The sequence below is a fragment of the Glycine soja genome, chromosome 4, assembly GCF_004193775.1.
Source record: "Glycine soja cultivar W05 chromosome 4, ASM419377v2, whole genome shotgun sequence".
Taxonomy (NCBI): domain Eukaryota; kingdom Viridiplantae; phylum Streptophyta; class Magnoliopsida; order Fabales; family Fabaceae; genus Glycine; species Glycine soja.
In genome coordinates, this window is record NC_041005.1 from 39,118,342 (window position 1) to 39,262,520 (window position 144,179).

At 33.2% G+C, this 144,179-nt stretch overlaps 4 protein-coding genes across 11 annotated transcripts; all 4 read left to right on the forward strand.

The window, feature by feature from the left end:
* Positions 1-16,401: 16,401 nt before the first annotated feature.
* LOC114409656 lies at positions 16,402-23,186 on the forward strand. 3 transcript variants are annotated; one of them, XM_028373183.1, is made up of 12 exons: positions 16,402-16,485; positions 16,646-16,881; positions 17,585-17,734; positions 17,919-18,086; positions 18,502-18,654; positions 18,770-18,922; positions 19,086-19,250; positions 19,368-19,538; positions 20,003-20,186; positions 20,280-20,484; positions 21,562-21,829; positions 22,708-23,186. In XM_028373183.1, the coding sequence occupies exons 2-12, from the start codon at positions 16,722-16,724 to the stop codon at positions 22,770-22,772; spliced, it is 1,842 nt and encodes a 613-aa protein (XP_028228984.1). In that variant the 5' UTR covers positions 16,402-16,485; positions 16,646-16,721; the 3' UTR covers positions 22,773-23,186. The 3 variants fall into 3 exon arrangements, with proteins under 3 accessions (XP_028228984.1, XP_028228983.1, XP_028228985.1); XM_028373184.1 differs by having other exon boundaries at positions 16,425-16,491; XM_028373182.1 differs by having other exon boundaries at positions 16,413-16,881.
* A 15,290-nt stretch (positions 23,187-38,476) lies between these two features.
* LOC114409657 (serine/arginine repetitive matrix protein 2-like) lies at positions 38,477-50,943 on the forward strand. 2 transcript variants are annotated; one of them, XM_028373186.1, is made up of 7 exons: positions 38,477-38,814; positions 39,035-40,331; positions 45,293-45,499; positions 45,973-46,080; positions 46,203-47,070; positions 47,316-49,953; positions 50,597-50,943. In XM_028373186.1, the coding sequence occupies exons 2-7, from the start codon at positions 39,134-39,136 to the stop codon at positions 50,624-50,626; spliced, it is 5,049 nt and encodes a 1,682-aa protein (XP_028228987.1). In that variant the 5' UTR covers positions 38,477-38,814; positions 39,035-39,133; the 3' UTR covers positions 50,627-50,943. The 2 variants fall into 2 exon arrangements, with proteins under 2 accessions (XP_028228987.1, XP_028228988.1); XM_028373187.1 differs by lacking the exon at positions 45,973-46,080.
* Positions 50,944-83,335: 32,392 nt separating this feature from the next.
* Positions 83,336-88,243, forward strand: LOC114409658. Of its 2 annotated transcripts, XM_028373188.1 has the most exons (9): positions 83,342-83,534; positions 84,099-85,480; positions 85,603-85,752; positions 85,875-86,240; positions 86,333-86,414; positions 86,571-86,637; positions 87,203-87,388; positions 87,491-87,551; positions 87,680-88,243. In XM_028373188.1, the coding sequence occupies exons 2-9, from the start codon at positions 84,373-84,375 to the stop codon at positions 87,865-87,867; spliced, it is 2,208 nt and encodes a 735-aa protein (XP_028228989.1). In that variant the 5' UTR covers positions 83,342-83,534; positions 84,099-84,372; the 3' UTR covers positions 87,868-88,243. The 2 variants fall into 2 exon arrangements, with proteins under 2 accessions (XP_028228990.1, XP_028228989.1); XM_028373189.1 differs by lacking the exons at positions 87,491-87,551; positions 87,680-88,243 and having other exon boundaries at positions 83,336-83,534; positions 87,112-87,236.
* A 44,438-nt stretch (positions 88,244-132,681) lies between these two features.
* LOC114409659 (protein LONGIFOLIA 2-like) lies at positions 132,682-139,000 on the forward strand. Of its 4 annotated transcripts, XM_028373192.1 has the most exons (7): positions 132,682-133,370; positions 133,513-133,573; positions 133,682-133,999; positions 134,568-134,638; positions 135,043-137,154; positions 137,270-137,420; positions 137,962-139,000. In XM_028373192.1, the coding sequence occupies exons 3-7, from the start codon at positions 133,843-133,845 to the stop codon at positions 138,786-138,788; spliced, it is 3,318 nt and encodes a 1,105-aa protein (XP_028228993.1). In that variant the 5' UTR covers positions 132,682-133,370; positions 133,513-133,573; positions 133,682-133,842; the 3' UTR covers positions 138,789-139,000. The 4 variants fall into 4 exon arrangements, with proteins under 4 accessions (XP_028228993.1, XP_028228992.1, XP_028228991.1 ...); XM_028373191.1 differs by having other exon boundaries at positions 132,682-133,573; XM_028373190.1 differs by having other exon boundaries at positions 133,513-133,999.
* Positions 139,001-144,179: the final 5,179 nt, after the last annotated feature.

A 144,179-nucleotide genomic window follows, 5' to 3' on the forward strand; every position in this document is an offset into this window, starting at 1 on the left:
TGATACTAGATAACCTTTGTCACATAATTGACTAACACTAAGCAGGCTGTGCTTAAGACCTTCAACAAGTAGAACATTTTCAATGGAGTTTGAAGAATTTGTACCTATTTTACCAACTCCAAGGATTCTACCTTTGTTGTTGTCACCATATGTTACATGCCCGCTTTTCTTGGGAGAGATATGTGTAAACTTTGATCCATCTCCAGTCATATTTTTGAACATCCGCTATCTATGTACCATTCCTTCCTCAAAGACACCTACATAATTAAGTTTTTGACTTAGGTACCCAAACTTTATTGGGTCCTTGTGTGTTAGTGTAAACTGAAGATCCCTTTGGGACCCATATCATTTTAATGTTGTTGTAGTTTTTCTTAAAGTAGCAAGTAGATATGCCATGCCCTTCTCTTCCATAGTAAAAACAAGTGATAGAACTAGAATTATATTTTTGTGTGGAAGTAAAGAAGTTTTTATGAAATTTTTGTTGTTTTTCAGATTTATATCCTATTCCAGCCTTATTAGAGACACATCTTTGTTTTCCTAATATGACATCTAAATTAATTTTACTATAAGAAAATTTTGCAAGTGAGTTATTCAACTCTTTAATTTCTTTTTCATATTTTTCACAACAACTACAAGAATCAGATATTTTCTTGTCATAAATAGTAGAAATATGAACTTTTTCATTTGATTTAGAAATTGAGACTTTAGTTCTAAGATGATCTAATTCTTTGTTTAATTTTGAAATTTCATTTTCTAAATCTGAAATTGTTTTCTTAGAAGATGAAACTAACTTTGCAAGTTTAATTGACTCTTTATGCAAATCAGCAAATGCATCTTGTAATTCATCAAAGGAAATGGATAAGTTATTTGAAGATGTTACCTCTTCATCACTTTCATAACTTTTAGCCATTAGACAGAGGTTTATCTCTTCATTTTCTGAATCTTCAGAAGATTCCATATCATTGTCATCCCATGTGATGTATGCTTTCTTCAATTTCTTTTCACTAAAATTTTTCTTTTCAGACTTCTCCATCTTTTTCTTGAAGATAGGACAATCAACCCTCAGATGTCCAGGTTGATTGCATTCAAAGCATTTTAGAGTAGAGGATGAAGTTTTTGTCCTTCTTTTAGATTTAAAATTGGGTCGCCTTTGATTTCCTCTTACTTTAAGAAACTTGTTGAACCTTTTTACAAAAAGGCTAAGATCATCATCTTCATCTAGATCAATTTCCTTATCACTTTCTTCTTGGATTGAAGATGAGGCTTTAAGAGCAATTCCCTTCTTTTTCTTGTCATTTTCTTCGTGTTGATTTAATCTCAACAATTCCATTTTGTGTTCCTGTAACTTTCCAAATAGAGTAGCAAAAGTCATGTTAGATAAATCTCTTGATTCAGTAATGGCTGTTACTTTAGGTTGTCATTCTCTGCTTAAACATCTTAACACTTTGTTTATGAGATCTTCATTTTGAAACTCTTTCCCTAAGGCTGCAAGATGATTTACTATATGTGTGAACCTCTTTTGCATGTCTTGAATGCTTTCATTTGCATTCATCCTAAATAGTTCATATTCATGAGTTAATGTGTTTATCCTAGATCTTTTAACATCTGTTGTTCCTTCATGTGTTAATTGTAGAGTGTCCCACATTTCCTTAGCACTCTTACAATTTGAAACCCTGAAATATTCATCCATTCCCAGGGCAGATGTAATTATGTTTTTGGCTTTTAAATTGTATTGTACTCGTCTTCTATCCTCTTCAGACCATCTATCTCTAGGTTTTTCTATTGTTATGCTTTCACTTTTTGTGCTCCCATCTATTGTAATTCTTTCTACTGTGGTAGGTATATAAGGCCCTATTTCTATGGCTTCCCAAATATTTAAGTCTATTGCCTCAATAAAAATTTTCATTTGGGTTTTCCAGTAGTGGTAACCCTCTCCATTAAAGATTGGAGGTCTATTGATTGAATTTCCTTCTGGAAATAAGAAGTTTGCTGAGGCCATTTTTCTTGAAGCTTCTAAACTTTATACAAGAATGAAGCTCTGATACCACTTGTTAGACAAGTGGCCTCAGATATCTTAAGAAGGGGGGTTGAATTAAGATATTACAAACTATTTCCCCAATTAAAATTCTATTTCACTTTCTATTCAAGTTACAAATTCCCTTAACAATGAACTCTTAAATAATGATTCAAATAGAAAAATTTGAATATAAATATAAAACAATAATAAATAAAAGAGTTTAAGGGAAGAGAAAGTGCAAACTTGGATTTATACTGGTTCGGCTACACCCTTGTGCCTACGTCCAGTCCCCAAGCAACCTGCTTGAGAGTTCCACTATCTTGTAAAATCCTTTTACAAGTTCTGAACATACAAGGACAATCCTTCCTTTGTGTTTAAAATTCTTTTACAACAAGAGACCCTCGGTCTCTTAATCCCTTAGAGAATTAGAAAGAAGAGAAGAATGAATCTCTCTTGAAAGAGATAGATTTTACAATCTGAGCACTCAAATGATTCCTTATTGAATTGCAAGTGTATTGGCCAAGGAATTCTTAAGAGGATAAAATGTTTTTGCTTTTTGAAAGAATAACACTTGTTGTTCTGAAAAACTCTAAGCAAATTCGTGTTTCAAGTCACATATATATAGACCTTTGGTAGTCATGTAAAAACCATTTGAGAAGATGTGACTCTTAGAAATAATTTTCTGAAAATCTTTTCTGGTAATCGATTACAGGATTTGTGTAATTGATTACAGCTTTTAAAATTTGAATTAAAACGTTTATTAACTGCTGGTAATCGATTACACAGTCTAAAATTTGAATTCAAATATTTAGTAGCTGTTGTAAATCATTTTTCGCCACTGGTAATCGATTACATCCTCTGGTAATCGATTACCAGAAAGTAAATCTCTTGAAAAACACTTTTTAACTTAAATTACTTGGCCAAACCTTTTGCTATATCAATTAGGAATTCCCTTCCTAAAATACTAGTGATCATCTTGATGTTGTGGCTTGTATTCTTGAATCATTGTCTTGAATTTAAACTTGAAAAGCGCATTTGCATCATTTGCATCAAATCATCATGATCATCATCAAAACATCAAAGTCATTTGCTTCTACACAGTTTTGACGCCTATTGAACAAGGGAGTTCACAGGTTTCAGGGTCATCTCAATTATCATCAAAAGATGTGTTTCTGTCAAAGGCTAAAGCAAAAAATATCTCTCAGATTAATGCCATTTCTGAGGTGATGTTCTTATTCATTTGTAACTTCTCTTTGTAGAAAATCTAATGCCAATTTTTGCAAATAGGAAATTTTTTGTGTTACTGTCGCCAAGATTACAACTATAGTGATGGACAACCATTCATGGTGTCATCCGGCTTGCAGTCAATGTCACAAAAAAGCTGACATAGAAACTATGTCATTCACATGTCCATGTGGCAAAGACAACGACCAACCTGTATTAAGGTCATTGATTCACTGCTTAATTGGTATGACCTTCATGAACTACTTTTTCTTATACTAGTATGTACATTGGCAGGTATAGAGTTGAAGTAATGGTTAATCACAAGGGCGAACAAACCAAATTTTTGCTCTGGGACCGTGAATGTGCAGAGTTAATTGGTCAATCGGCAGATGAAGTCAACAGGCTCAAAATAGAAGTATGTTATTGTATTATCATGCAGTGTTTTTTTTATTTATAATCAAAATTTGTTAGGTTGCTATCCATTTTGATTGTTCATTTTAACTCATTGATTTTTTCCTTGCAAGGATGGCGATGTTGATTTAAATGCCTCTCCTTAAGCACTAGATACGCTATTGGGTTGTTTCCTTGCATTCAAAGTCAAGGTACAACTAAGGTTCAGGAATGTTGTTGTTCTTAAATATTCAGATGAATCAGACTTGATCAATGTTGTGCAGGATATGCTTCCCGATACTGAGGTTGTCTTTTGTCAAGTGTATTTTACTTATTGTGATTGTATCGATATATTCCATTTGTTTCTTTACTCTCAATCTATATATCATACAGCCATGTTGCAAGATCGAGAGTTCAATACTTGAATTGATCGACCCTACAGTGCTTGAATCTGTAAGCTAACGTTGTCTTTTTCTGTTTTTCCTAGTGTATCTTGCGATGATAGCAACAAAATTTAGCTCACTCATCAATTAATATTTTATTCAGCAATCTGTGTCTGTTACCATTGATGATGATCATTCAATGCTTGACTCGACTGAGCCTACAGAGCTTGAATCTATAAGCTACCGTTGTCCTTGTGTGTTTTTCATGGTGTATCTTTTTTCCTTGGTGTATCTTGCGATGATGGCAACAAAATTTACCTTACTGATCAATTAATATTTTATGCAGCAATCTGTCTCTGTTACCGCCGATCATGACCCTCTTCTCAAGATTCCATTGACACCAACTAAGCGTGTATCTTCTGATGAGTTGGATGATGGACCCAAAAACTTTGAGATTTCACCTGCCGAAGTTTCCTCAAATAAATTAGCGAAGCTTTGTCAGCCTGAATGAATTATGTTATTCACAGGTTGTGTTGAATGTTTTTTTTTTATCATCGTATGAACAAATTGTAATATTTGCCCCGTGGCACTTTTTGTGGTTTTTACACTCTTTGGATGTGCCACGTGGTTGGAACATTAAGTACTGGGTGTTTTGTAGTATCCCACTGCTATGTCATTTTGGTTAAGCTCATTCCACAGTTCGAAACCAAAACTGCCCCGTGGCACTTTTTGTGGTTTTTACAATCTTTGGATGGGCCACGTGGTTCGAACATTAAGTGCTGGGTGTTTTGTAGAATCTTATTCCTGTGTCATTTTGGTTAAGTTCATTTTGTAGTTCGAAACCAAAAATGCTTCTTTTCTCTTTGATTAAATGAAACAATGGTTTTTTTGGGGTTTGCATTACTCTATTTGTTAATGTTGTTATGAAATTGCAATCTGTTCTATTGTTGTCAAAATCCTGATCAACGTAAACAACTCAACTTAACTAATAAATTAAAGTTTTTCTTTTCTCTACTGAGTACTAACTAAAGAGAGATTCAACACAAGGATTATTTCGATTCCATACTATTACGAAATTGCAATCTATTCAATCGTTGACAAAATGCTGATCTATGTAAACAAGTCAAGATAACTGATGAATTAAGGTTTTTTTTTAGGGAATTACACAAACTAAAACATAAGCTGGCATTTACCAATTAAACTCAATTTTTTGGCTACTTAAACATTAATTATCAGTCATTACAATCAGCAAAATAGATTGGCATATTAAGAAATTTTAAAAACTATTTAATCCTATCTTTATTGCTATTGCACAGCTAACCTTGAAATTTAATATAATCAGTACTAACTAAAGAGAGATTCAAGGCAAGGATCATTTCGATTTCATTGGGAATGAGGATTCTAAATATCACATATTGATCAATCAAAGAGAGATTGGACAACGTTTGATATCAAAGTTTTCTGCACTGGCAGCAACGCTTGTCTCTAAATGCAAAAGCAATAATTGCTATATACTAAATTTTTCTTCCGTGCATCTTTAGTTGTAGTTTTGCCTTCTAATTTCAATTTCATGGTTAGCTTTCTTTTTTATTGCAACAACTCTAGATTTGATACTTGCCATCTCTTCCTCCGTGCCAAAAGAAATTTGTTTATTAATTATCAAATCTATTATATAACAATGTCTAATCACATTTAATCCACCAAACCCAGATTTCATATTTGTCATCTCTTGCTTTATGTCAATTAAAATTTGTTTATTAATTTACCTGTGAATTTGATACTTAGCATATCTTGCTCTGTGCCAAAAGAAATTTGTTCATTAATTATGAAATCCATTATATAAAAGCATCTAATCACATTTAATCCACCAAACCCAGATTTGATATTTGTCATCTCTTGCTTGATGTCAATTAACATTTGTTTATTAATTTACAAAATATTCCATCTTTTGTTGCAAGCTGAGTTCTAAATTCTTCAGCTCTAAACGTGTAGATCAATCACATAGCTCATTCTACATCATGAACTTACTCTTCTATATAGAATATCTTTACATGTGAGTCTGATCATTGTTACATGGGTCATTTTCCAACGTACTTAAATTCAACTTCCATCTTTAATTTTCTCTTTATTACACAATTGCACATTTGGAATCCCTTTGATGTATAATTTTATCTTTGTGCATTTCAAAACTTTGTGGTGGTGAATTGATATATCAAACAGCTTCATCGATATCAATTGCAAACATGCAAAACGATACACATGCAAATCCATCTACCTTAGCTAAAGCCAGGATGAATAGGAAAGCTATCCTGGAAAAAAAAAAAGACTCAGTCTGACAGACCACATGAGGCAACTATAGATTCCACTCTGAAAGATATACAATGTCATGGTGAGAAATTATAAATAAGATGTTTTCTTTTAAAAAAAACATTAGTCTGTTCAATTTGACTTAATTTGTCTCTATTCTTAAGTCATGACAGCTGATTCATTAGATGATATAAATTTTGAATCTACATAAGGTACGATGATAGAAAATCCTTGCTCCATTTTTTTCCCAAATTTTAATTATATCTATGATATCTAACTCAAATTGTTACAGCATTTGATTCTAATTTTTTGTCTGAGAATGAAAATTGCCAATCCAACACTAATGAACCTGCAATCAACAGTGAAGGTAATAATTATAGCTTTGATATAAGGTTAACGATATCAACTGATATGCTTTAAATTAAATTGTACTATCTCATTAAACAATTTTAGGATATTCTGACTTGGGTGATCAAGCCATGCAATGTAGACATTGTAATGCAAAAATATGGTATAATGAAAGAATTTCAAAAGATAAAAATACAACAAGTCCAAAATTCAGCTTATGTTGTGGAGATGGCAATGTTGAACTTCCATTATTACAAAATCCACCAAAATATCTTGAACGACTTCTGTTTGATGATAATGCAAGTGATAGTAAAAATTATCAGTGTAACATACAAACATATAACATGATGTTTGCCTTTACCTCTGCTGGTATTAAGCTAGACAAATCAATTAATGAAACCAGAGGACCTCCTACAATTAGAATTCAGGGTCAACCATGCCATCGAATAGGCAACTTATTACCAATGCCTGGAAAACAACCGAAATTTGCACAATTATATATCTTTGATACGTAGAATGAAGTAGAAAATAGAATTAATACGATGATGTAGTAGTTCTTTTGTTTCTTTTATTATCAAATATGAAGAATTTTCATTGGGAAAACATGTTTTCTGACACCAATGGATGTATTTTTATATTGTTTTTTGCAGCCAACATGTTGCAATTCAACCAGACATTGTTTCGACTTTAAGTCAAATGCTGGATGACCACAACGTCCATGCATAAAGTTTCAGAATGGCCAGGGATAGATTGGCAGATAGTCAACTAGATAATGTAAAATTGAGATTGATAGCTGGACGTGAAAAAGATGGTCGTACATACAATCTCCCAAATGTTTCTGAAGTTGCTGCCCTGATTGTTGGTGATTTTGATGCAGACTCAAAAAGGGATACTATTGTTGAAACTCAAAATGGAGAATTACAAAGAATCCATGAATTACAGTCTAGCTATCTAGGACTACAGTACCCCTTACTCTTCCCTTATGGTGAAGATGGATATAGACCTGATATACTTCACCGTTGTACATCTAGCAGCAGAAAAAGGAAGAGAAATCGTCTAACGATGAGAGAGTGGTTTGCTTATAGACTACAGTCCAGGTCAAATGAAGCACAAACTTTGTTGCATTCTAGAAAACTATTCCAACAATTCATTGTTGAAGCATATACCATGGTTGAGTCTGAAAGACTTAGCTACATCAGGAACAACCAAAAAAAACTTAGAGTTGACAAGTATTGTAGTTTACAAACATCATTGGATGCTGGAAGCAGTAAAGGCTCATCTAAAGGGAAAAAAAGTGATTTTGCCTTCAACCTTTTTTGGCAATCCACGTTATATGGATCAACTTTACTTTGATGGTATGGCAATATGCAGCCATGTTGGTTTTCCAAATCTTTTTATTACTTTAACCTGTAATCCAAATTGGCCTGAAATCCGTAGAGTACTTGCACCTTTGAATCTAAAAGCAACAGATAGACCAGATCTTATCTCCCATGTTTTCAGATTGAAGTATGAACAGATGCTTTTTGACTTAACAAAAAAACACCTGCTTGGAAAAGTAGTCGCATGTGAGTTTGCTATTAATGTGGTTCTTACACTTATACATTTGTTTATTATTTTCCATTTTTCCCTCATATGATACAACTATGCAGAATTTCTATATTATTGTTGCACTATTAATACGATCATCTAACAATTGCAGATATGCACACAATTGAATTTCAAAAAAATAGGACTTCCTCACGTGCATCTATTGTTTACACCCAAACAATAAATATTCATCTTCAGATGAAATTGATCAGATAATATCAACAGAAATTCCTTCACATGAAAATGACCCTGAACTCTATACATTAGTGCAAAATCATATGGTACATGGCCCATGTGGAATTCTACAATCTAAGTCTCCATGTATGAAAGAAGGCAAGTGTAGTCGCTTTTACCCTAAAATGTTTCAGCCTCAAACTGTTTTAGATTCAAATGGCTATCCAATCTATCGTAGAAGAAATGATGGTTGTACAATTTCAAAGAATGGATTTATTATTGATAATAGATATATAGTACCTTACAATGCAAAATTGTTGAGGAAATACCAAGCACATATAAATATTGAATGGTGTAATCAAAATACTTCCATTAAATATCTATTTAATTACATAAACAAAGGTTATGACAGAGTCACTGTTGTTGTTGTTTATGATGCTAATGGTGCACTTGAGAATCCTATCACTCAAAATGATGAGATTAAAGAATATGTAGATTACAGGTAATATTAATTTAACATGCATACTTAATTTACTCATTGTTTCTTTAATTAACTTTTTTAATTATGAATTTTTTATGGCAGATATATTTCTCCTTGTGAAGCTACTTGGAGAATTTTTGGTTTTCCAATACATGCTAGAAAGCCTGTTGTGGAGAGATTACATTTTCATCTTCCAGGGAAACACAGTGTTCTGTATGAAGACGATGATGATATAGATGATATCCTATCAAAGCCAAGCATTTCAGATTCAAAATTCTTAGCTTGGATGAATAGCAACAAATGTTTTTCAGAAGGTAGAAATCTTACTTATTCACAATTTGTTTCCAAATTCATGTACAACCAAAAGGCTAGATCATGGAACCTCAGAAAGAAAGGCAATACAATTGACAGGCTAATATGGGTTCAACCAACCACTGGTGAATTATTTTATCTAAGAATGATGCTTACTACATGCAAAGGACCTACTTCATTTGAGGTGTTCTATACCCTACATATAGAGAAGCATGCTTCGCAATGGGTTTTTTGCAAGATGACAGAGAATTTGTGGAAGCAATCAAAGAAGCTAAGGACTGGGGAACAGCTAATTATTTGAGGAAATTATTTGTCTTAATGCTATTAACAGGTGTCATTACTAAACCTGAAGAACTTTGGAATCAGACAAGGAATTGGTTAGCTGAAGACATTGCATATCATTATAAAAAACAACTATGAACACAGGTTAGTTTTTATCAGTTTGTAACTTTGTATGTTGAATAACATCACAGATAGGCATTGTTTAACTATTTTCTTTATCATTTCTTAGAATTAGACATTGATGATGAACAACTTAAAAATTTAACATTACTGGAAATTGAAAAACTTCTACGTGCAAACCAAAAATCACTCAAAGACTATCCTACAATGCCATATCCTGAGGGTGCAAATCCTGCATGGTGTCTAGAGAATAGCTTGATATTATCTGAACTTAATTACAACAATGATGAGGCTAGATCAGAATTCGAAAATCTTTTTTCATCTATGACAGGTAATCTACCAATTCATATATTATGAATTGCATTTAACAAAGTTAAATTTCATCTGTAGCTTCCAATTTTGCATCTACTTATTCTTCATTTCTATCAAATCTCAACTTGTTTTTGATTCTAGATGAACAAAAACAAATTTATCACAAAATTATGCAAGCTGTCAACAACAATGAAGGTGGCATGTTTTTCCTATATGGATACGGAGGTACAGGAAAAACATACATATGGAGAACATTAGCAAGTTCACTGAGGGCAAAAAATCAAATTATAATTATGGTTGCTTCTAGCGGCATAGCTTCTCTGTTATTTCCAGTAGGCAGGACTACCCATTCCAAATTTAAGATATATGTGCCAATTTTCGAAGACTCAACATGCAACATACTTCAAGGAAGTCAACTAGCAGAATTGTTAAATCAGACAAATCTGATAATTTGGGATGAAGCACCCATGGCTCACAAATATTGCTTTCAAGCACTTGATCAAAGTTTAACAGACATTATTAAAGAAAAAAAATTCGAATCAAATTTTTGGAGGCAAAGTTATTGTATTTGGTGGAGATTTTCGACAAATTCTACCAGTGATTCCAAGAGGAAGTCGTTCAGACATTATAAATGCAACAATCAATTCATTATATCTCTGGCCTTCCTGTGAAGTCTTAACACTCACCAAAAACATGCTTTTACAAGGCAATGCCCAATCAATTGATGATCAAGAAACTACTAAATTTGCAAAGTAAATTCTAGATATTGGAGATGGAGTTATTGGGAATCAAAATGATGGATATGCTACGGTTGAAATTCCTGAGTACCTACTGATTACTGAATATAATGACCCCATTGATGCTATAGTCAGATCAGCATTCCCATATTTATATCAACACCATAGTAATCCTGAATTCTTCAAATGTAGAGCAATATTAGCTTCCACCAATGAAACAATTGAAGAGGTCAATGATTATATACTTTCCTTGATTCCAGGTATTTATGCATATCTGAAACTTACAAAAACTAGCATCTATTTAATATTTGTCCTCTATTTAACTTTGCATGCTAACTGAAATAAATATAATAGGTGAACAAATGGAATACTTAAGCTATGATTATATAGAGAAATCAGAAACCATTGACAGTTGGCATTTCCAATCAATTACCACGGAATTTCTCAATTCACTAAACACATTTGGTTTGCCAAATCATTGTATCAAGCTAAAAATCGATAGTCCTATAATGTTGCTAAGAAACTTAGACCAAACGCAAGGCCTGTGTAATGGTACTAGATTAGTAGTTACAAGACTAGTCAAACATGTAATTGCAGCTGAAATCATTTCTGGCAAAAATCTTGGCCATAATGTTTACATCCCAAGAATGTCAATGTCACCTTCACAATCACCATGGCCTTTTAAACTTTTAAGAAGGCAATTTCCAATCATGCTATCTTATGCAATGACAATTAACAAGTCTCAGGGCCAATCACTTTCTATGGTTGGACTTTATTTGCCAAAACCAGTCTTTAGCCACGGACAATTATACGTTGCATTATCAAGGGTCAATTCAAGGCAAGGATTAAAAGTTCTTATTCATGATAAAGACCAAAAAAGTATGACTTCTACTACCAATGTAGTTTTCAAAGAGGTTTTCAAAAATCTTATAAGGTAACTCTAAATTTTGAAACAACAAATTGTACTATTTATTGGCAACAATTCTTAATTGTTATCTTACTCATGTACATTCTAACATACAGCCAAAGATGACATCATATATCACAATCTTAAATTTTACATTGTCAGGTATGTAATCTTAGTTACTACATTAATATCTTCCATTTATAATTTCATTTACTTAACTTTCTTTTAATAACGTTATATTATTAACCCGTTTAGAAAGATATTCATAACCTCTGAATATTTAGCACTTTATCACAGCTTAGCATAGTGCTATCACAGCTTTAAAAATGTCTTTTACTTAATTAAACAATGCTGCTCATATTCAATTGCTTTGTTTTATAGCCAAAACATAGAATGACCGCCTTTCATCCACAAATAACAACTACTACAAGTGAACTACAATCAAATGACTTCAATATATCTGAGGCCAAAGCATAGAAATTTAAACAAGAACTACCTTGCAAATTCTTGCTTTGACATTTACCTGTAAAAATTCTGTTTATTTTTCTCCAAAACATAGAAATTTAAACAATTGAAGTTCAATAATAAAGTATCTAGCGTTCCACTGAGCTTAAAATTTCTTTTTGTTTCATATGCTACTCCTTATATGATAATTATTCTTTAAAGAATATTTATCAAATTTTCCTTGCACATTTGTGCGACTATAAAAAAAATTCGCTTATGCCAATCGTGCAAATATATCAGATTATGTTGCATATACTCCATTGGTTGAAAACAACATCATTCTTATTTTACAAAAAAACTACATTAAAAAAATTCAGTTATGCAACATGACATAATTATTTTTAAAAAATTGCTATATATACTTCAGACATCATATGATTAAAAAATACCATATTATACCCCCTCTCCAATAAATTAAAAACCAAATCCTAACAAGGAATCCTAGAAATTGTGTCAATCCTCATATCCAGCCCGAAAATAAATCTAGATCGTTAATGCCCCACAATATCAACGATGTTAACCTTCTGCTTTTAACAAAAACTCTTCAGTTACTTGGCACCTGTTCAATTCACAATTATTCACTCCACACCTGTTGACAACCGTGCTAAATTTAAAAGCAATGATCAAATCAACCGTCAGTTATAGCATTGGAAACAAACATATATTAAATATTACACTCTAGAAAACGCTATAACCTACCTTCTCCTACAAATTCTCTTTCACTTTTCTATTCAGACTCCAGTTTCACGCCATCCAAAAAATGAACAGCACGTCTTCAACAGCATCAAGTGAAGTCATTCCTACTCTCCTCTTCACGACAGATAATTTTTTCCTCCTTTTCTTCAACATTTACACTTAATCTATTAAAACTACGATATCTCTGTCATTGCAGATGAAAAATCCCATGATTGGACCGCCATTGATCATCCAATTTATCGCTGCCTTCAACAACGACAAAGTCATCTTTTTTTCCAATTCTTTCATTAGTATTATCGTTGCATATACATGCATTTATATTTCTCACTTTTTTTGCAGAACATCATACAACTTCCAGCGTTCTACCATACACAATGGGCACCACAGTATCCGGAGTTTGTTCATCTGAGATATAATGGAGCCATCTACGAAATACGGGTCAGACGACACAAAGAAAAAATCTATTTGGCAGATGGACTCGAAAACTTCAGGAAAGATTTGAAAATCTACGAGTCAACCACCATCAACTTTTTTGCCTGTGACCATCACTGCATATTTGACATACATTTCATACCACCACTGGAGCGGCAAACTTGTGGCAGGCAGAGGCATTCATCGAGAAAGCATATCTGGACTGTTCGACTTACTCAGGAAATGCTGGATGCTCCTAAACCCCTGGTAAGTTGACTTTCATACATTAATCTCTTTAAACATATTTTTAGCAGTTTAACAATTTTACTTTTTTTCTATTTGCAGAAACTCCCGCGTTGTACAGAAGTTACTCTTAAATCTTGCGGTCACCACATGACAATCTTAAGGCGATCTGGCCCTCCATTGCAATGGAAAGTTGAAACCCTGAATCCTACTGTTGGTGGAAAAGGCGTTGTTCAACCATGGTATGATTTTCTTGAAGAAATGGACTTTGACGATGGAGATGAAATCTCTATGTACTATAGATATTATGAAAAAATTTGGGATATTATAATTAGAAGGCAAGAGGATTGGGACGATAGTGACACCAATTAAAATGGATTTCGTAGTCCTAAGTCTATTTTCCTGTTAACCAATATTGTTGTTCATCCATGTTTCTTAAATCCATTTTGCCGTTAATCAACTTTGTTATTTTGGCGTCCATCAACATTTACAAAACACTTATCAAACAACCCGTGCATGTGCACGGGTTGCAGACTAGTTTAAGATAAAAAGGAGGAAACTAAAATATATTATTAATAGAAGAGTTAAAGTTTAACAGGATTAAGTACTCTTTTTCCAATTAAATTAACCCAAGCACTAAAAAAAATCTTCTTTGCAGATAAGAATTTCAAAATGTCTTAATTTTGAAATGATTTTTTTCCTATCTATTGTACTAAACACACTGAATAAGAAATAAATAAGTAAAAAAATTATTAAAAATCTGTATTAAATATATTAATAACATTAATTATTATACTTTTTAATTAATTTCTTCTACTTTTAATATGATGCGCCCTAAAAATGATAAATGATAAATTTTGTTTAAGAAAAATATTACACACATGTGTGCACGTACATGCACAAACACATAAAAATGTAATTAACAATTGATAAATATTTGAAAACTCAAAATATATTATTAATAGAAGAGTTAAAGTTTAACAGGATTAAGTACTTTTTCCAATTAAATTAACCCAAGCACTAAAAAAAATCTTCTTTGCAGATAAGAATTTCAAAATGTCTTAATTTTGAAATGATTTTTTTCCTATCTATTGTACTAAACACACTGAATAAGAAATAAAATAAGTAAAAAAATTATTAAAAATCTGTATTAAATATATTAATAACATTAATTATTATACTTTTTAATTAATTTCTTCTACTTTTAATATGATGCATCCTAAAAATGATAAATGGTAAATTTTGTTTAAGAAAAATATTACACACATGTGTGCACGTACATGCACAAACACATAAAAATGTAATTAACAATTGATAAATATTTGAAAACTCAAAAATATATAAATTAAGATTATAGATAGTTTTTTTTTAAGGAGGTTATAGATAAGTTGAAATAAGTTGTTTTTTTTTACTTAACAACTCAATTTTTTTAAATAAAACTTTTTATGTAAACTTTGAATAAATGAGCAATTTTGTTTATTTGTTTTATCCAACACCATTAGATAATTTATGAGTAAAACCTTGAATGATTTTTTTTTTTGGGATAAAAGAATGATTTCTTTCCTTCTAGATAAACAAAAGTGTTAGTCTAAAATTCTTGCCTTTGAAATACAGTATATTTATAGAATTGTTAAATATTACATTTACTTGTTGGTTATAAAAGTATTTGAAGCATAATTTTTTAAAATACATCTAAATAAATAGTACTCGTTCAATATTATTTAAAAGATTTAGTAACTTTACTTTAAAAAAGAAATAAATATCATTTTTTCAAAGGAAAATAAATATCATCTTAGATATATAAGCTTATTTATTTATTACATAAAGGCAATACAATGAATATATTTATTTATTATTTTTATTATATAATAAAGGCAATCCAATAGAATAACTCAAGGTAAAAACATGATTAAGTGTTTGTCCAATATTTGATGGAAAAGTGTAAAATTTAAGGATTAATAAATGCATTCTTAAAATGAATTAAACTCCTTAAAACATTAAAAATAAGTTATTTTAACTTTAGGACACTAGTTAAAAAATTAAAAAAATAATTAGTATGAAAATCACAAGAAAATAAAAAAATACCGTATACAATATAACTTTACATATTTTAATAAAAAAAAAATTATATTTGAAATTTTTTAACCAAAACACTTATTTATAATAAAATTTATCAAACAAAAATGTATCAATTCATATCACAATTATTAAATCAAACTTATAAGTTATAATACATATGTGATTTGATTTGTTTTGGTTTTTATTTAAAATAAAATCTAAACTAAATCAAATCAATATTTTGTGATTTTTATTAAAATATTATTTTATTAAAATTTATATATTTTATTTTCATCTTTTAAATTAAATTACATTAAAAAAATTTCTAATAATAATTTATGAAACTTAATAATATGTTAAACCTTCTATAATAAAAATTTATAAAATTTTCATCCATTTTAAATAAAACATATCTTAAAAAATCATTTAAAAATAAAAATGATATACATTATATAAATTTCATTTCATGTAAATAACATAACAAAACAATGTGAAAACTTAAGTAATATATATGTATAAAACATAATATTAAAATACGATAAGGGTTAATAGAAATATTGTAATTTAATTTGGTTTCAAAAATATAAATTATAAATCAAATCAAATGGATCAATTTGAAAAAAAAATATTAAAAAAAATAAAAAATCAATTTGATTCGATTTTTTTAATTTTTTAATAAGTTTTTAAAATCGATTTGGAGTTAAACACGTATCAATTCATATGCAACCAAATCATTCAAAACACCACAAATACTATTTTCTTTTTTTCATAAATTTACGTGCACTAATCTTACAAAAATCATTCGTAGATAAAAAATATAATTGTATAGGAATTAAGAAACATAATTTACAATCATCAAATATTAACTGATACATAACATTAAAAAGTAATATTAAGGAAAAAAAATACCAAGAAAATTGCAACCTCTTCTTCCTCCTCTTTCTCTCCGGCCGTCACTGATCAGATTCACCTCTTCAGTCTCTTCCCCTTTGGTTTGAGTTAGATATTATATTTTTCTTATTTTTCATTTTTCTTATTGTGACAGTTATATAAGTAATACATATTTTATTTTATTTTGCATGAACTCAAAAAAATACACGCAAATCCTAACACCCATGTTTCTGTTTCTTTGATATATTCACACACTTTCAGGATTAAGAATTGAAGAAAGTGTCGAAAAAGTTTGTTTTTTTTTTTTAGTTTTGTTTTGTTTAACAAAGAAAAGAACATGAGGTGGGAAAAGGTGAAGGGAATAGGAGGAGAAGAAGGGCCAGGGAAGAGGTGGGGCCACACGTGTAACGCGGTTAGAGATGGCAGATTCCTTTATCTCTTCGGCGGTTACGGCAAATTTAACTGTCAGACCAACCAAGTTCATGTCTTCGACACTCGTTCGTAGCTTCCACTTTCTCCTCTTTTCTTAATGGGAATATTTCTTTTCTTGTTTTTTGAAATCTTGGTTTTGTTTTTTCATTTTTTTTTATTATAATTGGTTTTGTTTGGATTGTCATTTTCTGCTTCTGCTGTGCACGATGCATGGTGGGTTGTTATGGGTGGGCGGGGTTCCTATCAAGCACTGTGCTTTTTGCTATTTTTTTATTTGTTCACTTTTTTTTCCATCTTTGTTATATTTTATTATTTGGTCTCTCGTTGTTGTTGAATCTTGATGATCAGATGCATTCACTATTGGGAAATCCGTTATTTTCTTTATTTTTAATTTGTTTTGAGATGTGGGAACGAGATTTTTTTGTGTGTGTGTACAGTGACGACACCAATATTTTAACCTAGAATTTCATGTAAATTACTCAAATCCGTCACTAGGCGGACTAGGTTTGGGAATGGGGATTTTTATTTTTTATAGGTAGAAATTGAAGACAGGATATGAGGGAGTTTAAGACAATACTGCTCAGCCAACTGAGTTAAACCCCCTGATTGGAAATGATGATTTTGGTAACTTGAATGGTGTACTAATTTATTTTTCTATGCTTTGTGGGGTTACATTCTTTTTGGAAGTGTTTCTATGTATTTATTCTGTTGCTGTGTCTAGCAAATTAATGTGCAACTATTTTATGATTCATGTTTGGTAATTTTCAGTGAAGCAGAGTTGGAGTGAACCAGCAATTAAGGGCCCCCCACCTACTCCTAGGGACAGCCATAGTTGCACTGTAATTGGTGATAGTCTGTTTGTGTTTGGGGGTACAGATGGGTCCAAGCTACTGAATGATTTGCACATACTAGATACTTGTGAGTCATTATTCTAATTCTTACACGTGTAGTAAATCCTCTTGCACTTGTCTTCGATTCTTACACATAAAAAAAAAACGAAATATATGAGTTTTGGATGATGTTGGATGATCTACTTATGTACACCCTGTAGTGTACAATAATTGTTTTACTTCTTGTACTCACTGTTGTTAAACTATTTTAGCTTCACATACATGGGTTTTTCCAACTGTGAGAGGGGAAGCACCAGATGCACGTGAGGGTCATGATGCAGCACTTGTTGGCAAACGACTATTTATGTTTGGTGGTTGTGGGAGATCTGCTGATAACATTAATGAGGTGTACTACAATGACCTTTACATATTGAATACAGGTGACTTTTCTTTGTCACACTACCATTTATTCATCTTGCTAATTCACTTTGCAATTTGTATTCTTCAGTCTTTACATGTATATGAGACCTCACTTGGTCACTTAGGTTAATGAAGTGTGGCAAAATTCTTTTAAGATTTCTTATCTTAATGATTACATATGATTGAACATGGAATAGTCACACACTCACACGACCTGGCTTGATTCTAGAGGCTCATTAAATTTCAGTTGTGAATGAAATGTAAGTCATCTTATCTCGTTCTTAGTTTAAGTATGAGTGTTTGGGTTTAGACTGCTACAAGGCTGAGCTATTTAGTTGGTATACAATTACATTTGCATTAGTACATTGCAGTATTTGATTAATGGATAAGATGAGAAATATGCCTTACAATTCCTTTTCATTTTTTCACTTGTAGAATTGTTCGTTTGGAACCGTGCTACAACATCAGGCACTCCACCATCTCCTCGTGATGGCCATACTTGCTCATCTTGGAGAAACAAAATTATTGTGATAGGTGGGGAAGATGAAAATGATTCTTATCTGTCTGATGTCCACATCCTAGATACTGGTATTCGTAGTATCCTTTTCTATAAGTGTTATATTTATCGTTCACTTATTACTTATTAATGCAAAAAGAGGGTCATTTATCAGTATAATTTACTCTGCAACTTCTGTAAATGCAGATACTCTAATCTGGAGTAAACTGTGTACGTCAGGCCAATTGTTGCCACCTCGAGCTGGTCATTCTACGGTTTCTTTTGGAAAGAACTTGTTTGTTTTTGGGGGCTTTACAGATGCTCAAAGCCTATACAACGACCTGTATATGCTCAACATTGGTGTGTTTAACATAGATGCCAGCGTATAAGTTTGATTAACACAGAAATAGGAGCTCAAACCTTTTCATTGTACTTTGTAGTAAATTGTTTATTATTTATTGTTTCTTTTTCATGTTTTAAATTTGTGTCCTTTATGTAATTTTTCATTTCTGGTTGAAAACAGAGACTTGTGTGTGGACGAAGGTGGCAATTACACCTAATGGTCCTTCTGCTAGATTTTCTGTTGCTGGTGACTGTTTAGACCCATATATGAGTGGTGTTCTTGTGTTTGTTGGTGGTTGTAATAGAAATCTGGAAGCCCTGGATGATATGCATTACCTATACACAGGTTCAGCAAATTGTCTCTTTTTTTTTCCTGTTATTAATTTTACTGAGGAACATTTTGATTCTGCAGATTATGAAGTATGTGACAAAATTGTGTTTCTAATATATTTCTGAGTTTTAGGGATTGCACGGGAAAGTGAACAGCGACCAAAGAAGTTATCCTTAAGGAAGCAATTGAAGCTGAAATGTCTAGAACAGAATCCCAATCTTGTCCAAAACCCAGTTCTGTGTGGATATGGAGTGGGTGCTGACAGTAACCAGCCCATGTCAATCTTGAACTATAGCCAACCAAGTGAGAACTTGCTTATATATTAACTTGCTGAGGAATATAATAAAAATTTCAATTTTTCCTTGAAGTGATATGTTTTGTTCCTGTCATACTTGGTATATTTGATTTAGGAAGTCCCTCAAATGTATATCACAGCTTATATTACATGCTCTCTTGTGGTAATGCGTTTCCTTGGTCTTAAAGATTTTGGCCATTGGAGTAGATAATTTCAAGGTAGTGTGATTTGAGAACTAGTCTTGTTCGCTGTACTCAAGTTAGTGTTAGAACCTGTTCTTCGTACTAGTAGTTTGTGTTTATTCTGAGACAGATACCATAGTTGTGGCAAGTTGATATTTTCTAATGTTATATAATTATAACTTATAAAAATGTTTACCATTTATGAGCCTGGAGGATTAAAAGAATGGAAAATGGTATTTAGTTATTTACATTCAAAGTGGGAATGTAAACATGAAGCATCATGATTACAGGTAGACTATATATCCCAGTAAATCAACCCCTGCCTCCTGGAAAGAAAATGTTTCAAGCCAACGTTAAGGGAAAAAACTCAGCAGGATATACTATTGAAACCGTTATTGATGGAAAGCCTCTTCATGGAGTTCTGTTTAAAAACCAGCCAAACACTCTTATTCCAGTTCCTAATACTTCCAGTAGGTATGTCTTCTCTTTCTCTTTACAATTTTTTACTACCATGAATCTCCCTTTTGAAAAAGATGGTTTTAACGTAATGCTTGATTCTCAAAACAGGAAAAGGACTTTTAGTGAAATTTTAAGTCCTGCTTCAAATGGTATACATTCACACAATGTAATGGCTTATAAGGTGCTCAGGCAGGACGGAATGCAAGATAAACAGGAATTACGGGGAGAGAGTTCAGAATCTCATGAACGCCATAAGGAAGCTGATACTATTGTTGTATCAAGTAACCCGACAACTGCTGCCAAGTCCATTAAGGTCAAGTAGTTTTTTAATTTTTTCTACTTCTGTTAAATAGAGTTCTAGATGCAGGCCTGATTGGTGGCCCTAAAATTTTATCTAGAGGCACCAACAGGGATTAATTAAAAATCTAAAATAGATAGTTTCAGTGTAAAATAAATTGATAACAGAAGTTTTCAGTTGAGTTTTGTTGTTGGAAGGAAGTTGGTTATAAATGTGATCTTTTGCATGGTTAGAGATTGTGTTTTATTTGATATTGCTGGAACTGCTGCAAGGTGGAGTTTATAATAGAGTATGGGATTTTTCAATTGGTGAATAAAAATTTCATGGGTACAGTGCAAGAAAAGCTCTGGATTGCCACTACTAAGTTATGCTTTGAAAAATGGTGTTCCGTTTCCTATAAATATTGATTTTTTTTTTTTTTTGTTTCCTACATGTTATGTGATAGGATACACAATCAGAAAAAGGACTCCTAGGAAAATACAAGTGGGCCCATAATCTGGCATGTGTACAAGAGGAGGAGGCAAGATAGGACAAGAGAAAAATGAGGGTGCCGACTGCTGAGTATTGAGACAGTTACTGAATTAGGGGGAGATACCATAGATTGTGTGTCTCTATGTGAGGAGCTTAGCTCTGAGATTACAGGGGTTTGCTTCTGTAATAGTATCTCTTTATTTTCGTTAATGGCATTGCTTCTTGCATTCAGTCTAATCCTGCGATCCATTTCGACAACCTTACCTTAAATGTTTTCTCCTTTGAATTATATAGTTGGCCATGATCTAATTTGTTTGATACCTTTGTGGGATATTTGTACTAAGGTTTTTCCTTTTTTTCTGGAGGTTAAATTATGTTCAATTCTATTTTGTGATCTCACAAGATAACACTCTTAGAGATTCCATATAAGGGAATATTTCAATGGCTCTAGATGGAGTGAGTTAATGAAAGATCACCTTCCATTTGCTGTGCATGAATCTAATCCCAAGTTTGAGCTATTTAGTCCTAGTTGGTTTCTGATGGTCCCAAAGATTATCACTGGGAATGCATTGCAAGTGTTTTGTAAGGTTTCTTTCTTACATATCCATGACAATTGTGCAGGTTTCTGTCAACCCAGAACCAGAAGCTGTTTCTATGGATCAAAATGGTGATGAAAAAAATGACACACCAAAATCCTTAATTGAGAGCTTGAAAAATGATGGATCCAATGATGTGACCAGTTCCAAAGGTGAAGTTCAAATTGGTGGTCAAATACATGTGCCAGTTTCCAACTATGAAATTCCAAGACAAATGAGTGATGCACCAAACTGTAATGCTGATGTCCTGAAACCTGCAGCAGCTAAGAGTGCTGTGTGTCCACCAAATCAAGGTATGAAACCATGGAGCAGTTAGTAAAGAATCTTTGGCTTGACTGTTTTTGTTTTCACGTGTCTTTGCATAAAATGGCATTTCCTTTTTATTTAGTATATTGCAACAATTCCAGCTGTGATTTTTAGACAGTTAAAACTGAATAATTCAACTGATAAGCTGTCTTTTGTTTTGTATTTTTTTTATTGTTAAAACGTAACTGAGTTGAAAATTATATCTCCCCTCCCACTACTAAAAGTAAAAAAAAAAAAAAAAAAAAACCTCTGGCCTAATATGCTTTAGTTTTCAGGGAGATTACATGGAATTATTAATCTTTTTGTTTTATTTAAATTATTTCTGTTAAAACTTAAAAGCAAGCATAAAGTATCAGATATGTATTTTAGTGTCAGATGGATGTCTTTGTGATGTCACATGAACTCATGTATTGCTGAAAACTTGAAAATCCGGAGTAAATTTTCCTTTGTTTGAAGAAAACCATCTATTTCCCTGAAAACATGCTATTGTTAGAGTAGATGTTGAACATACAGTTAATTAGAATATAATTTTTTAATCAAAATAATCAGGATTCGATTTTTAATTTGATGCTACTACTTATTGTAAGAAATTTATCAGTTTAAGAACCATATGATGCTACTACTTATTTATAAAGCACTTGACATTTTCACTGGAAGTGAAAAATCTTAATTACCTAAATGATGTGGCACTGTGTTGTTTACTTACAGTAGACCACATTTAAACTCTTGTCATAGAGAGACATATCTGACATGGCATGGTTTTGAATTAAGATTTTCGAACAATTAATGCTAAAAGGGGTAGTTATCATTTCATAATTGCAATTGAAATTTGTATCGAATAATCTTATTGTTGCCTTCAATACAGGTGTAACAGGGGATTGCACAACTCCAAGGACAGAAGGACACAATGAACAAGCAAAATTAACTTGAATTCAGGCGTTTGTACATTCCTCTTCTGAAGGTGACAACAGATGCACATAACAGTTTATTACAGACAAAAGTGCTAACTGGTGGGATATACTGTTACCTAGACAGGCATTGATCTTAAATTTGTTGAGAAAAACCATTGTTACCTTAGGTATAGGGGTAGTATTAGAATTTTTTGTCTGAAAGACTGAAACTAATGAGTTTTTCCGACATTAAACTTGTCTTCATTCATTGTAGGAAAAAAGATATAGTTAGGAGGTTGACTGTAGTTGCCAACTTTTTATTTATTTTTTCCTGTTTTGTGGGCATCATCAATGGAGGAATCTTGTTTTCATTTATCTTGTCTTAGAGGTAGTTTTAGGCGTTTCTGTTCGTCCATTTGGTGAGATAATATCTGTTTGAATTTATGTTGCAAAATTTTGCTTTAATGTTACACATGTCAGGAAATACTAGTAACTAGATTTCAAACCCGTGCACCCCACGGTTCGTTAAAAACTTAAAATTATAATTATTTATTTTATATGTAGATAAATGATATTTAGTTTTCAATATTTTGTAGCATTTTAAATATAAATTATATAGGGTGTGTTTGATTTGCTAGAAACACAGGACAGACAGAACAACATTGGGCAAATAGTTGAGTCATAGGACAACTTTTTCTATTGTATTGTTTGGTGGTCAATACACAGGACTAGTAATTTTATGTTGTATCTTGTTTGATGTGTTTATGTATTAGACAAAATAGTGTAAATTTTACTATAAAATCCTAGGTGTATTAGCAGCACCTTGATGATGCAACAAAGGAGAAAAAGGAGGCACGGCCCTTGACGCCACCGAACATAGGGCCTGGCAGCGCGAGGTTACCAGTCATAGTGATGACAATTACAACACGATGCAACCTAGTCGAAGTTGGCCAAAAGAAAATAAAAATAGTGAGGAGGAAGATAACGTTGGGACATTTAAATAAATTAACAATGAAAAGAAAAAAATAATGAGTAAAAAGGGAACAACAACTGTCCATACGACTCTCACCAGAGGTCAAGGTGTCCATGCTGGTGGACAAGGTATGGTGTTTGGAGATGGAGGTTTAGAGGAGGCATATATGAAAAAAGAAAAAAAAAAAAAAAGGTGTGAGATAATGAAAATTCAAAAAATAGGAATAATATTGTAATTTTATTTTTGTTAAATGGGTTTAGTCAGTTTCAAATTTTTTGGTATTTATTCAATTCATCATTTTTTATTTTTTATTGTTCCTCAATCATTTCTTAAATTAAATGTTAGATAAATATTTTTATATTATCAAATTCCTTATTTTATAGCAAATCAAACATGTCCATAATTACATTAAAATTGAATAAACATTATATTAATTGTATTTTTAATTGAGCAAATGTTGCATACTCAACATATTTGATGGTTTTGACTCGAGGCATTTCAATGTTAGTTAATTACATTATTAATCAAAATATTAAATATGTACACAAACAGAACGTACAAAAATTAGTCCTAATATTTTTTCTATTGTACCTGCTAGTCCTAATATTTTTAGTACTAATTTATATAGACATATAGTTTGAGAAAGAGTATTATTTTTACATGTAAAAGAATTATTTGAACATTTTTACTTAAATCACAAAAAATAAATAAAATAACAAATTTTAAATTATACATAGAGAGAGAGGAGGGATCAATATACCAGTGTAACTATTATATAATTTTTATAACTTGATATAGAATGTAATTTTTACTGATCCAACCGTTGAATTGTATTTACTTATTAACAAGATCATTTGTGCTAAAATTTGTTAAAATTGAACAACAAGAAGAAGGTAACCAAATGATCCGTATTTTAGTATATTTTAAAATATTTATATTATGTTAATTTTAATCTATATGAACGAGATACTAAATGATTTTGAATTAATATAAATTTTTGCATGTGATTTATGTGAAAAGAACTTTCAATCCAATGATGAGTTTTAAGAAAATATTATTCAATTAAAAGTTATAAAACTGTAATAATTATCAAGGTTACAATTGTAATTTTAAATGTGTCATTACAAATTTACTAATTAAAAATAACAAAACTTAAACTAGTTAAAAACAATTTTAAATGTATGAAGTAATTGTCGTTATTTGGATATTTAATACCGGAAGAAGTTAGCACTGTGTGCGGGATTTGTTTGTAAATATCAAAGAAATAAAAGTTTATTCTGTATTAATATATGGATTTGGAGAAGATATTTGTTTATTTTGTGTCTATGATGGAAAAAAGTTAATTTAAAAATGAAAATTAATTAATAAGCAAACAAAAAATATGTTATGTTTTGTTAATGAGAATAACTTAAGGAATAAACAAAGCATTTGAATATATTGGTATAGTTAAAATACTAAAAAAAATGTTTACAAAAAAAAAACATATCTAGAAATATATGTTGGAGAGGTATAGTTGAATTTTTGTGCTTCAACTTTTTTGCTTCTTTTTGTTTCCTCAACAAATGATGATTTGTTGAATTTCATACTCCCATAACATCTTTTATTCAATTTAATTTAAATGCTTCATGCGGAATGGAAGCAAACAATATACCTATAAATGTTAATGCACATTCAGGCAACAAGAGATAATACAAGATAAGAAAAATGAGAGAGAAAGGAAAATAAAAACTAACCATACGTTCTCGATATCAAAATTGTCAAGCATTCTCATTATTAAAATAGCCAAAACAACAAATCAATAACCCTAAAACAAAATGCGCGCATAAAAATGGAAGAAACAAAACATAGAGGCAAACAATAAAGATTCAATTTGTTTTAATGTAAAAACATTTATGTACATCAAAATGAAAATCAAATGAGAAAGATTCCAATTTTTATTAAAACAGAGCATATAAATTATAAAAGAAAAAAGAAAACTACAATCTTATGATATAAAGCATGGAGGTTAAGTCATCTTCAAAGCATAATATGAAGATCTCTTATTAAATTGGAATAAGTTTAGCACTAAACCACGAAATCTTGATGATCTTCTTTATCATGAAATCTTGATGATCTTCTCTATCAAATGAATGGATAATCTATTTTGAAATCGTCAGTCTTGCATTCTCCCCAAGGAGTATATATTTTAACAAGAATCACACATAGATAGATGTGATACAATAAAAATCTTTGATAAAATACTCACCCGTAATCCAGTGGGCAAATAAAGTACATTAAATATTGATAGGTTGATTGTTCCACTCTTGTATCTTCCAAAAGAAAAAAAGATCTTGGAAAGCTATTTCAAAGAGAGTACTTGAGTTCTTCCAATAACTAAAAAATATATCATGCCTAAATCTAATGGTTTAGAAACTCGATAGGAAAAAAGAGTTATTCTAATTGTAAGATATTTAATTAAATCATTCTTAAAATTAAGATCTCATTCAAAGAGAAAGATATTAAATATCTTGAGAATGTACCTCCATGAAAAAAGAAAATGATTTGAGAATGAGATAAATGAAAATTCTTAGTAATGCAAAAATAAATAGAGAGAACACAATATACAATATAAAATGTGAAGAGTGTTTCAGATTTTAAATGGAAAGTATATCAGTTACACAATATTAAGCTTACTAGTTGAATTTAAAAGCACTACACTGAATAATATGTAATGCAGATTTTTGTTTAAGGATAGCAAGTGAGGGTTAAAAAAAAAAAAAAAAAAGTGATGAAAACGTTTTTTAACATACAACGTGATGCTATTTATTAATTGCTTTGAAATAGTGCATTCACTAACTTTTCGTTATACTTTTTTTATATTAACTATCCGCCGTACCCTTTTTTATACTATTAACTTTCCGTAAATAAATTATTATTGTTTATGAAATATATTGTATGTTATGTTAGTTAATTATAAATAGCTTTAAATTTAATTACATATTTATAAATTCATTTATCATTTATAAACATATATCATACTATACTTTTCAATAATAAAAGAATTGAGTTACATATTTTAAAGATAATTTATAAATATATATTATAATATATTTTTCATGAATTATAAAATATATTTTTAATTATAAAATCCTAATTTTAATCATTAATGTTAAAAACAAAAACAAATATTATTGTTCATGAAATATATTTTATGTTATGTTAGTTAATTATAAATAATTTTAAATTTAATTACATATTATAAAATCATTTATCATTTATAAATATATATTATACTTTACTTTCCATCAATAAGAAAAGAATTGAATTACATATTTTGAAAGATAATTTATAAATATATTTTATGATATAATTTTCATGAATTATAAAATATATATTTTTAATTATAAAATCTTCATTTTAATCATTAATTCTAAAAACAAAAAAAATGATTATTATTCATGAAATATATTTTATGTTATGTTTGTTAATTATAAATAATTTTAAATTTAATTACATATTTATAAAATCATTTATCATTTATACATATATATTATACTATACTTTTCATCAATAACAAAAATATATATTTTTAATTATAAAATGTTTATTTTAATTATTTTTGTTCATGAAATATATTTTAAAACAATACAATAAAAAAATGACTTACGTGTGTGGGTATATTTTAAATCAATTTAAAATAATATGATAGGAAAGAGTGGTTTTAATTATATTATATCAAATCAACGGTGGTTGACAAATTAAAATTTTGATCCAAAGATTAATAAAACTTTAAGCTTCTTTAACAAATCAACAATCATTATTAGATTAAAATTTTGATCCAATGGCTCTAAAACATTCAAATTTCCTTTACATAGTATATAGATAGATACATTTTTAACACTTTTTTTATCAACACAAACTTTTTCCTTTTATGAAAAATGCTATTTAGTGTCCGGTAGAGATGTAGAAATTTTTCTATTAGAAAGTGTAATAGTGCACTCTTATGCGATTTCTTATACACTCTTCCTAATAATAAAAAATTATTTATTGATTGTTTAACCCAATGTCTTAAAAATACTAATTAGCAAAACATTATTTTTATTAGTTGAAATTATGATTTAGTGTGCAAGTCTCTTTCCCCGTCGATGAGTTGTATTCTTAAATTAATGGGAGATCTACATAAATTTCATCACTATTCTAGCTTGAGTTATCATTCAACAAGCACTAGTAATTCTTAGGTTATTTTTAATAGATCATTGAATTTCTGCTTCACTTTATTTAATAAGCAAATCAAAATAGAAGATTATGGATTTGTACCATTGCTAAAAAAAGGTAATTATTCATGAAAGTTGTCTTGTCTATAATCTATGTATTTATAAAAGAGAAAATGACTTATGTAATGATAGTATAAATTTTTTTACACAATTATACAATTACATGTATGAAAAATTTGTTGACTTTTAAGATAATTATCTTAAAGTAATTTAAACGGTAATTTATGATTGAATGATAATATAAAACTGTTTTACATTATCAAAGCAAGATATTAAACTCTTTACAAAAATTGTCTAGCTTGTTGTCAAGTGTTAGTTGTTAGATTATGTAATTTGTTTTAAAAAAAATTTACTTCTCTTTTTTATTTTATTTTTCTTAATTTGTTTTTCTAAAAAAAAATCGTGCAAGGCACATGCCCACATATAGTTTTTTAAAAACCCCTAAAGAAATTCAAATTTTTATTATTTTTTCAACAATATTATAGCTGGTGTCCAACATTTGGACTTGGGATACACGAACTGCACGCATAACCTGCAGCCCACACGGTACATGAGCTTCAAATTTTTAAGCCCATTTAAATGATTAATTGGACTATTATTTAAACTTTTATATTATTATTTTTTCTTAATATAAAATTATTTATTTTTTATTATTTTTGTTATAAAAAATTTCTTTAATGTTTTTAACCCTTAAAAAAATTACAGCCTCTTAAACTTCTTTCCCCTCTATATTTTTATGTATCTAAATCATAATAAAAATTGACATCTCCTTTTCATTTTTTCAAAATTTATTTTTTCTCTTATTTTCATCTATAATAATATAATGCAAAATGGTTTACTAATTTACTTTTACTAAGAATAAAAAAAGAGACCCAGTGGGTGTAACTTAATTGCAACACACATTAAGTTTGTAGGAGAGAATCTAAGTTTGATTAGTCTCTTAGCTTTAAGTGCGGACTAAGTCTCAAACTGTGGATTAGTCTCATAGCTTGTGGAGATATTTCAGGGTTACACTGAGAAGTCAAATACTCTAATCACAGTAGTTACATAAAAAAGAATAAAAAAGAGAAATTTTGTCCAAAAAAAAACCTCCAAAAAAATATGGATATCACAAACACTTAGTGGCAATAATGGTTCCAAGAGGTGCTTGGGCATATTGCCTTCTTTTAACATTAATTTGTTACCACTCTCCAAATTCTTCTTCTTTTCTCTCATCACGCACGATAACAATAACAATTATGTGAATCCAATGTACTTCACTCCAACCCCCTTTCCCTAAATAGCTAGTTAGGGTTTATCTCATGCACTCTTAACAAAACCCCACCCTTCCCCAATCTTCACACTCCCTCACAATTCCTAGTCACCTGCGTGGTATCATTCTTATTCTTTGAAACTCTAATTTTGCAAGAATCGAAATGAAGTGTTTTGCTCATGACAATTTTGATGCTAAAGAGTAAGGGAAATTTGTTTTGTGTGTTTATAAAAAGTGGTTTAGGAAATATATCACTCTTTCTAGAATGCATTTTATTTGGTATTGTTTCTTCAAATTCTTTCATTTAAGATTTTGAATCAAATTTATCTGACTAGTTGAGTTAGATATTTTTGTATTATAACTTGTTTTGCTCTAAATTGTTTATTGCTTATGTTGATGTGTTCAGGGAATCCTTTATACTCTATTAGAAGCAATGAAGATTGGGATTTTGGTGTTACTTCATTGCTTAGTTTAATACAAAGTTTACATTGGAGACTTCTTACTTATATTTGTGTGATACACATTGTTGATTCGTCAATTAAATCTATACATATATTATGGTCTTGCATCCTCATGTACATTGAATCAGTTTAAAGCATCACCTCAATTAGAAATACTTCGTTGTATAGCCTATCCCTAAGCAATTTATGGCTTCTTCATCTTTTGTTGTTGTTGTTGTTGTGTATTATGATGGTGCAAGTGATTCAAAACATGACACTAAGCCATCTTTTGTAAGCACTAAGCCAAAGACAATTCAACTTAACAATGACATGACACTTAATGCCTTGAAGCAAGTGATTCAAAACAACATTAATATACTATATGGCAAACTAGTGTTGGACATTCATTATCTCAATGCCTTGTATCATATGCTGGCAATTGTTTTAAGTATAGAGTGTGCAAACTAAAAGATGAAGAAAACATAATAATTATATTTTCTATAGTTGAGCAAGTCCACAACCTCACAGTGTTGAGTTAAATGTCACCACTAAGAATAGGCTCACACATACATATGTACAACCACCACCACTAAATTATGCAACCTCTTGGTATTGGGATGGTCTTGAAAAATACCTGGAGAAAGCAATGAACATAGAATCACCTTTTGAAGATAAAGGCCAATAACTTTATTGATTTCTTAATTTATAATTTAATGATTTGTAGAATTAATGTTTGTTATTTGATGTTGTATTACTAATTATTGATGGATGTTGTATTATTAGTTTTTGATTGTTGTTGTTGTTACTTTATTTAAATTTAAATTTTCCATTTAATGAATATTATTATCATGTTATTTTCGGCTTTATAATCGAATTAGTTAGCAAATACAAATAATCGAACCTTATGCTAGTGTTAGGGAATCCAATACTTTATGTTAGTGTGTCAGTGATTCATTTGCTTTACATTAGTGTGTCAAGGAATCTAATATTTTATGTCAGTGCATCAGAGATTTCTTTGCTTTATGTCATAGCGTTAGTGATTCATTTACTTTACATTAATGTGTCAGGGAATCCAATGCGTTATGTTGGTGCGTTAGTGATTCCTTTGTTTTATGTTAGTGCGTTGGTGATTCAATTATATTACGTTAGTGCATCATGGATTCCTTTGCTTCATGTTAGTTTGTAAATGATTCATTTACTTTTTGTCAAAGCATTAGTGATTGTTTATTTACACTAGTGTGTCAGCGTATCTGATGCTTTACATGAGTATGTTAGTGATTCCTTTGTTTTACATCAATGAGTCAAGGATTCTTTTGCTTTATGTTAGTGCGACAGGAAAACTGATGCTTTAATTTCAATTTTAAAAATGAACGATGCAAATTGAATCTAAAAAATGAATAGTTGAAATGCATCAACCAATAAGGGGATTTGGCCTATATATAGACATTGTCTCAGTCTTCATTTACATATCCACACTGTGAATGTATGAATACAGGTTTTTGATGATGCCAAAGTATAATCAAACAAGATTAATTCAAGAAACATTCAATGTTAAGTAAACAAAGATTGATTCAAGACTAAATCAAGACCAAGAAAACAAAGATCAAGAAAAAAGCTAAGTCCTAGTCTATCTTTGTTAAAATAGTCTCTTAGTGATTGCAAAGGTTTGGCCTCACAACGTAGTTTTTAAATTGATTATAAAAGGTTTTAGAATATTTTTAACATTTTCTGAAAAAGGCATTTTTCCACTGGTAATCGATTACCAGGCATTGTAATCGATTACCAGAGGTAAAATTATTTTAAAAAGCTTTTTCAGAAAGTTTGAAATTTGAAATTTGAAAATTTCATAAAAACTTTTTGAAAAGATACATCTCTTCAAATCATTTTGAAAAGGCACGATGGGCCTATATATGTGTGTGTGTGTGTGTGTGTGTGTGTGTGTGTGTGTGTGTGTGTGTCTGACTTCAAAAAGCAAGAGAGATATTCTAAGAGAACTTAATTGTCAAATGCTCTCTCAACAACTATTGAGCAAACACTTGTAAATCTATTGAGAATTCATCTAGGAACTTCAATTTGTATTATCATCTCTAAAAGGGAGAAATTCCTTTGGGATTTTCAATTTGCATCATCTACTCTAAAGGAGAGAAATCTTCCTGTTTATCTCATAAACTCAATTGTAATCAAGAGACTGGTTGTCTCTTGGATTGTAAGAATTGTAATCAAGAGACTAGTTGTCTCTTGGATTGTAAGAATTGTAATCAAGAGACTGGTTGTCTCTTGGAGAATCTTGAACACAAGGGTGAGGGATCCCAAGGTGTGTTCAAAGTCTATAAAGGATTTACAGAGATAGTGAAAAATCTTAAGTGGGTTGCTTGAGGACTTGATGTAGGCACGGGAAGTGGCCGAACCAGTATAAATCGAGTTTGCAATTCTCTTTTCTCTTATCTCAGTTATTTTATTGCACATTATTTTGTCTTGTGCAGTTAAAAGAACATTATTAAATTAATTGCTTCTTCTTCTTCTTCTTCTTCTTTTGCATTTTGAGCCTATCATTCAAAAGGGGGTTAAAGTTTGCTAGTGGAAAAATTTTGAAACTTAATTCACCCCCTTCTTAAGTTATTGAGGTCACTTGTCCAACACACACAATACTTCCTTATTCAAAAAATTACTTCCATATTTTGAAACACTATACAGGACATGACTTCCTAATATGTCAATTTTTTTGTGCACTACAATGGTCAAATTACACAAACAAAAAAAGGGGATACATTTGTCTGCTTCAACCCCAAAATGTTTACACTAAAACAAGGCATCCCATGTGAAGCCTTGAAAAACAAAATCCACCAAACTATCAAACTATAACTAGCTAACCAAGTCTATGAGATCTATTTTTGCTACCCATAAGTAGCTATACACAGAATACTCAAGTACAAGGCATGCAAAATATTTTACAATGACAATGTTTAAGGTATGATTTTCATTTGTTGTCAACAAGAAGATGTTACATGCATTGAGATGTATGCAAACATCAAGCAAAGTATTATTCCTAGCGTTGTTCCCAACTCAATTCCTTAACCAATAAATTCACAACCCCATTATTTTTCATATCCCTAATCCATTTATTCACTTGGATTTGATGCAACCCCATCAAACACTCATGTCAATTTCTACCAAACCACATTAGATTTTACCTAATCACAACAAAATGAATGGAAGTCAACCACATCTTCAACACAACTTCTTTCCACATCATTTCTCACCGATTTGTTAGTTTCACAATCATTTTGTCTGAATTAACATCTACATATGCTGATATGCATCTTGGAGTAGCCCTGAAGTAGAGGTCATCCCTTTAGGGGTGATCCCACCTACTGAACAAAATGATACTAAATTTTTAGTGTTCAGACAATCAAATGAATACCTTGGTCCTTTTAATGAAGACAAAGATAAAATTTTAGTCCAACAACCTGATGACAATGATGATGATGAAGCCAACAACAATAATGACAAGCTTGAGTCTACATGCCCTTCAACAACCACACTTGCATTTTCATATTACTTGCCCCCACACTTGCATCATATTGAATTGCAAATTTTAAATATTAAGAGTACAATCATGTGTTAAATCACCAAGAAATGGAACATGCTCTGGGAACCCTTTTTGAGGGGATGCATTTTCAAAACAAAGATAAAGTTTGACTTGCTTTGGACTTGTATAGTGTGAAAAAAAGAGTTCATTTCACAACTGAGAATTCTACCCCAACCATATTGGTTGGTAAATGTGTTGACAATCAATGTGCTTAGAGGTGCAAGGAAACATTCACACAAGCAAGAAAACAATGGGAGATTCGAAAGCTTCGTTAACCCTTACGCGTTTAAGTCCTATCGTTATCTAGGATCATAAAAAGCTTAGATATATGCTCATCAGTCATAGTATCCACCCTTTGATGTAGAATGATCCATCAATTACATTGTCTTCCTTGATAACACGTATAAAGGCAAGTGATGGGTACATTACAACCTACAGGAAAGTCTGGATGCCAAAGCAAAAGACTATCAAAGACGTTTATGGCAACTAGGAAAAATCCTACTTTGATTTCCCCAAATTGTTGAAAGGTATAAAAGTGTGGAAGCAATGCCTTCCAAGGTTATTTTGATGATGCCAAAGAATCAAGAGTTAAGCAAAGTTTCAAGCAAAGATTCAAGAATCAAGTTTCAAGATTCAAGACTCAAGAATCAAGTTTCAAGAATCAAGATTCAAGAAAAATCAAGATAAGTACCAAAAAAGTTTTTCAAAACATTGAGTAGCACATGAAGTTTTCACAAAATCTTTTACCAAAGAGTTTTACTCTCTGGTAATCGATTACCAGAAGGTAGTAATCGATTACCAGTAGCCAACATTGTTTTTCAAACTGATTTACAAAGCTGTAATCGATTACCATAAACATGTAATCGATTACCAGTATTTTAAAACATTAAGATTTTCAAAATTCAAAATGAAGTCACATCTGTTGATGTGTAATCGATTACACCTTAATGGTAATCGATTACCAATGACTGTTTTCGAAAAATCCATTTCCAAAAGTCACAATTCTTCAAGTGACTTGTTTCTAAAGATTCTTTCAAAAGTAATAACTTTTTAAGTAATTAGTTTTAAAGGAATTGTCAAGAGTTACAAGTTTTGACTTGAGTCATCAAGAAATTATAAATATGTGACCTTGGCATGAAACATTTTGATTGATTTTGATCTTAATCATCTCTTTCAATTTTCTTTCATCTCTTTCAACAGATTTTTTCTGATTCATCTTCTCTTCATCTTTCTAAAAGTTTTTGTCCAAAACTTTCTCTTCCAAGAAAAGTTCTTTGTTCAAAAACTTGTGCTATTCATTTTTTTCATTCTCTTCTCCCTTTGCCAAAAAGAATTCGCCAAGGACTAACCGCCTGAATTCTTTTTGTGTCTCTCTTCTTGTGTTTGTCTTCTTTTTCCCTACACTTTTTAATTTCCGCTGTGCCCTTTAATTATCGCTTTTACTTTTGGTTAAGTTTCTATTTCTGGTCTTTACTTTCTTAACATTATAGTAAAAACCTAATTGAATTTAGTAACATTAAGAAAGATATATTTTTAATTAGTAAAGGTTCATTAATAATTAATTCAACCCTCCATTCTTAATTATTCTGAGGTCACTTGATCCAACAAAAAGCTCATCTCCATGGTTTTGTCTTTGAGAAGCAAACAAAGCCAATATACAACTAGCAAGGTCAAATAATTGAGGGTCTCATTCAATTCCATCAATTGTTTTAGACATCCAAACTATGTATTGACGACAACATTTTTAAAATCAGACTAGATCACCCAATTAAACCATGGGTTGGACTTGCCACTTGTTTGGTCATGCTTTTGGAGTAGAGATGTTATCAACCTGTGCTGACATCATTGATGCGGTGCTAAACTGGTTATAAGTAGCGTTAAACTAATGACTTAACTCGTTCGGGTTTAGATTTTTAACTGGTTATTTGTACATTGTTCATGACTTCATGCCACCTGTGGCTCTGTTCACGCTGCTGCACATCATGAGGTCTGTTGTTGACTTTATTCATGCTGGTATTGTTGTTCACATTGATTGCTTCAACATGCTACCTCACATTGTCTGATTTTCTTTATCCAAACTTCCCAAGGTCTGCGTGTGAAATGCACAAATTGAAAGATTGAATATTTGAAAGTGAATGTCAATTTGAAATTTTAGATTTGCACTTGTTGAGATTTGAACCCACATTTCCTCAAATGCCAAAAAAAGATTTTGACCGCTAAACTAATGAACGATTATAGTATGTACATACCACATTTCATTTATATACAACATTTTAAATATAAGTTAGTTTTAAATAACTTCTAGCTCTTTGATATATACCTGATTTTTATTTTGAGTCCCTGATAAATTTTTTCGTTGTACTGAGTCCTTGATATATTAAAAGTTTTGTTTTGTGTTCCTATCGTTAGTTAAATGATGACATGACACCATCCTAACGACTGATATATATATATTGGAAGAGTCGTTGAGATGGTGTTACATCATCACTTAACTGATAGTCGAGACTTGAAACAAAATTTTTAATATATCAGAGACTCAGAACAACAATTTTTTTTATCAGGGATTCGAAACAAAAATTGGATATATATCAAAGATCTCAAACATATTTAAGCCTATAAATTATATTATTTAATATAGACCGAGGCGTGCAGTTCAATTAGTGACCATTGGTTTTGACCATTCACCTAATGACTAGTGTGCCTTGACAAACGATCACCAATTTATTTTTTAAAACACTAATCAATGAATTTTAATATTGCAAGCCATTGTTTAGGTTGATGGAACTTGCTTGTATGAAAAGTACAAGGAGACTCTCCTTTTAGAAGTTGCAAAAAGCAAAATTCTTCTGATAGTGTTTGCAACTATTAAGGGTGAAATCATAGTTTTAAAAATTGAACCAGTGATCTACCTGATCAAGGCACTGGGTCAATAGCTTAACCAATGGGTCGCAAACTTGGTCTCTATTAAAAAAGATTGAACATTTTATATAATGCCTTAAAAAAGAAAATATAAATAAAATCACATCACAAATTAATATAATTCCTCAAACTTATTCTTAAAGTTCAAATTCATTGGCATCCATCCATGAGGTTGTAACCAAATAAATCATGTTCTAAACAAATAACAAAGTCATAAGTTTCAACTTCCAATGACATTCATGAGTTCAAACAACAAACTCACATAACAAAGCTCACAAATAAGCCGTGTTTTTTTTTTTTCTAGAAACCTAAACAGGCTTGATTAAAATATGTTTGGATGAGACCAATAAGGTTTTGGGTGTGCACCCTGCAATTTATAAGTTCTGTATTTAGAAACAAAAATTACAAAGAAAATTTGGGGTGGAAAAAGCAAAAATGTTAGGTGGAAATAGCATGTAGCTTGCTTTTTTCATGAGCCTAACTAATGAGGTCCAAAATTAGTACGCCACGAGCAGAACAAAAATTGGGCAGAACACATAAACATAAACATAAACTGAACAGAGAGAGAGAGAGGCGTTGAAATGACAAAGGCCAATATGGAAGAGCAAAATTAGAGACACAAACTAGAAAATATGGTGATGGCATGCGATGTTGTGGTTAATGTGACAACGATTTGCGAGTTGCGAAGGTGATGTGCGAGCTTGCAAGTTGCAACGACAATATGCAAGCTTGCAAGTTGTGGCAATGCTAATTCTACGAGCATGTGATAGTGTGAGGTGATAAAGATCTCAACTTTGTTCTAAATAAGTTCGTTAGTGCCTTTGTTCTTTTCCCTTTCATTCTTGTTAATTTTTTTTATATAATTTTTTCACCATTTAACGTTTTAATTTTTTTTAAATTGAGCCAGACCAAGTCACATTGACCCACGAGTCATTTGGTCCAACCACCAACCTGACCTAGTCGCAATGGGTGAATTACATGACTGATCTAATAACTGGATTGAATTGGTTGGTCCATTGGGTCATAGTCAGACCAGTTAGATTAATTGAGTCGATCCGATTTTTAAAACTATGGGTGAAACAACCAGAGCTTAAGACTTATTTCTAAAAAATGTAAGAAGATGTGTGATACCTCAAAATGACATGTGCTTATCTTAGAAAGGCACACAACAATTAAAAGTGCTTACTTAAGAGTGGGTCATGGATGAACGTCACAAAACTTTGTGCATCTGCTTTTCATTTGACACCTTACACAAAATTTTGTGAGTAAATTGAAGAATGCAAAGATAGAGAAAAAAATTATTACCTCATTTTAATAATGATAAATTTTTTTAAAAATATTTTAATTTATATTTTGTTGTATTTCATTTATATTTAAATAACTGTCTAAATGAAACTTGATTAGTTCACAACATTTCACGAGAAATAATATTTTTTTTAGATAATAAGTGAAATGGAGAAGAAAAAAAAAGAAGAGAAAATGGAAAAAGAGGGTCATGAATAAAACAAATAAAATATAAAAAAACATTTTATTTAAAAGAAATTTAAAAGAATAAAAAATAAAAGTAAAAAGTTGAAAATATTTTTCTCTATTTATTTATGGTAGAAGAGAAAATAAAAAAAATAATATAAAATCCTTTTTATATCAGTTAAAAAAAAATTAGCCTAAGAAATATATTTTTTTCTTAATATTTTTTTGTTATAGATAATTGCTTTAATGTTTTTACTTTTAAAGCTTAAAAAAACTACATCCTCTTAAATTTCTTTTTTTCAACCAACAAGTTGTTTATTCTTGTGCTCATTCTTCTTAGGTAAGAACTTGGTTTCATTTTTAGATGGATAAAATTCTAATGGAGAAAAGAGACTCAACTAAAGTAGGTAATCAATTATTCTAACAAAGATAAGTCAACGAATATTTCACACTAATGTTAAGATAACTTAAATTTTTTTTCTCAATAGCATAGCTCCCTTTAAATATTTAAATTAGACTAATTTCAGGGAGTTCATTCATGCATTTGGTGATATATTTACAACTATATTAAAAAAAAATTATATTTTCCTTTAACATATTTTTTTTCTTCTTATTTTCAATAATCCACCGGTCCAATACTAATATAAAATGCAGATGAGAGTTTACTAATTTACTACTAATTAAAAAAAATTTAATTACATAATTAGTCCCTAAATTATAATAAAAATTGAATTGGATTCTTCAATTATTAAAATATTGAATTAAAAATCTTTAATTAAGATATTCAATTAAACTTTTAATTATAACTGAGACATCATTTGTATGATTAAGTATTAAGAAAATCGAGTTTCACAAACATCCACCCTGACCCAATGGCAGTAACAGTTCCAAGATGCGCTTGGCCTATTGCCTCTTTCCGACATTAATCTGTTTTCACTCCCCCAAACTCTTCTTCTTTCTACTCCTTCTCACTTATCACGCACAAATTACACGAATCTAATGTACTTCACCCCAGGCCCTAACTCCCTTCTTCCCTAGCTAGGGTTTATCTCTCTCACTCACTCCCAACAAAATCCTACCCTTCCCCTCCCCAATCTTCATTCTCCCTCGCGATTCTTCCTTCAAACTGTGGTTTCGCAAGAATCCTTTCGCTCGCGGCAATTTCGATGATTCAAATATAAAAAGAGTAAGGGGAATTGCTTTCCTGTGTTTACAGAAAGCGGTTGCGAAATATGTATCACGCTTTCTCGAATGCATTTTATTTGGTATTTTGTTTCTTTAAATTCTTTTGTTCAAGAATTCGAATCTAATTTATCCGACTAGCTTAGTTGGATTTTTTTTCTTCATGTTGTAACTTGTTTTTCTCTGAATTGTTTATTCACTTTATTGCTCATGTTATTGTTCAGGGAATCAATCTTCTATGCTCTGTTAGAAGCAGTGAAGGTTGGAATTTTGGTGTTAGTTTATTTCTGGTTTTAATTGAATGCAAAGTTCGCACTGGAAAGATGTATAATCAAGTGAATCGCGGTTCTCATTTTGGGCAGAGTTCTGTCCCTCCGCTGCTGCCACCACCGCCACCACCACCACCGCCATATCAGCAAGCTCCGCCACATTTCCATCAATTCCCACCATCTAACGTTGGTGGTCCTCCACCACCACCACCACCACCACCACCACCACCTAATATTGGGGGTCCACCGCCGCTGCCACCTCCTAACATTGGTGGTCCACCACCACCTCCACCGCCTCATAATGTTTATTTACCCGGATCTCTGCCTCCACCTCCTCCTACTTCGTCTTCCTCAGTTTCCTTGAACCTTGCTGTTCAAGGTTGGCATAATGTGATGCCAAATTCAGGACAATCGTATGCTGTCCCTTCTCAATTACACCATGTGAACACCATGGGGCCACAAACATCTTGGGCTCCAGCGCCACCAACTAGAGTATTGCCGCCGCCACCACCACCTCCCTCGGCTTCCCAAGGACATATTTTGTATAACCCTCCTTTCCATGGTCCTCCTCTGCAGTCCGGTGATGTTCAGAATCTGCATAATGCTCCTCCACCACCACCTCCTTCAGTGTATTTCCATTCAACTGTTGGGAATTACCACGTGCCTTCTGGTGTTCCCCCACCATTGCCATCATCTCCACCACCTGTTCTGCCGGCTCCACCGCCAGTAACGTCTGCATCATCAAATGGTGCACGCACTGATGACACTCACTCTGTGAAGGTTTCTGGCTTGGAATCAAAGGCTGCAGAACTGGTTGACGGAGTTGTAGCTTCTCATCCGTCTGGTGTTGTGCCTGTACATGGTTCTGATTCTAATTGGGATGGTGCAAGTTGTAGAGAGGTTGCTGGTGCTGGCAGAGATGAGGATCTTCCCCCACCCAAGCCAACAGAAGAAAAAACTGTGCAGAAGATTGAAGCTTTGTGTCAGCTTATTGCTGAGAAGGGTGCTGATATCGAAGATAAAATTTGTCAAGATGAATTTCAGAATCCTGAATATGCATTTTTCATTGGTGGAGACCCGGGAACCGAAGCTGCAATTGCTCACACTTATTTCCTGTGGATGAAGAAGAAATATAATTTGGATACTCGATGGCATGAAAAGAGAAGACAATCAGATATAGTATACTCTTCAGGGGAGCAGTATCGTCTGCATGTTACAACCGTGAGTGCCGATTCTGACATGGAAATGGAAGGTTAGTTTTATTTGTTACTTTATGATTCTGGCATTAAAAACTGATATTTAACAATTTTCACGTTTAGGTATTAAATTATGGTATCTCTTATTAAGTGTGCTCTCTGCTCTCTGCTGTTATATATTCTTAATATGTAAGTCTTTATAGTTGTATTGGATTTGGATGCTCTAAAGTGCAGGATGCACTTTTAGAAAGTAATTATGGTATCTCTTATTAAGTGTGCTCTCTGCTCTCTCCTGTTATATATTCTTAATATGTAAGTCTTTATAGTTGTATTGGATTTGGATGCTCTAAAGTGCAGGGTGCACTTTTATAAAATACCAGTACTTGGATAACAAATCATGGAAATGTGAGAACCCAAATCTTTATTTTTGCATCACTGTTTACCATTTGCACTTTAAAGAGTAAAGAAGACTGTTTAGTTGATATAATTTCTCTATTAGTAGCCTTCAGGTTGAATATCTGAACTGTTCTATTCTGATATCATGTACTCTACTAAGTTTATGTAACATAATAGGAAAGAGAAGTGTGTGTGTGTTGGTTGGGATTTTGAGAACCCAAATCTTTATTTTTGTCACAGGTTACCACTTGCACTTTAAAGTGTAGAGAAGATATATATATATAGAGAGAGAGAGAACAGGGATTTGTATTATTGAAGAAGAAGAAAATACAAAGCCACTGAGATCTCTTACAAGAGCAGTATTTATACTGCCGAGATTCACTTGTAACTGCAATCTAACTGTTAACTGACTACAGTTGAAAAACTAACCAGAGTTAGTTATTCATATACACTTACACCCCCCTGCAAACTCAATGGGGCTGAGAAACCAAAGTTAGCTCAGCGACATTGAGTTTGCTTGGTGAGGACCTTTTCTCTTACAAAAAACACATCCAACTCCATGTGTTTGGTTCTAGCATGTAGAACTGGGTTATGAGCTAGCTGCACTGCACTTGAATTGTCACAAAGCACTATAGGAGTAGTATGAGGAAATGCAAGTACCTGGAGGAGAGTCTGAATCCAGGGAATATCAGCTGTGGCAGCAGCTAAACTTCTATGTTCTGCTTCAGTGCTGGACCTGGAAACCACTTTCTGCTTTCTGGACCACCAAGTTACTAAGTTAAGACCAACACACTGCTGCACCAGAAGTAGATTGTCTTTCATCTGGGTCTGAAGCCCAGTCAGAGTCACAAAATCCTCTAATGGAAAGGTGTGATTAAGAGAAGCATGATACAAAATAAGACCAGAATAGAGAGCACCTTTAAGATACCTTAAAATTCTCTTTATTGCTGTCCAATGGGATTCAAGAGGAGAAGCCATAAATTGGCATAATTTGTTAACAGCAAAACTAAGTTCAGGATGAGTGATAGTTACATACTGCAGAGCTCCAACAACAGATCTGTAAAATGAAGGATCTGCAGTAAATCAGACCCATGTTTGGAAAGCCTGCAGCTTGAGTTCATGGGTGAAGAAATGGGCTTTGCTTCCAAAATATTTGTCTTTTGCAACATATAACGTACTTAGACTGAGTCATTAAAAGTGCTCCACTGGATAATGAATGAACTTCAATCCCCAAAAAATAGTCTAGAGAACCCAGCTGTTTGAGAGAGAATGAGGCATTGAGTTGCTGAATTAACTTCTAAACCTATGAAGATGAATTTCCAGTTATAATAATATCATCCACATTTACTAAAATGTAGGTAATAGTAGAGGAAGTCTTGTAAATGAATAAAGAAGGGTCACATTTGCTTTCAGTGAACCCAAACTTCAGTAAAGTAGCTTTGAGTCTCTCAAACCAAGCTCTAGGAGCTTGTTTGAGCCCATGAATTGCTTTATTCAGCTTACGCACAAGGAATTTATCAGAATACTCAAAACCTGGACGTTTTGTCATGTAAACTTCTTCCTCTAACAGCCCATTAAGAAAGGCATTATTTACATCCAACTGCTGCAAGGGCCACTTGTGAGTGATGGCAAGAGTTAAAATCACCCTAGTCGTCACTGGTTTAATCACTGGAGAAAATGTCTCATGAAAATCAAATCCAAACTTTTGATTAAAGCCTTTAGCCACTAATCTGGCTTTGTACCTATTGATACTTCCATCTGAGTTTTCCTTAACTCTGAAGACCCACCTACACCCAATTGCATTTCTTGGCTATGCATCCCTTCCTCTTTCTTTTTGGGATCATGCCTTTCAAACGGTTGTGTATCTAATCAATCGCTTGCCATCAGCCTATGAGCGATCCCCAATTCTGACATAAAGGAAGAGAAAACTCAAATTCCCCTTCCCAATCTGTTTGAATAGCTTTAATCTTTTTGTTAAATTGCAATTCAACAAGTGACTTGAATTGTTTAAAAACAGATAAAGCATCAGATTTATTCTTTAGAAAATATATCCAAGTAAACCTTGAATTAAGCATCTACAAATGACATATAATATCAAAATTGACAATGAGAATTCATAGGAGCAGGACCCCACAGATCACTGTATATTAATTCCAAAGGAGAATTATACAGTTTGAGAAAGCTTAGAGGGAAATCTATGAATCTTGCCCATACAACAAGCAGAACAGAAGGACTGTTCATCCTTTACAGGAAATTTGAAATTACAATGATTAAGTACTAGCTTTGAAGTCTGAGAATTCAGGTGACCTAGCCTAAGGTGCCATATATATAGAGTTAGGCACAGTATTATTACAACCAACAGAAGAAACAGTGTTTACACAGGCTGAAGAAGACACAGCAGAGCAGAATTCAAGATTGGGAAACTGATACAAGCCATCAGGTCCAACATCTCCTTGTAGAAGGATTTTTTGGAATCCTGAGATTTAACAAAGCAACGATTAGCATGAAATTCAAAGAAAACATGATTACCTTTGGCAAATTTACTTACACTAATCAGATTCTTAGTGATTTGAGGAACAACTAACAAGAAGCATGTTTTTAAGAATAAGTTTGACATTAGGACTGAAAGGGGAAACACAATTGGAATGGCCAAGAGGCTGAGATATTCAGACCTTGTCCATTACCAATGAAGATCTGATCTGGACCCTCAAAAGGAGTAGTTTGTTGGATATTCTGTGAGTTATTGGTCACATGAAAGGATGCTCCAGAATCTGGAAACCAAGATGATGAAGCATTGGAGTCAGAATTTGCCACCATAGCTTGTGGAGGCAAGGAATTAGTACTCTGAGAATTATGATGCTGATTTTGACTTTGCTGAGAACTCCAATTGGAATTAGAAGAATTGTTCCTGTTGTTGTTTTGATTACAATTGTTGTTACTCCCATAATTGCTATTGTTACCACCATTGGCAGCTTGATACTAAGGATTGAATCTATTATAGCAAGTCAGAGCTGTGTGATTATACTTGAAACAAACTTGACACTGGACAGAGCTCCGACCACCATGATCACCACCGCGGTTGAAGCCACCACCTCCACAGCCATTACGACCACCAAAACCTTGCAAATATGAAGATTACTTATTCATGTACACAACATTGGTGTCTGAGTATGAATTTGAGTTGTCATTATCAGTAGAATGTGACGAACTTGCTTAAGTGAGATTAACTGTTGGCGTGAAGGAATTACTCGAAGATTCGAGTCTGGTATATTTGCGAAGCCGCAGCTCCTGCGCAAGAATGTATCCTTCAGCCTCTTCAATGGTGATTTGAGGAACGCGACTTTCGATTTGAGCAATGACAGAATCAAACTCCCTAGGAAGACCTTCAAGAATTGAATCCATGTGTTCATGATAAGTACCAGCATATCTGATAGATGCAAGCTCATCGATGAGAACCTTAATGCAAGAAAGGAAATTCGAAACATGATGATTGTCAAGAGTAATGTGACGAAGTACCGACCGAAGCTGACGAGCCTTCATCCTAGTCTGATGATGAAAATATGCGTGGATCTTGTCCCATACTTGATAGGAATGAGTCAATCCAAGAACACGAGCTTGATAGAGTAGATTGAAGGCAAACAAGCAGAAATTTATCTTGCTTCTGCCACAACGAAAACAAAGGATGGACAAAGTCAAGATCATGATCTGCATCAGAAAGATATTGCAGTTTCCTGAGTAAAAAATTCTTTTCATTCAACTTTTCGGTGATTTGATGCGAAAAATTTGTGGTAACTGAAGAAACTGGAACATCTCGATTCATCGGAAACGAATTGATTGGAATCGCGCCGAAGTTGTTCGGAATCCGACCAGAATTGATCAGAATTTCAGAGTAGAATGGAATGTTAGAGTTAACCGGAATCTTGTCGGTCAGAATTTCACCAGTCAGAACTGCACCCGCGCCGGTGTTAACCGGAGTGGCACCATTGCACCAGGATTTGCGGAAGCCATGAAAATGGATCGGATAGCTCTGATTACCATGTAGAGAAGATGTATATATAGAGAGAGAACATGGATTTGTATTATTGAAGAAGAAAATACAAAGCCACTGAGATCTCTTACAAGAGCAGTATTTATGCTGCTGAGATTCAGTTGTAACTGCAATCTAACTAAAGCTAACTGTTAACTGGCAACAATTGAAAAACTAACCAGAGTTAGTTATTCATATACACTTACATAAAGAGTAAAGACTGTTCACTTGATATAATGTCTCTATCAGTAGTCAAGGTTGAATATCTCAGCTGTTCTATTCTGATATCCTCTTCTTTACTATGTCTATGTTGCAGAATAGGACAGAAAAAAGTGTGTTGGGCCGGTGGTGGGGGGTGGGGTAGTGGGTTATTAATTTTGTTTTTATTGGACAGGTTGTTATGTATTGTTTTGGATAATAACTGGTTGCTTGGCTAGGAGAGAACAGGAGTGGCAAAAACTAGTCTCCTAATACTTATTTGGATTACTTTGCAATTTTTATTTGATAAATACTTCAAACAATGAAACAGATAAAAATTCATTTTAGATGTTGAGTCTGATCTGCTTTATTTTATTTCTCAATGGATGGGTCAAGATGATATCACACTTTCTGACAAGGACCAAGGTTCAAATTATGCCACTGAAGTCCTAACTCATGGACATAATCGGGATGATGAAGTGTTTAGCATGAATAAGAATATAAAGCAGCTGCAGAATTTAACAGAGAATGACCCTGCCAAGGACATCTCATCGTGCAGCGCATCATACTTTGGATCCCTGGGAGCCAGCAAACAGGATGGAGGTAAATTTGGTATTTAATTTATAGTGTTTGATAAGTTTCTCACTTTAAATACTGAATTTGACTTGACAGTTTGAGGATTGACTTGAGAAACTTTAAAATAGACTTATAGAAATTAGACAGAAGTCCTGTAAATTTGATTGAGTGGGAGCACTCAACATCCTTGATGTTTAGGGGCTTAAAAGCATAAATAAATTTTATATTTACTCAAACAGTCATAAGGAATTGAACTTTTTAGTACAACTCTAATCTTTCCACTGATACATTAACTCCCATAAGTTCGAATGATGTTTTAATGTTTTTCACTATTTCCAACAGATTTTATGCAGTGCACGGATTGCAGTAATTATTCATACTACAAAATTTCATCTAATATCCACTTTAGGATTTTGTTTTGTCAATTTGTTTCATTTCATTAAATAATTTCAATAAGTTTGAAGTGATTAACCATATTTCTTTTTATATAATTGAAAAAGAGGATAGGTGTGGCAAGTCATTGTTCAGGATCATTGCATGTGGAATACATTCAGAAGGAATTACTTTTTATCTCGTTTTTGACGTAGCCCTATCAGAATTCAGAAGTGGTAGAATATTAAGAGAGTCCACTCTTTTATTTGATGTCAAATTCATTCTAGGTTTAACTCTCTAATATATGGCTTTATACAAAGACTTTGTTAGTGTTAATAAGTCTCTCTAATAAATACAGGACCAGAGATTTTATCTGAATCAGAGCACATCAAATCTGTAAGATCTGTTACCAAGGTTTGTAGTCCTGTGAATGACTCCACTAAAGTGGCTGAATTACCCCTGGGTGCAGCTTTGGAGAAATCTACAGCTCCTGTAGATGATGATTTCACACGTACCAGTACTTCTGATCACAATGAAACCACTACTACTGATAGAGATTCTGGGCTACTCATTAGTAGTGGCAGCCCAATAAGACTTCTTCAAGATTATGCTTCTGATGACACTTCAGATAATGAAGATGAAGGCAATGCTGCGGATGCTAATGTTTTCACGGTCTCAGGAGGTGCTGACACTGGTGTTTCAGCTGCACGTAAAGATTCTGGGAGTTATATGGAGACTGATATCGGATCTAAGATTCCTTCCAGTGCCCAAAAGGGGTTTGGGCCGCTCTCCAGAAAATCGCAGGATGATTCGGAAATAGCTCCACATTTATTACGAGAGTCTAAGGAAACCCGTTACCGTAAAAAATCTGTCTCACGTTGGTCTAGTGAGCATAACCTTGAAAATCAGGTGTCTGCTTTAAAGGGCAAAGATGGATTAGAGAGTACTGGCATTGACAGTGGTAGTAAAAGTGGTAATGCTGAAAAGGAAGATGATGGGAAAACCTCAAAGTTGGAACCAAATGTTCTGAAAGTTGATGAATTCGGAAGACATCTCAAAGAAGGTCTTACAGATAGTGACTCTGATGATTCACGCTATCATCAGACAAGCAGACTAAACAAAAGAGATAGAAGCTGGAGTCGCAGCCGGTCTCCTCCAGGCAGGAGGAGTAGGAGGAATAGGAGGAGTCCCTGCAGGAGAAGGGATAAAAGAAACAGGTCTCGCAGGTATGTACCACTATTGTGCATTGTAGGATGTCCCTATGAATCTTGTCCCCAAACAAACAATTTTTATCTGTATGCACTATTCTTCCTTTCCTAGGTTATTTGTTGTATGGATTGAACATAAAACCTCCTGCTAATGAGATTTATTATCTTTTTTTTTTACATTTTGAATCTTGGTTTTTGATATCTTAAATTATCTCTCTAAAGAAATACCATATAGAATTTTCAATTTTTTTTTTTTGTTTCAGCTGGTCTCCCTGGCACCGAAGAAGTAGGAGTAGGTCTCCAATCTCAAGACGTTCAGGTGACTTTCGTGGTGAGAATGTGAAAAGGGACAAGGATCAGTGCTTGGACTTCCTTCGAGGAAAGTGCTATCGAGGAGCATCTTGCAAGTACATTCACCATGAATCTGACATGAATGCTACTTCAAGGCGCTATAGGAATAAACATGATCTGGAAGCCAGTTCTCGTGCAAAAGAATCTAAGATTAATGGAGACATGAAGAGTATTTCTTCTAAAGTGTTGGATAATGAGCGTGATGGATTCAGAAGTCAGGATGTGAATCTTTTCCAGAATGTAACTAGCCAGGAAGTAATGAAGAAAAAAGAAGATTCAGGAAGGCATGCTGTTGCATCAACTACCATTCATCTTGATGGTCAATCAGTTAATATCAATCTAAGTAAATCTGAATGTAGCAGAGAGGTTGCTCCTGAAAAGCTGGAAACCATAGTAGTGAGGGAGGAACCTAAGACTTTAATCCTTAAAAATGATGGTTTGAAAGCAGGGGATTCTCATCAGCAACACTTAGTTGATGGTTTTCACCCTGAAGCTTTAGGCAGTGGTGATGCTTCTAAACCATCTGGTACATATAAAGATGTCATTCCCTCAGAAGATGGTTCATTTGTTCGGCAAATGCAATTCAATGTTTCTGCTGTTGGAATTCCAGAACATTCTGGGTACATGTCTCAGCATGTGAATGCATCCTTTGTGACTGATTCATCACCTGATAAAAGATCAATTGTTTCTGCTAGTGTTAATGAAGCTCCTGGTAGTGAACTGTTACCATTGTTGTCATCAACTCAGCAACAGTCAGCCACTAGTTCTGTTGGGCAATGTGTCACATCAGAGCAGCCTTCATTGCACTCTGAGGCTTTTGAAGAGTTACCTCCACAGAGTGGTTCTTCTGGGGAATTACGGCTTCATACTTACCAGTTGCCAGCTTCTGCTGTTTCACATTTCCAGGGTGAAAATCCTGTGCATATGCCACAAATTTCAAGGCAGTATGGTGCAATGCAACAAAGTGCATTCTTTCCTTTCCAATCCACTACGAGAGAAAAGTTTGAACCTTACCCAGCTCCATTACACATGCAGAATGCTCACTTCAATGTACCACCTAATAGCTCTTGGACATCCTTGCCACTGCCACCACCACCGCCACCAGGCCCACCACCAAGAGCGGTGTATAATTCCAGTTTAAACTCAGGAGTTGTAAAATCATATATTTCTTCTGAATTCAATCAGAGTCAATTGCATTCAAGAACTGACTTTGTTTCTCAGACTTCCATGAAGTCTGGGTTACCAACTGGTTCTCAGAATTCTGAATTTCAGGATCAAGCATACCCTCCAATGCAGGATCATTCACTAATTTTCATGCTTACAGAACCTTTCTCTCCAAAGCATCTCCCTCAGGGGAACCCAGCTAGTCAATTGCCTTCAGGCTCTAATCTCAATAGAGATGATTTTCATAATCAACTTCCTATGCAGGATTCAAAATTTTCAAGTACCACATCATTTGGGAGCCTGCAGCCTCAATCAAATCAATTTTCCTGGAAGTTGGATGTGAACAGACTACAACCTACTCTGGGTGGCAAGTTGCCTCCTGAAGGACATCTTATGACATCTTCCCACATCGATTCATTATCACAGAAGCAACAACCAATGTATAATTTTCAATGTTCTGTATCCGAGGCTAATTTGGGTGTGCCTGGGGAGACTGTTACTGTTTCAAGATATCCATCTGATTTTCTGGATAGCAATCATTCAACTTCTCTTCCATCTTTTGGGGGATCAAGAATATCTGCTCACTATAATCCTTATGCATCAACCTTTGAGAAACCACTAAGTTCCAAATTCAGTTCAAGTATTTATAGACAGGAAGATGAAATAATCCATGGTAACAATTATGCTTCTTCTAGATTGAACCATACTCCTGTAAATGGGGAAGGTGATGGTGTGGTTGGATTAAGACAGTCAGCTTCCTCATCAAAATCAGCTAGAGCTCTTGGTCAGATTTTACCTAGGTCTGGTGGTGACCAATATGACCCGATTTTTGACAGCATTGAACCATCATCCTCTTCTCTGAAAAAAATTGATTTTGATCAGAAGAAGGAAGTTACAGGTGAATCCAACATCAGCCTAAGGCCCAAAAGTTCTTACATGTCTTTGGACTCGGATGAGAAGAACAAGCAGGAGGAGGTTGGGGCTGTTGCCTCTACCACTTCTCAAAATATTGATGAATATGGTGAAACAGCAGATGCAGAAGTTGGTGCTGTTGAAAATGAGAGCCTAAGTGATGATGTGGATGTTGCAAAACTGACTTCAGGGGAGGTTGAGATTAATCAGGTCAAGTCTCCTGGGAAAAGAAAAAAGAGTAAGGATTCCAGATCAATGAAATTGTTCAAAGTTTCCATTGCAAACTTTGTAAAGGAGGTTTTGAAACCATCATGGCGGCAAGGTAATATGAGTAAGGTGGCTTTCAAAACCATTGTGAAAAAGACTGTGGATAAAGTGTCAGGAGCCATGAAAGGCCACCGTGTACCCAAGTCCCAAACGAAGATAAGTCAATATATTGATTCATCACAGCGAAAGTTGACTAAACTTGTGATGGTAATTGATTTTCTCATCACTTATTATTTGTGTTTTTTCCCCTCATCAAAGCTAAACATAGCTGCTATGTGTTTAGTTCTGTTTGTTTGCATCCCTACCTAAAGCTGTGCTGAGAATTAATAAAGGTTTATAGACAAATCTCTGTCACTGACTAAATGATGCGAGGCTTGATGCAGAGACTTGCCTTTTTGTCTTGAAATATAAGTGTATTTAAATGAAAAAGAAGAATGCTTTGTAACTTGTTTGAAAGGGCCAGTACTGTGATTTTAACTGCATTTTGAATGTTTCCTTCAGTGATTTTAACTGAAAATTTGTTTCTATGCTGAACTGTGTTACTTACTGGTTACATAGATCCAACACTCCAGATAGTTTTGTCTACATCTGTCTGTAAGACAGGTTTTAGTGTTCTATTGAACTTCATCAGTGAACTATCTTCCAATGATTTTTATATGCAAGGAAATACCTTTTTCTTTTATTTTTAATAAAGGAGTTGGAGATGGGAAGCATTATATAAGAATTGTTTTACCAAAACATTATAGATTTCTTGTCAGAATAGGAAAGTTGATTTAAGGATAACAATATGCCCTAAGCGTTAATATTCAAATTGCTTTTAGTGATGTTCCATTCCGTACATTTTCTGCAGGGTTATGTTGACAAGTATGTCAAGGTATGAAAGTGAAGTATGCAAATGTTTCTCCAACATTAAATGTCAATATAGGTGCATCATTTCAACAGAAAACATCGATGCTTCCCTGGAGTTGTCTCCTCTCAATTAAAGGCATACTAGGTAGGTGCGAGAATGATTGATCAACATTCAAGTTCCTCAAGTTTTGGTCGTCACCAATATGTATGTATTGTATTTTCTACTTGTTATTCTTTGTGATTTGCTTTTAATTTATAGTTTCCACCTCATGTTATATAATAGCATTTTGAAGTAGTTTACCCGTGAATATTGCAAAGTTGGAATTAGTTCTCTTTTTATTGTTTTTATAAGCTAATAATAACTAGAACGAATTGCAAGTAAAAAAAAAATACTAAAAGAAAACAGTAATCTTTTTTTTTTTTTGGGTGCGTTATTGTTTTCTTTTTAAATGTTCCAAATCATCTCGTGGGTTGGTAGAGACTAAGAAGTTTCTCTTTACTAGTGACCTCATCAAATATCTTCTGCGAACCGAACCATGGAAATGAAGAAGCTTTTCTTGCAGTGATGCTGTTAATCAAATTTGTTTTTAATCGTGGAGGATTGATGATGCATTATTATATTCTGATGAATTAAAATGCAAATTGACCTTGGTCTTTTATTTTATTATATATTTGAATTGAAGCAAGTCCCCCCAACGGCAGAAATCCAGGCTACCACCTGATCTTGTTACGTAAGTGACAATATCTTACTGGTTTTTGTATAGTGCACAAGAGTTTGTGTGAAAATTTCTCATAAGGAAATATTTCTTATAAACTGTATTCTTTAAGGTCAATTTTCTTCCTTACGAGGGTTTTTTAGATTAATTTTAGTTTTTAGTCACTACCCAATAAAGAAATCTTAGTTTGGAGTCTGAAATTGTCTCTCTCGTGTGCTTTCCAATGTGTTTGGAGTGGAGGGAAGGGAGCTAAAATTAGGGGTGGCAATGCGGGATGGAATGGGTCAGCCTGCCCAACCCATCTCAAAATAGCGGGGCTGGTTAGGTACTTAAGCCCAGCAGGTGACTCTGCCAACCCGGGGGGCCACAGGTGGGGAGGGACAGGTTGGTTCACTGACCCATTGGTCATTTTTAAAAAAATAATATTATGTTATTAATTTTATGTATGTTAAAATTTATAAAATTAGAAATCTATTCTCAAACATATATATATATATATATATATATATATATATATATATATATATATATATATATATATATATATATATATATATATATTATCACTTAGCTTGGGAGCTTTTAATCAAAGACAATTGTAATTGCTTTGATGGCTAGAAAGTTGGTGTCATATGAACGAAGTGGAGGTAGCAAATTTATGAACTTTATTTGTGATCTTCTATATTGTTGACATAGAGCTGGTCACATTGTATTTCTTTTGGAACCTTGATTTTACATGTGTACATATTATACATATATGGGCTCGGGTTGGTTAAATTAGATTCATACTGATTAGAGGGGGTAAATGATGTGTTATTTTATCTTGTGTAATGTTGTATTATGTATCAAATAAAATGGCTGAAAGTGTCTTGCAAAAGTTATAAACTTAGTATAATTAAAAATATATTTTTCAAATGAAAGGAAAGGCATATACTAAAAAAACTTCAATTTCCTTTTCAAATTTGGCGGGCTATCTCGTCGGTATGCCAAATCCACCTCTAAGCGGGATGGGTCAAAATGTCTAAATTGTTTCGGGAGTTGCTACGTGCACCCAGCATTATTGCTGGGGCACCCAACAAACAGTGAAATGGCGAAACTGCCCTTCAGCAATTATTCTTCCGGAAGAAGATTCTTCCGGAAGAAGAATTTGTGTCTTCTGGAAGTACTCACAGATAACTTCCGGAAGAACGTCATCTGGAATGTTCCCGGAAGAAGCTTCTTCCGGAAGTTAGTTTTTTTTTTTTAAATATTTTATTTTGTAATAATTTACTTTTAATTGCATAAACTAATTTATAAAATAATTAATACTATTATGCATAAATAATTAAATAATTAGTGAACGTAATTATGACTAATATTTATAATTTGTTTTTTACGCGCATGTCAAATATTAATTTAAACCATAAAAATTAATTAATTCGTAAACGTGATTATTGTTTTATAACAAAATGAAGAAAAAAGAATTTTCATTTTATAATAATAAGTAAAAATAAAATAATATTTAATGCGTATGTAATGACGATTTTGTCCTTGTGTAAATTTCTTTAAATTAACGTGTTGAGGCTGTGTTTTACTACGCTTTCTTTGTTTCTTCTTCCGTTTGCTTTGTTTCTTCTTCCGTTTGCTTTGTTTGTTTCTTCCGTTTGCTGTTGTTTCGGTGGTGGTCCCTTCAGCAGTCTGTTGGTGGTCCCGTAAAGTGAAGTATTTGAAGATTTGGTGGTCCCGTGTTCCGTATTTGAAGTTTTATTAGTGGCTGTTGTTCCTATTTCGTCGGAGGTACGCGTTTATTTCGTTTTCCGGTTAGTTTTTAGAGAAGAAAAACAGTAAAAAGTGTATCCGGAAGAAATTTTAGGCACAGAAGGAGGAAGGTCCGGAATGACCACTTCCGGAAGAAGGTCTTCCGGAAGTTACGAAGGCCAATTCCGGAAGAAGTGCTTCCAGAAACTACTTCCGGAAGACCTTCTTTCGGAATTTGCATTCGTAACTTCCGGAAGACCTTCTTCCGGAATGTTAAATTATTAGCAATTTTTTTTAATTTCAGTTTTATAATATATATATATATATATATATATATATATATATATATATATATATATTTCTGTTTTATATATGTTGTGGATTATTAATTTAATTAGGTATAATATTAAATGATTTAGGTAACTTAAATGTATAATGGTACAAAAATGTTTTATTAGTTGTTTATTATAGTGATAAGTTTAGTTTAATTAAATAATGTAGTTATAAATTTAGAATATATTTGTATTAGTGGTTATATGATAATTTTAATATAGTCGTGTATGATGCATATGTGCTATTAATATGTTTGTTATTTAAGGTGTTGTAAATTTTTGGATGTGGTTATATGATAATTTGAATGTACTTGTGTATGATGCATATGTCTTTAAGATGGACGAAGATCAATGGAGGTATGACTTTGCGATGTCACAAGAAGTGCATATGGATTATGATTATGATAATCAAGAAGAATATGGAGTGAATGAATCACATGTCGATTGTTCAAATGCTTTTAATACATCTCAGGTAATCATAGATAATTTGAGTCATTGGTTGAATTGATGGTTTGTATGAAAATTAATATGTTAGGGTTGCGTTGTAGGTATTCGCTACTCGAGATGATGTTTTGCAATGGGCTCGAACAGTTGCCCATGAAAATGGATTTGTTGCAGTGATTATGAGATCTGACACAGAGACCGGTAGCAGAGAAAGAAGTTCATTTGTGTTAATTGGGTGTGAAAGGAGTGGTACGTACAAGTGTAGAAATAAAGAATTCGTTAGAAAAGACACCGGGAGTAGGAAATGTGGTTGTCCCTTCAGGCTTCGTGGGAAACCAGTGCGTGGAGGGGAAGGTTGGATGGTGAAGTTGATCTGTGGGATTCATAATCATGAATTGGCGAAGTCCTTAGTTGGACATCCATACACCGGGCGATTGACTAAGGAAGAAAAGAAAATTATTGCTGATATGACAAAGTCGATGGTGAAACCGAAAAACATCTTGCTAACGTTGAAGGAACACAATGCCGACAGTTACACCACGATAAAGCAAATTTACAATGCAAGAAGTGCATATCGTTCTTCAATAAGAGGAGCTGATACCGAAATGCAGCATCTGATGAAGCTTCTCGAACGTGATCAATACATTCATTGGCATAAATTGAAGGATGAAGTTGTGGTGCGTGATCTGTTTTGGTGTCACCCAGATGCAGTAAAGTTATGCAATGCATGTCATCTGGTGTTTTTTTATAGACAGTACCTACAAAACAAACAGGTACAGACTCCCACTACTTGACTTTGTTGGAGTGACACCAACGGCGATGACATTCTCTGCTGGGTTTGCATATCTGGAGGCTGAGCGTGTTAATAATATTGTATGGGCTTTGGAACGATTTCGAGGCCTATTTTTAAGACACGGTCGCCTCCCTCTTGTTATTGTCACTGACAGAGACCTAGCACTGATGAATGCAGTGAAAACTGTGTTTCCCGAGTCTACTAATTTGTTGTGCAGGTTTCATATCGATAAGAATGTGAAGGCGAAGTGCAAATCTTTAATCGGGGAAAAAAATGCGTGGGACTATGTAATGGATAGCTGGGGTACTTTGGTTGATTGTCCGTCCGAATACGAGTTCCATGAGTCACATCAGAAGTTTCAAGTTGCTTGTTCGTCTTGGCCGATGTTCGTTGACTATGTTAACGACACATGGATTATCCCCCACAAGGAAAAATTTATTACAGCATGGACGAATAAGGTCATGCACCTAGGCAACACAAGAACAAACAGGTATTAACAACTGATTTTATTTTTTAGTAACGATTAATATTAAATGGTATTTAATTGTTGTATATTTTCATGTTTCTTGTGTATTTTAAATGTAGGGTTGAATCAGCTCATTGGGCTCTCAAAAGAGTACTACAAAATAGCGTTGGAGACCTATGTAGTGTTTGAGATGCCATGAACAACATGATCACGCTGCAACACATCGAAATTAAAGCATCCTTTGAAACCAGTACGCATGTGGTTGGCCATGTATATAAAAAAACCTTATACAAGAGGCTTCTTGGGATGGTTTCGAGGGATGCTTTAAATCAGATTGCTTCTGAGATTGACCGTCTACGTTATCTCGGCAACAATCTCTCTTCTTGTGGTTGTGTGATGAGAAGCACGCACGGGCTTCGTTGTGCATGTGAGCTTTCTAGGTATACTGCTAGCAGCATCCCATTGGAGTCAGTCCATCTTTTTTGGAGGAGACTTTGGTTTTCAGACCAAGGGTTATGTGAGACGGAAGTCACCATCAAGGAAGAAATAGAGGTCATATCTAAAAGGTTTGATGAACTTGATGTGGCTGGCAAAGTAACTCTGAAGAGTAAACTTCGAGAAATCGCATACCCTGATCATAACTCTATGTGCCCTCCTCCGTCAAAGGTGAACACTAAAGGTGCACCGAAGAAACCGATGAAAAGAAGTCAAACATCCACAAAGCGTGATCCGTCTTACTGGGAGTATGTTGATGCTTTTCATTCTGTTCAAAGCAGCAACTCTCCAGTGAAACGAAGTGCATCATGTTCTCAATCGTGTCAGTCAACAAGGATCATCCCGATGTTGGATCAATTTACGTCATTCTTTCAAGGTTTCATTCGTGACGTTGTGGATGTGAAAGCGGACGGTAACTGTGGATATCGGTCCATTGGCGCTTTATTAGGTATGGGGAAAGATTCGTGGCCGTTAGTGCGTAATGAATTGCTTAAAGAACTTGGCAGGTGGTCGCATGAGTACATCAACCTCTTCGGTGGCACAGAGAGATTTGAACAATTAAAGTTGTCCCTACTTGTTGATGGTTTTTCAAAGGTATGCTTTTAGGTTAATTTTTTTTAATAACAATGTTTAAATTACTTACATGTGTATGTTTGATTCATTCAGGTTAGTGTGGACAAGTGGATGGATATAACAGACATGGGATATGTGATTGCTTCACGGTATAACGTAATCCTTGTATCGTTGTCCCAACAACAAAGCATGACATTTTTCCCTCTTAGAAGTCAACCACCACCTGACTCTTCTGGCCACCGCATCATATGTGTCGGTCACGTGTTTGGAAATCATTTTGTTCAGGTACATTGAATATAGTTAGTGTAACAATTATGCAATGACTTCGTTGGTTCGTTTGGCACGGTCAGCGCATGATATAATGTTTGTTCATGTACAACAGGTTTATTTGAAAGACCATTGTCCGTTGCCGCCCCCAGCGCTGTTGTGGTCAAGCAATTGTTATTCTCAGGCAAAGCAATAGACAATTCCATATATTAGTAGAATGCAGCAATACACAAGCTTGATGTCATTCAAAACACACTATGTAGACCTAAATGAAGACTAAACATTGTTTATTTAATTGTATTCATTATACGATATAATTTGTTGTAACCCGTTACTAACCAATTAATATTATCAACTACTCGTTTGGTTAAGCAAGGAAATTGTTGGTCCAACAAAAATCATTTACGCGTGCAGCATACATCATTGTCATAATTGACAACACATAATGACATGCATGCGTATTACAGTTTGAGCGTGACAACACATTGGCTGACTTCAGTACACATTTTGAAACTAGCAGTCGCTCGACAACACATTGGTTGACTTGACTACACATTAGCGACAACACATTAGCTGACTTGACTACACATTTACGCGTGTCTATTTTTTTGTAAACAAAGGCTCGGTCACAACCATCTATATATATGACAGACTAGGCTACTAAATCACACAATATCTTGCTTTCAAATAATCTCCCAACTGATACACAAACTATGGCATTTCTAGGAAAAACTAGCAGTCAGACGATTGTCAACTCAAGGTTGACTCATTTATCCAAATGGATCGATTATTCACAATGATACTGGGGTTTACTTCCAAACTTCAACTCCGGTGCCCATTCGAGTACCAAATAGGTGTGATTTTGCAAGCCTAAAAACCAGAATACACAATACCCTTCACCTATCCGACAAACAATTTTTGGATGAAATTCACTACCGGAAGCCATTCACCGATACAGGTAACCAAATTCGCTTTGAGTGTATCAAATTGATAAATGATGACGATGTCAACACAATGTTAATGTGTAATGATCAATTTTCTTGTGTTGGTCCGATTGAGTTATTATGCACCGTTGGAAGAACACCAGATGGAATAATAAACTTACTTGAACGCACTATGCCTCGTACTCATGACGCGATCCTGTATTACAACGGGAAATGGAACATGCCACCGCAGAACAAATTTGTTGGATGCGCGTTCACAGGAAAAAATCCTAAGAAATTTTAAATTCCTTCAACATGTACCATCGATGAACTGAAGAATTTAATCAAGCAAGTTGCACCTAAAGGGATTCCCCCTCTTGGAATTCACGAATCACAAACGGTAAGACGATTGTTTTTCCGCCAACCAGCTCGGTTTGAGTATTCAGATACGGTTATAAAATATGAAATAAATGAGCTGATCACCAACGAAGAACTGCTGAAGGTGTTAGTACAATCTAACTACTGGAAAAAATATGGACCAATAGAAATTTTAGTTGTCTTTACTAAATATGTTGAAGACGAGGTCAGTGGGACGTCGCTAAACAACTGAATGTGATGTTTAATTTTTTGTTTTTTCATTGATGTAACCATTATCTGTTTACGGCGTGTTTAATTCCCATAATAAAGTTGAATGTGTTGTTTCAGTGGTCCAAAAAATAAATTGTTAAAAGGGTTCATTTCCTATTTTTTTGGATTTTGAGGCTTTGTTTTGACGTGTTAGTTGACGGAACCGGGGAACGAGACTATTTTTTTTGGATTCTTTGACGTCCAAACATGAGAAATGACCGCCCTCCATTGTCTCAGGGCACAGGCACACCCACGCAAAAAAAAATCCCAAACATGGGTAGTTGAACATGGAAAAAGGGTTCCTTTCCTATTTTTTTGGATTTTGAGACTTTGTTTTGACGTGTTAGTTGACGGAACCATGGAACGGGACTATTTTTTTTGGATTCTTTGACGTCCAAACATGAGAAATGACCGCCCTCCATTGTCTCAGGGCATAGGCACACCCACGCAAAAAAATCCCAAACATGGGTACTTGAACATGGAAAAATGGTTCATTTATGTAATTCTTACAAACAAAACTCATGATTCTAAAAACTTATGTTTTTTATGTAATTCTTACAAACATGGAAAAATGGTTCATTTATGTAATTCTTACAAACATGGGTACTTGAACATGGAAAAAGGGTTCACTTATGAATTATTAATCATTTTAAAAACTTTTATTTTTTATGTAATTCTTACAAACAAAACTCATGATTCTAGGTTCCCTTTTTTTAAAAATAAATTTAAAACAACCGTAAACTTCGCTTAAGGACGACAAACAATCGGAATAACAAACTATATTTTAAAATAATAAACTGTGCAAAACACGTCAACTATATTAAACAAAAACTGTAATAATTACAAATATTCATGTCAACTACAACACAACAAAATAAATACAATGATCAATGGTCCGTGCGGCGTCTTTGACGAGCCCTGACCGTCCCATCAGCACTGGGTCCCCCTCTCGCGATCGTCAGGCAGTCCTGCATAATGTCATATAACTCTGTGCCTGCAGTGACTATCCTAAGGTTGAGCACACGCTCCAACCTCTGTGCAATCGCCTCATATCCCTCGTAATCATCCTGTCAAAGTCAGTAAAAACATTTATTATGAAATTCAAAATAAACAACAACTCATAAAACATTAAACGCGCAAATAATCTTACCACATATGGAGGGGGGTCAAATGCCACTGGAACCTGGGGGCTGGGCGGCTGTATGTAGTCCTCAGGGTCTGCAGCTGGTGCATCCCTCTGCTGGTCAGCTGCCTGGGTCGGTGTCATGAAAGGGTGAGATATGCGGAAAAACCACTCAATGTAATCCGCAGATACCTGCCCAGGCACTAGACAAGGCTGACCCGCAGGTAGTAAGTGATCCGCAAACTCCATCCACCTGTCATCTATCTGATCGTGTGACAATCGTGCACTAACAGGTGGCGGAGGGATGCTCTGGATGTAACCGAACTGGCGTACCACCCTCTCCGGTCGAACTGTGACGATCATAGGACCCCATCTGAGCTGACCCTGGAACGATGAAATCTCCTGAAACGCCCTAACACCCCGATGCTCCGTGTACGACAACCAGGACACATCTGTGACGGTCAAACCATCACAACGTGTCCTGTAGGGTGCTCCTGTGATGCCCTTCATGTGCGCCTTCGACGTCAACCACCGGGAAGCACGTGGGGACGTCTCCTGGTATGTATCGTCAGTCACGCACTGATGCACACTAGGAAAGTGATCATAGATCTAGCACTACACAATAATTGAGGTTAACATAACATAAAAACATGTTTAAATCATAATCGAACCTAACATATTAATAAACACAAAATTTACCTGAAGTAGCGTCAAGTACCCCGCAAGCTGTCGCGTGGTGGTCCTACAAGTCTCATCTAACTGGTCATACATATGAACCAGCGCGGCAACCCCCCAAGCGTAACCACCACTATGAGCGAGGTCCCGGAAAGCGTCAAGGTGGACCACATGCACGTATGTTGCACTCTTATTAGCAAAAAGAGTGCAACCGACAAGGTGCAGCAGATAAGCGCCAGCTGCGACAATCCACCGCCGGGCCTGACATCTGGTCTCATAAATGTCACGAACCCATCCTAATCGTACATATGCTCCACGTGTGAGTGCTGTCTCAGCTCTGGCCTCCTCCTCAGACACTTCCAGCAACTCTGTAAGCAAGAATCTGGCCTCCTCCGTAGAAAGAGCGTGGAAACTGTGCAAGGCGCCAGTGATGGGCAAATGTAGGATGGACGACACATCATCCAATGTGATCGTCAGCTCTCCTACAGGAAGGTGGAAGGTGCTAGTCTCACTGTGCCACCTCTCCACAAATGCGGATATAAGTCCAGGATCGCCAGTAATAACTGAACAATCTATCAGTGGACTTAATCCTGTGGCAGCCACCAGGCCTTCAATCTCAGGCACTGGCCTCCCAATCAGTGTCACCTTCCTCCCATGTGACACTAACTTCAAATCAGGACGTTCCTGATTTGAAGTACAAATTATACAATTATTAAAAAAAATTTATCATAAACAAATAAATAAACAATGACAAATAATTAACAAATTAAAATACCTGTCCACTCCACACGGCATGTGCAACATGCTCGGCAAATGATGTGAGCACTGACGGGTCTCGTGGACCACCAGGGAATCCCTCTGCAGCATCATCACCATCTGACCCCTCACCACTATCAGCACCCTGTGCGTCCACACGCATCTCAGGTGCCTCCGTAGGCTGCTCAGGGACATCATCAGTCATGTCAGCGACGTCCTCAGCCATATCACGTCCCTCCGCAGTCATCTGATGAACACATAGCCTACGGGCTGAGGCAGTAGGCCTACGCCTCTCAGGAACATAAGCAGTATCTTCATCAGCAGGTCTATCTCTGCCTACAACTCTACCTATCGCACGACCTAAACCTCGTGTTCTGGCCATGATCTGCAAATCATGTCGAACACGTATTTTTTTCGGTCAAAATATACACAATTTTCTTTATAAAAAAACAACTTTATTTATAAGCAAATAAGACTAACTTAAATCAAATTATTTTAAAACATACACAACATAAATTTTTTTAAAAAATTAAACTTCATTTATAAAAAAAACACTACTAATGTAAAAAATTTTTATTAATAAACATCCACAACTTAATTTTAAAAACAAAATTAAACAACTTCATTAAAAAAAACACAACTAAATTATTTAGTAAACATCCACAAGTTAATTTTTTTAAAAAAAATAAACAACTTCATTTATAAAAAAAACACAACTAATATAAAAATAATTCATTACTAAACATCCACAACTTAATTTTAAAAAAAAAAATTAAACAACATCATTTATAAAAAAAACACAACTAATGTAAAAAAAATTAATTAGTAAACATCCAACTCTTAATTTTAAAAAAAAAATAAGAAACTTTATTACTTAAAAAAACACAACTAAATTACTTAGTAAACATCCACAAGTTAATTTTTTTAAAAAAAATTAAACAACTTCATTTATAAAAAAAAACACAACTAATATAAAAATAATTCATTACTAAACATCCACAACTTAATTTTTTAAAAAAAATTAAACAACTAATGTAAAAAAAATTATTTAGTAAACATCCACAATTTTTTTTTTGAAAATAAAATACTTCATTTATAATAAAAAAAACTAATTAATTTAAAAAAAAATAGTATTTTTATAAAACTTCCAAAACACACAACTTTAATTATAAAAATAGACAACTTCATTTTTAAAGAAAAAACACTAATTTAAAAAAATCAACAATAAACAAAAACAAACACAACCACTTTTATAAAAAAAAATTACAAATTAATATTTAATAAAAATACACAATGTAAATTATAAAAAAAAACATGACATCAAAAATCCAAACCTCATTTTTCATAAAATCTATAAAACAAAATAATCAACAGAAATATAATAATTCATTTAAAAAAAAAACAAAAATAATTTTTGTTTTAAAAAAAAAAGAAAAAAAAACAACTTTCCGGAAGAAGTGTTTTTCCGGAATAATTCCGGAAGAACACTTCTTCCGGAAACTTCTTCCGGAAATCCCAAACGTTTCCGGAAGAAACCTTCTTCCGGAAAGTTTCCGGAAGAAGGGTTCTTCCGGAAAACGTTTGGTTTCTTCCGAAAAAACACTTCTTCCGGAAAGTTTCCGGAAAATGTTCTTCCGGAAGTTCCGGAAGAACCCATAACGGGTCTTCCGGAAGCCTCGCCGTCAGCCCCCTTTTCCCATTTTTTCTGGCACCTCCTGCTCTCGTCTTCTACCCTATGGTTCTGCTAACCTAAGGTTCTTTTAACCTAGCCTAATGCTACAACTACACAGTGCATAATAAAACCAAATGGAAGGTTAACGAAACTTACCTCGAACGGCAATGGCGTCCAGGCGAAAGAAGCAGCAGCTGGGCTCGCGGTGGCTTGCGGTGGAAGAGAATGTTCCCGGAAGAGGAAAGAAAAGAAACAAAAGCAGAAGCAGAAAGTGAATCCGGGAGAAAAGAGGGAGTGTTTTAAAATTTTTTAATGAAGGGCAAACTTGACCTTTCAATAAATTGCTGGGTGCACCAGCAATAATGCTGGGTGCACCTAGCATGTCCCATTGTTTCTGGTGGACTGAAGGCGGATTGGGCTACAATGGATTGAGCGAACCCGCACTGTCATTCATACGAAAATTTAAAACTTTTATATATATATATATATATATATATATATATATATATATATATATATATATATATAATAATAATAATGTTAGCATTGAACATCTTTTTTATTGGACAAAAAAATCATTATTTCTTGATTTAAACCAGTTTAAATTAAAGGACAATAATGTCATTTTATATTTTAAAAAATAAAAACAAATTAAATCCTTTTTTTTTTTTTTCCTTTTTCCATGTGCCTCCCCTATCGATCTCTGTTGCGGTTCTTTCTGCGTTGGGGGTGCAAGAATTGGATTGTAGGTCAATTGGAAACTAATGCTTAGTTTATTGGGGTGGAGGAGTTGACGGTCAATTGGAGATTAATTTTTGGTTTATATGGTGCAGCAATTGAAGATCAATTGAAGAGTTGCATTAACCACAGTAATTGGGTTTCTCGGATCTGTTTTTGGAATCATTTGTGGAGGCATTTTTGTTCTCCATAGTAGCCTTATCGAAATTGAATTGCCCCCTACCCAGCACAGCAGCAACAAGAAGAAAGCAGGAGAAAACTAGAAAGACATGTTTTTTAGTGAAAAAGAAAAATAGAATTTGGGTAATTCTATTTGTGTTTGCGTGACAGTGAGTACAATATGCACTTGACAAAAAAAAAAAAGTTTCCTTCTTCTATATGCGCCATTGCTGGGAAAGAGAGTTGCTGTGGTGCAACACAAGGAGTGATCGAGGGAAAGAGGAAAGGTAAATTTGAATCATTTTCATTTTTTTAAAAATAAAATAAAATAAAATTACATAATTTTCCTTTAACCTATATTAATTCAAAGAGAGAAAAGTGATTTTTTTTCCAACAGAAAAGTTTTCAATGCTAACATTCATCTTCTAATTTTTAAGTAAATATATGTCAGCAAACTCCATTGTGCTATAGTGATTTGACCGGTTTTGGTTTCCATTTAATTTGAATTGAAAGAATCCAAAGACTATTCGTAGAGTATACCAATGGTTTTGTTTGTACAAAAATTATTCTATTTAACGTATAATTTATTGTTACTTATTACATTTTAAAATGTATGTATTTGCATTAACTATCATATGACCATATTCACTTCTTGACTAATTTTCTCTTAAAAACATTTTGTATAATCTACCTTATCATTATGATACACTTAATTAACTTGCAGAATTATGCAAATATTAAACACAATTATAATAATTAATTAAAGTTTTCAATATCTTCACAAAAAAATATGATGCCTACAATTATGGATACATTATTAGAATTTATCAACAATTTTAATAAAATAAACAATAAAAATAAAAATCAAGGAAAGGTAGTTAGTCTAATCTACTCGTACGGGTGGTCTTATGAAAAACTATATTTTTCTTTATTTAGGCTAAACATTTTCTAGAAAATTTGAGTTAAATATTGATATATAGCTATAAAACTAATAAATTTAGGTGTAGTGTTATGTGTATAATGTTCTTTTTAGAAGTTGCTCCAACTGAGCAATAATCATATTGCATTAAATTTTATGAAACAAACTTATATATATCATAATTTTCAATTGAGAACCATAAAAGTAGACAAAATGACTAAACAAAAAGGTCAAAGAAGAAGAAAGAAGAAATAAGACAAACTCAATAATGGCTCAATTTTTTCCTCCTTAATTTTAGTGTTCCTTTTATTTGTTGCATCCTCCTATGCAATCCAAGGTAAAGATCTGGATGCAATTTGCAAGCAAACTAAAGATTTTACATTTTGTTTTTTTATTTGTTTCAATAATTAACATTTTATGAGGTTATGAATAAACTCTAATTTTATATGGACTTATCAAAGAAATAGATAGCTAAAGATATTTTTAATCCTTATAAGTATGACTAAATTTTGTTAAAGTCTTTAATTTTAATTCATAAAACTTAAAATAGTCTTTATCCATGTAATGGTAACATGACATGACATTCATCTAGTCATACAATATCAACAACCATTTCAAGGTGACATGAAGTAACATGTCTAAATGCATGCTATTAAATAATTACAAAGATAATTTAATTTTAAAATAATGATAAAATAAAGAGTAATTGCCAATGATTATATTGTTGTGGTATTTAAAAAACCACAACCCATGGGTGGCCTTGGGACATTGTTGAGAGGTGTGATAGCTCAACATCCATAGACTAAAAGGGGGCTAAAATAATTTTTTTTTTTAAATTCTATATAGTTGTATAATAATTTTTTCTATATTATTTTATATTATAACTAGATAAAAAAAACCTTGTTTCATGTCTATTTTTCTCCAAATTAAAATGTGATAGGTAATTTGGAAACATTTTTACTTAGTTATTCATTTTTTTTACATGTTATTCATAAACTCATTTTAAACGAATTTCAACTAACATTGACATATTAATATGTAATGGTTATGATATGATAATAAACTTAATTTTTTTGTTTTTTCTAACAAGATAAAAAAACACACACAAATCCAAACTCAAGAAATAAAACTACAAGTTAATATATTAATAAAGAAATAAATTATATGTAGGCTTTATTTAGAAATGATATTTGTATACTTTTTGGGAGGTGTATTCCATTTCGAGTGGTAAGAGAGACAAGAAGAAGAGAGAGAAAACATAAGATGCAATAAGAAATGTGATAAAAAAATAAAGAGATAAGAGATTATAATAAATAAAAGAGTAAATTACACTAATTTTCTCTAAAGTTTTGTGAAGTTGTACAAGCTCTCCCGATTTTCATCTATTCCTACATTAATCCCTTTATTTTTTGAAAAATATACATTAGCACCCCTTATTACACTACCTATCCGTTAATTGTTTGAAAAATATTACATTGAGTTCTGTTATAAGGAAAGTTACTATAAAGGTTACAAATAACAAGAGGATTTGTGTAATTTTATGAAATCTTAGGGTGATTAGTGTAATTTATTTTAAGTAAATTATTATTAAAATATGATATATATATATATATATATATATATATATATATATATATATATATATATATATATTAGGGGTTGGCCTTATATATAGATATATGTGCATTTTTTTGTTTTGTTTCTGGAAGGAGATTAAATTGAATAAATGTGATACATTTTTAAGGATTGTTAAAATTGTGTTTCACTTAATGTTTATTATTTACAACAACACACAAAGAGTTATCCTACTAGGTGAGATTGGCTACATGAATCACATGATATTATTTGGCACGATTAAAAACCAAGGTTTCATAAATATTGTTAAGTCTTAAGTCTCCCTTGATGGGTTCCTCCAATGTCCTTTTCGGTCTCCCTCTTCCTTTTTTCCCGGACTAAAAATCATGTCATCCACTCTTTTAATGGGCGCCTCTTGTGGCCTTCTTTGTACATGCCTAAATCACCTTAACCAATTTTTTATCTTGTCTTATATCACCACACATCCATCTTAACATCCTCATTTCTGCAACTCTCACTTTTCTCTCATGTTGTCCCTTTAAAACCCAACATTCACTATCATATAGTATAGTTGGACGTATAGTTGTCCAATAAAATTTGCCTTTGAGCTTGGTAGACACTTGGCAATCACAAATAACCCTCAATGCTTTTCACCATTTAAGCCATCCCACATGTATCCTATACATCCTCATTAATTTCTCCATCCTTTTGTATGATGAATCCTAGATATCCAAACTTAGAAAACCTGTGATATGACATCTTCTCCCAATTTAACTTCTATTCTGTCTTACTCTTACTTAAATGAAAACTCTTTGTTTTCAAAGTCTACCTTTAGAGTTCAAGCTTATTGTTAATTGCTTCCCTTGATTCCTCAATCAAGACTATATCATTTGCAAAAAAGCATGCAATTAGGGATAATCTTTTGCATATCCTTGATAAACACATACAATACTAGGTTAAACAAGTAAGGACTTAAAGCTAAGCCTTGATGTAATCCTATCCCAATAGGAAAGTCCTTAGTTTCACCTCTTGGAGTTCTCACACTAGTAGTTATCCCTTCATACATGCCTTGTATAGCTTGGATATAAGTCATGCGCATAACTTTTTTCTCTAAAGTCTTCCATGACACATCTCTTGGGACAAAGTCATAAGTTTTTTCCAAGTAAAAAAAAAACATACATAATTCTCTTTCCTTACTTTACTTTTTCATCAACTGTTGTAATTTTAAGGGATCCTTATAAAATACCAATATAACCATCAAGAACACATTATGTTAGATTATCAAGAAGAGTTTAAGGAATACCTGGATTCATAATGATTGATCAAACAAACGCAGCCGAATCTGAATCCGTAGGTGATTTCTGATTTATGTACTCTTCTTAGGATCTGTTACGGAATGGATAACCGACTAACAGTGTAACTGGTGACTTCATGGTTCTTCCTCAACCAGAACCTTTTTATTCTTTAATAGGATCTTTGAAACTCTTCAGATGGGGAGAAGAGAAACAATATGTGAAGGCTCAATATATTGGGGACCATAGCCTTCTTATAGTGTATTAACCTAATAGGGTTCCCATTATCCCCTAATGGGTCAACACTGACATTTGCTCATTTAAGTCCATATCCTCTGATTTAGTTGTCTAACGGGTTCACTTAATTTGATCACATAAAATAAAACCCCCTAATGATAAATAGCTAATATAATTGTCTTATAATATTAGTGCACATTAATTATTGGAATATAAAATTCCAACATCAACATCCAGATAAGATAAATGGCTTCTGTTGTAGACCTCCATGGTATAAAACCAAATTGATTCTCTGCAATCCTTGTTTCTACTCTTAATCTATGCTCAATCACTTTTTCCCATAGCTTCATGGTGTGACTCAAAAGTTTTATACCTTTGTAGTTAGCACAATATTCGATATTTCCTTTGTTCTTAAAAACTAGGACCAAAGTACTCTTCCTTCACTCATTTGACATCTTCTTAGATCTTAAAATCTCATTGAAAAGCTTAGTGATCCGAATAAAACCTTGTTCTCCCATACACTTCCAAACTTCAATATGGATACCATTTGGACCAACAACTTTACCCTTTCCATTCTTTTAAGACTTTTTTTTAACCTCACCAATGCAAATTATGCCATAACAATACCAATTTCATTCCTCCTCTTGGATTTCTAACCCCTCCATATTAGTACTTGAATCTTGACCATCATTGAAAAGCATGTAAAAGTAATTCTCCCATCTCTCTTTGATATCCTTATATGTAACCAAAACTTTCCCTTTTTCATCTTTAATGCATCTTACTTGATCAAATCCCTTGTCTTCTTTTCTCTATATTTTGCAAGCTTGTATATCTTACATTCTCCATTATTTGTCCCTAGATCCTTATAAAACTCTTTGTATGCTTTGGGTTGTGCTTCACTTACCACTTTTTTGTCTCATTCCTAGCATTCCAATACCTTGACCAATTTTCAGCATTGTTCCACCCCTACAAGATTTTGAAGCTCTTTCTTTTGATTTTAACCTTTTCTTGAACCTTCTCATCCCACCATTAAGATTCCTTATCTCTTAACCCAAAACCTTTTGAGTCACCCAAGATTTCTTTGGCGACTTTCCTTATCTTTTTAGCCATGTCATCCCAAATGAGGTTAGCATTTCCTTGTAATTCCTAATTACCTTCCTCCAATAAATTATGCTTAAAAGCCAAAAGTTTGTCTCCCTTCAAATGCCACCACTTGGTCCTTGGGTTTGAGACTTGTTTGTTTTTCTATATATTCTTTTTGAATTGAACATCAAGAACCAATACCATATGTTGTGTCGTTAGTCTCTATCTTGGTATCACCTTACAATCCTTACAAGCCCTTTTGTCAACACTTCTCACCAAAAGAAATCAATATGTGACCTTGAGCTTCCACTTTTATAAGTTATAAGATGTTCTTCCCTTTTTTCTAAACAAGTGTTCATAATCTTAACATCATATGCCATAGAGAAGTCAATAATAGTCTGGCCTTCTGTAGTTAAACCTCTGAAACCAAAACCACCATGTGCACATGTGAATTGCCTTTTTTGACTACCAACATGTCCATTTAAACCCCCACCTAAGAAAAACTTCTCCTCTTGTTGATTGCCTTGAACCAATCCCTCCAAGTTTTCCCAAAACTTTTCCTTCACATGTGTCTCTATTCCTACGTATGGTTCATAAGCATTAATGATATTGATAGTCTCTTATGCCACCATTAATTTTAAGGCTAAAATTCTATCTCCACCACACTTTCTTTCCAAACCTTGTCCACCATAATACCTACATTATTCTTTCCTCTAATTTTCCCTATGTACCAAAGCTTAAAACCTATAGTATCCATCTCCTTGGCCTTCTCTCCAATCCATTTAGTCTCTTGTGAAATACAAAATATTCCACTAGAAGGAAGGTTGAATAGTGTGTTAGATAAAATGAAATCCTTTTCGAAAGTTGTTTTTCACAAATAGATATGCAAAAACCAAGTTGCTAACAATGTCATCCAATGAATAAAACCAGTTTTGATGGAAGAAAAAAAAACATTGTCGTCTAGTGGTTGATAAAAATGGTATTTTTACAAAGGTTTTTTAAGATAAAACTCGTGTGACTAAGTGTGTCAAAATAAACTTAAGAGAATACTAATCAAAATACTTACGAGAGAAGTAAAAATACTTAGTTTATATTGGTTCACTTGAACAAAGTTATGTTTAGTTCTCCTTCACAAACCAGTGAAAGGTTTCACGAATCAATGATTGATTACAAACAAATATTTTGTCTTGCCACTCTTGGCTACAATAGTATTCTCTAGGCCACTACTGACACACCCCTAGACTCCCTTTGAATCTAAGACACCTAAGTATTGTTTAACACTAAGTCACTCTTGACTTTCACAAACAAATATTGTTTGAGTGAATACACAGATTCAAATCACTCAATAGAGTGGATAAACAATTAAGCTCGAATACAAATGAATAACTTTGGTATGCAAAGGATGAATTAATTAAGCACAATAATGTATCATCCACTAGTTTGACAAAATCTAACTTCAAATGCTTTTGCTCGTATTTCCCTTCATTTTCTTGTGTTTGATAATAGAGCCTTGGTCGCTTTAAATAGACTTCACTGAAGATATCTGTTATAGGATTAGCATTTATCTTTGATTTGATTGTTGCCTCACAGTTGAAGACAATGCTAAATGTCGTGCTCTTGTGGAAAGAGAAAGAATAAAAGAATAAAAGAATAAAAGTACAGACAACTACACGTGCTCTTCTCTTTAGCAATAATGACCTCTGGAGAATATTCTTGTGAATTCTTCTATTTTCTTCTATTTTTTTGTTTCTTTCTCAAAATTTAAATGTTAGTAATTCAAAATAAGAGAAGTAAAATGAATTTACTAAAGTTATGGGGAGATATGTTGTTCATTTTTATTCCTTGTAAAATTGTATTTTTCCAATATTGGTCCCTATAAGCACTAACCTATTGGAACTATAAATGAAAAAAAATTGAAATCTTAAAGACACTAAAATTGAAAAAAAAATACAAACTTATAAGATCTAAAAATGAATAAAAACTTGTTGGGACCAAAATTAAAAAAAATACCAACTTATAAGGATTAAAACTGAAAAAATAAGCTTACAAAAAAAATAAAAAAGTATTAACTTATTGAACCAAAAATATATTTAAGAAAAAAAACATATTTAAACCAAAGATATAACACGAAAATCGAAACAATTACACGTTACAATTATGCACTGCAATAATTTAATGTTATCTACTTTCACAATTCATTTTAAGTTTTCAAAGGAACAAGATGATAAAACATATAGATCAATATAATAGTGAATTTAAACGTTTAGCATACCCTTGGTCATTGGTGTTGGTTGGATGATTGGGTGATGTGAATTAGAAAAAAAGAAGCAATATCAATACCACAAAAAATTTGCTACTTAGCGGCGGCTACACGTGCCAACTACTATAGGTTTCAACCACCGCTAGGCAAAATCTAGTGATTAAAAAATTGAATTTTTCCTATTGGTGTAGGTTGGATCATTGGAAAATTGAATTTTCACTTTCTCGATTCAAAAATAGTTTAGAGTTTGAAGCTTTGTCCCCTCAATATATATATATATATATATATATATATATATATATATATATATATATATATATATATATGATGTTAACCATTTTCTCCTATTGCTGGGCGATGACTTCTACGGTGGAGAAGATATGTTTTTGTCGGCGATTGATGAAAAAGGGGGCCACGCCTCTGCAAGATCTTCGTCGGCACCAATGTCATCCAGCACGGGTTTAAAGAGCGATGCTCTTCTTGGAAAAGAAACTGTGATGAAGGCTCGTGTGGCTAGTGGAGCATATTTGGTGGTGCGATGGGTTTTTGCGAAAAATCTTGTGGTAGCGTTGGTTGTGGTGTGGTGGTTCTCACAGATCTCGCAATGGTGGTAGCAAATCTTGGTCATGGTGCAAGGGTTTCTTGAGGATCTTGGTGGTGGGTTGGAGAGCTTGATAATAGTGCTGAAGAGGAAGAGAAGAGGGTAGAGGTGGCGACAAAAGAAAGAAAAAAATAGTGCATGTCGATTTGATAGACAACTCGACTTGATCAGACCTTTGAGTTGCGGTCAAACCAATTTGATTCGGTTTGAATTTTTAAACACAGTGTGACGGTGTTGTGATCAGAGGAGGCTCAAGAGTTGCCTATGGTGGAATATTGAGGGACTACATGGGTTTTTCATCTTTGCTTATGCGTGTAGATTGAGAATATGTTTCACCATTCAAGTGAACTACGACTAATCATGGCCTCCAAATTTCTTGGAGAGAGATTTTCACAAAGTAATTTTGTATATGCTTGTGAGTAGGGTTGGGTATGGATTAGATTTTAAAGAATCTAATCCATATCCAATCCATATTTACTTAAATGTATTGGATCTTAAATCTATATCCATATTTTTTAAATAATAATTTAGATTCAAGATCTAATCCATTCAAGTGGATATTGATTTGGTCATATCCAATTTATATTCACTTACATGTTATAAGGATTTTATTTTATTTTTACAAATTTTAGTAATTAAATGCTAAAAAGTGAAAACTTAGCACCTACATTTAAGAACTATTTTCAATCGAGCTTGGTCAAGATTATTTTTGATTGATCTTGGTTAGGGTATTTTCGGCCTACCTAAACTAGGACAATTTGGACTGACATCGACCCAAACATTTTTAAACTGACGTCAGTCAGTGTATTTTTTATTGACGTCGGTCAAAGATATTTTTGGTCGATCTTAGGTAGGGTTATTTTATGGTTGAGGTCGGCTAGGGTTTTTAGTCAATGTCGGTCAATAATATTTTTTGGCCGACATCAACTAGGGGTTTTCGATTAGTGTTGACCATGATTGGTTTTTTGTCAACGTTGGTTACGATTTTTTTGGTGGACATCGGTAAGGTTTTTTTGGTCGATGACGGTCATTGATATTTTTTGGCCAACATCAGCCAAGATTATATTTTGGTTGACATTGGCTATGTTTTTTTTTGTTGGCCTCTACAGGGGTTTGTTGGCCAACATCGACCATGACTAATTTCTTTTGGCCAATGCTGGCTAGGGATATTTTTTGTTGACATCAACTAGAGTTTTTTTAATTGACGTCAATTAGGGGAATATTTTGGCTGACGTTAGCTAGGTTTTTCTTATCAATGTCGGTCGATGATTTTTTTTCGGTCGATGTTGGCCAAAAACATCCTAGCTGACGTCGGCAAAAAAATGTCTTGTCTAACGTCAACCATAAAAAACCTGGCCGATGTCGGTCAAAAAACCTACCCAACGTTGACAAAAAAATAATATCGACAAACATCACAAAAAAGAAACCCTAGCTGACGTAGACAAAAAATAACCTCGACTGATGTTGGCTAGAAAAACTTTGGATGACATCAGCCAAAAAATAATCCCAACCAATGTTGGTCAAAAATACCCTTATTGACGTTAATAGAAAAATAGTCTCAACGGATGATGGCTTAAAAACATCATTAGTTGATGTTGTCGAAAATAACTCTAGACGAGATCAACAAAAAATAGCTCATATTGAAGTTGGCTAAAAAGATGTAACTGTCATCGTCCCAAAAATTGTATTGAATTTAAAAATCCAAACAAATATCCAATCCATATCCAATTAATTGAATTTGGATATGAAACCAGATCATTTAAATGGATTTAAAGTGGATTAGATTGGATTGAATATGGATTGATTTTATATATTTGGATTTTTTTGCACAATCGTAATTGTGAGAGCTTTACGATATGTCCATGCATGAGCTATTTTGAGTTTATTTCTATAAGTTGTCTAAAATAGTTAATAAAACAACTAATAGCTTATATAAAAATTGTTCAATCCTATTTTTACTTTAACTATTAAAATAACTTAATGAACCCGAGATCTAATTCTAAAATCAATCTTGAATGGTTCGAATGAATGAGACCGGACGAATCATGCATGACCCCTTATAAAAAGTGGCGGAGCTTGACAAATTTTTTTGGAGGTACCAAAATATTTAAGAGTGTAATGCATAGCAAAATAGAGAATTAAGTTGTAAATTATTATTGTAAAAAAATTTGCAAACATATCAACTATTTTTTATACAAAGTAAAATTTGTATGAGAATATTAAAAAAAATCATTAAGATTTTCTATATATTTTCCAACGAAATTAAGAAAATAATATTTTCCAAAATCACAGGAAATTTTATAGAAAAAGTTTTCAAGAAAATCACTAAATTAAAAAAAAATTGCATGAAAACCCATAAGAATAAGTATTCATTGCATGTATTATTTTCATAAAAAAATGACTTTCAATTAAAATGTTATGCTATATTCATTCGACGACTTAAGATAGTTAATAATTAAAAAATAAATAACTTTCAAGGTATTTAAAATTATTATAAAAAAAATATTAGAAACAACTAAATATAAATATGTTGAAATTTTCTTCTATAGGTCTATTATATGTGCCCTGTTGTCAGCTATGTATGTCTTGTGCGTGATAGTGTTACACTATTAGAAAATAATTGAATCAGACTAAGTTTCAAGCTGCTTATAAGTTTAGAAAGTTATCCTGTTTTAATCTGTAAAAAAAATTGCAGCGGATAAAAGAGAGAAAGAATGTGCATGCGTTCATACAACATAGTTGCCTTTCATATCGTTCTCTGTTCTTCTGGATTTGTCCTCGCCTTCCTTCGACTTTCAAGATCTAGAAGCTTCCTTTCTCCTCCTTCTTTCCATGCGCCCAAATTCTTAATAAAAAAAACTCAGATGTGACACCTCCGATTTACTTTTCCTTTTTTATTTGGTGATTATGCTTTGAGTGGATTTTGTGCAAAAAGATTGTCTCTTGTACGGTGGTGGTAACGACAACTTGCAATGGTGGGACGGTGATGACGATAGTCATAAATCTATTTTATAATTTCTTCAAAAGATCTGATTTATGTATTTTTTAATTTTTTCAATTTCTTGGTTTTGGATTTGTTTTGTAATTTCTTTCAAAAAGGATATCTAATTTCTGAATCTATTTTTCAATTTCTATGATTTGTTTGTTTTTAATTTTTGAGATTTGTTGTTGTTGATGTTTGAATGTGGGAAGTGGAGGTTGTGAGAGGTGTGGAGGGGATCGATAAGAAGTGGAAAGAGAGGGAGGGACAAATCTGGAAAAGAAAAATAAAAAGGAGAAAAGAAAAAACAATCTTAACCGTTAACTTAAAAAAAATCTAACGGTATGAAAAACTTTTTCACCGTGGAGGACCTATTAGGCTTTCCACCATCATCTATCATTATATAAACAAGACCTTGGATACATGTCAAACTATGGTTCACCGCAATTCCCACCTAAACATGGCAATTCGTGCTACAGTGCTTTATTAAACGACGCGTTTCCAATAAACGAAACGATGCGTTTCAAATAAATAAAACGATGTGTTTCAAGTAACTAATAAATTAAACGTTTCAAAGACCGATGCGTTTCCAATACTCATGCTTTTCGAATACCAATACTCATGCTTTTGGATTACCAATGCTTTTCGAAAACCAACAACAATTATGATCACATGACAAGACGTTTGTCCCTTTTATTCATTTGTAATTAATTGCCACACAATTATCGATGTACTTTTTTTTTAAAAAATGTAATTAATGCGCTTACCGATGCACTTTTTTATATTTACATTTACCAATGCACTTTGCTTCTGCACTTCCATTTCACGCTTCTCCATATTTAATTGTTTTTGTCCTTTTAATTCTTTTATTGCATTTCTTCTTTCTCGATATATTTGCATTTTCATTCCCGCAACGACCATTTTTCCATTCTCTTTTCTCGTTCTCCCTGAGTTCTCTCACCCCAATTGGTATCTCCCCATTCTCTCTTATGTTCGTTCTCTCCATTTTTTATTTTCATTTCCCACCGTAGCTGCATAGGCATAATAATCCTTAATTAGTTTTCATTTCACTTCCCGTCTTCTATGTTTTTTTACATCTATTGTGTATGATTGATGATTGAAGCGTTTTTTTTGTTTTTTCAGTGCTTTTCCCTCCCCTTTTTGTCACGTACAAATACTATTTGATTTGGATTTGATTTTTTTTGTGTTATGCCTTTATTTTGTGTTCATAAGCCTTCTCCAACGTGTTTATTGTGATATATTTGATTTCTGGGTTCTGTTGGTACAAAAGATTGAATTTTTTTGTGTTCCTCAACCTTATTTAATTGTGGTTGAGTATTGTTCTTCCTTTGCAAGACAAAAGCTTTGATTTTTATCTTCAAACTCCATGAATACAGGTTCATGTGCTTGCTTTCTTTGTCAAAGCTTAAATTTTTTTGTGTTCCTGAGCCTTCTCTGATGTTGTTTTCTCTTGGTTTTCTTGCATTTTGGGTTCAGATCTGTAGCGTTGGGTATCTTTGTGACCGACTGCAACAACGAAGAAAACAAATAGTGTCCGGCATTTGGAGGACAGGTTTGTGATGTATTTCATTTCTCCAAAAAGCTTCGATTTTGTATGCGTTTTTTTTTTGTTTTTTGTTTTTTCACTACATGTTCATTGTTTCTTCTAAACTTCATTTTTATCTCAAAAAGCTTCGATTTTTATCTCCAAACTCCATGAACACAAGTTCGTTTTCTTACTTTATCTCAAAAAGCTTCGATTTTTGCCTCTATCCCTCTTGATGTGGTTTTGATGTGTTTCGTTTTCCCTCCCCGTCTTCTTCTACGCTTTCTTTTTTTACCTCTATATATTTGCATTTGTATGCGTTTTTCTGTTTTTTTTTTTTCACTGCATGTTCATTGTTTCTTCTAAAGCTACGATTTTTTTCTCCAAAAAGCTTTGATTTTTGGGTTCTGACAATTCAAAATATTGATTTTTTTTCTCAGCCTTATTTGACTGTGGTTGAGTATTGTTCTTCCTTTGCATTTGGTGTTTCTTTTGTTCTGTCTTTGTTTTGTTTTGTTAGTTCTCACAGTGAAAAAGATTTAATTTTTTGTTGTTCCTGAACCATGTTGACCTTTTTGATGTTCTTGAACATTCTTCACCATTCTTCGTTTTCTTTGCGGGAGAAAGCTTCGTTTTCTTTGCTCACGATGCTGACGTTGTTGACGTGGACGTGTCCGTGCTTACGTTTGGCAATGTCAAGAGCCTTCATTCCCACCCAAAAACGTCGGTGTCAGCCTCCATTTATTATTTTTATTAATTAATTAATATTAATGATTTTTATTAATTTTAATTTTATTGTGCATTTAATACTTTGTCTTTTGCGTTGCTTTTGCTTCGGTTTTATTCATTTATTTCCATTGTAAATGTAAATATGTAACAATTAATTATTTGTATTCTGTTTCTAAGACGTTTGCCTTTCCAATGTATTTTTCTTTGCCTTTCCAATGCATTTTTCTGTTCCTAAGACTTGTCTTTCCAATGTGCTTTTCTGTCATGGTGATTTTAATCATCATTATAATAATTTAATTATTTTAAAATTTAAATGTTAACATAAGATTAATGTTTCAAACGAATAATTAATAAATATATTATATTATTATGTGTCAGTCGCTCTTACCATTTTAATCATAAGCCTTCATCAAACCTATTTTTCTTTTCTCTTTCTCCTTTATTCATCATCAAAATAAATCAAATTCGTTAATGTCAATTAGCATTTATTATTTTTTTTATCTTTTGCGTTTAATTTGCTTCAGTTTCCCTTGAATGAATGTTTCTTGGGCTATTTGGATTTTGTTAGCTTTCACTTCAATTTTTTAGTATTTTGTATGATATGGAAATAATCATAATTTAGACGTTTACTTATTCTTACTTAGTAGGTACTTAACAATCAATTTTAAATATTATACTATCAACTTTAACATATTATTAAAACCAGCTTCAATTTTGTATTTGTTTTTGCTGTAATCATTGTCAATTTATTAATGTTTAATTAATAAACATATTTTTTTCTTATTTTTATTAATTTTCATTTCAAATTAAATGAGTATATCATAATAAAAACATGATAAAAACGATAATGTGCATAGATTAATTTAATGTCAATATTAGGAAAATTGTGACATGCACTATTCTTTCAATGCATGAGTATAGAGATTTCAAAATAAAGATAGTAAAAACAATGGACATGATAAAGTAAGTTATAGTATTAAAAAAAGTAAATAACTCACACTAATAGTGTAAAATAATTTATACATTTTGAAAAAATAAAAAAATCATTAATTGTAGCTAATTTTTTTTTATCAAAAATAAGTTTCATACTTGAATCAAAGAGAGATATTTCAAATTTTTATTGAAGAGTTAGATATTTTAATTATGTTAGTTAAAAAAATAAGATTAATGTTAACATAAGATTAATGTTTCAAACGAAAAAATAAATAAATAATTAATAAATATAATTTAATGTCAATCATCATCAAAATAGTAGGTACTTAACAATTGAAAAGACTTTGCTAAAGTAATGAGCATGTTTCAATTTCAAACTATTCAAAAGCATATATTTAGTTAGGATATGAAAATAATCATAATTTGGACGTTGACTTATTCCTAATTAGTAGGTACGTAACAATCAATTTTAAAAATTACAATATCAATTTTAACCTATTATTAAAACCAACTTCAATTTTGTATTTATTTTTGCCATAACTATTATCAATTTATTAATGTTTAATTAATAAGCATATTTTATTCATATCCATAAGAATATTTTATTCGTATTCGTATTTTTGTTAGTTTTCATTTCAAATTATTAGGTACTTAACAATCAATTTTAAATATTCAGTTAGTATATGGAAATAATCATAATTTTCAAATTAACAAGCATATTCGGTTACGATATGGAAATAATAATCATAATTTAGACGTTGACTTATTCCTAATTAGTAGGTACTTAACAATCAATCTTAAGTATTACAATATCAATTTTAACATACTATTAAAATCATCTTCAATTATGTATTTGTTTTTGCCGTAATCATTGTCAATTTATTAACTTTTAATTAATAAGCATATTTTTTATTCGTATTTTTGTTAATTTTCATTTCAAATTAATAAGTACTTAACAATTAATTTTAGATATTCTGTTAGGATATGAAAATAATAATAATTTTCAAATGCATGAGTATAGAGATTTTAAAAAAAAATAATAAAGACAATAGACAAAATAAAGTAAGTTATAGTATGAAAAAAAAGAAAATAACTCACACACTAATACCGTAAAATAATTTATACATTTTGAAATGGTACCAAACATGCTTCAGTTATGTGGTTAACCCATTTTTCCGTCCAAAAATGTCAACATCAATACCGGCTTAGGTGGCAATTTTTTACGTTTATACGCTTTTTATATTTTTTTTAAATTAAAAAATGAAATTAATGTGTTACCTTCGTAATTAATATAGTACCAATACTGATGCATTTCACGCTTCTCCATTTCACGCTTATGTGACTCATTTCACACATTAATTATGACATCATTATCAATGCACGTGCATTAATTGTAGCACAATTATTGATACATCAAATATGGTACTAATGACGTGATCCATTTCACGCATTAATTGTGGCACCATACCAATGACGTGACCCATTTTATGCATTAATTGTGACACCATTATCAATGCACGTGCATTAATTATAGCATCATTATCGATGCACCAACTATGACACCAATGACATGACCCATTTCACGCATTAATTGTGGCACCATTTCCCCAATGTTTGCATTTTTCAAATATGTTTATATTTTGAATTTGTTTCTGAACCAAATGAACTCGAAGGGTTTTCGTGATATACTCACATTTGGATTCTCTCCATCTTCCATTTTTGTTCCTCTCCATTCATTATACTGATCAACAATAAATATGGATAACGCACGAAAATCGTAAAAGGTTAGCACTTAATATACTAAGTAAATTATTAGAGTATACATATGAATTAATAGACTAAATTTTTGCTGAGAGGCAAAAGATTATCATGGGAAGTGAAAAAGATTATCATTATATGATCAGTAATAAATATAGATAACCCACGAGACAAACATATTATTTTCCATGTTGACGTCATGGGACCTCTCATACGCTTTTTTTTATAATTGTTTGTTCGTGGATATATGGAAAAGATTATCATCAATGTATTTGCCAAATCCAGTATTTTGTCATGGTCAACTATATGTTGCACTTTCACAAGTGCAAAGTAAAAAAAGACTGCATATTCTTATTCATGATAAATAAGGCATTGCAAAAAAATACTACCATTAATGTAGTATACAAAGAAGTATAAGCAAACTTATAAACAAGTATGCTTACCAAATTGTTATACTTATAAGTCCTACATTCTCAACCTACTACATTTTCCTTTGACATCATTTTCAACATGTCATTATTTGAGTTACAAAATTTCCACATATAATACATTTAGTTCTTTTTGTTGTAGCATCACATAACCAAGGCAACAGTTGGATATTTGTTATTATATCACCTCCACTAAAGTATATTGATTTTAAATGTCTACTTTTTAGGTGAATATTGGTGTATATAGTACCATCGTCATACTTATGATTATTAAATGATCACTAACTGTATCCACAAATCTAATCAACTTATTTATCTCCCTTTATTGTGCAGCCTCTCTTTCATTACTACAACAACACCACCAACAATATACAATAGCATTAGGTTTGTTTGTATTCTTACTTTATGTTACTTTTTCTAAACATAGCTTAACATTATGATCATACAAATGAAAATCGTTATTGACCTTTGCTCATTTGTTGGTAATATTCAAATAGGAGTATGAGCCCGTGCATCGGCACGGGCAAAACGCTAGTTTATAACTATAATAGAAGTGTCCAACCAAACTATCAAGTGCCACCATGTTATTAACACTTTGTTCGGTAAGGTGGAAATGGTGGAAACATAGTAAGGAAATGTGTGAGAAATGAAAACTGAGGTTGTTTAGTTACGAGGAAACTAAAGTGAAAATGAGATAATTTTATGATGATTTATTTGTACCGCCTAGAAATTGATATTTTATGGCATTTTATGTGTTTTTTCACCGTTTAAAAATATCAAAAACAAACTTATTTGAAACAGTTAAAAAAATCACTAGAAATTGAAATTTTTGTAGCAATTTTTTGTATTTTCCAACAAATTAAAACCAGAAAAAAGATTGATTTTTAAAAATAAAATTAATAATCTATAAAAAATTATTTTTTTAATTTTTATTTTCTTTATTTCTCTTTTATTTCTCTCAAACCGAATATCTAACAATCCACACTACTTCTCATATATTTCCATTCACTTGATATCTCTCCTTTTGATTTTTATCCATTTTATTGAACATTTATGTTGTTCCTTCTTACAAAACACAACATAGAATTTCTACCTCCAAAATATATGATATATGATGTGCCATCTTAGATGAATACACGACTTGTAAATACACTCATTTTATTTTATTTTTTTTTCTTATTTAAAATGAGAGATAATATATAAAAAATTACAATTATATTTAACTAACAATAGTAAATTCCTTATTTTAGCACTGACTCTAGTAAATTCCTTATTTTCTAAACATAGCTTAACATTATGATCATACAAATGAAAATCGTTATTGACCTTTGCTCATGTGTTGATAATATTCAAATAGGAGTATGAGCCCGTGCATCGGCACGGGCAAAACGCTAGTTTATAACTATAATAGAAGTGTCCAACCAAATTATCAAGTGTCACTATGTTATTAACACTTTGTTCGGTAAGGTGGAAATGGTGGAAAAATAGGAAGGAAATATGTGAGAAATAAAAACTGAGGTTGTTTAGTTACGAGGAAACTAAAGTGAAAATGAGATAATTTTCTGATGGTTTATTTGTACCGCCTAGAAATTGATATTTTATGGCATTTTATGTGTTTTTTCACCGTTTAAAAATATCAAAAACAAACTTATTTGAAACAGTTAAAAAAATCACTAGAAATTGAATTTTTTGTAGCAATTTTCTGTATTTTCCAACAAATTAAAACTAGAAACAAGATTGATTTTTAAATATAAAATTAATAATTTATAAAAAAAATTATCTTTTAATTTTTTATTTTTTGTATTTCTCTTTTATTTCTCTCAAACCAAATATCTAACAATCCACACTACTTCTCATATATTTCCATTCACTTGATATCTCTCCTTTTGATTTTTATCCATTTTATTGAACATTTATGTTGTTCCTTCTTACAAAACATAACATAGAATTTTTCCCTCCAAAATATATGATATATGGTGTGCCATCTTAGATGAATACACGACTTGTAAATACACTCATTTTATTTTATTTTTTTTCTTATTTAAAATCAAAGATAATATAAAAAAATTACAATTATATTTAACTAACAATAATAAATTCCTTATTTTAGCACTGACTCTAGTAAATTCCTTATTTTCTAAACATAGCTTAACATTATGATCATACAAATGAAAACCGTTATTGACCTTTGCTCATGTGTTGGTAATATTCAAATAGGAGTATGAACCCGTGCATCGACGCGGGCAAAACACTAGTTTATAACTATAATAGAAGTGTCCAACCAAACTATCAAGTGCCACCATGTTATTAACACTTTGTTCGGTAAGGTGGAAATGGTGGAAAAATAGGAAGTAAATATGTGAGAAATGAAAAACGAGGTTGTTTAGTTACGAGGAAACTAAAGGGAAAATGAGATAATTTTATGATGGTTTATTTGTACTGCCTAGAAATTGATATTTTATGGCATTTTATGTGTTTTTTCACCGTTTAAAAATATCAAAAATAAACTTATTTGAAACAGTTAAAAAAATCACTAGAAATTGAAATTTTTGTAGCAATTTTCTGTATTTTCCAACAGATTAAAACCAGAAAAAAGATTGATTTTTAAAAATAAAATAATTATTAATCTATAAAAAAATATTTTTTTTAATTGTTATTTTATGTATTTCTCTATTATTTCTCTCAAACCAAATATCTAACAATCCACACTACTTCTCATATATTTCCATTCACTTGATATCTCTCCTTTTGATTTTTATCCATTTTATTGAATATTTATTTTCTTCCTTCTTAGAAAACACACCGTAGAATTTTTTCCTCCAAAATATATGATATATGATGTACCATCTTTGATGAACACACTATTTGTAGATACACTCATTTTATTTCATTTTATTTTTTTCTTATTTAAAATGAGAGATAATATAAAAAAATTACAATTATATTTAACTAACAATAGTAAATTCCTTACTTTAGCACTGACTCTAGTAAATTCCTTATTTTCTAAATATAGCTTAACATTATGATCATACAAATGAAAATTGTTGTTGACCTTTGCTCATGTGTTGGTAATATTCAAATAGGAGTATGAGCAAACACTAGTTTATAACTATAATATAAGTGTCCAACCAAACTATCAAGTGCCACCATGTTATTAACACTTTGTTCGGTAAGGTGGAAATGGTGGAAAAATAGGAAGGAAATATGTGAGAAATGAAAAATGAGGTTGTTTAGTTACTAGGAAACTAAAGTGAAAATGAGATAATTTTATGATGATTTATTTGTACCGCCTAGAAATTGATATTTTATGGCATTTTTTGTGTTTTTTCACAGTTTAAAAATATAAAAAACAAACTTATTTGAAACAGTTAAAAAAATCACTAGAAATTGAAAATTTTGTAGCAATTTTCTGTATTTTCCAACAAATTAAAACCAGAAAAAAGATTGATTTTTAAAAATAAAATTAATAATCTATAAAAAATTATTTTTTTAATTTTTATTTTCTATATTTCTCTTTTTTTTTCTCTCAAACCAAATATCTAACAATACACACTACTTCTCATATATTTCCATTCACTTGATATCTCTCCTTTTGATTTTTATTCATTTTTATTGAACATTTATTTTATTCCTTCTTACAAAACACACCATAGAATTTCTTCCTCCAAAATATATGATATATGATGTGCCATCTTAGATGAACACACGACTTGCAGTTACACTCATCTTATTTTATTTTCTTTTTTTCTTATTTTAAATGAGAGATAATATAAAAAAAATTACAATTATATTTAACTAACAATAGTAAATTCCTTATTTTAACACCCGACTCTATTAAAAATTGACAAACATATATTTTGAAACACTCATGCATTTTAATTTGTAACAGTGTGATTTGATGCAACCTTTACCATCATTATTCATTAATTTGGTGGGTGTTTGGGAGCCGGAAGAGGGTAAACCCTCCGGAGGATAAGATTCACATTGCAGTGAAAACCATACATACCCTAAAAGCGTCGATTTGCAAAACCCAATAGCGCAGTTTCAATCTCAGAATCCGTCTCTCGCTCTATCTCGCTGCACGTTTCGAAGTTGAATCGAGGTTATTTTTTCTCTTACTCTCTCAATCTTCATTTTTTAATTGCACTCTGTATGCTCTTAATTTCTTTCTTGCCCTCTTTGTTACCTTTTACTGATGAAAACATGAAATGAATCTGAACCCTCTTTCTGCGTTCTTGTGTTTTAAATTTTCATTTTCAGCAGGAAGAAAGCATGTCACTTTGTTTTATCATATCTTATTTTGTTTAAAACAAAATGAAAAAAAAGAGAAAAAGAAAAGATGTTCTTTGGGGTCTATGCCTGAAACTGAGTGGGAGAATTATGTATAGTTAATTATGGATTCAGCAAAAATGACAGAAAATTTCTCTTTTGGTATAATGTTTTGTGATTCTGTTTATCTAAACCATTTGTGATTTGGGTATTCAAATTTCATTTCTTGGTTGGATTGGTGAATTTAGGACCTAGGTTTTGTCTGCAATTGCATCACGACTTCAATGTCAAGGATGGGGATGAAATTTAAAACCTTGTTTAGGACACTATTTGGAGTTCTAAAACTTTGTTTGGCTGTTTTGGGCTGATCTCTTGTTTTGGCTGACTATTCTTGCAGGCTTTTTGAAAGAGTCTGTGGCGATAAATGGGAGTATAGATTCGATAGGAACAGTCCAATCGGGAAATTTAACAAAGGAGAAGTTGAACTTCTTGTAAAATATATAGGTACAGAGCATTGTGGATTTGCTGGGTGATCCCGTAAAATATATTTAGATACAGAGAAAGGTGTTTTTGCTGGGTGATCTTCGATTATCGCTACTGGTTTGATATTGGATTTGCAGGCTCTATACATTTTCTAGTTTAGGAGGTGCTTTGCCGTTTAAAGATCTGTGATGGATGTTGTAAATGATTTGCATATGGGGCCTCCAGCAACAACCAATATGGGAGGTTCCACTAGTACAGAGGATGTAAATTCATCACAGAAGCAGAAAATGGCGAGAAAGAAGAAACAAGCTGTTGAGTGTGAAGGTGTTGATTTTTCACTGGATAAGTCTTTACCGAAGACGGATGCTACTATAAAGCACCCATTACATGGGTCCCCAGCTTTACCTAATTTCTTAAGTTGCCAAATATTTGTAGAATATTCAACAAATAATGAAAAGAGCAAACGGCAGAAGACAACACATAATGCTATTGAAGACAATGTTAATGGTTGCGGCACTCCAGAGTATATTTTTTCACCAAAAGCTTCCACACCTGCATTGGATATGCCTTCAGAACATCCCATTCAATGTTTTTCTAGTGATCCAATAACTAGTCAATCTTGTGTGGAAGTGGGTATTTGTCAGGGACATAATGAAGAAAATGAGCAAAATATGATCAATACAACTGCAGAAAATAGCAATTCACAGCATGGCATTCCAGAAGAAAGCTGCAATCACATTTCAGTTGCAGCAAGTCCTGAGCCTTTTGTGAAAGAGTGTGTGTCAGAAGTTGTAAAATTGAACACAGAGCATGGTATAAATGATAACATTCCCAACCCTGAGGATAAGAATGGTTTATTAATGAATACAAGTCTGGTGAAGAAAAATGTTGATGACTCACCGGATTATGGCTTGTCTGATAAAAATCTGTGTTATATAACCTATGCAAGGAGAAAAATGGTTAATTCCAGTTGCAGAAGAAACAGTGGTTCCCCAAGTCCTGAAAATGGTAACAAGGAACCAACTATTCAGGATCATCAAAAGGATGATTCACACGAATCTTCTGATGGACCATTGAGAGTTTGCTTGATGGATGGAGAAACAAAACTTTCAATTGATCAAGTTACCTCACAAAGTGGAGCTGCTGCTGAGGAAATAAAGTTGAGTGCTGACAACATTAATGAGCAAAGATTTATGACTACATCTTCTGCAGTAGACATTCCTTCGGAGCATCTTGAAACAGATGGTAGACAGCTAGATCATACTGGGATTACAAGAAATTATCTGTATTGTGCAGGTGATGTTTCTGATTTAAGTTTAGACACAGTAAGAGATTATTGTTTAAAGTTTTCACAATTCTGATTAGACTTAGTGTTGTTGGCAAGTCAAAGAATAAGCTTCTTATTCTGTGTTGTCCAGATGAGGAAATAGAGTTGAACACTGACAACATTAAGGAGCAAAGATTTATGACTACCTCTTCTGCAGTAGACATTCCTTCGGAGCATCTTGAAACAGATGGTAGACAGCTAGATCATACTGGGATTACAAGAAATGATCTGTATTGTGCAGGTGATGTTTCTGATTTAAGTTTAGACACAGTAAGAGATTATTGTTTAAAGTTTTCACAATTCTGATTAGACTTAGTGTTGTTGGCAAGTCAAAGAATAAGCTTCTTATTCTGTGTTGTCCAGATGAGGAAATAGAGTTGAACACTGACAACATTAAGGAGCAAAGATTTATGACTACCTCTTCTGCAGTAGACATTCCTTTTGAGCAACTCGAAACAAATTGTAGAAAGCTAGATAATACAGAGATTACAAGAAATGATCTGTGTTGTGCAGGTGATGTTTCTGATTTAAGCTTAGACACAGTAAGAGACGGTCATTTAAAGATTTCACAATTCTCACTAGACAGAAATTTTGCCGACAAACAAAAGAATAAGCTTCTCATCCTTGATTTGAATGGACTGCTTGCTGATTTTGTCAGTATCAGTGACACTCCTTTCCGAATATATAGACGAGAACCAGAGCCAGATTTTGTGCTTAGAGGGAAGAAAGGTGACATGGTCAAATATCTTGTTTCCTCATTCCAGATTTCATATATTGCTCTAGCTCAAATTTGACTGATATGTTACTTTTCCCTTTTGCAGTATACAAGAGGCCCTATTGTGACGATTTTCTACAGTTTTGCTTTGACACATTTCATGTGGGAGTATGGTCATCTAGATCCAAGTATTTGCCAATCTGTGACAGATTTTATCTTGTTGTTTTTGTTTATTAGTTTGACCTAGGCTTAAGATGCAATCGCAGATTGGTTGATTTGTATTTCAGCAATAGAAAAGTGGTATTCAACTATTCATACATTGTTTACTGTTCCTCTATTGGCAGGAGCAATGTCAATGAAGCTATCAAATTTCTTATGGGGAAATCTGCGTCCAAGCTGCTCTTTTGTTGGGTAATCTGTTCTAAATCTTTTGTAGTTTTTAGCATAATTTTTAGGGGCTTTTGGTTAGGTATACAAGTCTGCTATGTATAATTTCTTTTCCTCAACACAGTCTTAGGAATTAGAATACATCTTCTGTCGGGGGTTCGAATGCCCCCACTGACATTTATAACAAAATTAACATATTAACATTTGCCGTTAAAAAGAAAAAAACTCATGTATGCAATACAACTTGTTATATTTTTGCTTCCCGACTGACATTTGTCTTCTATCCAGGATTTTCCATATCATTAGTTGTATTTTTTTAACTATCATCACCAAACAGAAGCAGTCTTGTAATTCTAGTTGTCATTTGAATTGTGTGTATGTGCATGGGTGTGGACTGTGGATGGATTTCGGTTTGGACAAATTGGAATTGGATTGATGTTGTTAAATCATAATTGCATTTTAGTAAAATAATTTGTTGTTTCATCATTATTGATGCAGTTACAACTTGCAGATGGTTACTGTTATCAATTCACTCCTGCTTGGAATTTATCTAGACACTATTAATCTCTGTATAATGCTCTATATGTAGAATCAGTCCCACTGTACTGAAACAAAGTTCACTACTGTTGAGAATATAGAGAAGCCCCTTGTGTTGAAGGAAATAACAAAGTTGTGGGAAAAGGAAGAACCTGATCTACCATGGGAGAAGGGAGAGTTTAATGAGTCAAACACATTATTATTGGATGACTCCCCTTACAAGGCACTAATGAATCCTGTAAGCTCTCTTGTTTAGTTTTCCTTGCAAAAAGCTTTAGTTTCTAGTGATATATCATATTTCCTCCTATTTTGTCAATTCATATATGAAATTTATTTTCAGAGGCATTCTGCAATATTTCCTTATTCTTACCGGTACTACCACACCAGAGACTCGGAATTAGGTGGGACAATCTTCTTCTGCTCACCTTCCTCTCCTTTCTCAGACCCCCGTATTTCTTTACAAATAACAAATGCTTTAAGCATATTGATGTGGAATTCGTCTTAAGCCTCCCGTTCTATTATTCCACAGGACCAGGAGGTGATCTTCGAGTTTATCTAAAAGGGCTGGCTAAGGCCGAGAATGTGCAAAACTACGTGTCAGAAAATCCGTTTGGCCAACGGCCCATAAGAGAAGCAAATCCATCTTGGGTTTACTATCGTAGAGTTATAGAGTCACTTAAAAGAAGCCAAAATGCAGGGTCCTCATTACCACTCTGATGAATGAATAGCTGTTGAGTTTTGGTTGGTAAGGTGTCTGAAATAGATCAGTCTTGTATACTTGCTACTTAAAGCAAGACTAGCTGGGCACATGATTCTACTGTGATTAACGCCTTCTTCATGGTAGTGCCTAAACTGTATTCTGTTCATTATTTTTTGGCCTTCAAACGTGATTGATTTCACGTTGGAAACTGTTGACCAATGAATGCGAGTTTAGAGTCGGTCAAAATTGATTTTGTCTTTGACTATTGTTTTTCGCACTTCTCAAACCTGTATTAACTGAATAAACTAGAATCTGATTTGAAGCTATTTCCAGTAGCTTTTTGGGTCCGTTTGAAAAGAACACAAGTCTATGAGGTAATATTTCCTTCTTTCATATATAGTATACCGATTGCTTCTACGGTGGGAAAGTTGTATAGTTTTCCACTGTGAGAAAGAAAATTACTATCGTTGGATCTATTAAGTTTCAAATGAAAGGTCAGGATTTTTTTTTTCTTTTTTCTTTGCTCTTCCCCGTTTGTCCTTTGTCCTTGGCCCCATTGGATCGCATAACCGCTGTCAATACCAAATACAACGACAATTCGCCTCTGTCACGACACCACCGCAACGGACCCTCGTCTGTGGACAAGCCGAGATGCCAACAGGAAAAAAGGAATAGAATATATGATGGTACCTCTTGACTAGGCAGAGGAAGATGCTTGAAAGGGGTTGGGATTTTGGTTATTTGACTAGGTGTGAGTGTGATTCGACTTCAACGATTCGGGGTTGGATGATTGAAGGTTTTGCTTCTTGGCCGTGGTGGTGTGAAGGTAAGATTAGGGTTCAAAGAGGGAAAATTGAGAGTGAAAGGATCGAAGGAGAGGTGGGAGTAGAGGGACAAGCTGGAAAAAAAGGAAAAAAAAAATAAAAATACAATTCTTTACCTTTAATTAAACAAATATATTTTTATCAGCAAATAAAGTATATATATTATATATATGAACAGGGTACTAAATATACCAAAGTTACAAGAGTTAAGTCACCTCTAGAGTTGGTTAGATCACATTTAGAAGCATATGGTCCAATAAATGCAGAATAACCAAGAGATACAAAATCCAACCAATTGTCACACTTAAGTCTACCAAACACCCAACCAATACAGTCCAATCCCGATACCTTGGGATGCCATTCAATGCCAAAATGAGCAAATACAAAGTGCAGGATCCACGTTCCACTGAACGAATGTATAATTAAATTCCTTTGAGATACCTTTAAGCCAACTCCATGCATGAAAGAGAACCCTATGCATGACCACAACCTTGTTGAAGGCTCCACCATTGAAGATGATGCTATTCCTTTTGTTCCAGAGACACCAAACAACCGGAGACCACAAGGACAACCAACATTTCCATTCTAGTTTGGAGGCAAGAACGATTGGAATTTGAGAGAAATGATCCTCAATGCAAGCAGGTATTAGAGTTGTACTGTAGCCATCGGAAGCTTGTCTTCCATATATCAAACATCACCCTGCAATGGAGGAATAAATGATAGAAAGACTCATTTTCCTCCAAGCAGAGACAACACCTGTTCGAACCACCCCTATCCTGGAGAATATTCCTTCTCAAGAGGTTATCCATTGTGGGTAACCTATTGAGAAAAAGACACCAAAGAAAAAATGATACCTTTGGGGGGATGTCCAAAAGCCAGATGCTATCAAGAAGAGAATTATCCAAGCAAGGGAAATTGATGTCCATGATTGCAAAGTAAGCAGAACATTCAGTGTAATTCATGCAGGGTTCCAGCTTTCATCTCCACGAGTCTTGTACATCAAGAGTAAGATTGATACCATGGATGGTATCTTCAATTTGCTTGAAAGAGTCTAGTTCCCACTTAAACCAACGACGCCTCCACCTCAAATCCCAATGCCACCTTCCATCAATCCAACTCCTCATTTCCTCCACAAGACAACCTTGGTGACATGAATTTAAATATAGTCTAATACTAGCAAAATCAACTTCTCCTAACCAACAATCATCCCAAAACCTAATCTTGCTATCATTCCCAATCGTCAACTCTATTAACCTATCAAACCACCTACCCTCACTTTCCTCCCCACAAATCCTCCTCAAATATCCCTCCACCATAAGCATGAATTCTTCCCCCCCTCAACCCCAAAGAGACCCCTCCAACCTCCACACTTAGGCACCAAAACTTGACTCCAAAGAGAGCCATGTTGGTGAAAAAGATTCCATCTCCATTTTGCAAGCATAGAATCATTAAAGGAACCTAAGATTTTCACCCCTAGCCCACCTTTCTTTTTTATAATAACACACTCTTTCCCAACTCACCCAACTTACTTTTTTCCTCTCAACCGCATCCCCCTAAAGAAAGTTCCTTTGAATCTTTATGAGTTTTTTTCCCAACCCCACATGACAATTTGAAAAAGGACAAGTAGTAGAGAGGAAAAGAAGTAAGGACAAATTTTATGAGACAAATTCTCTTGGTAAAGGAAAGTACCTTACTCTTCCAAGAGGTTAATTTCCTGTCAAATTTATCCACAATAGGCTGCCAAGTGTTCTCTTTTCTATGGATTGCCCCCACCGGAATACCTAAATACAAGAATGAAATATGCATCAACCTACAATTCAACATTCCCGCAAACCTTGTCAAAAGATCATTCTCCACCCCAATAGCCCCAAGAGAGCTCTTAAAGAAATTGATTTTGAGACTTGATACAAGCTCAAAGCATCTAAGCATGCTCTTAATGAGAAGAACATTTTCTACCTTTGCTTTGCCAATGAAGATAGTGCCATTAGCATATTGGAGAAGTTCTACTTCCATTTGGTTACTCCCAATGGGAAGTCCTTGAAAGAGTCATTTCCCAACTGTGAATGTATGTATACATGATTTTGATGATGTCAAAAGAAGAATCAAACAAGGCTCATTTTGCTTCAAGATTAATACAAGATTGCTTCAACAAACAAAGTCTAGATTCAAGATTTCTTCAAGATCAAGCCTTGCCTCACAATGAAAGGTTTCAAGTCATTCAAGGCACATGTAATCGATTACCAATACATGTAATCGATTACCAATGGTTTGAAAGTGTGTAATCGATTACACATCATATGTAATCGATTACTAGAGACTCTGAACGTTGGGAATTTAAATTTTAAATGAAGGGTCACAATTGTTCAAGAAAAACAGTTGTGTAATCGATTACACTAATTCTGTAATCGATTACCAGAGAGGATTTTCAAGGAATATCGCCAACAGTCACATCTTATCATTTGGATTTTGAATGGCCATCAAAGGCCTATATATATGTGTGACTTGGGACGAAATTGAAGATAGAGTTTTGCTTGGCAAAAATGTCTTATCCTCTCAAAAGACAATGAGAGAGATTCTAAAAGAACTTCATTGTCAAATGCTCTCTCAAAAGAAATCCTTGGCCAAACATTTGCAAAATCTATAAGGATTCTTACATGATCTTCATTGTAATATTCTTCTCTTGAAGAGAGAATTCTTCTTCCATTCTTCTTATTCAATGAGATTGGTTAAGAGACTGTGAGTCTCTTGTTGTAAAGGATTCCTGAACACAAGGGATGGGTTGTCCCTGTGTGGTTCAGACTTTGTAATGGATTTTACAAAGATAGTGGAAATCTCAAGTGGGTTGCTTGAGTACTGGACGTAGGCACGGGTTGTGGCCGAACCAGTATAAAACTGTGTTTGCATTCTCTCTTCCCTTATCTCATTTATGTTATTGCAATCAATTTTGCCTTGCATGTTTATAGAACATTATTAAATTGATTGTTGTTGCTTCTTCTGAATTCTAAGCCTATCCCTCTTAAGATTATTGAGGCCACAAGGTCCAACAAGTGGTATCAGAGCGGGATTCTTGTATAAAGTTTAAAAACTTTAAGAATAGATATGACCTCATCCAAATTTCCATTTTTTGAGGAAAATTCTATCAATAGGCTCTTATGTTCAATGGTGAGGGCTATCATTATTGGAAATCCCGAATGCAGATCTTTATAGAAGCCATAGATCTAAAGATATGGGAAGCCATTGAATTTGATTCATTTATTCCTACAATGGTAGAGAGAAATGCAACTACATAAAAAAAAACTAGAGAGGAAAGAACATGATGATGAAAGAAGAAAGAAGAAGGTTCATCTTTAGCCCCAAAATGCTGAGTGCGATCAACTTGGGCACATGAGATTCAATTGTCCTGTGTTTAAAAGAAGAATGGAAAAACCCGACAAGATGAATATCAAAGAGAAGAAAGAAAAGAAAGGATATATCACTTGGGAAGATAATGTCATAAATTATTAAAGTGATTCAGAGAAGAAAATCACAAGTCTGGGTATCATGATGAAAGACTATGAAAATGGAGAAGAGCAAAGTCGATACATTGATAGCAATTTCTCCAAACACATGGCATGCATCAAAGTTTATTCACATTTCTCCCCAAGAAAAGTGAATATGCGATATATGGAGATAACAAACAAAGGTAACTTGATCAACAACCCCAACAAGTAATATCAAATGATACCAACAGGTTACTTGTCTTTAATTGATTACTTTTGATGCTTGTTTTCTACTTGAGTTTAGACTGTTCTTGATGATTGTGATTGAATTTGATTGACTGTGTTTGATGATTGATTGATTGTATTTTTGATTGTGTGTTTGATTGTATTGTCTTTGATGTTTGTTCCTGATTGAGTTTTTGATTGTTTTTAAAGAATCTATTAAACTTTTCAAATTAGTTTCATGTTTTAAGAAAACTATTTCAAATTTAGAAAAGGAAATTTTGAAATTGAAATTTGAAATTGAAAATTGAAATTTGAAAATTGAAAATTAAAATTTGAAATTTGAAATTAAAATTTGGAAGTTGGAAGTGAAAGTTATTGGAAGTTGAAAGTTGAAAATGCAAGTTGGAAGTTGGAAGTTGGAATTTAAAATTTAAAATTTGAATTTTGAATTTTGAATTTTTTTTAATAGAAATTATTGTGTATAGTTAGTTGATTGTTAATTTAATTAATTTGATTTGAAATATTTGATAATTGATTGTATTTGATTGTGTTTGATTGATGCGTTATTGTACTTGTTTTTGCTTGATTAATATTGAATGATTGTTTTAATGTCTTTTGGTATCACTTGATTCTCATACATTGCAACAAGTGGTAACATCTTTCTCCTCTCTATTCATGATTTATTTTTGATGTTGACAAAGGGGGAGAGAAAGATAAAAGATAAAATAGTAAGAAAAATTATCTATTGTTTATGAGACAATTTGTTTACATATGAAAAATATGAAATCTTCATCTGTCTCATATAAGCAATCATTGCAAAACCAAGGGGGAGTAAACTATATGCAAATAGATATTTTTTCTTTGTTGTTGCTCCTAACCTACAGGTGATTGTCATCATCAAAAAGGGGGAGAATGTAAATCATGAAGATTTTGATGATGTCAAGAAGAATTAAGAATTTGCTTGAGAAAGGGGGAGAATGTAAATCATGCAAGCTTTGATGGTGTTGAGAAGAAATCACATGTTTGTCATCATCAAAAAGGGGGAGAATGTGAATGTATGTATACATGATTTTGATGATGTCAAAAGAAGAATCAAACAAGGCTCATTTTGCTTCAAGATTAATACAAGATTGCTTCAACAAACAAAGCCTAGATTCAAGATTTCTTCAAGATCAAGCCTTGCCTCACAATGAAAGGTTTCAAGTCATTCAAGGCACATGTAATCGATTACCAATGCATGTAATCGATTACCAATGGTTTGAAAGTGTGTAATCGATTACACATCATATGTAATCGATTACTAGAGACTCTGAACGTTGGGAATTCAAATTTTAAATGAAGGGTCACAATTGTTCAAGAAAAACAGTTGTGTAATCGATTACACTAATTTTGTAATCGATTACCAGAGAGGATTTTCAAGGAATATCGCCAACAGTCACATCTTATCATTTGGATTTTGAATGGCCATCAAAGGCCTATATATATATGTGACTTGGGACGAAATTGAAGACAGAGTTTTGCTTGGCAAAAATGTCTTATCCTCTCAAAAGACAATGAGAGAGATTCCAAAAGAACTTCATTGTCAAATGCTCTCTCAAAAAAAATCCTTGGCCAAACATTTGCAAAATCTATAAGGATTCTTACATGATCTTCATTGTAATATTCTTCTCTTGAAGAGAGAATTCTTCTTCCATTCTTCTTATTCAATGAGATTGGTTAAGAGACTGTGAGTCTCTTGTTGTAAAGGATTCCTGAACACAAGGGATGGGTTGTCCCTGTGTGGTTCAGACTTTGTAATGGATTTTACAAAGATAGTGGAAATCTCAAGTGGGTTGCTTGAGTACTGGACGTAGGCACGGGTTGTGGCCGAACCAGTATAAAACTGTGTTTGCATTCTCTCTTCCCATATCTCATTTATGTTATTGCAATCAATTTTGCCTTGCATGTTTATAGAACATTATTAAATTGATTGTTGTTGCTTCTTCTGAATTCTAAGCCTATCCCTCTTAAGATTATTGAGGCCACAAGGTCCAACACCAACCGCCTCCCTCATCATCCCACTCAAACCTTCTGACAGTGAATAAGAAAGGTGCAAGAGGATCCCCTTGCCTTAAACCCTGTTGAGGTGAGAATTTCTCTGATTAACTAAAATGGAGATGTGAGTGGATACCAGACATTTCTTAATCCATCCAATCCATTTTCTTCCAAAGCCAAGTCTTCCAAGCATGCAGAGCAAGAAATTCCAGGAAACCAAATCAAAAGCTTTTTCATAGTCCACCATAAAAAACAAACACTTTTTTTTCCTCCGTCTAGCCTCATCAATCGGCTCGTTAGTTGCAAGAACACTATGTAAGATATTCCTCGCACTTAGAAAAACACTTTGCTTCAAATCAATAACACATTGTAATACCAACTAAAAGCTTTCTAGCAAGTACTTTCGCCAAGATCTTATATATGCAACCAACAAGTGAGATTGATCGAAAATCCCCTAAATTTTGTGAATCATCCACCTTTGATATGAGAGAGATGGATGATTCATTACATCCTTTTGGAAGAATTCCATTGGAGTGAAATTCATCCAAAAACCTCATTATATCTCCCTTCAAAGTTCTCTAAAAAGCCTTGATGAAGTGGAAGTTAAAGCCATCTAGATTGGGGCTTTGGGAGCTCCCACATTCCCATATTGCTTCTTTGACTTCATCTTCCTCAAATCTTGGAATGAAACTCTCATATTGTTGTTGAGAGATTTGTTTTAATCTTGTCCCATCAAGCTTTGGCCGATCCAAATCCTCCACCAAGAATCTTTTTTGAAAGAAATTCTTCACCTCCCATTTTACTTTCTTAGGATCCACCTCCTAAATCCCATCAATATGTAAACCCCTAAGTAGATTTTTCCTTCTCCTCCAATTAATAGTACCATGGAAGAATATTGAGTTGTTGTCTCCTTCCACTAACCATCTAGATCTAGATTTTTGTCTTAGAAATGACTCATTCCTCCTTGCCAATATCCAAAATTGCTCTTTCAAATCTATCTTCATGTTCAATTCACTCTCCACCAAAACTCTAGCCTCCTCAAGCTTATCCAACTCATTCATTTTCAAGGCAATTTCTTTCTGTGATGAATGTACGTCTCCAAAACATGTAGCATTCCACTCTCTAAGCACCTTCTTGAGGCCTTTTAGTTTTTCCTTGAGGACATATGCTCCCCACCCATGTATAGACATGTTCCTCCAAGCTCCTTCCACCACCTCTACATAATTTTCATGTTGAAACCAATAATCTAATGAGCGGAAAGGCTTTGGCCCCAAATCAACATTAGCATCTTTAAGAACAATTGGACAATGGTCTGAAATATTTCTATCCAAGATGAATTGGATGCTTCCTGACCAAATATTGAACCATTCCTTTTGGATCAAGAACCTATTGAGCAAACTTTTTGCTTTAACGTTGGGCCTATACCAAGAAAATTCTCTCCCCACCTTTGGTACATCTTCCAATTCCATCTCAATAATGAATTGATTAAACATGGAGATTTCATCGTTCCTGGATCCTACAACACCATTCCATTGCCTTCCTACAACACCATTCCATTGCCTTTTATTAATCTTTCGAAGAGTTGAAATCACCCAAAATACACCAAATATCAACATTGATTCTAGACTTCCTGGCCACCAATTCCTCCCACATTGGTTTCCATTGAGACAGGTCACAAGGTGAATAGAGATGTTCACAATTGTGATGTAACAATCTTTTTCTTTCCAATTACCTTCAAGCCCGAAATACCCCCCTCCTACAAAATGACTTTTTACTTCAAAATTATCACTACTCAATAAACATAAAAGGCCTCCCGCCGAGCTGATGGCACATCACCTCATTATCTCCCCCACAAAGTTTGACATAAGACTTTGTCAATCTTTTCTTTTTTAGTCTCTTGAAAGCACGCTAGTTGAATTCTCTCCTTCACAATAAGTTCTCTAATGAATCGGCATTTTACTGTCACCCAGCCCCTTTACGTTGTATGAGAGCAACTTCATAATTGATCATGTTTGTTCCCTTCCATGCAAGATTTCTTAACTTGTTCAATGCCTTTTTGGTCCCTTCTCTACATAATAATTAGTTTATGCTTCTTTTGATCTTTGCTTCCTTCAAAAATCAGTACTATGTTAATTCCCAAATGTAACAGAGTTTGTGCCTCACCATCTTCTTGCCTTTGCCAAAAGCTCTTGTTGCAGGTTTTGATGTCGTCATCCACAATGTTGTTGTGGTTACGACCTACCGACCTTGTAATTCTTCTGTTATATAGGATGCCATTGCCATTGCTATTTGTAGGTCCGAGAGTGAGTGAGGTAGAGACAATATCACTTAGGACATCGTGTCTTCCTAGTAAAATATGCCTCGAGTAACATCCTCCACCAAGGGTGTTGGTCTATTAAGATCATCAGAATCAAGAAACAAATTTGTCTCGATAGTTTCCTTTTCATGCTCAGTAGTCTCGTCACCAGTGAAACCAGCAAAATCACATGAAGTATTCATATATGATTAGTGGTTGTAATTTCTCTCCCTCGGTGGGGAAACCTAGGCAACTTTCCCATCGTAGAAGCAGTGATAGTATACCTTTCTTTTTGGCAAAGGGGAGCTAGTGGGAAAAAAAAAATAGTACCCTAATGCCTAGAGGCTTATGAATTCTTGCTATGCAAAGGTATGAGAAAAGATCATGCAAGCAAAGAGATTATTTCTAAATTCGAATCCACAACCAACCAATCACAAGACAGAGAGCTAGTGAGTTATAAAAAAATTACTAGGATTAAATTATAATTTTTTAAAATGTGAAACCAAATTAAAAATTTAATAGGACTGAAATCACATGTAAATCTTTTGCTAAATAAATTTTTATTCAAAATTTTTATATCTTGTTTTGATATAGAATTGAATATGGATTCTTATAAATAATTTTTGTTATATATATATATATATATATTCTAATTAATCTTTATTTTCCTTTTTATTATTAGTTATTATAATATTTTTTATTATTAGAAAGAATAAATAGAATTGAAAAATTATTTTTTTAATAAAATCAAAATTATCGCAGGCGAATTTTAAGTCACATTATTATGATAAAACAATTGAAAAAAATAATGACGTATAATATATGTCAATTTTTTTATATTCAAGTTGCTTTGAAGTTTGAATGCATTGATGCATTTCATATAGACTACGTGAAGGGAAACTGGTTTTGCGTTAAATTGACTTGGAAGTTGGAAGGGGTAATACTTGCGTGATCCACACTATTCAATTTTCTTAGATGCTGTTAAAAATATTTTAATGGATTAAATATTTTTTTTATCTCTAATAAATATTTGATTTTATATTTATTTTTTAATAAATTTTTATTTTGTGACGAGTGTAACAATTTTTTTTTATCCTTGACATCTATTTTTAACCCTTAATAAATTAGCAAATTTTATATTTGCTCTATAATAAATATTTTTCATTTGTTATTAATATTGACTAAAATAAAATTTGTTAATTTATTAGGAAATAAATACAATTTTTTTTAATTTATCAGGAATTAAAACAAAATATCAAAAATAAAAAATAAGTATTATTTATTAGGGATTCAACACAAAATAAGAATTTACTGGGAAGTAAGCTTAAAAATAAAATATTTATTAAAGATAAAAAATATATTTAAATCTATTTTAAAAATCGTAATATAAATACTATATAAGAACCATTCTTATAAGTGGAGTTCATGTTAACCTCTTTCAATGATCATCCTTAGTAAGGACCATCTTTAATAAGAATTGATTCTTAAACTTAAGAACCTTACAAGAACTTGCAATGAAGATATCTTTAAAAACGAAATTTGTACTAAAACCTATTAAAAAATTAGTGAGGTCCATTTAAAATACTTTTTATTTCAATGATTCATCGTCTGACATTTTAACTAAAACCTAATAAAAATTTAATGAGGTCCATTTAAAATGAAAAAGAGAGTTGCTGAGAGCAACAGCGTGGTGATCAACTTGAATTGCTCCCCAACGGTTATTTAGTTGCTCTCAAGAGTCAAGAGTAGTATAGAAGTACTCACAAAGATAAATCAGCGTTGGAGATGAGCTAAAATATTAGCTAATATACAAAGGAAAATGTTAATTAACAATATACTTTTAGCACGTTTTAAAAAAGCCAAGTTCATTCCCCTCGCTCTCGGGTTCAAAGTGCAAAACTCATGACTAAATAGAGTAAGATGTATTAAGATTTACTTGCATGTGTCGCCTAGTAACGTGTTAAGAAAAATATTCTCAATATTACTCAATACTTTCTCAGTATTAAATATAAGAAAAAACTATATTTTTCTTGATTTCAAACATATATAAGAAAATTTCAATTAACTTTATCATATTTAATGTTATTATCTTATTTTGGTTTTAATTTCAATGATTTTTTTTATTCCTAATAACAAGTTTCAATGAAAAATAAGTTAAAAAAAATTAATTTTTAACTGATATTAGTATAATTAAATATAATTAACTGACTTTCTTATTTAGAGTGAATCAATTTTTTTTATATTTAAGATCAAAGGTAATATAAGATAAGATTCATCAAGAAAATATATGAATAAAATAAAATATAACTATCCTCCAATAAAAAATATCATATATAATAAATTTTTTAATTTTTACAATAAGTTTGCCTGAAAATTAGTTATAGATGACACTATTCAATCAACAATGATATTTTTTTTTTATTCTCGATGTGTATTTTCTTTTCAGAAGCAATCTTACTTGAAATAAGGTCAGACACTTGGATATGATTACATCTCTGAACATGAATTTAACTCTTAATTCACCCGTTGCAGCAAACCAACCCTTTTTATTGGACTCAACCCTACTGTTGAATGAAACTATACTCTATATATATTGATCATCCAAGCACTAAACAAGGTTTGTACAAGCTAATACAGTAAACACGGTGGCTGGATTTTATTGTCTGCATTGACCTAACGCAACTTTAAAGATTTGCTGAAGTACGTGGAATCCTCGTCTGAGAAATCAGAAGTTGTTGGACACGTAAGTAATAGTGAATAAGAACATTTTAGTGGTCTGAGTTGTCAAAGATGTGCAAGCCCCCTGCTGAGCATGTGGCAGTTGGAGACACTGTTAAGTCTCTAATTAAACTCATTGGTCAATTTTAACCAAAAAAAGCCCTCTTTTAATAGAACCAAAACAACCCTTTATTGGCTTAAAGGGAATAAAAAAAAATGGTTACATTGCCTCTCATAAGTCATAACTCATAACTGCTTAACAAACAAAGTAAAGGCATCCAATTAACTACCGGGTCCATGAATTGTTAATACATTTTTCTTTTCTTTTCAATAAAGCAAAGAAGTCAAGAGCCAAATAGTGAATTCACCATAATAAAACCTATTACTAACAAAGGTCGATTCATCAGGGAAAAAAGGGAGGCAAAGGTCAAATTAAAGCTTTCAAGTAATTTTCTTTAATTAAGAATAAGAGTAGGTACTGCTTTCTGATTTTAGGCCCACCAGATCCTAATGTTTGGCATTCAAGTCCCATAATTTTATTTTGCAATATCTTCTTCACTGTCACAATCTTAATATATTCGTGTGAGTATACTGTTTGCCAATGACAGTTGAAAAATGCTGTAACCCAACCACCATTTTCCCTCGAGCTTCTGTGCCATGAGTTAAAAAAAAGCATGCATGTGTTTCTATTCCCAGTGTTGGATGCATTACACACCAACCATGCTATGACTCCTACTTCCATGTGCATGCATGCAATCATGCAACTACTTTAAAAACTAATTCTATACTTATTTTCCAAAAAATGTGCTGCTTAGGACCACAATTAATAAATCCTAGGCCGCCTTCTTTAAGCTACAAAATGGTCCCAATTTCTGTTTGTTTCTCCCATAACAGCTAAGAAAAAGCACATACACAAAATCCAAACTAGAAGTCACTCAACAATATGTGGATGAGATAACATCCGGATTTCTTTGGTGTCTTCTCACGTGACCAACTCAACTAGTTATTATAATTATAGGCTTAAATATGAATTCAATTAATCTATGTAGGTTTGCCTTTTTTTTAATTTTAATTCTGACTAGTTTTTTTGTTTGTTTAGTTCTTACAAAAATTTACACTTTTTTAATTTTGGTTTTATGATTGTTTTTTTGTTCATGTTTAATTCAAGTAAATTTGCGTATTTTCAACATTCAACTCTTTAATATTATCTTTTTATATTTGTTAGTTTCTGTATGTAAATTCCTATTTTAGGGATTAAAATTGAAAGAATACAAACATGTAGAGATTAAAATAAATAATAAAAACTTACAAGCATCCAAATTTAAAAAGTGTAAACTTATAAGAACTAAAAACAAAAGAAAATTTACCATAACCAAAATTAAAAGATGCAAACTTGTATGAACTAAATTCATATTTAAGTAAATGGTTGGTAAACTTGTACTATATATAGTTTCATCAACCGATCGAGCATGTGCTATTGCAGCCGTGATTTAGATTATCTGTCATATAAATCCCCATGCTGATGACTATTCTAAATTTTCTTACTTACCTTAAAAAGATTTTTATTCAATTTGTTTGACCTTTGTAGGATAAATCTTTCATTAAATGAAGCGGTACTAAATCCCTTTTTTAGGTTCCATCATATTATTGTGGAGCAAGTAACCTTTGAAATGTCATTTTCGTGGTAGTAATTATACGAATAACAAAATACCAAATACATGTAGGTGAAGAAAGCTACCAAAAGAATGTGACATGTTCCGCACCTTCTTTGTCATTTATCTCCCACAGCATCAATCTTTGTAAAATGATTTGTTAAAAATATTTTAAATGGTATTATATGCTTTTAATTTTGTTTTGAACGTTAAAATTTATTTTTGTTTAACATAAACTTTTGATTTGATTTCATGTTCTTAATAAAATTTAAATCAGTTACTTTAATTGCGTGATTTGATTATAAGGTTTTGAACGTTGTGATCAATTGGCTTTAATGCTTTTTAATAACTTTTAAAGGCATAAGACCTTACATAAAGAAAAAATTTATAGCCGAACGGGACTCAGAATGTGAAAGAAGTTGAAAAAAATAGTATTTTTTTGGTTTTAGTGAATTCCTGAGTATTAAGAATTTTCTTTGTGGGTGTTAGTTTGTGGGATTCCGTTATGTGGAGAGGGTGTTCTGACTCATTTGGAGGTCTGTTTTATCCTGGGGAGAAAGAGGCTGTAGACTGCTGCATTTTAGGCAGAGCCACCAAAATCTTAAAGAGAGCGACTTAGTTAGTCTGCGACTCAATCTTATTTTTCTGTTTGTTATTTACATTTACAACAATATTTTATTAATTATGCTTGTATTTGATATATGCACTAACAATTTTAAGATGTTCTGTTTCCGCCATTTCTACTAAATACAACATCACTTCGAAAGATTACTCATAAAATCTTCTCTCGAAGGTACAATTATTATGAATATTTTGTTATCATGATAATTGTTATTATATGAATATTTGATTGATTGCCGATAAAGTACTTAGTTATTTCTGGTACACGAATTTATAATTTGGGAGGAAAATTATATATCACGGGTTTTCCTTGGTTACAAAGATATTTATATTGATGAAATGAAATATGTGTGGCTTCAAAATAGGCTAAAAGTTTTTCAATTGAATATGATTATGCTTTGGAGTGAGATACGTATTCTCCATGACTTAATTTTAGTCACGTTGATTTATGTACTTATCAAAATCTAGAGTTATCTCATGCCAGGGTCGATGTGATCAACGTGGGCTCCAAGATCTCGTACGTCGGATTGAAAGTAGTCTTTGTTAAGAGGACAAGAGGGAGGACCTGCAAAGTAAAGGACTTCGACGCTCAAGTAAGTACGCAAGTTAGGAGAGTAAGAGAGTATGAAAAAAGTGAGATGGAACCTGGTACTTGTAGAGTGAAGTGGGAGCTGTGGGTCCTTGTTTGTAGGGGCTGCTATGGTGGTGTAATAGCCTTTGCAGATAATTACCAACTTGTAGATAATAGCCAGTAGATGATTGTGGTTTGTAGATAATGTTTACCTTATAGATAATTGAATTCCTGCTACGAGATAAAGAGGTTACATCATATTCAAATAATGAAGTGGTTAGAGATAACCTATCTATTGAGAGCTCGGCAGCAAAGGGCTTGATGTCTGTGCTCTTGTGCCAGGGCTGACATGGAGTGCTAACATGTGTCTCAGAGTGTCACATACTTGCCACATGTATTTTGTGGTCCCTGGACAGTACATAAGCCCCCAAGCTCTGAGTCGGCTTGTGGGTGAAAGAGGTTGTCCAGTGTCGATGGAGAATGTCTCATGTCGAGGGTAGTAGCCTTGACAGATAGAAGGGTTGCGAGTTCATCAAGCCCCCAAGCATGGACAAGAGTTTTTCAGTGTTAAGAGTGGTGACCTTGACAAGTGCAACAACAGTTGCAGGTCGGTGAGGCTTGTCAAGCCCCCTAGCCTGGACAAGTGTTTGTCCAGGCTGCTTTTGTCAAGTTGTCCAGGGTGGACATGTTTTTGGTTTTGTAGGCAAAATTAGACATTTCAGGTGAGAGAAGTCTTTGTATTGGACAATTATGCCCTTTTTCTGACCGTTGGAGAGTGCATTGAAGACAAACATTTTGTTTTGTCTTTTGCTGTAGGCGAGTGTAGCGCCCGCGCATTACTCTTGCATACATGTCACTCGTGGAGTGGGCACGTATTGGAGTTGTGGTACATGGGTTTTTGGAGCTGCATCGTGGTGCAAAATTTTAGGGCACCATTTTAGCTCCTGTTAGTTACCGAAGAGTCGCGCCTCTACTTTAAGTGGAATGGACATTCAATTTGTGACTATCGTCACTTTTGAATTTCTGATTTTTCTTGAAAACTTCCTTGCCTTCCATTTGCAATTTGTGATTTCCCTTTATAATTTTCTTCATTCTTTAAGGTATTCTCTTTGACAATGTCTTCTTTCATCTTTGACTCCGCCATAGGTATGGGTGGTAGTGACTCCGGGGGTTCGATTCAGCAACCCCTAGTGGACCGAGAGGTCATCTCCATCGACGGTTCCTCCTCAGAGAAGACTCACCATGGGGCTTCTAATAATGATTCCTCTTCCTCGGAGAGGTTGACGATCTCACGCCATGCTAGTGGAGGCACTTCTCGCTTCTATGGGAGGGTGCAATCTTTCGCTGCTTCTCCGGTCGGGGAACCTATTCCAGTCACCATGATTCTCCCCCTTCTGTTTCTTGGGGAGCAAGGAAGAGTGGTGGCGGGGATGTTAAGGCATACCTTGTGTGTGGCGTAGCCACAGTGCTGGGTCACCATTGTCCCCCTCTACCGTTGCTGGCTTTGAATGGGTGAGGGATGATTTTCTGAAATATCGGTCCTCCCTTACCTCTGCAGCGAGTGTCGTCGCTCAGCAGCGCCAAGTGAAATTGGCAAATCCGGAGAATTCATGCAAGCTAGCCATCCAGGCTTGTGGGAGTGACAATTTCCCTTTCGTGAGGGCAATATCAGGTAGTTTGCCCTTCTTTTTTATGTACAAATGTCTTTTTGGCGTTATGGGTCTGGTTCTTCCCTTGATTGTATTCCAGTGTGCTCTACTTAAGCACTTGAACGTAGCCCCTTCTCAACTCCACCCCAATAGTTAGGCCATGGTGAGGGCATTTGAGATTTTGTGCCCTTTCTTCAACATTTAGCCTTCCTTGATCATCACCAGTGGAAGAGCAACAAAAGTTTTGCAAGAAGAAGGAAGAACAAATTTAAAGAGAGGAAGAAGAATGAAGAACAATTGAGAGAAAAGGAGATAAAATAGTTTGATCTTAAAGCTTGCACAACAAATTTCTAAATTTGTTTTTGTGCAAAATGAAGTAACTAACTAACTAACTAACTCCACTAATATATATAGTGACTAATCAGACGGAAAAGATGGGCCTAGTTTAAGCCCATATAATATACCTAATTAAGCTAATTACACAAAGCAAAGCTCAATTTTGCAGCCCAATTATTCAAGTGCAGAGATTCTGAATATCAAGCCCAATATGACCCTCAAAATGGTACAATTGACCCAAGTGTATTTCTAACACAAATGAATCACTTTTTCTTAGCTTTCTAGGGACTACTCACATGCTCCATTTGGAGTTCTGTAGTGTCCTATAGGCCCTGCACAAGGCAGATAGGTCAAGTAAGCGCAAAATCCGAAATCCGAAAATAAGCAACAATTATTAATTAAGCTCAATCATTTTCATAAGAGGTTAATTGATCTAAGAATAATACGAAAATACTAAACTGCAAATGCTCAATCAAATTTCCCCATACTTTATCTTTTGCATGCCTGGGCAAAACTAAAAGAAAGACTAAGAAAAAGAAATCAAACTAAAAAAATAACCACAACTAAAAGATGGGAATGAACAAGGCACACATATTTTTCAAGGGATACTAACAATGCACAAAAGTGACAGAGATGAAAAATGGAAGAATGGTATCAAAGTAACAAGCAATCCATGAACACATGATCACAAAATGTAAAGTAGACATGTAGTCAAGTCAAAATTTAGAATGTAACATAGTGATAGAAATCCCTCAAAGAACAACACTTACCTCACCAAATGTGTATGAGTTTGTGTTTACACTCAACACCACAAGTAACTAGCACATCCAAATCTTGACAAGACTCCAATCCATTCAACTTGAACTCCACATGCACCAAAAGATCGAAAGGGCTTTTATTGGTTTGTAATGCATGACTTAGGTAAGGGTGGATATGAGAAGGATATTTAGGCTAAAACTAAGGGAAAAGAGGGGCAATGGGGAGTAAGTCAACAAGTAAAAAGTGGGGTAGAAACAAAGTGGAGAACAAAAAAAAAAGGAACTTACAAGAATGAAAATGAACCACAACACACTTTTTTTTTTGCATTTTTTTCTCTTCTTCTTTTCTTTGTACATTTTTTCTTTTTGAACTTTTGTTTTTTATACTCCCATTTTTTTCTCTTTTCTTTTATAATTTTTTTTTCTTTTGTTTTTTTTCTTTTCAACAAGTCACAAGAAAATTAAATGACGAAAATAAAGGAACATTCATACAAACAAAGTACAAATCCCTCACACTATTTTGAAACCCACTCCCAAAACAATTCCAGGGTCCCTTTTTCTCCCTAAAGTTTAGGACAACATGATTTTCCATTTTTTTGGCTTATAATAAGATACAAAATGAAAGAAGGGGTTAAAGGCTCAAAGAGGGTGACAATGGATATCAATGCAAGGTAGGTTTATTTGGCTAGTGGTTAAAAGAATGAAGGCCTAAATCATCTTAATCAATGCATGTGCAACAAGGAATGACAAAAGAGGCAAGGAAAAACCTAGAGTAATCTAGCACAAGGGTGAAATCACACATGAACGAGCATGAATGAAATAGTGCAATCCATCCACAAAAGCCCCAAAATTCACAAGGCATAATTCTATCACACATGATCCACCTCCAATTTTTTTCCAAGCCTACTTATCACTTCCACAATTGCAACAATGGTCCACATCAAGTATGAAATCTCTCAACTAAAAATGATGCATCTTTCACAATTTATACAAGTTAAAAATCCTATGAAATACATGAAAACACACCTAAATTCAACAAAAACAATAGAAAACAACAACTGCAAAATCTTTATTTTATTTTATTTATTTATTATTTATTTTAATTTTTTGTATGTAAAAACAGTAAAACAATAAAACAACACAAATACAACAAGACAAAAAGTAGGAAACAAAAAACAACATCAAAGACAGAATAACATATAGATACAAAAAAATAGACAGAACAAAATACAAATAAATAGATACTGACACAAAAAATGAAACAAAATACATAAACAAAAATAACAACAAAAACAATAAAAACAAAAAATAAAAAACAGAGAAAATAGGAAATGGATTTTTTCTAAATCCTCCCTCTACACTTGAAATGTACATTCTCCTCAATGTGAGCATTTAATGAAATGCAAACAAAGAGACAACATATAAAAGAAGGAAGAAAGAAACTCCTAAAGTGCCCTTCAAGGTACATCTTCACATAAAATTGGCAAGACCAAAAAGAGGTCCGCCACAAATTCCTCTTCCACTTGGGGGACTCTCAAAAGAAAGCTTGAGTTGGTGACCATTCACTTTGAATACTTTGTCGGTAACTTAATTTTTAATCTCAACTACAGCATAGGGAAAAATATTAGTAATAACAAAAGGCCCATCCCATCTGGATTGAAGTTTACCGAAAATAAGCTTGAGCCGAGAGTTAAACAAGAACACTTTTTAGTCAATAAGGAACTCCTTCCTAAGAATCCTAGAGTCATGAAACCTCTTCACTTTCTCCTTATAAATCTTGGAGTTCTCATAGGCTTCTAAACGAATCTCCTTAAGTTCTTGCAATTGAAGCTTCCTTTCCATACCCACTTCATCAAATGTCATGTTACAACCCTTCACCGCCCAATAAACACGTTGCTCAATCTCCACCGAAAGGTGGCATGCCTTACCAAAAACCACCCTATAGGGAGACATCCCCAAAGGTGTTCGGTAAGCGGTCCTATGGGCCTATAGAGCATCCTTAAGTAGCTTGCTCCAATCCTTTTTGTTGGGCTGCACTAGCTTCTGCAACACTTGTTTTATCTCTCTATTAAAAACCTCCGCTTGTCCATTAGTTTAGGGATGATAAGCTGCAACAATTGTATGAACAACCCCATACTTTTGGAGCAAGGATGCCAATGACTTGTTATAGAAGTGGCTCCCTTGGTCACTGATAATGGCTCTAGGCTGACTAAACCTGCAAAAAAGTTAGATCTCACAAAATCCACAACAACTTTAGAATCATTAGTTATGGTGGCATTAGCTTCAACCTATCTAGAAACATAATCAACAACATGAAAGAAAAATGAAAAACCATGAGAAGCAGGAAATGGACCCATAAAATCAATACCCTAAACATAAAAAAATCTCACAAAAAATAATTGGTTGCTGGGGTATCTCATGCCTATGTGTAATGGTCCCTCCCGCTCTTTGGCACTGCTCACAGGTGGTGGAAAAATTATGAGCATCTCTAAAAATGGTGGGTCAATAGAACCCACATTCTAAGATCCTCCTAGCGGTACACTAAGGACTAAAATGACCGTTAATGGGTGTGCCACGACAAAACTAAAGAATATACTGAATCTCATGATTTGGCACACACCAGCGGATCACTTGGTCACTCCCAAACCTCCACAAATAACGATTATCCCACACATAATATTTGGCATCACTCTTAAGGTTATCTATTTGAGACCTAGATGCGTGAGGTGGGATAACAGATGCAACAATGAAATTCACAATGTCAGCAAACCAAGGTGTAACATGTGATGAATGCAGCTGCATCAAATGCTCATTAGGGAAGTTATCCCTAATAGGAAAGGAATCCACATGTCCCTTAATCCTGCTCAAATGATCAACAACCAAGTTTTCCACACCACTATTTTCTCTAATCTCAATATCAAACTCCTGAAGAAAAAGCATCCACCTGATCAATCTAGGTTTAGCATCAGGCTTCAAAAGGTACCTCAAAGTTGCATGGTCAATAAAGACAATAATATGGGAGCAAAGCAAATAAGATATGAATTTATCTAAAGCAAAAGCAATAGCTAAAAGCTTATTCTCAATGGTGGTGTAATTAACTTGGGTTGCATCCAAAGTGTGTGAGGTGTAAGCAATGACATGTGATAGTCTATCAACTCTTTGCGACAAAACAACCCCAAGTGCATAGGTGGAGGTATCACACATGAGTTCAAAGGGAAACTCCCAATCCGGTGACTGGATGATGGGAGAGGTGGTAAGCCTCCTCTTCAACTCCTCAAATGCCTTTTTGCCAGGCTGGTTAAGCACAAAGTCTACATTCTTTTGAAGAAGCTTGGACAATGGCAGGGCAATCTTGCTAAAATCTTGGATGAATCTCCTGTAGAAACCTGCATGTCCAAGAAAAAAATGCATTTCCCGCATAGAAGCGGGGTAAGAAAGAGAAGTAATAACATTGATCTTGGCCTTATCAAACTCGATGCCTCTGCTAGAGACCAAATGCCCTAAGATTATACCTTCATGGACCATAAAATGACATTTTTCAAAGTTAAGAACAAGGTTAGTCTCAATGCATCAGTCAAGAACTCTGGAAAGGCTATTCAAACATGCATCAAAAGAACAACTATAACCAGTGAAATCATCCATAAACACCTCCATGAAACTCTTTAACGAATCGGAAAAGATACTCACCATGAACCTTTGGAACGTGCTAGGAGCGTTGCATAAGCCAAAAGGCATCCTGGTGTGTAGGAAAATTTTCCAAATGGACAGGTGAATGTGGTCTTGTGCTGGTCCTCTGGTGCAATATGAATCTGCATGTAACCTGAAAAACCATCAAGAAAAAAATAATGTGATTTACCTGATCAATGAATGGGAAAGGGGAATGGTCCTTGTGAGTTGCTTGTACAGGTGAAACCAAAGTGTTATTTGAAATGGGAGAAATGATCCTTGTAGCTAGTAACTTCATCACCTCCTTCTTCATCATATCAAGAATGGCGGATTCAACCTCCTCTATGGCTGCCTTATAGGCTTGCAATCATCCTCCAAGAGTATCCGATGCATGCACATGGAAGAATTTATTCCAAGAAGGTCAACAAGTGTCCACCCAATGACCTTTCTGGGGACTCTCAAAATATACAACAGCTTATCCTCATGCTTAAGTGAAAGGATGTTGGATATGATGATTAGGAGCTTTTGAGCATCATCTAAATAGGCATATTTAAGGTGTTTAGGTAGTGGTTTCAGCTCCAAGGAAGGTGGCTAAATGCTGGAAGGCAAGGGAAGGTTGACGACTGGTGGAAGAGAAATAAGAGGATCAGGACCTGCACTTGCATCACAATCAGAGTGAATTGAAAAGGAAATCTTGGCACAAATACTATATACAACAGCAAAATCATCAGAATCATCACAAGCATAATCAAAAGAACAAAGACCAAAGTCATAAAAGTCAAAAAAATTAGAAAGTAAATTTATACAAATATCTATACTATCTACTGCACCATCAATGATATCTACAAGGAAAACATAATGCTCCTCTGCAGGATCTCTCATGGCCTAAAAAATGTTGAAATGCACAACATCATCACCAAACTCCATGGAAAGAGTTCCTGGATGCACATCAATTTTGGTTTTGGCTGTCATCAAGAATGGTCTCCCTAGGATCAATGTGGACCCATGTCTAGAAGATTCATTCTCCATATCCAAAATGTAGAAATTTGTTGGAAAAATCAGATCCTTAACTCACACCAGCACATCTTCAATAACTTCAAGTGGAATCGCAACGCTTCGATTGGCTAGATGGATGACAACACCAGTGGGTTTTAAATTATCAAGATATAGTGATATGCAAATCGATGTGGGCATGACATCAATTGAGGCTCCAAGGTCAAGCATTACATCTCTAAAAGTCCAATCTTCAAGGGACAATAAAAGTGCCAAGATCTGTGCACTTTTGTGGCAAGGTAGATGATGAAATGGCAACAACACTTTTGCTCTGTATAAGTGCAGAAACATTTCTGTCCATCTTGACTTGCTCATTTCCCTTCAGCTTCCTCTTATGGGTACACAAATCCTTCAAGAACTTTGCATATTTTGGAATTTGTTTGATGACATCCAAGAGGAGAATGTTGATTTCCACACTCCTGAAAGTCTCGAGAAGATCATAATCAAGCTTCACTTTCCTTGCAAGAATGGATCTAGAAGGAAAAGATAGAGGAATCTGTTTTGGTGCAGAATCTATTTTGGCACTATCATCAATTTTGGCACTAGCATCTGTTAGCTTTGGAAGATCTCTGCCACTCCTTAAGATAATAGTACTCTTATTTCCTTTTGGATTAATAATTGGTTGTGCGAGAATATTACCAGAACCTTGTTGCTGCAACTGGTTGACATTTGTAGCTAACTTTGCAATCTGAGTCTGCAAGTCTTGGATGGTGGCATTCTCATTCTATTGAAATTGAATGTTGTTGGTGGCCATTTGCTTCATCAACTCCTCTAAGAAAGGTCCAAAATTTCTATTCTGCATAGTTTGTGCAAGTGTAGGTGTAGACTATTGGAATTGTTGTTGTTGTTTGAATGGAGAAACTTGGTATTTGTTGGTAGAGGGTTGATATTGTTATTGTCTAAATGGTTGTTGTTGTTGTTGTTGTGGACCTAGACCATGCCTCAAGTTCGAATGATCTCTCCAACCGAGATTATAGATGTTGGATTAAGGATTACATTGTTGTTGTTAAGGTCTAAATGGTTGTCTAGGTTGCATGGCAAAAACATCAACATCCTGCTCTATTTCTTGGAGTGTGAAACATGCATGTGTTGGATGATCAGGTGCACAACAGATACCACACAACCTTGGTTGATTGGCTGCCATTACATTTTATTATTGACCAATGGCCAACTGTCTCATAAGGGATGCCAATTCTGTAAGTTTATCAGCAACCATAGAAACAAAAACTTCATTTGTAGCAGGCTTGGATGGTACAACAACTCTAGTAGCAAGTTACTAGTAATTTCCTGCCATGTTGGAAATCAATTCTCTGGCAGCAACAGGAGTTTTGTCCATTAAAGAGCCTCTTCTGGCTTCATCAATCATACTCCTCTCCATTAACATCAACCCTTCATAAAAATACTGAATCAACAATTACTCACCGATTTGATGGTGAGGACATGTAGCACACAACTTGTTGAATCTCTCCCAATACTCATATAATGTCTTTCTAAGTTGCTGCCTTATACGACAAATTTCTTTTCGGATGGAAGTTGTTCTGGATGCAAGGAAGAATTTTTCTAAAAATCTTCTTTTCATATCTTCTCTTCAAAGAGAATGGAAATGCTTTCATCTTCACATAATCTTCATGAATATGGTCGCATGGTGGAACATACTACATGAAACTCCTTAAGATGCTTGAGTGAATCTTCATCTGCAAGGCCATGAAACTTTTAGAGCAAATGGATTAGTCTTGACTTTAGCTCATAACTAACCTCAATCTCAAGATATTGAATACACCAAGGTTGATACACAACATCTGGTGTAGCCAATTCCTTGAGAGTTCGATTGTTATCAGCCATTGTATCAACACTAATTTTTTCAAAATCAGAAGCAATAAAAGCAGACTCAAAAACAGAATTAACAATTATTTCAGTATGAACTATACTACTATCCAAAACTACATTATCATGAACAACTATACTCCTATTACTTCTACTCAACCTATGAAATGTCTTATCTATCTCAGGATCATATGGATGCAAGTCCCCTAATTTGGACTTAGTCATGCACATATCAACTCATTAGTGACAACAAAGACAAAATTAACAGAAATAACAGACAAACTACCCTACCAGGACACTATTCACAATATTTGTTGAAATGCTACAGAAAATGGAAAATTGCCAATTTTTTTTAAAAAAAATCTAAAACACCACAATAAAATGTCTAAAAATCATTTTTGATTTTTTGGTAATTTTTTGGTGATTTTTAAAAATCATGAAAATAGAAAAAAAAGTGACCTTGATGTATGAATTTCTTCTACATTCTGATAAAGTTTCAGCCCATTCTGAGCTAGTTGCATGTGAAATGACCAAAATGCCCCTATGTTGAAACTCCTATTTAGAGGCTGAATTTGCAAATTTTGACCCAAACCAAATGCTAAAGGGATTAATTTTTCTCAGAATGTGGGATAAACTTTGGACACCAAGTTACGCAGCCAAACTTTACAAGACAGTTTGCTTTTGCGACACACACTACACTACACAATGCACAACACTACTCCTCTGCACTATTACTCAATGTAAAACACTCTACTACTCACACATATTATGCATAACAACATTAACAAGACCAATGTAATATGTCAAAAAGTTAGTGTATAAAGAGTGATAATGCATATTGTTATAAAATGCAAAACATGCACAAATGTGTATTTTTTTCTTTTTCCAATAGACGGATGCAAACCTACTTTACTAATGCCAGTTATACCTACACTACTATCTAGTTATGAGTGAATTAAGATTGGCACACAATGAATCATATCCCCAGCAACGACACCAGTTTTGAAAACGACTATCGAATTGTTCCAAAACAAATAAAACTAGGAAATTCTGTTGTACAAGATTAACCTAGGTCAACTCAGAGACACAATTTGAAATACTAAACCAGAATTGAAATACTAAACCCGAACTCAAATTCAGCCTTGCTTGGAGTGGATCATTGGATTGATTGAGTGTTTAGCCTTCCATGATCATCACCAGTGGATGAACAACGAAACTTGTTCAAGAAGGAAGAACATAATTAAAGAAAGGAAGAAGAAAGAAGAACACTTGAGAGAAAAAGAGAGTAAAGAGTTAGATCTTAAAGCTTACACAACAAGTTTCTAAATTTGTTTTTGTACAAAATGAAGAAACTAACTAACTAACTAACTAACTAATTCCACTAATATATATAGTGACTAATCAGAAGGAAAGGATAGGCCTTGATTATGCCCATCTAATCTACCTAATTAAGGTAATTACACAAAGCAAAGCCCAATTTCGCAGCCCAATTATTCAAGTGTAGAGATTCTAAATTTCAGGCCAAATATGACCCTCAAAATGGTAGAATTGACCCAAGCTTATTTCTGAAAAAATTGAGCTCTATTTCTTAGCTTTCCCGAGACTACTCACATGCTCCATTTGGAGTTATGTAGTGTCCTGTTGGCCATGCACAAGGCAAATAGTTCAAGTAAGCACAAAATCCAAAAATAAGCAACAATTATCAATTAAGCTCAAGCATTTGTCTAAGACCAAAACTGAGTTAAGGTGAGAAAATAAGAGTCAAAGAGAGGTCAATTGAGCTAAGAAGAATAAAAAATACTAAAATACAAATGCTCAATCAATTGTTCAGGCATTTGAGCAAGGGTGTTGTCAGCCTTCTTTGGAATAGCTCGTCATCTAAGATGACGCAGTACCTGGCCTTTCATTTGAGGCATCGAGCTGCATTTTTGTCTAGTGGCAACACCCCCCGAATTAGGAAGTTCTTGTAGGGGGTTCTCAAATTTGGTTCCTCCTCTTCTCTTGCCATGATTTCCTGGGTGTCTATGGTGGGAGTTTGGAGTGTGTTATGGATGATGGTCTTAGGATGCCTGGTCTTTTCGATGCTGGCTAGCTTGGAGAGCAGGTCTGCTCTAGTGTTTCTCTCCTTAGGTATGTAGTACATCTCAAAGCATTCGAGATTGTCGATGAGAGTTTTGGCGATGTGGTAGTACCTGAGCAGCACTCTTTCCTTGGTTTGGTATCTATTGGCAACTTGCCGTGGAAAAGCTGTGAGTTAGTGTGGCATCGTAGCTTCTTGGCCCTGACTTCTCTTACTAGCTTTAGGCCTGCTATAAGTGCCTTGTACTTAGCCTCATTTTTTGAGGCTTTGAAGTTGAGCTTGAGGGCTTGCTCTAGAGTGACATTGTCATGGCATTCGAGTATGATTCTTGTCCTGATTCCCTTCATGTTGGACGCACCATTAACGTAGAGGCTCTACCAGTCTGGGGTGGTTTAGTCGTTTTCGATGAATTCTGCCAGAAAGTTTGCCATAAATTTTGTCTTCATGGGGTCTCGAGGTTCGTACTGGAGATCAAACTTTGAAAGTTCTACAGACCATGCTACCATCCTCCTTGCCAATTCAGGTTTTTCCAACACCTATTTGACGGGGTAGTTCGTCTTGACTACCACCTGGTGACTCTGAAAGTATGGCCTCAGACGTCAGGCCAAGGTAATGAGTGCTAGCGCCACCTTCTCTATCATTTGGTAGTGCTTCTCAATGTCATGGAGTATGTGATTGGTGAGGTAAATGGGAAGTTGGTGCTTCCCTTCCTCTTGTACGAGGGTTGAGCTAACGACTTCCTCAAATACTGAGAGATATAGAAGTAGGGGTACTCCTGGCCTAGGTCAAGTCAGGACTGGCAGTGTGGCAATGGTCTTCTTAAAGACCAAGAAGACTTGTTCGCAGGTCTCGCCCCACAGGAATAGCTTAGTTTTCTTGAGCAACTTGTAGAATGGATTCGCTTTTTTGGCGAGCTTTGGGAGGAACTTGGACAGGGATGTCGGTCTACCATTTAACTTATGGACTTACTGGACGTTGGTAGGACTGTGCATCTCTAGTATGGCTATGCATTTTTGTCGGGGTTGGCTTCTATTCCCCGATGTGCGATCATAAAGCCTAGGAACTTGCCTTCGCTGACCCCGAAAGTACATTTTTTTAGGTTGAGGCACATGTCATATTTGCGGATTTCTCCGAATACTTCTTCCAGGTCTACCATGTGTTGGGCTATGCTATGGGATTTGATGACCATGTCTTTGACATAGACCTCGACATTTCGTTTGATCTGCTGTTTGAAGATCCGGTCCATCAATCTTTGGTATGTAGCGCCTGCATTTTTGGCCAAAGGGCATGACCCTGTAACAAATGTTGACATCTTTAGTGAGGAATGTCGTCTTCTCTTCGTCTGGGGCGTGCATTCGAATTTGATTGTATCCAAAGTAGGCATCCAGGAAGCTTAGTACTTGGAACCCAGATGCTTCATCGACTAGCTTGTCGATGCTGAGCAAAGGATATTCATCCTTGGGTCATGCCCTGTTAGGATTGGTGTAATCATTGTACATCCGTCATTTGTCATTGAACTTTTTTACCATGACGACGTTGGTGAGCTAGGTAGAGTACCTGACTTCTCTGATGAAATTGGCTTTGAGGAGCTTGTCCACTTCCTCTCTGACCATTTTGCGTCGTTATTCCCCCATCTTCCTCTTCTTCTGTGATACTGGTTTTAGCTTGGGGACAGATGGCAAGCTTGTGGCATATAATGCTAGGGTGGATACCCGGCATGGCTGCCAAGTGAACAAGTCAGCATTCTTGTGTAGGACATCTGCTATGCGTTTGTACTAATGACTGGTGAGGTCCCTGCTAAGTTGTATACACTGCCTGGGTTTGGGCCTGAGTTGTAGTTTGATGAGTTCTTCAATGGGCTTTGGTTCTTTATCAGTAGTTTCGTTTCGTGGATCTACATCAAATATGTCATCCAGGGTTGCTCGATAGACGATTAGGGCTTGGATTGGAGACCCTTCGTCCATGCTCATGACTTGAGTATCGCCACTCGTTGTGAGGTGAGACTTGGTAGGCTCCCTGGTGAGAGGATAGGGTACCACCTTCAGGCTTTCAGCATAACACTGTTGTGCTTGCTTTTGATCTGATTGTAAAGCTCCTCGAGAGCTGGCCTTGATCAAAGGTGGTAATGAGGCCGATGTAGCCTCTGGTCTATACTTTTTCTCTTGCAAAGCCAAGGAGTGGACTGAAGTGATGCTGGACAGTATTAGATGAGACTTCAAGCCTCTAGAATGTCTTCAAATATAAGATGTCGAAGGAGCTGCCCTGGTCAATGAGAACCTTGGACACGATGAAGTTGACGATTATGATGGAGACAACCATGGGGTCGTCTTGATTTATAGGGTTGATACCCTTGAAGTCTCTATCGATGAAACTGATAGGAGGGAGACTTCGTGGGGATGGTAGGTCGACATAGTTGATGTCGATGTCCTTAATGGCGTGGAGGTGACGCTTGCAAGATTGGCTGGATTGCCTTCCGTAAGAGAATGTACTTGCAATGATGTTGATTACACCTCTTATTTGCTGGATGGGCTTGTTTTCCCGTTCTTGCGGAGGTTGTTGACCGCGTCTTTGCTTGTGGTGTCTCTATCTTCCTCGATCTTCTGCTTTGTCCCTTCTTCCGTCGACATCATGATTCCTATGTTGATCCTCTTGGTGTCCTCCAGGTCTCGCTCTTGTTGGATGATTGTCCAGCCTCTTTATGAACTGGGCTAGATACCCAACTTGTATGAGCTCTTCTATCTTGTTTTTTAGGGCCCAACAATCTTCTGTGTTGTGACCGTAGCTGCAATGGTATCTACGGTATTTGGTCCTGTCTAACCCCAATCTGGGAGGAAGCGACAGAGGTAGCTTGATGGGTACCTCTATGTTGAAAGCCTCCTCAAGGATTATAGTGTGATTGGCCATCAGGGGTGTCTAGTGTTCATACCTAGGCCCTTTTGGGAGAGGTTGGCACTTGTCTGGCTTGTGCCTTTTGTGTGAGTCGGTCTTGCTACCTCCTTTCTTGTTGTGTTTTTGTGCAGCTTGTTGAACCCTGTTTCTGAACTTGGACATCTCCTTCATCTGGATGTAATCCTTGGCTCATTCGCACAACTCGTTCATGCTACTAGGGGATTTTTTGCACAGACTGCCTGCAGACTTACTTAGCCATAGGGCAAGGAGCATAGAGTGTAGTGATACCTCTGGGTTGAGATTTCAGATCTGTACAGTAATGTGTCCAAACTTATCCATGAATTTTCGGAGAGATTCATCATCTGCTTGTCGTAGACTAGCTAGAACAGCCGATGTTTTACGATGTGGTTGACTGGTTGCATATTATGAACTGAAACACTTGACAAGAATGTTGAAGTTGTTTATGGACCTTGGAGGAAGTCCACCATACTAGGTTAATGCCGCCCTTTTGAGGGACGTTGGGAAGACACGACACAAGATTACATCGTCATTGGTGTATAGATTCGCCTGGGTGAGGAATACATCCAGGTTGAGTGGTTTCAAACCTAGGGGTATGTTAGCTTCTATGATGCAGTCGACAAAGGGGTCTCAACGAGTAGTTTGCCCTTCAGAACGATGTATGTGGAAGAGACTGGGATCATCTTGGGTGTTGACTGTGTGTCGGGGGTGTGATTCCCCTTGAGTGCTCTTAGGTAATGTGTGAGAAGAGTACTCGTCGCCCTGGTGGCATCTCACACGAGCCTCTAGTTGATTGTGATCAGCCTTCAGCTTTCTAAGTTACTCCATATGGCGTCGCTCCATCTCCGTAATGCAAGTTTGGAGTTGTTGGGGAGTATCAGTACCTGTCATGGTTGTTGGAAGAGGATTGGAGCCTTCGAAAGGGGTCTCGCGTTTGAGGCTAGACCGCATGCTAACCATGGGTGAGAAAAAGAGGCCACGAGGTATGTTTTACCGTGGCCCCACGATGGGCGCCAAATGTACTTACCAAAATCCAAAGCTATCCCACGTCAGGGTGGACGTGGCCGATATGGGCTCTAAGATCTCACATGTTGGACTGAGAGTAGCCTTTTGTTAAAGGGATAAGAGGGGGGGACCTAAAAAACAAAGGACTTCGACGCTCAAGTAAGTATGTGAGTTAGCAGAGTAAGAGTGAGTATGAAAAAATGAGATGGAACTTGGTACTTATAGAGTGAAGTGGGATTTGCGGGTCCTTATTTATAGGGGTTGTTACGATGGTGTAACAACCCTTGTAGATAATTATCGGCTTGTAGATAATAGCCAATAGATAATTGTGGTTTATAGATAATGTTTACCTTGTAGATAATTGAATTCCTGCAACGAGATAAAGAGGTTACAACATATTCAAATAATGGAGTGGTTAGAGATAACTTGTTCGTTAAGAGCCTGGCTGCTAAGGGCCCGACATCCGTGCTCCTATGCCAGGGTTGACATGAAGTGCTGACATGAAGTGCTGACATGTGTCTCGGAGTTCCACGTAGCTTGCCATGTGTATTTTGTAGACCTTGGGTAGTACAATTTATATATTGTATGGTATATTGTGCCAATTTTTATTTTTCGGTATGTTGTGCATATTAACGTGATGATAATTTATGTTTTCTTACCCATGCACATATTAACCTGGAAGAGGAATTAGTATTATGGGTTTTTCCTCTTTATACGAATATATGGCATAAAGGATATTTGTGTGACTGTTAATTGTTTTGAAATTTGCCAAAAGTTTTTTATTTTATAAAATGTATAAATAAGTGAACAAAAACAAGAAAAGTGCATGTTTTCTATTTCTCGTTGAATTTAGTTACTAGAATTTTACTTTCATGGTTTTTGTGTCATGATTTGTATAAATATATGGTAATTTCTAGTGATGTTATAGCATTGTTATAGTATGATTTCAAAAATGTTATTGAACTGAATGATGCCATTTCTTATCATGTACCTATCAATACATGTTATGATTCTTTATATATATATATATATATATATAAACCTACAAGAAAAAAAAGAGCACGACTGGTGAAAGTTTTGGTCTTATTTTTTTATGCTTGGAACAACACATGGTTTTGTTCTTTCTAATCATGACAATAAAGTATGCAAATTAAATTTTTGTATGGCTTGAAATAAGCAACTATACAATGACTATCTTTGGTAAAAAAATTCACATAATTTCTAACTTTTTTTACTAGTTGAAAAACTTATTTGATTGTTCGACAAACAAACTTTTTTAGAAGCTTTTAGCATTCTCCGAAACACTACTTGAAGTAGCGTTTTTTAAAACACTAGCTTCTATCTTCTAGCTTTTTATATTTTCTTCCATTTTTATCCTCAATACATTTATTCAATTTCCTTATTAAATTTTTTAAATAAATCATGATTTTATTAATTTTCTATCATTTTACACTTTTCAACTATCAACTAGTTTTTCGGCTAGTTTTACCAAACATAACCAATGGCATGAGAAATTTTGATAATGTAGTTATGTCACATGGTTGTTATTAACGAATTGATAACTGCATATATCATAATAATATTTGCACTATTATTTTATGTGGATGACTTGCTTATCTTTAGTTCTAATATTCATGTGGTGAAAAAATGTCAAAAATATGTTTTGTGAGAATTTTGACATGAAGGATCTCAGTGAAGTAAATTCTTGAAATTAAATTACTATAACTAAAAGGGAACTTCTCTGGATCAATTTCATTATACTATGTAAGTATCAAAGAAATATAATTACTTTGATTGTAAACCAACATGTAACCTCAATAATCCTTGTGTCAACTTATTCAAGAACGTCAGTGACACTATTATTCAATCTAAGTATGTGAACAAGATTGGCAGTTGATTGCATTAGGCTTGATATAGCTTATGTTGTGGGGGTTACTATGTAAGTTTACAAGCAATCCTAATAATGTATACTATTGAAAGGGTCATGAGGAACATAAAAGGACCACGAATCTAGAATTACATTATCAACGTTCTACTAGAAAGTTACAATGATGCTGATTGAAACATTCTTTCAGATGACTCAAAGGTAAGGGTGGCAAAGCGGGCCGATCCGTCCCGTTTTAACCCGTCCTGCCACTAGCTTGCCAAAAATAGTTGGGATGGGCGAACCCACCTTCTAATGACGATCTTAAAATATTGGCCTGCCCCACTTAGGGTGGGTAGGTGGGCTGACAAACTAGAAATGAAAAAAATAAGAAGAAAGTTTTAATATCTTATTTCATAAAATTAACCAAAAATAAATAAATTTAGTTAGAGAACATAAAGTATACAAATAGTTTATCCTGAACTTGATTTTAATATACATTTTCCTATTAGTATTGGAGGAATTGAATTTATAAAATAATAATAAATATGTATTTTGATTTTTGAATAACACTGTAAACTTATAAAAAAATACAAAGTGGCAACCTAAAGATTAAACACATATTAGTATTTATGTTTTTTCTATAAAAAAATAAATATGTATGGCAAGTCAACCCACCCTACCTTGTTGGCGGGACAGGCCAATGAGGGCTGGCGGGTTGAGTCACCTAGTCCGCCCCACCATTTTTTGCGGGCTAGCAGCTGACCTGCTGGGCGAAGGCCCACATTGCCATCCCTACTCAAAGACGACTAGCGACTATGTATTTAGTTGGGAGGGGGGGCTTGTTTCATGGAAATTTAAGAAACAAACTATATTAGCGCAATCTATTATGAAGTCAGAAATAGTTCCATTGGCAAATTGTTGTGGAAAAGTAACATGGTTGAAACTTGTGGTAAGATATTCCTACTTGAGAAGAATTGATTCCAATCACATGGATCCATTGTTATAGTACTGTAGTTGTAGGCCCACATTGCCATCCCTACTCAAAGACGACTAGCGACTATGTATTTAGTTGGGAGGGGGGCTTGTTTCATGGAAATTTAAGAAACAAATTATATTAGCTCAATCTATTATGAAGTAAGAAATGGTTCCATTGGAAAATTGTTGGGGAAAAGTAACATGGTTGAAACTTGTTGTAAGATATTCCTAGGTGAGAAGAATTGATTCCAGTCACATGGATCCATTGCTATAGTATTGTGGTTGTAGGGATGGATCATGTGAGTTCTGAAGAAAATTTGGTTGATCATTTGATGAAAAGATTAGCAGGAGAGAAGTTTTTCAGAACCTCAATAGGAATAAGACTAATGTCCATAGATAAAACTGTTTTTTTTATAAGAGTAACTCAACCTATAAATTGGAGATCCCAAGATATGGGTTTAAAGGGTAATAACAACTTATAAAGAGATGTGTAAAGACAAATATCATAAGAAAGGGGTGGGGGTTGAATTGTGATTTTAAGAAATTTTCTAAACCTTTTTCTAAAACAAAAGGCTATCATATGAAAAATAACTTTGAAAATAGATAACAAATTTTTGCACACACAAACTCGAATGATAGAAACAGATTTTGCAAAACAGAATTGTTTTAAAAAAAAATCAAATTCAAATCCTATGTCAATTTAAACACAAGGAGAGTAGAAAGACTATTAGACATATTTATATTGGTCTGTCTCAACCACGGAGACTACGTCTAGTTTTTGGTAAACCACTAAGTTCTACTAACTTTACCAAAGTTGCAAGTATTAGTCATTATCACTACTAGCTCTTCAACAAGCTTTACACCAAGCTTACAAATAGCTCAATATTCTTTATCCTACCAAGTCCTTATTGGCTCTAATACAAATAAAAATATTTTTTATTTATGTGCACACTGACTAGTTCTTAATCGTCTCACAGACAAATATACAAGCTAATCACTTAGTCTTTTCTCTCAGGATACTCAAGGTGTTTTGAGTGCTTTTCATCTTTACAAGAAAATACAAAAGTAATTTGAATGGCAGTGCGTAGGATTCATAATCCAATTCTTCAAAGCTTCTGGTATTTATAGGTATTTTTCAACAAGTGTCTATTGTTTCTAAATGGATAAATTTATTCACTTGAGCTCGCATTTGAAGATTCTAGCTATTGGAGTATTTAATGTCCACGTACTTCTTCATGTTAGAAAACCATTCTTGTTAGCTTTCATGTAGAACACTTTAGCTAGAAATCACTTCTTTTTCATCAAAGCAGGTCAATCATAGCAGGACACATCTTTTGATACTCTTTGAACTTCAAATTGTTTGAATGTTCTTTTGTGCTTCTTAGGATTCAACAAATCCTAGGAGAATGTCGTGTATGATAGCTCCTGCAAAATGGAACATAGACACAAAGTATTAAATGAAGATCTTAAGTGCACTCTTTAATGTTGTATCAAATCGTGGTATATCTCTACTTTCATCTGGAAATATAGACACAAATACATGAAGCACGGTCTGATATCGCATAAAATGCAAGTTTTAACCTTTGTATTTATTTGTATCTAATCAAAATAATAAAGGGTCGTGATTCGTCTTAAGACACAAATGTTTTTTGGACTTAACAAGATGTGAGAATCATGCTATATTAATTGCTTTAAGTCTCATTCATATATTTTGAGCATGGTATTCTATAGTGTCGAAAGGTTGAATTAATTTCTTAATAAGTTCTATATTCTATATGGAGTGGACAAAATTTTCTAGAGCATTCACTATATTGGGATATACGTGTATGACCTTATTGCACGAGCTTTTAAACTACACCCTGAAAGATTGTGTGTATGATATTGTTAGCGATAGAGTTCAAGACCCTATATAAAGAAAAGATTTATAGCGGAAAGTGAAAGATAAAGTTGAAAAAGTAGAACTTTACGATTTTAGTGAGTTCTTGAGCAGTAAGAATTTTCTTTGTTGGTGTTAGTTTGTGGGATTCTCTTATGTGCAAAGAGGGTTCTAATTTGTTTGGAGGGTTGTTTTATCCTAAAGATATAGAACCGTGAAACGTCTTAAAGAGTGACCTAGTATGTTACTCTTAACCTTATTTTTTTATTTGTTATTTACATTTACAAATATTTGTGTGGAAGTTTTAAATCTGGTGTCAGAGCCACCATTGAAGCCCATTGTCGGAGCCAAAAGCATCTAAGGACATTGTACATATATTGAATCATAGTTGTTATTTCAACAATAAAAAAACAATGATCCACTCTAAGATCATGGATTTTGATTACTTTGTGACAAGTGGTCTTCAATATCAGGAATTACTCTCTGAGCAAGAATTTGAAAATTTTGTCTCACTTGGCTAATAGTGACTTACGTTTTCAGGTTTGTAAAGTGCATATATTGAGTGAAATTGTGTCATTGGTTGTCTTGTAGCAAATTCAATGTACCAAGGGCAAATTTTTTAGCTTTTAAAACTTCCTAACAACATTAGGTATGATGTTGGTGAGGCATTGGATGCGATCGATGGTAAGACCAAAATTGCAAGGTTGTAGTTGTAAAAATGCTAGTAGTTTGAAAATTGAAGACAAACTATTGTATTATTTGAAAATTGAAACCGTGTCATTGGTTGTGTGTAGCAAATTCAAAGTACATGTTCACATTTTGATGCCACGAGGAAGCAGCTATTCACAAGTTTTGAAGGATGATATTTTTGTTCTTTGGGCTATCAAATAACAAATTCGAATGAATTGATCATACCTCAATTGTCAATATATGTACACGTGTAAGGTGAATGGGATGTCCCTTCCATATGATTTTTCTAATAACCATGATTATGGAATTTTATTGCATTCTTCTTCATGCAGAGAAAAAAAACTTTACTTGGTTGGTGTAATAGTTTGAATAAGAAAAGCCTTAAGAAATTGAAAATCATACAAGTGGATGGAATGTTGCAACATGTTGATCACATCATGTTGATGCCCATGGACCATGGATAGGAGGAAGCTGACTTAGATAGTGTTGGAGAACTTGAGAGTGGCCATCTTGAGGCATCCCAACTAACTCCTAATAGTCATATATTAAACTAAATTTTAACTAGTAGTATGCAAGGTTTACAAGAAGGAATAAATGGTTTAATAATAACTGTGCGTGAGGAGTTCAAAAGGGTTGACAACAGGTTTGCTGAGTTTGACAAAATGGTTTGAAGATTTTCATCATTACTACCATCAAGGTCCATCTTAGTAGAATGTAGTTTTCCTTTTGTTGACATTAGACTACGTCTTTAGATGATATTTGTCTATATTAGTAGAATAACTTTATATCTTTGTTGGTGCACTTTGGATTTGTATAATAGATTGATATTATGATACGATGAAACATTATTATTTTTTGTTGTATGTGGAATGAATGTTATCATTTAGATTGTGATCTAAGATGACTTTATTCTTTGGGCTTGTTTAAATAATTTAATTTAAGTTTTGATTTTTACGATACAAGTTATGACCATGACATTACTTAAAAGTTTATAAATGGATAAAGTTTGTGCATATGGTGGTCTGTAGCTATGTAACAAAGTGTAATAAAGTTAATAACTTGGGTACTAACTTGGGTAAATTTTGCAAAACATTACACCAATTTTAAGCGCTTGAGAGTATATTGACATTAGATTGTCTTCACATAATTTGCATAATGTATAGAGATTTGAAACAACATAATATGCCTTTGCTTAAAAAGCTTAGGTTAGTATTGACATATCATAATCGATTATCCATGTGACATAATTGATTAACTATCATTTTTTATACTTTGGGACTAAAATTATAGTCATGTGATTGATTATGCAATGATTATAATCAATTATAGGTAATGAATCAACAAAATATGTCATTGTCCTTTGGTATGACATATAATTGATTATGATCTTGATTGCCATAATCGATTATATATATGAAAATAAATATAAAAAGATATCATTTATTACATTAGGATAGTCAATTATGACCTTAACATACTCAATTATATGGTTATGAATTGTAAATCAGGCTCTCGGTTAGGTCATATGATCAAGTATGACCTTACCATCATGAGTTATGACCATGAATCCCAAACATGCATTTTATTTGGTCATGTAATTGATTATGGTCTTGAAGTGTGTCCCATTAGGCCACATAATCAATTATGACTTCCCATATTCAATTATGGGTGAATTTGTTTAAATATAAAATAACTTATATAAACACTTTTCTAACAAGTAGATAAAATTTATTTTTTATAATAAGTAGAAAATTATTTTTTTAAGCATAAACATTTTAGATAAATATATTGAAAAACATAAAAGTGCTTATTTTATTAAAATAAGTGTTTATTTTAATAAATAAGTTTAAACAAATAAATTCTATGTGACTGCAATTTATGTGATTGATCCAACTAAAAAAATAAATTATAAATAAGTATTGATAATAAGGTTAAAATGGTTTCTTCAATGGATTGATTTTCTTTCTCTCTTTCTTTTTCCTACTAACCAAACAACTTGAAAATATTCTTTTTGTTTTTCTTCAACTAATCAACCTTTCTTTCCACCTTATTTTTCTTCTTTTCTCTTTTTACCTATTCTTTTCCATCATTCCCTTCTTTTCCTGCCCCACGTCCAAACAGAGGATGAGAGACGGAAAATTAATATAAGATTATCGTATGGAATATACATAGAATTGATTAATAAACTAATAGCGCAAAGTAAATTACTCAAAATGACGTTTGAACTGAAGATCGGAGCATCCGGGATGAAATAATTCTTGGGACGTGATGCGCATTTCAGCAAATTAAAACATGGAGTTGCTTATATTAAAATAGTGGAGAATCAACCAACTACTTTCGTTTTCAGTTTTTCCTAGACTCAATCAATAAAAAGCAAAAGAAGTTGAATAAATAATTGATGACTCAGCTTTATTTAATTTGCAGTGCCACTTTACTTCAAATCCAAGATTGGATCTAAAATATCGCATTTTAGGTTTCACTTTCACAGCCTTAAAAAGCAAAAGATAAAGTAAAGTTTCAATTTCCCCATATGCCATCATGCATCTCAACAGTTCTTCAAGATGAAAATCTCGTTTTTTGGTTAATTACACAATGAATATTATGTTTAGAGGAAACTACTCACTCTCTCTCCTCTTGACTTTTCACTCTTGTAGGGGTTATTATTATTATTATTATTATTACACTTATAGGGGTTAGATCACACAATGAATATATTTTTTGTCTCTTAAATTTGAAGTCTGTTTTTTTATCTTTTAAATTAAAATTTATATTTTTTAATCCTTCAAATTTGTGAAATACTTTTTTAGTTCCTGCTGACCTATTTTTGATGATTTGAAGGCATAATTTATGATATTTTTTTAATTGCATATAAAGTTAATAAAAAAAAGGCACGTTTAAGTTTTTTTTTAAGGGCGCTTAAAGGGGGTTAGATATCCCACCTTTTTGTATATTTCTCATGCTGATTGAGGTGAATCTAATAGTCTACACATGATGATTATAAGTGGGGGGATGCTTTGAATTCCTTACAAAAAGGTAAGGCATAATGTGCCAATCAAAGAGGGTTTCGGGGTAATGTTACTATGAACATGGGTTAGTGATGATTGGGTTAGGTTTTGGTCCTGCCTGATAGAGTCCGGCACATCACATGTGAGTTCCTTAACTTTGTGGTGTGGGGTAATGTTGCTAGCTAGGCCTGAACCTTCTGTGTCCCCATATATCACTATCACTTTCAATTGCAAGGAGATAAGTGGATACAATATAGTGTTATAATGTATTCATCTTCATGCACATAAAAAAGAAACGAATAATAGAAATGGATGTAATGTGTATGCATACACAAGTGTACAATTATCATTTTATTATACCAACACGGACCATGCATCTTCTTCCATGTAACAGCGGGATTCAGCAACATCAAGTATTTATCCACCCTGACAAAAAAAAATGATGAGGGGAAATTAAAACAAAAAACATTGTTATTATGACCACTTTTTTAAAAAGAAGAATTTAGCATGCTTTAATAAATTGATAAATTTAAATTTCTCTAGCTTTTTGATATGATAACATATATTTTTATTTTGATGTAATTGCATCGCATAAAGACACCCACCATTAATTTATAACATGAATTCTGGAACAGTTAAAAAAAATGCAAATCCTAATAAACTGAAAGTCCAAAATAATTAAAAGCATTAAGAAATAATATGCACATGGCATGCAATATTCTTAGGTGTGAGATTTCAAAATTTAAAGAATTCAAAAAGCATGGAAATTTAATAATTTCAATTAAATTTTATTTATTTAAAAAATATTTTATTTGAATAAATAAATTTAAATTTATTTTATTTTAAAATCTATATTTAGATAAATTAATTTAATTTCTATTGTATGCAAATTTATTATTATATTATTTGAATTTATTTTATTCTAGGTATTATTTGTAATTACTTCATTTTGTTTGAAAAAACCCCAATTAAATTTCTACCTTTTTAAAATTTTTTTGAATTAAATACTCAAATAAATTACGTTGATATACAATATTTTAATTCACTTAACAATTAAATTTCTTAATTAAAATACTTCGTTCAAACACATCAATGCTCATTAGCGATTTCTCACTAGCAAAACTGGAGAGTAAACACGAGGCTCACATTTGGCATAAGCTTCAATTATGGATGTATCATGCATTGACATACATATCATCAATAAACTGGTGATGATGAGAGATGTTTCTAAGTGATAGTCGATTTAAAATAAAGGATTAATAATCAACTGAATGTGTAAATCGTTAATAAATTCGTTTATGAAAAATTAAAATTTAAAATTTAGTTTTGAAAAGTGTAAAAAGTATAATAAATTTATTTAGTCATTAACTTTTATTCGTTATTGTTAATAAAATGGCCTATATATGTGACACAAAGGAACGAATTTATCACAAAATAGATGATCAATGTAATCATACTGGATAAATTGGACGAAAATGTGAATAAATTATCATTATTGGATTTAAATGTCAGAAATTTTTTGTTGAACGAAGATGTCAATAATTTTAATTTGGACCAAAATGTCAGTATGTTCTCATTGGATAAAAATATCAGTAAGTTGTCATTATTAGACCAAAATATCAGTAATTTTTTATATCAAAATGTCAGGAATTTTTCATTGGACGTAAATGTCAGTAATTTTTTGTTGAACCTAAATATCAATATGTTTATATTAGACTAATTTATTAGACAACAAATGTTTATTAGTAAAATGAATATATTAATATGATTATATAAAATGTTCAAAAAATTAACATAAAATTGGAATATGATACAATATTAAACATTAAATAAGAGATTTCTTCTAACAAAATTCCAATTAAGATCATCGAACACTTTTCTTTTGAGTATTTTATATTATTGTAAATTTTGAAACAAATTAAATAATATATATGCAAATATTAAAACTAAATATCTAAAAAATCCACTCTTTTTTAATAAAACAATATATATATATATATATATATATATATATATATATATATATTATTCCAAATGAAAGTATAACGGACTTTAGATGAAATAAATTTATAAAATAAAAGTATATTAAATTCATCTTTAAATTTTGTAATTTTTTAACTATCATTTTAGTTTACCTGAAATAAATGAGTACATTTACATTCTAAATGATAATAAATGTAAATTTGTTAAAACTATTTGCTTTTTTTTGTATTTTTAGGCAATTTTTTATGCAAAAATATATCTTTTTCCTTAAAAATTAACCTTACAATTCTATTTAAAATATAGTCATAATTAAGGATTTTCATTCATTCTCAAGTTTGCTTAGTATATATAGTTCCACAAATTCAAGTTGAATGAGTCACACCTTTAGAGTTACCAATAAGAAAGAATAAATAGATATTTTTGTCCCTGAATGTGTAAATGGCTAATAAATTCGTTCCTGAAAGACTAAAATTACTGACATTTTAATACAATTAGAAATTACTAATATTTTGGTCCAATAATGGTAACTTATTGACATTTTTGTCCAATGAAACCGTATTGATATTTTGGTTCAAAAAAAAATTTACTGACATTTTCGTCCAAAAAAAATTATTGAAATTTTCGTCCAACAAAAAATTATTATCATTTTCCCCAACAAAAATTATTGTCATTATCATCCAATCTATTCAGTATGATCATGTTGACGATTAATTTTGTGACAAATTCATCTCTCTGTATCACGTAGGTTATTTTATTAACGGTAATAAACAAAAATTAATAGTAAGATAAATTAGTAGCATTTTTTACACTTCTAGAACTTAAATTTTGAATTTTAATATTTCAAGAATAAATTTATCAATAATTTATACATTTAAAAACAAAAATAATTATTTGTCCTAAAATAAAAGACCGCTTCGGACATTATTTATGAGGATTGATTGGACCCATATATTCATTTTAATTATTCTTTTTTGTAGTGAAACTCAGTAAAAACAATTTAGTAAGGATGAAAATGCACACCTACATGCATAGCTTGTAGGGAGAATTGGAATGCATTAGGGATAGGTGGGGAGCCATGTGCCCGAGGAATCTGACACGGAGTTCCGAGTTTCCTCAATAACGGACTTTTTCATCATTTACTCTTCCCCCAAATGTTGCAATCTTACATGCAAATAATAACGCATGGGCGCCTAGTAGGATAACAGAAATGGAATAAGAACCATTTCTAGCTAGCTAGTGCCAACTGCCAAGTCAATTACACATGAATAATTAACATTATTGTATTTGAATCTAATTTTCATTAATATCCGTTTTAATTGTATAATCAAGATTAAATTATACATATATATGCTCACCAATTTTTTTTTGTTACATATATGTTAATCAACATATATTGTTGAAATAGAACTTATTCAATCACTCTCCCCTTGGGAAAGACCTTAATTGAAACTCTCTAAATGAAATAAAATAAAATAATTGAAACAAGATATCTTACTAAGAAAAAGTCAGTTAGATTTTTTAAATTAATTATCAACAAAATTAACAAATATCTCGCACTAATATAATAATAACAATATATATATATATATATATATATATATGGACGGATCCAAAAAACCTATTAAGGGGCTTACTTTTTTTTCTTCTCAATCATTATAATTTTTAAATGTCTAACATTTAATAAGTAATAATATTTTTTTAATATTTTTACATATAAAATTAAACATAATTTTTATTTCAAATGATAGTAACATTAATCGTTATCATAAAACAACAAACACATAATTAGTTAATTAAGTTTACATATCTTTATTCTAACTATCACCTTAATCATTACGACAATAATAAAAAGTACAACTAATTTTATACTAGCTAATCTTAACTATTATAATAATGACATAAATAATTAATTTTACACACTTTTATAAGTGTAAAAACAGGAGTCCTCGGGCCCTTAATTACCCACCCCTCTTCATCCGTGTGTATATATATATATATATATACACGTACGCACACGCGCGTGTTAAATATAAAAAGGATATATAAATTGAGTGTGTAATCAATTGCATAAAATTGTTTAACTGCATTAAATATTTAAATAGAATTTTTTGAATTCAGCTTGTGTTTGGTGTAAATTAAGAAGAAAATGAGGGAAATATAAACACAGAGTGAATTTTATGTAGATTTCACATCTTATATATTTTATTTTAATTTAAATATTTTTATATTATTTTTATTTTCTTTATTTGCATCATGTCAATCAAATACACTATGGTAGACTCGGTAGTGTCTAATTTAAGTTAAACAATATGGTCTCCTGTAACGAATTATAACTCATGGTTTAAAAAAGAAAATACGTAATCAACGGTCAACATCGTGGTCGAATTAAATACATGGTGTTGTTAATGTTAGCTGAAGCTGCTTTGAGACTTTTGGGAATCGAGAATAATGGCCTCCATGTATGGTGACGTATTTTTAATGAGGAATAAACTCATCAACGACACAATAAATTGTATAGGTTGTCAATAGAAAAAAATACAGAAATCCAGAGAGAGAGAGAATCACGTTATTACAGCATGCATGATGTAAGCTAGGAATTTTGTTTAATTAAACAATCTAACCCCAGACAGAATATTAACAAACATTTTGTCTTTTATCACTAATAAAAAAAAGTGAATGTGGATGTTTGTAAAATATGTAGTTTGACGTGAGTAATACTTCTTCTTCAGTATTCCCTATGGTAGAAACCCAGCTTCTAACCTTATTATGGGAAATAATTGCCATATCTTTCAGAATGAACCAATTTCTTCTAACTACAAATTGTTTTGGCACTTATATTTCACATCCTCCAATGATGCATGCTTCCATCTCGAGTACTGTTTTCAGCTTGTTAAGATATATTAAACCGTGTATTAGGTTAAGGAATGGACTATTTTGCTCTTGCTATTTTAATGTATCAAAGTTGCCTTTACATGTACATGTCTGTATTTGCCTTTATGTATACATGTCTGTATTTGCCTCGATGTGTACATGTATGTGTGTATTGTAGATATGTGCATACTATAAATATCATGACCAGTCTATTCAATGAATTCCCAGGGATTAAGATTTTGACTTTCTTATTTTTTTTTTTGTCAGATTTTGACTTTCAGTTTAGATATTCCAAATTCACCATAAAAATAAAAATAAAAATAAAAATCAATAGAAAGGACCACACAATACATTCATTATTTTATGATGTTATACAACGAGTAAACATTAGATCATCTTTTTTTGTTGACGAAGTGTGATAATTTTCTTAAAAAATATAATCACTATTTTTTTTAAAAAAAATCATAGCTGAGTAATTTGGTTGGAAATATATAGTTAATAGTTGAAAAATTAGTGGATTGTCTTAAGGGTAGAAGATAAAGACATGAATTTCCCAGAAAATTTAAAGAAAACCAAATAAATAAATTCAGTTTATTTTTAATCTATAAATTCAAGATCATATTAAAAAATTTATTTGCTTAGTTACTTTACCCTGTTTAATTACCAAGAAAACAACATTTATTCTTTTAAATAAAATTTCAGATTTGAGTTTTATAAATACAAGTTCTGAAAATATTTATTTCTCAAGTTGAATTAATCTGGATTCAATATATTCTTTTAGACATGGAGTTGGAAGGTTTCAAATAAAAATAAAACGGTACTGAATTTTAAATGACGAAATAAAGAAATTTCCCCTGAAAAGAAAACAAAAAACTCGAGTTCAGAGTTCAGACTTTCAGGGGTTGAGCCATGAGGAGCGTAGGCCGTAGGATACAGATACATATTATTATATGATGAAAGGGTATAAAAGTGATTCAGTACCTGACAACTGTTTGAAAAAGAAAGGTTGGACTTTTCACTTTGCAGCTGGTAAATAAGAGGAGAGAAGAGAAGAAACATCCTTTTTGTTTGATTCAAGGTTAACTTTTTTTTTTTTTCAGTACTTAAATAAATTATAAAGTAAGGCATCTACTTCGGATTTTTTTTCCTTTTCTAAATATCAGACTCGATTTAATTGTTAAGTAAAATAATAAATGAGCAATATTATAAATACAGTTACTTAAAAAAATTATAAATACAGAATACGTAATCTTTCATTCATGTTTTTTTAATGTTTTCTCTATAATAAATGGTTAAAGATATAATTAATAAAAAAATATTCATCAGAACTTTTGAGTTATGGATTAATGTGAGATTATTTGTTACTTAATCAAAAGTTTTGAGTTTAAATTTTATATATATAACTATATTAAATAATTTAAAAAATCTGAATTAAATACTTGAGTTCAAGTTCTAGCTAGTAAAAGATAATCTATAGAAAAAAATTCATGTTATGTTTGTTTTTTAAAGTAATTATTAAAAACATCAACTTTCTAATTATACAATAGAGCCTATGATTCCTGTTAAAAAAAATTAGAGCCTATGATTAAGTGAGAGTGTACATTTTCTTTTTTAAAATTAAAGAATATTTAAATTAAATTCTAATATAAAAATAAATTAAAATCCTAAATATGTTATTGGGAGAGTATATTCATTATTCAAGGGTATATATCAGTCGATTAAATATGATATGATATGTAAATGTGGTATTGTAAATTGGTTGATAGTTTTTTATTAATTCTTGCTGAACAAAAAAAATTTCTTATTCAAGTTATATATTTCTGTTACACATTCTTCTCAGTCCCTCTTTTTCTACCCTGACAATATCACATGCACATGCAGACAGCTCCACACCTACACATCTTCATCCCACATGGATGGATCATCATCGTCTTGTGATCTATTAGAGTCTACATGACATCTGACCCACACAAACATTTCTCACCCTCTTCCTCCCCACTAATACAATTAACAATCTGCTAAAAACAAAATATAATAATAATAATAATAAACCAAAACCTCTGTGCCAGCTCTAACCAGATTGTTATTGCACATTCTTAATTTCTCATGATACCCCCGAAGAAAAAAAAAATGACCCTTTTCAGTTTTCTCTTATCTCTCTGTCTTTCCTTCCATTGAGACAGACACATTTGTACTAGTTTCATTTTTGGAGCTTTAAGCCATTGTTCATCTCTTCTCATTTGTGTCCACTGTAAGAGGGTGTTGTGTTGGGTTACCCTCTCTCTCCATCTGCATTGTTTGTGGCTGTCAGTGTTATCATACAAGGTGTTGTATGGTTTCATTTTGTGAAACTCAACAAATTGATTAAGCTTTCTGGGACTTCCCTTTTCACCTTGCAGTTTTCCTTGGCTTTTGCAAGTGCTGAGGAGGTTGGGGGAGAAGCTGTGACAACCAAAAAAGAAAAAAATGGGACTTCAGTTTCTATGTGATAAAGTTTTCACCTTTCATGACTGGGAGGACCCAAATCTGTAGAATTTGGCGAAATTGGCTGGAGGGTATTTTTTTTTTCCTGTAATTTTTCCAGAAATTGTTTGCTTGCAACTGGGAAAGCATATATCTTTCTGAATGCTTCCATCCATTTGGAACTACAGAACTGTGGAAACTATTTCATTCTTTTTTTTTTTTTGTAATCATCAGGGTTAATACTGCATAAATTGAGGCCTGCACTAAAGTTTGAGGGTGAAGGAAAATAGAGGAGGTTGAGGTTCATTTAGTTTCTCTTTTGAGCTCAATGGATTTTGTTTTAGGATGGTGATGGTCCCTGTGAAATTGTGAAGTTCTGAATTCTGTGTTGTTCTATTTGTAGTAGCACCATCAATCATCATAATCCTTTCTCAAAGGGGTTTGCACTTTGCAGTGTTGTGTGAGTAGATTTAAGAGTAATAAATCATAAAGCTTTTATGAAGAGGGTGTAATTGATTGTGGTGGTTGAAGGGTCTAGTTCAATTGCAGAAGAAAAAGGTTAATATGGCAGCAAAGCTCCTGCATTCTTTAGCAGATGACAACCCAGATCTGCAGAAGCAGATAGGATGCATGACTGGGATTTTCCAACTCTTTGATCGCCACCATGTTCTCACGGCTCGCCGCATTAGCCAGAAGAGGCTTGCTTCTGGTATTCAACATAGTAGGAACATGTTCAATTTTACTGATTCAGTTGTGTTTTATGTCTCTAATTTTTCCTCCTTGTCAATCTCTGAAATGATTTTACATTTTAGCCATTGACTTTAGAGATGATTTTGATTACTGATTGATTTATCACATTGATGCCAAATTGCCAATCTTGTATCAGTGTTAGTTGCATTTGCATATTCATAGTTTTCTTTTTCTTTCTTATGAATTAGCGTCTGATTGGTTATTCAAGGTCTTCACAGTTTGGAAAGGAGGGAGGGGGGTAGGATGTTTTGCAATTTTTTTTTTTCAATTTTGTATCAGGAGGTATTTGAATTTTCTCTGTATTCAATAAAAGTATAAGGTGTGGATAAGACGCTTGTGATAAACTATTTAAAGAGATTTCATTTCTTATTTTTTATTGTAAGTTCAATCTGAATCTTTTTTGTTGTATACGTGATCCTCTCTGTGAAATGTTCTGCTCATGTCATTTGCGTCACCATTGTTGGTTCTTGGTCATATGTTTCAGTTTCATTAGAGTAGAGTATTTGCCAACTTGCATCTAATTCTTATGTTTTCCTTAGGTAATTCTCCCTTCAGTGAGGGCAGCTTGGAAAGAGATTCTGATATCATACTCCATCAACAAACAGCAACTGTAAGAAACTTCTTTTCGCCCTCATTTTCTACTTTTTTTTTTTTGTCTTACTGTTTTTCAGTTAAAATTGAATTGAATTAGGCTTTAAATTGAGGCAGGATTGTTTTGTTACCATATCATGAATCTATTTACTGATTCTGTCCATCACTTATGAGTGAATTTGACTGCCATTTATTGGAGACAAATGTAAAAGGCTGAGACTTGAGAATGTTTTAATCATCCTCAGAATCATTTTCAATATTTAACATCTCCTTGGTCCTTCTGCACAATCATCTGAATTTTTTTTTGAATAAATTTCATGTACAGATACTTTCCAATGCTGATGCATGTTTTTGTAACTCGTGCAGTATTAAAAAAAATGCGCATGAAACCTAGACTTATGCAGCCTATTAAATTAATTGCAGGATACTAGCTTAAACAAGGGTGTGAATGAAAGGCAAAGAATTTCTACCGAATCATCAAGAGCATCATTCTCTTCTTGTTCATCATCGGTGTCCTCTCTGGACTGCAAGGCTGAAGCAGAGGCTCCATATGACCGGATTCTTTTTCCTGAAACTCCTTCAAGGGATGCAGTTATGAACCAATCTACCATCTCTCCCCATTTTGGATGTAACTCCCTTGATCTGAGGGATGTGGTGAAAGATTCAATGTATAGGGAAGCTCGAGGACTGTCATTGAAGACTACAGCCAAAGAGGAATCTGCCATTAATGCCACAAAGCACAGGGATTCACCGCGACCTATTCAGTTGTCCAAATCTGTTGATGGATCTTACAGAGTTGGAATAGATGGAAAACAAAGTGTGCCTATTGATCTAAAGGAGTCCATCCGAGTCCTTGCTAAACTTAGAGAAGCACCTTGGTATTATGCAGAAACTAAAGAACTTCCGAGATCATCACATGAAGTAAAAGATGGACACTGGCATTCCATCTCAAAGGGTGCTCCTTGGTTTCCTTATGAAGGTAAAGAAATAAGCCGTTTATCTTTTGAATCGCGAGAAACCATCAAATCCACACCAAAGCTAAAAGAGCTTCCTAGACTTTCACTGGATAGTAAGGAAGGTTCATTGCGCAGTTACAGCACTGACTCAAAAGCCACTCACCACTCAAGAAACATTTACAGTGGCACCTCCACCTCAAATGACAAATTCCCTACCCTACAACAGCCTTCAGCAACCCCAAGTCGTCCACCTAGTGTTGTGGCAAAATTAATGGGCTTGGAAGCTTTACCGGATTCCTCTTTGGCTGGTGATGGTCAGTCAAGTTCAACTGAAACTTACTCAGCTCAAGATAATGGTCAATTCCCTAGATCATCAAAAAATGGACTCACCAGGCCACTCCGAGTTTCTAATTCTCCAAAAATGTCTTTGAAAGACCCAACTTCCCCACGGCGAAAGAATCATGATCTGGTTATGAAACCCATCCGAAGTTCAAGGGTTCCCATTGAACCAGCACCATGGAAGCAGCAAGATGGAAATCAAAGCTCCCAGAAACAGAATTTAAGGGGCGTAAAAGCTCCAACGAGAGCACCGGATTCCTTTCCTTCTGTTTATAGTGAGATAGAGAAGAGATTGAAGGATCTTGAATTCAAACAATCTGGAAGGGATCTTAGAGCATTAAAACAGATACTTGAAGCAATGCAAGAAAAGGGACTATTAGAGAGCAGAAAAGAAGAACAAGCTCCAAATGTTGTTGGAAGTCAAAGTGACTATGAACCAAAAGCTACCAATCAAAATCAGAATACAAGGTCAGTAAGGCAACAAAACACTCAGAGAAACAATTTTCTATCTTCCACAGTCAAAGGATCTGACTCAGCAAGGGCTTTTGAATCCTCAATAGTGATAATGAAACCGGCAAAACTTGTTGAGACAACTGTGATTCCTGCTTCTTCAGTCATTCCAATTGGTGGCCTTTCTGGTTCCCAGAAACACCAGAATGGTGCTGTATATGTTGATAATAAAACCAGTACATCTACTACTCGAGTAGCAAAAGATAAGTCTCCCAGAAACATTCACCGGGATGTGTCTGCCAGTTCCATTGATAAGAAAGCAAGTAGTAGTAAGACTACAAGATTAATACAATCTCAATCTAGGTCTCAACAACTTCCAAAAGAAAATAGACAAAGTTCAGTGAAGCACTCAGGATCTGTGAGCCCAAGGTTGCAACAGAAGAAGTTGGAGTTAGAGAAGCGGTCTCGTCCCCCTGCCCCACCATCAGATTCCAACAAACCCAGAAGGCAATCTGGTAAGAAGGCAACAGAATCGGGTTCACCAGGTGGAAGACAAAGACCCAAATCCCTCAACGTACCGCATGGTGATGAGCAATTGAGTGAGATTAGCAATGAACCAAGGAGTTTAAGTTTCCAGGGGGATGAAATTTCTCTGCAATCAAACAGTTTAACTGTCAACTCAAAGATGGATATGGAAGTCACAAGTAGTTTACAAACTGTTGAAATTGATGACAGCCAAAGCCCATCTTTGAAGGCTGTGAAGCAATTGATTTCAGAGACAGTGCAGAAAGTAGGAGCCATTTTTATCTCTTTATATTCAAGCTTTCTGATTAGCAAAATATAATGTTAAATATTCGCAAATAGCTTATCAGTTGATAATGTGTATGTTTTGTTTAATGTTTCAGAAATCAACTCCAAGGTTGGATGAGGATGAGACAGTTGCAGAACTAGCAACAGATACCCCGGAACATCCAAGTCCTATCTCAGTTCTTGATGGCTCAGTGTACAGAGATGACATGCCATCCCCCGTAAAGCAGATATCTGAAGATTCAAAAGGTATACTTTCAGCCTTCTAAATAAAGAAAAAAATATAAGATACAGATGATATCTAAGGACTATACTAAATAAAATTATAGGACAAGTTCTTGTTTCAGTCAGTTCAGCATCCTGATACATTGCAATTTTGTATATAAAGTGAACTCTTATCCTTTTTCTTTTTGAAATGTTTCCCCAAGAAGTGGTTGAAATTTTTTTCGTAACTTAGGAGTGACAAGTGATAACAATCTCAGTAATAAATGTAAGATTTGTCTCCTAGAATGAGCCTCTAGTGATTTGAAGTGTATGTACGCAAAGAATTAGTCACTGTCAAAGGCAACAATGGTAATGGTGCCAGCTAGAAAACAAGCACATACGTTAGACATAATTGAAATTGTAATGGGCCATGGCATTAAGCAACCTTTCGGCCTTGTACATTCTTCCTTGTTTAATCTTCATGTCCTTAAGATTTGCCCAATAGATATCACTTGAATGCATCATATGATATTCCAAAAGCATGTGATTTTTTTCACCTATCTAATTATAAGATCAAATTCTGCAGGTGAGGATGCTCAAGAATCCAAAGAAAATGAGATTAAAGATCAGTGGAACCCTGCAGATAGCCTTTCATTTAACTGCACTGGATCCCTAGAGATCAATCGCAAGAAATTACAGAACATAGACCACCTTGTCCAGAAGCTTCGACGACTGAACTCCAGTCACGATGAAGCTAGAATCGATTACATTGCTTCCCTATGTGAAAACACAAATCCAGACCACAGATACATTTCCGAAATATTATTAGCTTCAGGTCTCTTACTCAGAGATCTGAGTTCCGAGTTGCTGACATTTCAACTTCACTCGTCGGGTCATCCCATTAACCCCGAGCTATTCCTTGTCTTGGAACAGACCAAAGCAAGTAGTCTACTTTCAAAAGAAGAAAGCAGCCCTGGAAAAGATGCTAACATGAAGCTAAACAAAGAGAAATTTCACAGGAAACTCATCTTTGATTCTGTGAATGAGATTCTTGGTGCAAAATTCGGCTCCTCACCCGAGCCATGTTTTCAGCCTAACAGTAACAGACTCACAAAAAAAACCTTGAGTGCTCAAAAGCTTCTTAAAGAACTATGCTTTGAGATCGAAAAAATTCAAGCCAAGAAGCCAGAATGCTGCTTAGAAGATGATCATGATGGTCTGAAAAATATGCTGTGTGAAGATGTTATGCATGGCTCAGAAAGTTGGACAGATTTTCATGGTTACTTACCTGGGGTTGTGTTGGATGTTGAGAGACTGTTATTTAAGGACTTAGTAGATGAGGTTGTGATTGGTGAATCATCAGGTTTGCGAGTCAAGCCATCGGTTAGGCGCAGGAAGCTATTTGGAAAGTAGTTTGTTCAATTCTTCCCTTTTTCTCACTGATATTAGATCCATATAATTTTCTTGTCATTTGCTTATAAAAAAATTTCTTGTGTCAAGGCATATAAGTTTGCTTGTTAGAGCTTTGGTTATTAATTTTTTTTGCTAAGGTGTAAAGAAATTTGAGTTACCATGAATTTGTGGCCATACATAATACATAAAAACCAAAAGTTCCTTATGTGAAACATCTTTTCATTGTACATTATATTTTAAAATGTGTGTACATGTAGGGAAGAATAAATCCATGTTCATAATCTTGATCTAATCGTGTAGAGAAAAGAATGAGATAGAATTGTTCTATGTCTAATCACTAGGGTTTTTTTTTTTTTTTTTCAAACTTGTGCATGCATTAAAACGATCTAATGAAGCAACTTTTATAGTCAGGTTAGATAAGAATAGAGACCATTATTGAGTTACTCAATTTGAGTACCAAGTCAGTGGCTGAACCTATCATGGGCTATCCAGATTAGAAGCCCAATAACAAATATCTATCATGTAGTGTTATGATTAAATTAATATTTTTTTATAATTAATATATTTCATAATTCAATTTTTTTTTAAAATAATTGATTAATGCTAACCTATTAATAAATAATGTATCCTAGTAAAATGTATTCTTAAATGAAATCTCAAACTACGAATTTCAATGGAGTGTGGTGGATCTCATTTCTCAAATTGGTAGATTTATACGAATTTAATGAAGAGTGTTAGAATGAGTGATATTGACTATGTTAAACTATGAAATCTTAAATAAATTCTAGTAAAATGTATTAATTGAAATCTCAAACTATGAATTTCAAAGGAGAGAGCGTGGTGGGTCTCATCCTCAAATTGCTAGGATTTATGTGATTTTTTTTTTAAAAAAAGAGTGTTAGATTCACTGATAGGGAATATGTTACCAGCACTTCTTAATATATAGATGACAATACAAAAGAGAAAAAAAAAAGAAGATATTTCTAAAGTAGATATATAATGATCTCCTATGATACAGTATTCTCACTTTCTCTCTATATAAATTAGAATTGTTATCTTAAATGAGAAAGTTTTAAGAATCTATTATTCAAAGAGAATTTTTTTTTGTGATTTTTTATTAACTTTTTATTACTTTCAATCTATTCTTTTTTTTAATTGAATTTTAATATTTATCAAAAGAAACTATTAATAGCTAAAAAAATATTATATCAAAATATAAATTATTTATCATAAATTTAAGTAATTTATATGCTCAAAAATATTTATTTATTATGATTTTTAATTATAATAAAGTATATATTTAAAAATATTTATTTATTAAAAAATTTAGTTATATGAAATAAACACTTATCTTATGCATTGCTAATGCTAATTAAATACTAGTTATTTCTTATGATACGGTAATCTTCTAAGAAGGCAAATTTAAAATAGAGAAATACCACTATTCAACAAAAGTGGTAGTATTTTAGTCAGGAATATGGTAATTGTGATGTTCAGATCACTCTAATGTCTATAGAAAATAAAAATAAAGAGAGCAGGTTATCTTTTTATCAAGGGTTTAGTGCTTGTCATTTATGCATAATGGATTTTTGTAAAGTGAGTTCATCTTTAATGTAAATAAATGTTTTTTTATATTTTAATTGATTAAAATTATGAACACCTCATATTAAGTCACTAATTGATAAATTCTTTTTTGATAAGTTTCTAACCTTGAAAACATATGGATAGTTGATATAATTTTTTATGCAATATGGAGTGTTCATAATTATGAGATTAGCTTTCCAGTTAATAGCCATGAAAAGTTGTAAATCTCTAGAGTTGAATGGGTGGATAATGAGAGTTAATTATCTTCCCTAAGAATTTTAGAAAGAGTCTATTTTCTATATATAAATTGTTTAGGCTATTTAAATGACTTCAATAACCTTCTTTCATTTATGACAATTAATCACTATGGGGACATTTATGTCTTCTATCATTCTTTTCTTTTACTTCTTACACTTTTCTTTCTAATTCAAAATTCAAAACTGAAAAAGCTAATATTCTTCTCTGTCCCAAAATTTTCTCTCTCACGAGAAACTCCCTCTCCCTCACATCTCTTCCTTTTCTCCTTTTCATCTTCTCTCACTCTCCATCTCTCTCCTTTGTTCTCCTTTAATGAAACATAGGTAGATTCTAAAGTCCAAGAGTTCTATCTATTTCAATTCTACTAATATTTTTATTGCTTAAAGATTTCCTGTCTCCAGGTTAGCTTGAAAATGTGACAGCTTTTAATTCAAAGTTTTGTTATTGGATTATGATTCCCAATACATCTGATTTTTTTTAAAATATTGTTGTAGGATATAAAGTCTATTTTATCAAATTTGAATCACACCAAAACATGGCAATAAAACCAACTTATAAGATTAACTATGTCCTTTCTTAGCAATGTATTTCACTAATACCAAATTATAGTATTGGTTGGTTACATCACTCTTAAACTATACGTGTCATTTATACTTTCACCTATAATTATCTATAATGAGTAGCTTAGTATGCTGGACTTGAGTGGTCCTGCAAAAACAACTAAGGATGACAGAGACAAAAGGAATTAGTAGAAGGAATGAGAGTAGCATGACAAATGCGAGACTAGAAATTAGTATTGAGGGAGGTGGATCACACATTGGGGAAAGTGAGTTTTTAAGTTATGAATTTGGACGCTTTATGCCTTTAGCTAGGAGAACATATCAATAGAAGGAAGAAAGGGTGGGGAGATAACAAAACTTAGGTAGTAAGTCTAGTTTTTAAGTGTCTCATTAAAGTACGATGACAAATGTGGGACTAGAAAATAGTATTGAGCAAGGGGGATCACACATTGGGGAAACTGAGTTTTTATTATATGAATTTGGAGGCTTTGTACATTCAGCTAAGAGAACATATCCAGAAAAAGAAGAGATGAGAAAAAAAAAAAGCAAGACTGAGGTAATAAGTATTTACTCTCTTTCAACTTATACACTAGACTGGTTTTTAAGATTCATATAATAGTTCAAATATTATAGCAATGTGAATCTTGTTCCTCTCACCTTAATTTATACAATTTATTATTACTTAACCTATTATATTATTCCTCTCACCTATTGTTGTTATCTAATTCATAGATATTACCGGCACAATTATCTAATTCATTGTCAAAGTCTAATCTCTTTTGAAAGTCGTTGAATTGGATGACAAGTACCTAGCATATGATTCTTTTGAAAACTATTGCTCTCCTCGGAAGGGACAAAATTTGGAATCAATCAAAAAGAACTGGTTTCTACTTTGGATAGGTATGCCATTTATGATAGCAACACAGCAGCAAAACCATACGCAGCCCACATTACAGAAAACACCAACAGGCCTAAGAGAGTGAGTAAGAAGCCCACTTACTTGCAACTTGCAGGACTTCGTGTGAAACCCGTTGGCGCCAAAGTCCTTTTTGCTTGAAGAACCTACGAGAGTTTGTTATAGCAATTCCACTAGTTTGTTGTAGGGAAATTCTATTTCAGGAATTTGAATTTCTGTTAGATCAATAGTATAAATGTAAGAAGAAGTGGAATGGATAAATCATCAGAAAGCTTATCTCAATTTAGTTCTTCTTTTATCTTCTCCCTTTTACTTAGAAGCCTATCAATTTATCTCCTTAGCCAATGACATATACGATAGTCTTTCAACTAAGTTCCATAAAAAAATGTGTAAATACACATAGCAAATTTAACAAAAATGATCATCTCTCATAAACCTCACCCTTGAAAAATAGTCATTAAACTAACTTGGCCTTTTTTATTTTTGAAGCTACTTTGTGATTTTATTCTACCTTATTTACTACCTTTTACAAAAGTGTTGCAGCTTCAATTTGTTTCACAATTCCATCTTGCAGATTTCACATATTTCAACGTAGAATGGATAACAATGAAAATTTATACAAGGAAGTTGTTGCTAAAGCTCAATTGAAAAGGAAGAACATCATGCACAGTAAACGTGAAAATAGACAAAGTAGTACACGTCAATTTAAACAACTATGTCCTGAAACAAGATCAAACAAGTTTACACTTTGATTAGTTGTATTAGTGTATGTTTTGTTAGAGAAGAGAATGTGCTAGAATAATTGCTATATTTGTTACTTATCCAATGGATATGGTTTGATGCAGTTTACTGTGTAGGTATTTTTTTTTCCTTTCATTTTTATTTTTTCGCCAAATGCTTGCTTTTCTTGTGAGTTAGAATGGTAGCTGAAAATGCATAAAGAAAATGCATTCTTTAATATTGTAAAATTAAATGGAGTTTTTGTTAATCTAGTTTTTATATATTGTGGATTCTATTTTGTTAGTCTGTTTTGATTGTTATTATTTCTCTGTTTTTTAGTTTTTTTATTATTTTAACCATGTCATTTACCATAGTAGAAGTTATTTTATAGAACAAAGTGAAAAGGAAGCTTATGTATGCACTACTGCAAAATAGTCCTTTAATAGCACATAAATTAGGCTTTAAATAACACTTAGACATGTTATTTATCTCGCAACTATTAAAGGGGAAAAGGCTTTCACAACGCTTATTAAGCATTGTTAAATGGTCTCATTAGACAATACTTGGTTAGTACAAGTACTGTTAAATGGGAACCTTACAAAATACTTGTTTAGTACAAGTGTTATTAAAAGGACACTTTAGACAACACTTGTTTGGTACAAGTGTTGTCAAATGCGAACCTTAGATAGCACTTGTTTAGTAGAAATGTTGTTTAATTGGTATTTTAAATAGCATTTGTACTATTTATACAAGCGATATAGAATGTTTTTTATTTTTTAATTACATTTTTGTTTTTTTTCTCCTATATTAATATATAGGTTCATTTATTGTTCAAAATGACTCAATAAACCACCAATAAGGCAATACCATTCCATTTCAAGAGTTAATAAAATTATCTTTCTCTTTTGCATAGTTCAAAACAATAATTCATGCACAGATCACCATTTTCATAATCTAATACGTACAACTTAATTTAAAATCACTCCCTTAAGTTTTGAACAATAAAATTTGTATTGTTCAACATTTAAGTATATATAAAAAATACAAATCAAACTACACATCAGTTTCAACAATTGAAACTATGTTAAACCATTTTGGACCATAAAATGACACCAATTTTCCTTGACTTCAACTAGTTGGTCATGCGAGTAAGTAGCACACTTGTAGTTAGGGAAGTACTACAAAATAAAACATCAAAATAAATAAAGGTAGAATTAAATAACATTAATTGATTTGTAAAAATTAGGAATGAGATAAATATAAATTACAACTAAAATTGTGTATCGTAACTATGATGATATTTTCATTTTGTGAAATGATTTCTTTCATGAATCTCATAACATAATAACCACA

Excerpts from the sequence above, each read along its gene's own strand:
- LOC114409656 (XM_028373183.1), top strand. The coding sequence starts at position 16,722 with ATGAGGTGGGAAAAGGTGAAGGGAATAGGAGGAGAAGAAGGGCCAGGG. Across the intron at positions 17,735-17,918 it reads TTTGCACATACTAGATACTT|CTTCACATACATGGGTTTTT; the intron begins GTGAGTCATTAT and ends AAACTATTTTAG. Across the intron at positions 20,485-21,561 it reads CTGCTGCCAAGTCCATTAAG|GTTTCTGTCAACCCAGAACC; the intron begins GTCAAGTAGTTT and ends ACAATTGTGCAG.
- LOC114409657 (XM_028373186.1), top strand. The coding sequence starts at position 39,134 with ATGTATAATCAAGTGAATCGCGGTTCTCATTTTGGGCAGAGTTCTGTC. Across the intron at positions 40,332-45,292 it reads TTCTGACATGGAAATGGAAG|ATGATATCACACTTTCTGAC; the intron begins GTTAGTTTTATT and ends GGATGGGTCAAG. Across the intron at positions 46,081-46,202 it reads CCTATCAGAATTCAGAAGTG|GACCAGAGATTTTATCTGAA; the intron begins GTAGAATATTAA and ends TAATAAATACAG.
- LOC114409658 (XM_028373188.1), top strand. The coding sequence starts at position 84,373 with ATGGATGTTGTAAATGATTTGCATATGGGGCCTCCAGCAACAACCAAT. Across the intron at positions 85,753-85,874 it reads AAATGATCTGTATTGTGCAG|ATGAGGAAATAGAGTTGAAC; the intron begins GTGATGTTTCTG and ends TGTGTTGTCCAG. Across the intron at positions 87,389-87,490 it reads ACAAGGCACTAATGAATCCT|AGGCATTCTGCAATATTTCC; the intron begins GTAAGCTCTCTT and ends ATTTATTTTCAG.
- LOC114409659 (XM_028373191.1), top strand. The coding sequence starts at position 133,843 with ATGGCAGCAAAGCTCCTGCATTCTTTAGCAGATGACAACCCAGATCTG. Across the intron at positions 134,000-134,567 it reads TGCTTCTGGTATTCAACATA|GTAATTCTCCCTTCAGTGAG; the intron begins GTAGGAACATGT and ends TGTTTTCCTTAG. Across the intron at positions 137,155-137,269 it reads TTTCAGAGACAGTGCAGAAA|AAATCAACTCCAAGGTTGGA; the intron begins GTAGGAGCCATT and ends TTAATGTTTCAG.